At 58.5% G+C, this 137,400-nt stretch overlaps 6 protein-coding genes across 11 annotated transcripts; 1 reads left to right on the plus strand and 5 right to left on the minus strand.

The window, feature by feature from the left end:
* Positions 1-1,241: 1,241 nt before the first annotated feature.
* PSMA4 (proteasome 20S subunit alpha 4) lies at positions 1,242-9,504 on the minus strand. The gene is made up of 9 exons (XM_059677986.1): positions 9,371-9,504; positions 7,576-7,599; positions 7,304-7,346; positions 6,885-7,047; positions 5,384-5,461; positions 5,020-5,108; positions 4,168-4,298; positions 2,788-2,911; positions 1,242-1,594 (listed from the first exon to the last, which is right to left on the minus strand). The coding sequence occupies exons 2-9, from the start codon at positions 7,576-7,578 to the stop codon at positions 1,440-1,442; spliced, it is 786 nt and encodes a 261-aa protein (XP_059533969.1). The 5' UTR covers positions 7,579-7,599; positions 9,371-9,504; the 3' UTR covers positions 1,242-1,439.
* Positions 9,505-10,243: 739 nt separating this feature from the next.
* HYKK (hydroxylysine kinase) lies at positions 10,244-20,935 on the minus strand. The gene is made up of 5 exons (XM_059677982.1): positions 20,793-20,935; positions 16,626-16,990; positions 14,768-14,907; positions 12,718-12,901; positions 10,244-11,236 (listed from the first exon to the last, which is right to left on the minus strand). The coding sequence occupies exons 2-5, from the start codon at positions 16,969-16,971 to the stop codon at positions 10,776-10,778; spliced, it is 1,131 nt and encodes a 376-aa protein (XP_059533965.1). The 5' UTR covers positions 16,972-16,990; positions 20,793-20,935; the 3' UTR covers positions 10,244-10,775.
* A 1,620-nt stretch (positions 20,936-22,555) lies between these two features.
* On the minus strand, positions 22,556-59,244 carry IREB2 (iron responsive element binding protein 2). Of its 3 annotated transcripts, none has more exons than XR_009450299.1 (22): positions 59,089-59,244; positions 56,671-56,760; positions 46,325-46,490; positions 44,876-45,013; positions 43,960-44,184; positions 41,893-41,962; positions 41,355-41,538; positions 40,499-40,638; positions 37,935-38,106; positions 37,328-37,428; positions 36,288-36,404; positions 35,117-35,276; positions 34,323-34,458; positions 33,069-33,153; positions 32,602-32,758; positions 32,245-32,369; positions 29,344-29,448; positions 29,113-29,255; positions 27,859-28,006; positions 27,705-27,775; positions 25,865-26,050; positions 22,556-25,296 (listed from the first exon to the last, which is right to left on the minus strand). XR_009450299.1 is itself a non-coding variant. In XM_059677979.1 (22 exons), the coding sequence occupies exons 1-22, from the start codon at positions 59,105-59,107 to the stop codon at positions 25,186-25,188; spliced, it is 2,901 nt and encodes a 966-aa protein (XP_059533962.1). In that variant the 5' UTR covers positions 59,108-59,243; the 3' UTR covers positions 22,556-25,185. The 3 variants fall into 3 exon arrangements, 2 of the variants coding, with proteins under 2 accessions (XP_059533962.1, XP_059533963.1); XM_059677979.1 differs by having other exon boundaries at positions 27,653-27,775; positions 59,089-59,243; XM_059677980.1 differs by lacking the exon at positions 44,876-45,013 and having other exon boundaries at positions 27,653-27,775; positions 59,089-59,243.
* A 33,185-nt stretch (positions 59,245-92,429) lies between these two features.
* Positions 92,430-98,255, minus strand: CRABP1 (cellular retinoic acid binding protein 1). The gene is made up of 4 exons (XM_059678399.1): positions 98,124-98,255; positions 97,422-97,600; positions 94,272-94,385; positions 92,430-92,717 (listed from the first exon to the last, which is right to left on the minus strand). Exons 1-4 carry the CDS (start codon positions 98,191-98,193, stop codon positions 92,667-92,669), a joined length of 414 nt encoding a protein of 137 aa, XP_059534382.1. The 5' UTR covers positions 98,194-98,255; the 3' UTR covers positions 92,430-92,666.
* Positions 98,256-110,185: 11,930 nt separating this feature from the next.
* Positions 110,186-118,860, plus strand: SKIC8 (SKI8 subunit of superkiller complex). Of its 2 annotated transcripts, none has more exons than XM_059677984.1 (11): positions 110,186-110,202; positions 111,168-111,217; positions 112,046-112,073; positions 113,122-113,227; positions 113,516-113,688; positions 114,736-114,884; positions 115,097-115,190; positions 115,806-115,899; positions 116,832-116,924; positions 117,234-117,312; positions 118,658-118,860. In XM_059677984.1, the coding sequence occupies exons 2-11, from the start codon at positions 111,206-111,208 to the stop codon at positions 118,745-118,747; spliced, it is 918 nt and encodes a 305-aa protein (XP_059533967.1). In that variant the 5' UTR covers positions 110,186-110,202; positions 111,168-111,205; the 3' UTR covers positions 118,748-118,860. The 2 variants fall into 2 exon arrangements, with proteins under 2 accessions (XP_059533967.1, XP_059533968.1); XM_059677985.1 differs by lacking the exon at positions 110,186-110,202 and adding an exon at positions 110,493-110,590.
* An 820-nt stretch (positions 118,861-119,680) lies between these two features.
* Positions 119,681-127,801, minus strand: DNAJA4 (DnaJ heat shock protein family (Hsp40) member A4). Of its 3 annotated transcripts, XR_009450349.1 has the most exons (8): positions 127,441-127,801; positions 123,423-123,603; positions 122,841-122,945; positions 121,948-122,175; positions 121,583-121,813; positions 121,283-121,383; positions 119,834-121,194; positions 119,681-119,783 (listed from the first exon to the last, which is right to left on the minus strand). XR_009450349.1 is itself a non-coding variant. In XM_059678385.1 (7 exons), exons 1-7 carry the CDS (start codon positions 127,570-127,572, stop codon positions 120,979-120,981), a joined length of 1,194 nt encoding a protein of 397 aa, XP_059534368.1. In that variant the 5' UTR covers positions 127,573-127,801; the 3' UTR covers positions 119,681-120,978. The 3 variants fall into 3 exon arrangements, 2 of the variants coding, with proteins under 2 accessions (XP_059534368.1, XP_059534369.1); XM_059678385.1 differs by having other exon boundaries at positions 119,681-121,194; XM_059678386.1 differs by lacking the exon at positions 123,423-123,603 and having other exon boundaries at positions 119,681-121,194; positions 127,441-127,569.
* Positions 127,802-137,400: the final 9,599 nt, after the last annotated feature.

Genomic DNA, 137,400 nt, shown 5'->3' on the forward strand with positions numbered 1-137,400 from the left:
CCGCCCGCCCATCACCCGGAGAGGCCTGAAGGGATGCTGCTGCCTGGGCACCACCCCAGAGGCTGACAGCTGTTGGGGAGCACAGCCTGAGGGCAGAGGTAAAAGCTCTCGCCTGGACGTGTGGCTCCGTGGTTGAGTGTCGACCTATGAACCCGGAGGTCATGGTTCAATTCCTGGTCAGGGCACAGGCCCGGGTTGCGGGCTCGATCCCCAGTAGATGCTTCTACCTCCTTCTCCCTCTCCCTCTCTCCCAAAACATGTTTACAATAAGTAAAGCTCTCGAGGTGACCCCAACACGCAGCAAACCGCAACTCCAATGTCGGAGCCTGTGAGCACGACGGCGGCGGGGCTCCACGCCATGTCTACTCCTATCCGGTGGGTGGGGGACGGGACCCCAGAATCTGCAGGGCCAGCCAGTCCCCAGGGGGAGCTGGAGGTGGACCTGCCGTCCCAGCGGCAGCAACTCTGAGAACTCCGGGGCGGGGGGTGAGCTCGGCAGGCGGCTCCCTGTGGCGGGGCTGGTCCCCTTTCCTCTGCGGCCTCCACCCCCTGCACCTGCCGCCTGCCTGCGGGGGGCCTGTCCTGGCTGCGGGATCCTCACGCGCACACAGCCCTGGCCTGGCTCAGCCCGGGTTCACGCTCCAGCCCATCCCTGCAGACAGACAGGTCACCGGGCCAGCCTGAGGCTGTGCCCACCTGGAGTCGAGGGACAGGAAAGCAGGCTGCAGGAGCCGTAGCTAAGAGGAGGGGTAACCGCGGGAGCTGCGCTCTCTCTCTTTCTCTCTCTCGGGGGCGGAGGGGAGAGAATGAGGCCTGAAAGGGACACGGGGGGCTTGAAGCACTGGCTGTTGGTGCTGAGGGCGGGAGTGGGCACTGGGCTTTCGCCATCATCGGGCCTGTCGTGCTGTACGTGTGATCCGTGTGCACATGTATGTGTGTGTGTGTGTGTGTGCACAACGTCGAGTCCAGGAGGAAGAGCCATCAACGCCCAAGGCTGGCGACCCCCAGGAGTGTGATCTGACCCACTGGACGGCCCCTGACATTCCCGCCAGGGGCCTGGGCCAGGGCCCTACCGGACGGCAGGGGACGCGGCAGACACCTCCGGGGCACAGCCCGTCTCTCCCTCCTCATGAGGCTCATCCTGTCCGTTCCGACGCCGTGCGGGCCAGTGCACAGCGCATGAACGCACGGAGACCACAGACCTCCTCACCCTGTGCCCACAATCACTGCCTGACAGTGTGTCCTGCAGCATTTCCATTCTTTCCAAGTTTTATTCCCAAAAAAGGGGGAGGGAGGTTAAAAGGTCCATGAAGAGCGATTATCATTCGACTGGACGAGCTGCCGCGGGCCCATCGACGGCTCCCCCCTTCCCTCCGTCCGGGAGGCCAGCGCCTCCGACGGGAAGGGGGACGGGAAGGGGCCGCTCCTGCCGCCCCGTCTCACTTGTCCTTCTCCTTCTGCTCTTTCTCCTTCTTCTCGCGCTCCGCCCTGGCTTCCTCCTCCTCGTGCTTCTTGATCAGCTGCTCCACCTCCTTCTGCTTGAGGACCCTGATGACCGTCTTCCCGTTCTCCCGGGTCAGCGTGGCAATCTCCACTGCAGCAAACACAGCGTTACGGCCGCACGCGCGCGGCAGCCCAGCTGGGCGTCTCCGCCAGCTCCCTCCGCACAGCCTCTCGCCTTCGCCCACCACCTCCCAGGATTGACGCTGATACGACTCACGGGCACGTTCATGGGGACAAAACACCTCCCCCCTCAGCACTTTCATGATCACTTTTACGTAAATGCCTTCCTCCTACCCATTCCAACCTCCTGAGCTGCTGCGTTGTCACCCTGGACACAGGACAACCAGCCAGTTGCTGGCGCTAACCAGCCTCAGCTGGTGGCCGAGGGAACCCCGTTTCCTGCTGGGACCGCTGCAGGCTCAGCTGGAACCTTTGACCAGTAATTACCCTGATTTCTCACGGACTTTACAAAACAAAGGCAGGAAGCGCAGGTTCCCCGACTGTGGACAAAAAAGCAGACTGACATCTAAAAGGAGAAGAATTTCTGAGCCGGGAGGATGGAGTGGAAAGTGGGAATGGGCAGAAGCATGCATCCTCTGTGGGCAGGAGGGACGTTCTCCTAAACTAACTCATCTGCTGACTTACCATTTCTGAAAAACATTACTGTGAAATACTGCCTTATACAGCGACATAACAAGCTACATAAAGCATTTAAAATTGCAGACGGGGCCCTGACCGGTTTGGCTCAGCGCATAGAGCATCGGCCTGCAGACTGAAGGGTCCCAGGTTTGATTCCGGTCAAGGGCACCAAAAAAAAAATAAAAATAAAAAAAAAAAATAAAAAATGCAGGCAGGGACTTCTCATACGAGATCAGCAGACTCAGAACAGATACAACACACACGTTACGCCTCCGGTAAAGTCCACCACCCACACGTACATATAAACATGTGACTACACACATGCTCACAGGGACACACGAACACAGACACCACCGTCACGAAGTCGGTAAGACAATCACCGACGGGAAGCAGCACTGCTCAGATCCCAGCTCTGGCCATGAGGACAGCAGGCTCGAGTCCTCACGCCTGGCCGTCCTGTGGCTGGTGGCCCCACAGCGTATGGCCGCTGACTGGTCACGCCACTCCCCCTCCCGGGCCTCGCGGCTCCATTGAGGAAACGGGTGTGAGGCCACCTGACCCACAGGTCAGGCCCACAGGCGACAGGCCGAGCACAGCGGCCGCTCAATCCCTCCCTCGCGGAAGCACCTCAGGGGCCTGAGCTACCTTTCTCGGCTGAGAGCTTGCTGACGTCCATGGTCTTATTGAGGACTTTGACGGCCAACGCAAGCGCCGACTTCAGCGTCATCTCCCCTTCTTTGTAGTCTTGTTTCAGCATGGACACCGCTGCCTGGGAAACAGAGCATCGACAGAGAGGGTTCCCTTTAAGCTTTCGCATCTCTTAGGAATAGGACCTGGGCAGAATGACGACGCCTGAATTATGATTAGCATATAGCGAACAGGAACGATTCTGATGGCAGGGAGGGTAGCCACGGGGTGGGTAGGGGTGGGGGGCTGACGCTCTGTGAATGGAGTCTTTAACCTGGGGCCTCAGACCTGCAAGGTTCCATGACAAATTCAGGGAGGGGTCTGTGAACCAGGAGGTAAAAAAAGCTGCATCTTATTTTCACCACTTCTCATTGAAATTAGCATTTTGCCCTGGCTGGTGTGGCTCAGTGGACAGAGCATTGGCCTGCGGATTGAAGCGTCCCGGGTTCAATTCCGGTCCAGGGCACAGGCCCGGGTTGTGGGCTCCATCCTTAGCAGGGGGCGTGCTGGAGGCAGCTCATCCATGATTCTCTCTCATCATGGATGTTTCTCTCTCTCTCCCTCTCCCTTCCTCTCTGAAATGAATAAAAATTTATTTTTTAAAAGTTAGCATCTCCGCCGAAACTGGTTTGGCTCAGTGGATAGAGCGTCGGCCTGCGGACTGAGGGGGTCCCAGTTTCGATTCCGGCCAAGGGCATGTACCTGGGTTGCGGGCACATCCCCAGTGGGAGATGTGCAGGAGGCAGCTGATCGATGTTTCTCTCTCATCGATGTTTCTAACTCTCTATCCCTCTCCCTTCCTCTCTGTAAAAAATCAATAAAATATATTAAAAAAAAAAAAAAAGTTAGCATCTCCTTTCATTACACAAGCAGGCGATGGACCCAGTGGGACTGGCAGGGCCTGTGGCTTCACTGCCAACAGCAACCACAGGCGCCCGGGTGGCTGCAGCTCTGAACACACTGTTCACATTCACCACGATTTCAAACAACGGCCGCTCCCAGACCCCCGGCCGCCCCCAGACCCCCGGCCGCCCCCAGGCCCCCGGCCGCTCCCAGGCCCCCGGCCGCAGGACACTCACGGCCACTCCCAGGCCCCCGGCCGCTCCCAGACCCCGGCCGCAGGACACTCACGGCCACTCCCAGGCCCCCGGCCGCTCCCAGACCCCGGCCGCAGGACACTCACGGCCACTCCCAGGCCCCCGGCCGCAGGACACTCACGGCCACTCCCAGGCCCCCGGCCGCAGGACACTCACGGCCACTCCCAGGCCCCCGGCCGCAGGACACTCACGGCCGCTCCCAGGCCCCCGGCCGCCCCCAGGCCCGGCCGCAGGCACTCACGGCGCTGTTGTTGCCGATGCAGGTGGCCTTCCAGCCCCCGTAGTTCCCGCTCGGGTCGCTCTGGTAGAGCTGGAAGCCGTAGTGCTTGTCCCAGCCGATGTACAGCAGCGAGACCCCGAAGGGACGCTTTCCTGTCACACAGAAAACGCCGTCACGGATCGACAATCAGGCGCAGCGTCACCATGGTGACTGCGCTCCTGGCGGCAGCTGAGGCCCTGTCCTGTGGGGCTACGTGCTCATCGCTGCTTTGGGTGCCGGCCACCAGACCAGCTCCATCCAAACGCCCACTTCTGTTCCCAGGATTGGGACGCAGCCCGGAGACGGCCTAGACACAGGCTCCGTGCCGAATCCATTATTATGCAAAAAGCAATGTTTCCAGATCTGAAACCGTTATTTTGGTCTCTCCATGGCCTATTAATAAAACATGATCATCTACACCGTGGAAGCCAGTGATCTCATGAAGCAGAAAGCATGGAACGTATTTACTCGTTTCGTTTTCTTTTTTTTTTTTTTATAATATATATATATATATATATATATTTTTTTTTTATTGATTTTTTACAGAGAGGAAGGAAGAGAGATAGAGAGTTAGAAACATCGATGAGAGAGAAACATCGATCAGCTGCCTCCTGCACGTCCCCAACTGGGGATGTGCCTGCAACCAAGGTACATGCCCTTAGCCGGAATCGAACCTGGGACCCTCCAGTCCGCAGGCCGACGCTCCATCCACTGAGCCAGACCGGTTTCGGCAATTTACTCGTTTAGTTTTCAATGTCTTTCACCATCTCAAAGCTACCGTTCCCCAGAAACCGCCTTCCCTTTCTGGAATAAAACCTGCCCCAGACGTCCTACCTCCGAACTGCGTGTAGGCCTGTTTGATGTCGCACAGCGCCGTCACCAGCTGCTCACAGGGGATCGGCTCCTGGTACTGCAGTAAGTACCTGGGATGAGGAAAAGGCAGGTTACTTTTTCCCTAAACACATTACATTCTAAGCCAAGTGCCCTCTGAGAGGAAGTCTGTGCCACGGGGACAAGGCGACAGCCACTTGTCACGTGAGAGGGGAGGGGGCGGGGGGATGCCAACACCCCGACGTTCCCGCGTAAGTAACTTTGCGAGTTTGGATGTTTTTGAAATCACACGATCATTTTCAGTGAGTGGATCTGCAGTGACCCCGTCTCTGCGTTCACGATCGTGACCGTGCCCCTCAGGCCATACCTCTGCGCAATGAGCCTCAGCTCGTTCGTCAGCACGTTGGCGTCGGAGGTGATGCCCGCCACGCTGCACGCCATGTCCCTGGGGGAGAAGGAACACGCCGGTGTGTGAGTGGGCGACGTCCGAGAGCGTCCCTGACCACGCTTGCTTCCGGCCACAGAAGCTTCGGTCTGAACAGTTACCTTCGTAGGATAAACCCGATGTCAGGTGCCAGGAGACCCCGCCCCCTCCAGCTCTTTAACAGACGGACCTGTCACCCCCACACCGTGAACCGCGGCAGAGAATGAACGCCAGGAAGCAGCGGAAATCGAGACTCGGAAAAGGCTCTGCTCGACAGGAGGAGGCTCCCCTGCTCTCCACCGCCAAGGCCTGGTCGGGGGCAGGGAGGGCACCAGGGCTCGGCTCCAAGGGTGCACTTCCTGTCCTTGCCCGTTCCCTGAGGGCTGCCCGGCTCCCGGCAGCCCACACCCGCTGCCACTGCGCCTGTGCGAGCCTGCGAGCTTCCCAGGGGGACCACAGTGACTGCGGAGGGTGAGGCCTCCCTGGGCGAGTTATCACCAGGCCCAGTAACCGGCTCTCAGCCGGCCCGCCACTCGGGAAGTCTCTCCTGGGCAGGTCCAGCCCCGCCAGCCAGGCAGTCCTGCTCGAGCATCATCCGAAACTAACGGGCTCATCTGACCTGCTCCCAGACCGCCAGGAGGCGGGAGTCAGGATAACGGGATGACATTCCCGAGCAGCCGTCTGAACAACACTCTGCGGGCCTGCTAGTGTCCGACACTGGGCTAGTTTCATTCATTTTATTCCATTTCATTAAACTGCCACCACCACTAGGAGGCGCTGAGGCCCAGAGAAGTTAAACAACTGCTGCAAAGCCACACAGCTCGCATCAGCAGAGCATGGACTTAACCCAAATCTGTCACCACACGGTAATCTTATCAACACAAAGCACCGTTTCTCCACGAAGTGCTAGTCCCTGCACTGAGAAAGAATTACACAGCCTGGACCACATGGCCCAGGGGTTGAGCGTCAACCTAGGAACCAGGAGGACACGGTTCGATTCCCGGTCAGGGCACAGGCCCCAGTTTTGGGCTCCATCCCGTGTTGGGCCGTGCAGGAGGCAGCCGGTCCATGATTCTCTCTCATCGTGGATGTTTCTATCTCCCTCTCCCTTCCTCTCTGACATCCATAAAAATATATGTTACAAAAAAATTACACGTGGTCCTAAGCCTCGGAGAGGTTTCAAATGAAGTAAAACTCAAACATTTCCGCCAGTAAAAACGCCACAACCTGTTCGCTTCCGTTTTCCTGTCACTGGGAACGCCCGTCCCCAAGCGGTGAGGCCCTGCTATGCGGGCACGGGAGCCACGGGACGCCCCTCCCCGAGCGGTGAGGTCCTGGTCCTGCTACGTGGGCACAGGAGCTACAGGACGCGCTGCCCCCCCCTCCGCCCATGCCCCCCGGCACCCCCCCGCCCCCCCCCCCCCCCCCGCCCCGGCCCACGCACTCGTTGAGCCTGTAAATCTTCTCGGAGAAGAAGACTTCGTCCAGCAGCTTGTGGATGTTGCGCCGCTCGGCTGCCAGCAACACACCGTCGTTCGCCAAGATCCCCAGACAGGTGCCGGCGTGGCCGATCGCCTCCATGGCGTACTCCACCTGGTACAGGCGGCCTGCAGGACACGCGCGGTGAGACGCCGAGGCGCCAGCTCTGGTGCCCGCAGCACTGGCCCCAGAGAGTCCGCGGGACACGCAGCCACACACGCGTCCCGCCTCCACTCTCCCGTGGGCATGGAATCACCCTGGTGACCAGTGACTTCAGGCAGAGAATGAGCCACGACAAAAAAGTGTCTGGGCCCCCCGCCCGCCCCCTCCAAAAAGAGTCAAACACTGAGAACATGTGAGGCGATCAGACAAGACGACTTTTACCTTCTGGGGAGAAGATGGTGGTCCGGGAGTCGTATCTGCGAGACTGCAAAGGAAGCACACGGTGAGTCCGGCCTCGGGAGCAGCTGACAAGCCCGCAGGCCGCCTCCTCCACGTCCTGGCACACAGCCCGGTGTGTCCGTGTGTCCGTGTGTCCGCGGGAACCGGTGGGCGAGGCCCCTCCGCCTCCTTCCCCCCTCCCCCCCATCCACGCCTGAGCTGCTACCAGCAGGACGCCCTGTCAGGCGACAGCTTAGGGCAGGTGTACAACTTACCATGTTTCCTGAACTTCACGGCTCCTGCGAAGGGAAAACAGGATCCTTATTAAAATGAAATGAAACAATTTAAGAAGCATTCCCATTGACTTTAAAAAATGTTTTGTCGCTGTAGCCTGCTCAATGGATAGAGCGTCAGCCTGCGGACTGAAGGGTCCCGGGTTCGATTCCCCGTCAGGGCGCAGGCCCGGGTTGCGGGCTCGATCCCCAGTGGGGGGCATGCAGGAGGCAGCCGATCCACGATTCTCTCTCCTCATGGACGTTTCTCTCTCTCCCTCTCCCTTCCTGACATCAATAAAGAAACATATTTAAGACAAATGTTTTGTCCACTCCCCTCATTTGGTGCTTTTTTTAAAAAAATCACGGTCAAGTCCAATCTCTTTTATTTTGCTATTGATCCTCACCCGAGGATACTTTCCATTGATTTTTCTTTTCTTTTTTTAATGTTTAGAGAGAGTAGAAGCGACGGGGAGAGAGAGAAACAGCGATGTGAGAGAGACACATCGACGGGTTGCCTCCGGCAGGCGCCCTGACCAGGACCGGGGACCAAGCCCGCAGCCGAGGTCCATGCCCTTGACCCGAATCGAACCGGGGACCTGTAGCCCCGGGGCTGACACTCTGCCCACTGAGCCACACCGGCCAGGGCTCATCTGGCTGACTTCCCGGGGCAACGGCTGCCCAGTGGGGCAGGTGGTGCCGGGCGCTGGAGCCCCGGGAGGGGTCAGAGCGTCCCTGTCCCCAGGCGGGAGGTCGGGGGACACAGAGCAACATGGCGATGGAGGCACCAGGGTGGAGAGTGGGGAAGAGGGATGGAGGAAGCCAACAAAGTGCTTTTCTGAAAAAAAAGAAAGAAAACCAGCACAACACAGACAACGAGCCCACGGGAGTCCTGGCAGAGGCGGCGCGAACCCCCGGGTCTAAGAGGAAGAAGGGGTGTGTGCGTGGGGGTGGGGGGGTGGGTGGTCAGGCCCCGGCCGGTGTTGCTCAATGGTTGGCGCGCCGTCCCGCACACCGAGAGGCGGCGGGTGCCACCCCGGGTGCGGGCAGCGGCCGGCGGGAGCCATCGAGCCATCGGACCGACGCTTCTCTCTCGCGTCCACGCTTTTCTCTTTCCCTTTCTGTTTCCCTCTCTCCGCCCCGTCCTCTCTCCAAAAATCAGTTTAAAAAAGAAAAAAGAGGGTCAGGCTGGCGTCAGCCCGGTGACCATGATTCCTTCGGAGCACAAAGCGGATGAACAACGATTTAAAAAACAAAGTAAGCGTCTGAACTTTTCACCTGGCCCCGCGGTCGGGCGGGCGGCGGGCGGCGAGCTCGGCGTCACCGCTGACGGGCCCGGCCAGCGCCGCCCCGGGGCTCAGACCTCGGACCCCGACGCCCATCGCCCCAGGCGGGACGCGCGGCGTGGTCTCTGCAGGGCCCGCGCCCCGGGAGACGCGGGAACTTTCTCTCCCAAGAAACGGGGCTCCGCGGGGCGGCGGCCTCCGGGCCCGGCTGGCACGTTAGGGCGACCGCCCCCGCGGGCCCCGACGGACGGGGTCGCTTCCCCGTGCGGGGCTCTTCCCGGGACGGAAGCCACGCTCCCCGGGGCCGCCCACCTCGGCCTCAGCCCCGCGAGCCCGCTCCGCGCCGGGCCGACGGCGGCCGCCAGGGGCCAGCCCGTCGCCCAGGAGCGCCGCACAGTCATCGCGCGGCGGCTCCAGGCCGGACCTGCTCTGCCGCGGCGCCCACGACCCTCGCCCGCCCGCCCGCGGGGACGGCGGCCACGCTGCAGCGGTGCCGGGAGACGCGGACTCACCGGAGAGAAGGCACTGAGTTAAGGTCTCCACGGAGAGCTTCACCCGCAGGAGAAAACCACCGGCAGTGAGTGTCCGCCGCCAATATGGCCCCCGCGCGTGCGCAGAGCCGCCGGGGGCGGGACCGAGGACGCGGAAGTCCTTCAGGGGCGGGACCGAGGATGCGGAAGTCCTTCAGGGGCGGGGCGAGAACGCGGAAATCCTCCAGGGACGGGGCTAAGGGGATGGAAGTCCTCCAGGGGCGGGGCGAGAACGAGGAAGTCCTTCTGGGGCGGGGCGAGGATGCGGAAGTCCTCCAGGGGCGGGGCCGAGGAAACGAAAGTCCTTCTGGGGCGGGGCGAGGATGCGGAAGTCCTCCAGGGGCCGGGCGAGAACGCGGAAGTCCTTCGGGGACGGGGACAAGGAAAGAAAGACCCTCGGGGGCGGGGCCAACATCGCGGAAGTCCTCCAGCTCAGGGGCTGCCTGCTCCCTTGTGGGAGCAGGGAGATGGGGTGCGGCGGCCCGGTGGGGTCCTCAGCTGAGGAGGGGGCGACACAGGGTGGGGGAGCGCCCGAAAACCCCCGCGGAGGAGAACGTGGGGTCAACGGCTACTCCTGCTCTGCACCTTCTCGCTGTGCCCGCTTCCCCTTCAGCACTGCCGGCTCGGACAGCACCCGCGGGACCCCCAAACCTCGCTCCCTGCTTCTCCGCTTTGTGGGTCCCGACGGGCTGGACTCCCCGCGCCGACCATCGCACTCAGGCACCATTTCTGTACTGAAACTCCGCCTTTAAATGTGTTCCCCGTCCATGGCTCCTTTCTGGGTTTCATCCCTATGCGAACTATTTACTATTCCATGTTTTAAGGCTTGGGGGGTTTTGTTTTGTTTTTTGGGGGGGGGGTGGTTGAGGCTGGAAGGCTGACCAGGTCTGGAAGAGACGGTGAGAGACTATCTGATTCGAAATATCATTGTGTGTTTCATGGACAGGGCACGGGAGACCAACAGGAAAACATGACTGTTCATGTGTTTCTTAGTTTAAAATATCATCATGAGATTGAAGACCTCGGTGGCTTCACACGCACGGACCCGTTCCATCGATTCACTTTTTTTTTTTTTTTTAAATATATCTCATTGATTTCAGAGAGGAAGGGAGAGGGAGAGGGAGAGAAACATCCATGATGAGAGAGAATCATAGATCAGCTGCCTCCTGCACGCCCCCCCACTGGGAATCGAGCCCATAACCCAGGCATGTGCCCTTGACCGGAATCGAACCTGGGACCCTTCAGCCCCCAGGCCAATGCTCTATCCACTGACCCAAACCGGTTAGGGCTCCATGGACTCACTTTTAACTGCGCAGGAAAATCCCTCGTCGACTGCGACTGGGTCCCATTGGGTTAACCACCCAGGGTGGTGTGAACGTTTACGCACTCACACGGGGACCCCGGACCCGTAGGACCTGGCCGTGCCGAACCAGAGGTCTTCGACCGCTCTCCGGCCCATGGCAAACATCTGCTGCAGGTGCTTCCACCCCGTCTTCGCCGTGATCATGAGGTACTCGGCGTTCTCCGGGTGCAGCCGGCAGGAGTGCGCGGCCATGACCAGCGACTGGCAGAAACGCCCGCACACCAGCAGGAACAGGGCGCCCCGCTCCGCCGGCGTCAGCGGGATGACGCTCTCGAACCCCGCGAGGACGTGGCCGCCGACCCCCATCGGGTCCCGGCTCTCAATCATCATGTACATGATGGCGATCGCCACCTCAAACACGTAGTAGCCACAGCTCATGTCGTCAAAGTCCAAGATCCCGGACACGCGAAAGGCGGCATCCCCGGAGGCGGGCTCGCCGGACTCCACTAAAATGTTGTGGTCGTTGAGGTCGCCGTGATTGACACCTGCGAGGAGAGAAAAGCCAGCCATGCGACAGCCATCCTTCAGTACCCAGTTCATTCTCTTTCCATTTCTCCGTCTCAGGCACGGCCATTCCGGTCATTTGATGAGCAGTCAGAGATTTAAAAAAAAAAAAAAAAAAAAAAAGCCGCCGAAACCGGTTTTGCTCAGTGGATGGAGCGTCGGCTTGCGGACTCGGGGGTCCCGGATTCGATTCCGGTCAGGGGCGTGTGCCTGGGTTGCGGGCACATCCCCGGTGGGAGATGTGCGGGGGGCAGCTGATCGATGTTTCTCTTTCGTCGATGTTTCTGACTCTCTATCTCTCTCCCTTCCGCTCTGTAAAAAATCAATAAAATATTAAAAAAAAAAAAAAAGCCAAAACCGGTGTGGCTCAGTGGATAGAGCGTCGGCTTGTGGACTGAAGGGTCCCAGGTTCGATTCCGGTCAAGGGCATGTACCTGGGTTGCGGGCACATCCCCGGTGGGAGATGTGCAGGAGGCAGCTGATCGATGTTTCTAATTCTCTATCCCTCTCCCTTCCTCTCTGTAAAAAATCAATAAAATATATTAAAAAAAAACAAAAAAACGAAAAAAAAGCCAAACCCTGCCCTGGCTGGTATGCTCAGTGGTTAGAGTACCAGTCCCCATACCAAAGGGTCATGGGTTCGATTCCGTCAAGGGCACGTACCTGGGTTTCAGACTTGCTCCCCACCCCGTGGGGGCGAGTGCAGAAGGCAACCAGTTGGCGTGTGTCTCTCACATGCCTGTCTGTCTGCCTGTCCGTCTCTCTCTCCCCCTGCCTCCTTCCCTTCCACTCTCTCTGAAAAGCAATGGAAAAAATATCCTCAGGTGAGGGTTAAAAAATAATAAATAAGTAAGCCAAACCAAGCTCTATTTTTCTTAAAGCAAAATAACTTCCTCTGAAAAAGGACAAAAGCAGTTCATTTTGGTGGTGTTTTTGCTTCTCATCAATACAAAGCCAGCAGATGGAGAATGCAGCTGCTGCAAACACTTAATTTTCACAAACCGGAGGAGTAAAGGGAACCGGAGAATGGCTCCAGCAGAAATGTTTAAAATATACATGCCTTCAGATTAAAGCAGCAAAGGGTCCTAGGATGGGCCGGTTGTGTTCTTTATATTTACGCTCAGATTTCCAAAAAAATTTGTTCTGATGACAATTCGATAAAGCTACATTGTAACTCCACACTTTTCCTGATGATTTAAAATCTGACAATTTAAAATGTATTTTTATTGATTTCAGAGAGGAAGGGAGAGGGAGAGAGATATAGAACACCAATGATGAGAATCACGGATCGGCTGCCTCCTGCACGCCCCACACTGGGAATGGAGCCCACCACCCGGGCCTGTGCCCTGACCGGGAATCGAACCCTGACCTCCTGGTTCCTAGGTCGGCGCTCAACCACTGAGCCACGCCGGCCGGCCGGGCTGTAATTTTTGACAATTTAAATATCTAGACGAATACTCACACTCTCGGAAATGACTTAACTTGGGCGTGACTTCGTCCTTGAAGAGCCGGATGACCTCTTCCACAATCTCCCGGTTCCGATCCTGGCCCAAGGCGCTCAGGTATTTCTCCAGAAGAGGGACGTTTCTCAGGTTCCAGATGAAGTCCTCCCGGCGAAGACATCTTAACTTTGGGTGATGGAACTCCTAAACCGAAAGCAAGAAACGCTCAGACTCTTGGCGGCCAGAGCAACCACGACGGAGGGGTCTGTGATAGGAGGCCGCACCCGCCCGGGGCAGGCCTGGGGACAGGGCTGGCGTTCTCTCCTGGGCCCTGACTCGCCCAGGTACACACATCCACGAATGGTGACCCTTCGTGTGGCTCAGGCTCACAGTCCTCAGAGCAAGCACATTCCCGTCTCGCTTAATCCTAGGAGGATGAGGACAGGTGTGATTCCCTTTAAGAGTGTGCATCTGGCCCTGGCCGGTGTGGCTCAGTGGATAGAGCCTGTGGAATGAAGGGTCCCGGGTTCAATTCCAGACAAGGGCACAAGCCTGGGTTGTAAGGGCTCCATCCCCAGTGGGAGGCGTGCAGGAGGCAGCTGATCCATGATTCTCTCTCATCATGGATGTTTCTCTCTCTCTCCCCCCACCTCTCCCTTCCTCTCTGAAATCAATAAAAATATATTTTAAAAAAAAATAAAGTGTGCATCTGTCCCCTTGGGACACGCTCCTCTCGGACAGGGGACTCCTTCCCTTTCCCCCGGTGCCTGGCATGTAAGAGGCACTGGGTGGATACGCGTCGTACGTGATAGCGTTTCTATAGGACAGACATTCTTTTTTTTTAATATATTTTATTGATTTTTTTACAGAGAGAAAGGGAGAGGGATAGAGAGTTAGGAACATCGATGAGAGAGAAGCATCGATCAGCTGCCTCCTGCACACCCCCCACTGGGGATGTGCCCGCAACCCAGGTACATGCCCTTGACCGGAATTGAACCCGGGACCCTTCAGTCCGCAGGCCGACGCTCTATCCACTGAGCCAAACCAGGTAGGGCCAGGACAGACATTCTTAACGCAAGCCATTTCCATCCACTCGTCACACAGAGGTTGCTTCACACAGCGCTCGGCTGGTCACGCCTCCTCTGCATGGAAACTGCGGGTTTTTCTCTGCGGACGCAGGCCGTGCTCAGTGAGCAGCGTAAAGACCGTCGTGAATTTCTGACCACGCCCGGGATCTTGCGAGGAAACCAGGGAAGCACAGACGGGTGGGAAAGAAGCCTTCCAGTCATAAAGTCACACGTCCTGGGTCCCGCTGCCTTTGTAAGACTTCAGGGGGCACCACTCGTAAGGCAAGAGCCTGACCCGGGCTTATGTTAAAAATAATATAGCCCGGCCGGCGTGGCTCAGTGGTTGAGCGTTGACCGAGGAACCAGGAGGTCAGGGTTCGATCCCGGTCGGGGCACATGCCCGGATTTTGGGCTCGATCCCCAGTGGGGGGCGTTCAGGAGGCAGCCGATCCATGATTCTCTCTAATCGTTGATATATGTTCCTTCCTTCCTTCCTTCCTTCCTTCCTTCCTTCCTTCCTTCCTTCCTTCCTTCCCTCCTTCCCCCCTTCCCCCCCCTTCCCCCCCTTCCCTCCCCTTCCCTCCCTTCCCTCCCTTCCCTTCCTCCCTTCCTTCCTTCCTTCCTTCCCCTCCCTCCCTCCCTTTCTCTCTCTGTCTCTCTGTCTCTGTCTCTCTCTCTCCCCCTCTCCCTCTCCCTTCCTCTCTGAAACCAATAAAAATAGCCCTGGCCGGTTTAGCTCAGTGGATAGAGCGTCAGCCTGAGGACTGAAGGGTCCCAGGTTCGATTCCAGACAAGGGCATGTACCTTGGTTGCGGGCACATCCCTGGTGGGGAGATGTGCAGGAGGCAGCTGATCAATGTTTCTCTTTCATGGATGTTTCTAACTCTCTATCCCTCTCCCTTCTTCTCTGTAAAAAATCAATAAAATATAAATATTTTAAAATAATATAAAATCACACCCAAATAAAAAATGCTCACACGCGAAACTAAACTCCAAGTCTTACCTCCAGCGTCTTATCCAAGGTGGCGGCCAGCCTCCCGATCTCATACAGCAGCCGGGGGCCGACAGGCACCTCCGCGACGGGCCGCCCTGGGAGGTACGTCAGCAGCCTCACCAAGTGGCTCTTGGTTTGGGAACCGCTGTCTAGATGGACAGAAGCATACGTCCTGTCAAGTCGTCTCAGAAAAATCAGAGGCCATTCCGCCTTTGTGATTATTATTGCCAATAAGACAGAACTCACAGAACAAGAGACAGAAAAAAAGTGCTAACCTAAAACCATCAGCAGGGTTCTCTGAGGCAGGGCTGAGAGGACGAAGCAAGAAGGTAGAACAGCCCGGCCGGCGTGGCTCGGTGGTTGAGGTTGACGTGTAAACCAGGAGGTCAGGGTTCGATTCCCAGTCAGGGCACAGGCCCAGGTTGTGGGCTCGATCCCCAGTGGGGGGTGAGCAGGAGACAGCTGGTCCATGATTCTCTCTCATCATTAATGTTTCTATCTCTCTCCCTTCCTGTCTGAAATCAATGAAAAAAAAAAAAAAAGGAGAACAGATGAACCTCAGAACATGGGAATCAGCCATTTACATCCCAGCAAAAGGACAGCCCCAACTCTGCCAGTCCCCACCCCGCACACCCATGAGCTACTCTGGTAAATGAATGCCGGGAACACCTTCTCGTAGGGCTACAACCAAGGAAGGTGTGACATGAAGAAATGACTGTTCTGCCCTGACCGGTGTGGCTCAGGGGATAGAGCGTCGGCCTGCGGACTGAAGGGTCCCGGGTTCGATTCTGGTCAAGGGCATGTACCTGGGTTGAGGGCACATCCCCAGTGGGGGGTGTGCAGGAGGCAGCTGATCGATGTTTCTCTCTCATCGATGTTTCTAACTCTCTATCCCTCTCTCTTCCTCTCTGTAAAAACTCAATAACAATATATTTAAAAAAAGAAAAGATTGTTCCGGAATCACAGGTTCTGCTGGAGCCAATCGAGGAACAGGCTGCTAGCCACCCAGGACGAACACGAACCCTCAGGGGCCCTAAAGGCTCACGGATTCGAAGCAAAGCACGGCAAGACGGAACGGGAGCACAGTTAGGAGAGAAACAGGCAGCATTTCCAACCGAAAAAAATTCCTGGGGCCCGGCCGGCGTGGCTCCGTGGTTGAGCATCGACCTGTGAACTAGGAGGTCCCGGGTTCGATTCCCGGTCAAGGGCACATGCCCGGGTTGCAGGCTCCATCCCCAGTGAGGGGAGTGCAGGAGGCGGCCGATCCATGATTCTCAATATGGGTGTTTCTCTCTCTCTCTCCCTTCCTCTCTGAAATCAGTAAAAATATATTTAAAAATAAATTCCTGGGAACTGATTTCCAGCTGCCGCTTGCAGACCTCGATCAGGTGCCCCCGAAGCATGTTGGCATCGAGGGGGTGAAAGGCCCCGGTTCTCACAGACGAGGGCGTGTGGGACATGACAGTGCTGGGACCTGAAGTTCCTGATTCTGGTTCTGCCTTCTTTTCTGTGACACCACAGCACCCACATATACAGCTGGTCTGAAGAATGAAAGTATTTTTTTTTAAATATGTTTTTATTGACTTTCAGAGACAGAGGAAGGGAGAGGGAGAGAGAGAGGAACTTCAATGAGAGAGAATCCTGGATCGGCTGCCTCCTGCACGCCCCACACTGGGGATTGAGCCCGCAACCCGGGCCTGTGCCCTGACCGGGAATCGAACCCTGACCTCCTGGTTCCTAGGTCGACGTTCAACCACGGAGCCACGCCGGCCGGCTGGGCTGACGAGCCTGTTGTTATTTCTACTTGGAACCAAAACCCACTCCTGTACACGGAACCGCGGTGACCGGCCCGTCGGGGGCCTCTTACCCACGGACACGAGCGAGGTGACGCCGCCGTCTCGGGTGCGACACACAGAGGCCGTAGGGAACCCCGCCTCGTACAGGAACATGGCGACGTGACTCTGCACCTCGATCAGGTCGGGGCTCTTGCTGGACTCGGTGTTGCTGATTTTGAGGACGTACTCCGTCGGGCCACCCGCAGCGTCCCCGGGCCTTGAGACGCGCACGCGGAAGTTCTGGTCGTCGTAGCTCGGGAGTGGCTGGATCTCGGACACCTGGAACCCGAACTCGGACTCCACCACGGCACAGGCCTGCGCCTTGCTGAGCGCGGGTTTGGCCAGAGCCTGCGACTGCCGGTCATCTCCACTTGACATTATGTCGGGGGGACACAAGCTAGAGAAGGGAGTTAGAAATGTAACGGACATATTTACTTATTTATTTAAAACACGTATTTTTATTGATTTCAGAGAGGAAGGGAGAAGGAAAGAGAAACATCCATGATGAGAGAGAATCATGGATCGGCTGCCCCTGCACGCCCCACACTGGGGATCGAACCCACAACCCGGGCCTGTGCCCTTGACCGGGAATCAAGCATGACCTCCAGGTTCATAGGTCGACGCTCAACCACGGAGCCACGCCAGCCGGGCTGAACGTATTTATTAAAATGATTTTCCTTAAGACAGGCCGATGTTTCTCAGCACTGATTCTGTACTTCTGATGATCAGTTTTCACAAGTAAAGTTAAAAAATGAAACCAGTGAGGTAAAGAAGTAGATGTTTTGCAGGTGAATAAATATCCTTGTGCCATAAATTATTTTTTAAAATATATTTTTATTGATTCCAGAGAGGAAGGGAGAGGGAGAGAGAGAAACATCCACAATGAGAAGCATGGATCGGCTGCCTCCTGCACGCCCCACACTGGGGATGGAGCCCGCAACCCCGGGCCCGTGCCCCGACCGAGAATCGAACCCTGACCTCCTGGTTCCTAGGTCGATGCACAACCACCAGCCACACTGACCAGGCCCATAGATTATGTTAAACCCACTTCCCATACTGAAGGGATGTTTCCAGGGATAGAACGCGGACCAGGAAAGCACCCTGGCATCAGCTAGTCCAACTCCTCCCCTGACGCACCCCCATCAACTTCGCTTACAGGGAAACTTAGGTCCTGAGAGGTTATGGGCTTTGCCCGAAAGTACAGACCAACTTAGAGCAAGAACTCGGCTCCCGAGGTCCCTAATCCATGATGATGTCCTTTGGACTATGTTACCATTCATTTGAGTTAAAATATAATTTTAAGCCCGGCCGGCGTGGCTCAGTGGTTGAGCTTTGACCTATGAACCAGGTCGTCACAGTTCCATTCCCGGTCAGGGCACATGCCCGGGTTGCAGGCTTGATCCCCAGTGTGGGGCACGCGGGAGGCAGCCAATCCATCGATGCTTCTCTCATCGATGCTTCTATATATTTCTTTCTCCCACTTCCTTCCTCTCTGAAATCAATAAAAAAATATTATTAAAAAGAAAAGTATAACCTCACTGCCACTCCCCCCACAGCCACCTTCGCTGACCCTCCCATCCAAAGTGATTCCTCTGGCTCCAAACTGGCAAACCCCTGGGCCCTGGCCTGTCCCCACCGCCTGTTACAGCCATCGCATTCTTTTTGGTTTTTGAAATATATATCTTTATTTCAGAGAGGAAGGGAGAGGGATAGAGAGATAGAAACATCAATGATGAGAGAGAATCATGGATTGGCTGCCTCCTGCACGTCCCCCACTGGGGATCAAGCCCGCCACCCAGGCATGTGCCCTTGGCCAGAATCGAACCTGGGACCCTTCAGTCCGCAGGCCAACGCTCTATCCACTGAGCCACACCGGCCAGGGCAGCCGTCGCATTCCTGCCAACCACTCCTCATGTTGACTCTCTGACCAGGCCATCTGCTTTCAGGAGCAAATTAAGTGGATCGGATCTTGTGACAAAGCCCAAATGGGGTTTCAAAACCATTCTTGCGCCTGAAACCTCTGGGAACCAAATTTGGGCTTAAGACTGACATGGGATTTTAACATTATTCCTTCTGGGGGTTTATACACTGGTGTAAGCCAATCTTCAGGATGTGGTGTGTAACACCAAGTCCAGGGTTTTACTTTTAACTCTTTAACTAAAGAGGTAAAGCTTTAACTAAAGCTTAAAAGTTTTAAGGGACAAAAAATTCTTTTAGCCCTGACTGGTTTGGCTCAGTGGATAGAGCATTGGCCTGCGGACTCAGGGGTCCTGGGTTCGATGCCAATCAAGGGCATGGACCTCGGTTGCGGGCACATCCCTAGTGGGGGGTGTGCAGGAGGCAGCTGATCCATGTTTCTCTCTCATCGATGTTTCTAACTCTCTATTCCTCTCCCTTCCTCTCTGTAAAAAATCAATAAAATATTAAAAAAATAAAAAATAAATAAAAATAAAGAGAAACTTAAAAAAGAATTATTAGAGCATTCAAAATAAAGACAGACTAGTGTAATAAAAGTTGACACGCTGGTTAAGTGTATTTTATCACAATGGGAAAAAATGGCCCTGGCTGATTTGGCTCAGTGGATAGAGTGACGGCCTATGGACTGAAGGGTCCTGGGTTCGATTCTGGTCAAGGGCATACGCCTGAGTTGCGGGCTCGATCCCCAGTGGGGGGTGTGCAGGAGGCAGCCCATCCATGATCCTCTCTCATCACTGATGTTTCTCTCTCTCTTCCCCCGCCTCTCCCTTCCTCTCTGAAATCAATAAAAATAGATTTTAAAAAATGGAACAACAAAAAAAAAAGTTGTTACGCTGTGAGAAATAAAGCATAATTTAGTCCCTGCTTTGCTACCTCATCTCTTCGGGGAGTTGGACTCGATCACCCCTTGTAGCTCTACCATTCATTCTATGCTTCTAAAGTTCTTTCTTTTTTAACTTAAATTTGCATTTAAAAATATATATTTTATTGATTTTTCACAGAGGAAAGGAGAGGGATAGAGAGTTAGAAACATCAATCAGCTGCCTCCTGCACGCCCCCTATTGGGGATGTGCCTGCAACCAAGGTACATGCCCTTGACCGGAATCGAACCCGGGACCCTTCAGTCCGCAGGCCGAGGCTCTATCCACTGAGCGACACCGGCCAGGGCAAAGTTGCATTTTTTTTTTTCCTCTGTATAGAAGGACCCCAAACTATGGACCTAACCGCCCAGATCAAGCCAGTTCCGGAAAGTAAATAAATACAAAGACAGGCGTTTAACCAAACGTCTCCTGAGTGTGTGGAGGCGGTGAAGAAGGGACCCCGAATCCCACAGGCAGCTGGTCTGCGCCCCCCTCACCCCCCCACCCCCGCCAGCGGGGTCTTACCCAGCCCCCCGAGAAGGTGCCAGCGCCAGGCCTCCTGCCAGAACCTCACCACCTTTGCCCTGCAACCAGCGGGCGGCCCTTACACTCCACACTCTGCGCGGGGGACGCCGGACTCACCCTTCCCTCCCCTTCGCTCCCCACGCGTCACAAAGTCCAGGAAGCTCTACCCCGGCACCGGCCATTCCTCACAGGCTGCACCCCAGCACCTGGCCCGGGTGGAACCCGGGAAAGAAGGGGCTGCCTTCTCGCCAGGGGCGCCCCGAGCCCGGCCAGGCGGGGCTCAGGGGGTGAGCGTCGACCTAGGAACCAGGAGGTCAGGGTTCGATTCCCGCTCAGGGCACCTGCCCAGGGTTGCGGGCTCCATCCCCAGTGCGGTGCGTGCAGGAGGCGGCCGATCCATGATTCTCTCTCATCATGGATGTTTCTCTCTCTCTCCCCTTCTCTCTTCCCGTCTGAAATCCATAAAAATATATTTAAAAATATAAATCAATTTTTAAAAAACCCAGAGGCTCCCCGGCCTTTACCCCAAAGGGGGTCGGGGCACAGAAAGGCAGGGCAAGTCCAGTCTGGTTTTCCAGGACAGCGATGCACTCACTGCTGGGCGCTCCGAGGGGCTCCCGCTGGGCTGAGTGGGGTGTGTGTGTGGGGGGCGCAGCGGGCTGCAGGGGGCACCCGGGTCCAGCAGACCGCATCCCCGTGGGGTGTCCGCGCTCCAGCTCTGGGGTCAGGGAGGAGGGGGCAGCGCTCATGCACCGGCGGCCTCTGAGCCCGAGGCACCGACCGCCTCTCTGCGCTCGGGGCGGCCCCCCTACCCCGGCCGCTCCCCCGCCCGCTCACCGTGCACGACCCGCGGTCCGAGGCGGCGTCCGCTGCCCAGCAGCCCGGGGTGAGGGCGGACGGTCGCGCTGCGAGGTCTCGCGCGGTCAAGTCTCGCGCGGCGTGGCAGCGACTGACCTGCAGCACTCGGCCCGCCCCAGCTCCGAGCCCGCGACCCTTGACTTCTGATTGGTTCCTTGGGAGAATCCCGCCGCCAATCAGCGCGGGCGAAGGGAAGGCGAGGCCCCGCCCCGCGCTATCTAGAATATTCAGGATGAGATTAGGCTTCTGATTAGCTCTCTGCAATCTGACCCCGCCTCCTCTCGGTGCTCACGTCAGTCAAATTCTGGATGCCTCGCCGCGTAACGGGGCTCCTTGCTTCTGATTGGCTTGTCGGTATCCTGCCCCGCCCCCCGGCGAGCGGCTCTAAGCTGGCTGCTTCCGGCTATTGAGCCGCACTGCCTGGTGTGCAGTCCCGGTAGGAGGTTTCCAAGGGCCGTTTTTTCTAGGGATCGTCGGTGTCTGGGCGCGACTCGCACCCTTTCTCCTTCCTCCCCTTCCTGCGGGCAGCACGCACCCCGCAGGCCGCCTTCGGACCCACGTCCCCGGAGCTGCAGGTCCGATGGGAGGTCCCGGCGGTCGGGCTGGCTGCGTTCTGCACAGACCCAGCTCCCAGGATCGCGGGTGGAGCAATCCTGGTAGGTGTGCACACTCCGAGTGCCGATGGGGAGCTGCAGGGGCCAGACACACAGCACCCCGTTTCCTGCTCTCTTCCCAAGCCACTGACTTCAGTATAACGGATGGAAAGGAGGCGGATCAGTAGTTGGGTCAGAAGCTTTAGGATAGTCGGGTCCTCCCCCCCCCGCCCCCCCGGGAAGTGCGGAAACACGTGATTTTCAGGAGGCCTCGCGAATCGTTGGTAACCCTCGTTGTCCAGGGCAACCAGGCTCTGATGGACAGCTGGGTGCACTCCTGCAGCCCTCACAGGACTTCCGAGGGGGGATCTCACCACCCGCCCACGCAGGCAGCTGGGGCCTTGTTTTTTGTGAATGCACAGCCCCCACTTCATGTTTTTATTTATTTTTTTCCATCAGCGTGTGGCGCCCTCGGTTATCTGCAGCCCCGTGATTGCCTCGGATGTGTCCCAAACCTCTGCTGAGGGCTGGCCTTTCCGTTAGATTGGGGTCTTATCTCCAAGTAGCAGCTTCCTACAGCCCCAGTCTCGACACATCTCATCCCTTTAGGCTGTGAAACACCAGCTCTGATTCGGTTTTCTGTGGCCAGAATCTGACTCCTGTTGGCCCATTAGGGTACCTGCATACCGGTCCCTCAGGCAGCTCATGAATTCTTCCCCCTCACTATGTTCATTTTGTCCTATTCTTTAAAAAAAAAAAAAATGTATTTGATTGAATTTTTACAGAGAGGAAGGGAGAGGGATAGAGAGTTAGAAACATCCATCAGCTGCCACCTGCACGCCCCCCCACTGGGGATGTGCCCGCAACCAAGGTACATGCCCTTGACCGGAATCGAACCCGGGACCCTTCAGTCCACAGGCTGACGCTCTATCCACTGAGCCAAACTGGTCAGGGCCCTGTTCTTTTTTTAAGTATATTTTTATTGATTTCAAAGAGGAAGGGAGAGAGAAACATCAATGATGAGAATCATCGATCAGCTGCCTCCTGCATGCCCTACTGTTTGAAAATTCTAGATGCCACCCTATTTCTCTTTGTTAGGTGTTTTGTTTTCAATCACCACAAAATATTTTATTAGAAGAGTCAAACAGGTGATAATACAATTTTCTTTATTAAAAATAATTTACAGCATCAATAACATATACACAATTGTCATCAACTGAACTTTGCCTCCAATATATTTCTATACAATACTTAACATCATTGAACTTAAAACTGCTACACTGTGTTGTTGGCTTAAGTGATTGACAATCGGTAGTTGCTGAAGGAGATAAGGTGTTCATGGTCAGGTGCTGTGTGAACGGATGGGACATGGGCACTGTCACACTCCAGGAGAAGGCCCCCGAAGAAGCCCAAGTCCACCTCCTCCCCTCCCTCTTCATTCCCCCAGCACCCAGCACCTTAGTACCGTCTTCTCAGCCGCAGAGACATGCCAGTCGGCGCCTCTCTCCCCGCCCGCCTCCTCCCCGCGCGGGCGACGCACTCGGTGCCCGTGGAGGCAGTGGCCACGGCCCTGTCAGCCCCGAGCCGTGCTCTTCCCTTCAGAGCCACTGCAGTGTGACCATCAGTGAGACACTGAGCACCTGGCCAGAGGGTCCCGACACTGCTCTCAGGTGCCACCCGGACATCTGGAGACAAAACAAGAAATGCGACAGCCGCCGGCCTGGGAATCTTTGGCGTAACCATGGCAGCGCGGGGCTGGATGCCGTTCTCACCGATTCACTTCACAGGAGTCACACAACCCCAAGGCATGGAACAGGCAACGCTGTGCAGCGTCATGTGCTTAACTCTCCAACACGGACTTTCGTCTCTTATGTAACCACGTGTCCTCTCCACGGTATTTTTTAACACGTCACTGCCCAGACAGAGCTAACAAAGGAGGGCAGTCAAACAGAAACCAGCCGAGGCCGCGTTTCTGCAAACACAGTGTTTGGCTGGAGGCAGCTGTAAGGTACACACTGGAACATACAGCAGTTTCCTCCCCGGCCGATAACCATGCTCATCCAGCTTTTTGGTTCATTGTACACAGGCGGGACACCAAGAGGCCCTCGACTCTGTTCCTCAAATACGAGGTTTGCCTGTACGATTGCTCGGCGAGGCCGATGGGAGTTTCAGTGCTTTGTTCATGGCTTGCTTTATGGTCTGCATCTCCTGGGCCAGCTGTTTATGCCGACACCCAGCCCTCTGCCACGGGCGATACATTATAACACCCTTAAACCTGATACTGATGCCCGCCCCAGCCCAATCCGGAATGACCATTTCTTCAAATCCTATCGCAGGCATTTCAACATTCAACTGGGAATTTCTCCATCCCTAACTCATATCTTCATGTAAATTAGGAACACACATGCATGGACAAATGCACAGAATAAAATAATCAAGAACACCATTGGATCTGTAAGTACCACGTAACATTTTTAAATAAAGGGAATTGTCAAGCTCCAGCCCGGCTACCTGTCTGAGCACGTATCTGCAGGACGGTGGAGACGGCAGGACTGACTGTGTGCAAAGGCCTCAGTGGTCTTCACCCACTGGGTGAGCGCCAGCATTTGAGTCAGGAACCCTCTTCCTGTGCCGTGTGAACTGATGCTCAAGTGCAGCAACTGAACCGGGTCACACTCAAGACCTTCTGTGAGAAAATTTGCCACATAAGTTAATTTCTTGATTTAAAAAGGGGCGTAGGACTTTCTGAAATTCATTATCCAAACTTTTTCTTAAAAGCTGCCCCGCTTCTTGGAGACAGCACTCGAGGTGGGAGCAGGGAGCAGACGCGTCCGGAGAGAACTCGGTGTTCTAGCCTGAGGGTCAGCTTTGGTTACAACAAAAACAGTGACAGCACCCACAGATCATCCAAACCAAGTAAAACACGGATTCAAAATGACAGGACATCAACCAAAGTCATTAAGAAGCAGCCAACACTGACAGTGCCTCGGGCTGAGCACCCACATTCTGGTTGGCGGTCCCTAGCCATCAGGTGCCGGGGGGTGACAGCACCACGTCAGGTGAGCAAACCCCTCACCCCCCTCAGATGGGCCAGCCCCGTCCTCCCAGAGGCTCGGCCGCGAGTGCCTGACGTTAGGGCTGCACACGACCCCTCGTCGCTGGCAGATGGCGGGGCCACGCTCAGGGTGTCCCGTCCCGTCCAGCCTCGCGGGGGAGGGACGAGCAAAGCTGGACAGGGCCGTGTGGGCGGGTCCTCCCCTTGCAGGTGGCGCTGAGGCTGAGGGTACCTGGCTCATGTCTCCACTAAGCCAGCTGCTGCCCCCAGCACCGTCTGAGGAGGAACTCGTCCACCTGGAGTCCATCAGATCCCAACTCCCACGCGAGGGTCTCATCTGGCTTCTGACATGTCCCTCTCCTGCCCTCACACCAACAACAGCGCACGCAGTTCTCACGATGCCAACTGAACAGACCACTCAGGAAGCTCCGCACAGGGCCAGCTCCAGCACAAGCCGAGTCCCGCCTTTATTTACAATCGGTGGCGGGCCTCATACTCACCTCTCGTCCACCACACACTCCACGCTGACGAGCAATGTGAATAGCACCATTCGTGTAGGATTAAAATCGGGAAGAGTTCATTCTGCCGCTACGTGATTCGGAGCCGACCGCCCCCGCGGTGAGACAGGGAGGGCGGGTCTGCAGCGCCACGGCGGGTCCCGGTCCGGCACCAGGGGCGTGGCTCGCAGTGACCAGTCTGGAAAGGGGTCCGTGGGGAGTGGGTACTATGAGAATTTCCGTGCCACAAAGTTCAACAATCCTCCGTGTTTGTACAAGGTTATCTCCACGTCGTTTTCAAACGAAGCGATCACGCGGAACGCTTTCCCAGTGCTTGTCTGCAAACAACAGAAACATCGCGTGAGTGTCCCTGAGCGGCCACGACCGCTGTCCTAGGCAAGGACTGCTCCCCCACACGTCCGTCCCCCCCGGGCCTCGCAGCTGAGGAGACCTCGTCATCCCCGACTCTGAAGGGTCACATGATCTCACCTAGAGCGTGAACCCCGTCCCATGGATGCGGACTTGCTGCACCCGCTACTCACGTCCATTTACATCAAACACCATCGCCCAGAACACCTGTCCCCCTCCTTTTCCTGAAAGCCCGTGGCCCTAACCTGGCGTTCGGCTCTGCCTTCCTGGGGAGCGGCCCCTCGGCCGATGAACATGAGGTTGGGACGGAGCCGCGAGCAGGAGAGGCGGCCGCACGTGCGCACGCCCCTCCTCCAGGGCCGCGTGCCCTGCTGCCCGCCTCCCCTCGGAGATCTCACCCCTGCCAGGCCGCCCGGCCACCCACCGGCTCACGCTCCCATCCGACGACAGAGCAAGCCCCCGGGACGGCGGGGCCTCCCGCCAGCGTCTCCCCGCGCACACACACGGCGCAGGCCCTACGTCCGGGCTGAGGGGTACCTTCATGGTCAGCGTGACGCCGGGAGACAGCTCTTCCGGAAAGGCCAGGGAGAAGGTCTCCCGGCCGGTCAGGCCCAGGGTCTCGGCGTTCTCCCCGGGGAGGAACTGCAGGGGGGCGATGCCGATGCCGACCAGGTGGTCCTTGTGGATTTTCTCGTAACTTTCCGCCAGCACAGCCCGCACGCCCTGTAACACAGGCGCTCATTTCCTTCCCTCCCTCTGGAAGCCCCTTCACCGCACATCTTAAAGGAGAAACATCCCGCTTTTGGTCCACACTAAGGGCGAGGCATCCGAGCACCAGAGCCTTTCACAGGCGGGTCTGTGCCCCTGCCCCTCCCGGGCGCGGGCCTGCACACAGCACGGGCTGACGGGCGCGGGGGGGCCTGGGCCCAGGGGGCGTCTGTCTGGCTGTCCCTGGAGGCTCTCACAGGTGCGTGCACTCCCTCCGGAGATGCCACTGCGATCAGGGAACAGAGAAGGGAGCAGCTGAGTGAACTCTGTGCCATGCAGGGGAGGACACGGGAACAGCCGAGCAGACAACGCTGAGAGCAGTGATAAACCACGACGGGGGTACCAGGAAGGCCCGGTCCACCCACAGACAAGGCACGGGCACAGGCGGGGCTCGGGCCGAGGCCGGTGCTGTGCGAGTCGGAGCAGCAGGAAGCTGTGCGGCCAGTCCTGCTCCCGAAGAGGAGGGGTTCTCACTGGAGAAAACAGGCAGAGCAGCTCCAGACCCGGCTTCTCTACTTTTACAATCACTGCCCCTCAGGGGCCTTTTTACACACTCCCCCATCACACCTTCCTCACCGTCACCCCCAGGAGTTTACCACAGACACATGTGCATCTGTGTGCAGACCTGGGCCTGCACCGGTTTAACCCGAGAACGGTCTGCGCCCCCTGGAGGGCACCACGCAGTCCGTGGGTCTGAGATGAGGACCCGGCCTAGCGCAGGCGGGGGACCCCCTCTGGAGCAAGGGCGACGCTGAGCCGTGTCCCGAAGGGTCTCCCCCTGAAGACACTGAAGGGCTCAGAGACACATAGCTTCTGCCACCCCCATCGTCACCCGAGCAAGCCCCACGCTGCCGAGCCCAGCCCGGCCGTGCCGTCTGCGTGTCAGTGTCCAAGTGAACCGACAGGACCACCTGAGGCCCAGAACGTGAACCAAAGACTAAGGAAATTCCAGAAGAAAGGCAGGCTGCACCGGTCATTACGGCTCACAGCCCTGTAGAACCTCAGAAAGAGAAGCTGCTTGCGCCCACAGCCCCAGGCCGTCCATTCAGGGCGTCAGGACAGAAGACCGGAGCCTCGCGCACACGAGGGCGAGAGGGCGTGACCAGCCTCCCACCAACCTGCAGGGACCCGCTCGCGCCGGACGTCTGAGCTGGCGGGGGGCACGCGTCACGCGAGCCACGGGACCGTGCTCGCCCGCCGTCCGGCTGCTGCCCCCCGAGGAGCAGCGCAGGAGACGGAGCCCCGGGCACTGTCAGCGCCTCGTCAGGAAACAGAGTAAAACTGGGCCCACACACCGAGTGCTCACCTCCCGGGAGCCCGGCACATAGCGCCACCAGTGGGGACACATGGCTACCGGTTTCCTCAAGTAAGAAAAGGTGATGCAGGCTCAGACTCAGGGTATCAACGCAACTAGCTCCCAGAAGAGCACTTCAAAAACCCCACACATAAAGATCAGGACAAGCCAGAAAGTCCAAACAAGTAAGATAAACCTTGACAGGACGTTGCGGGTAAACAGTTAAACCTGAGGCTTAAGGGGTGAGATGTAAGACTCGGTACCAGCAGATACGGCCCCTTGGCCGCCCAGTCCCTGGAGCTCCCGGAGCCGTACTTCTTTCCCGCCAAGATGATCAGGGGGACGCCTTCCTTCTGGTACAGCTCTGCAGCCTCAAACACATCCAGCTGCGGAAGAAAATAAACAAAGACCCTTCACACGAGGCCCGACTCCGTCAGCACGGGTCTCAATGCTTCGCACACATCCTCACCGTCTGTCCCGACGGGAAATGAATGGTTTTGGGAGCCGGTTTTCCAATAAACTTATTCAAAAGCTTGATGTTTGCAAAAGTGCCTCTTGTCATCACAGCGTCGTTGCCTCTCCGGGCCCCGTAGGAGTTGAATTCTCGAGGGGTAAGGCTGCAAGAAAGCCACGCATCGGAAAACTTACTCGAACACTTTATTAGAGAAAATTTCCAGCATCTATGAAAGCAGGGAAAAGGGAACAGCGAAGGCCCACGGCACTCGGCGTATCTGAACTGTACACATTCCAGGTCCTTTCTCTAGGAGGTGTGGACCCTTAAAAAGATCAATAACAAAACAGAAAGAAAAAAGACAACAAAAGCAGCCACGATTCCTTACTATCGCGTAGCCAGTTAACACTCTGTGATCCCTGTCTCCAGGCCTTTCTGATGGTTTGTTCAAATCAGGGTCCACATGTGGCTCATAAATTCAACCCGTTCATCGCGCTCCCTTAACGTCTCTCTGTCCCCTTGAACTTCAGGGCAGGTTTTCTGCACCCAGGCTGTGCCGACCGCCTCTCTGTGCTGTCATCTCTCACGTCTCCGCCCCCGTATCCTCATACCCGACGTGGGGTTCCGTGGCGGGGTAAGACCTGTCTTGCCCCGGTTGGTGTGGCTCAGGTGGCGGGAGTGGTGCCCCACACGCGGAAAGGTGGCGGGTTCGATTCTCGGTCAGGGCACAGACCCAGGCTGCGGGTTCGAGCTCCGGCCGGGCGTATACGCGTGGCAACCAACCAGTGTTTCTCTCTCCCATCAACGTTTCTCCCTTCCTCTCTCTAGAATCAATGAAAAACTTACCCGTGAGTGAGGATTAAAAACACACCTGGCTTCTGATTTGATACAAGCCCAGCCCAGCCTCAGGAATGGGCACGCGCTCTACAGCCCACCAAGCACATGGACAGTCTGCGCTCCCACGCAGAAGCGTGGCCAGAGCCAACCACCAGCCTTTATGTGGGAGGGCAGACCAAGCTCCACCCACTGAGCCACACCGGCCAGGGCCACGCTGACCTTCCAACGAAGTAGCACGGGGGAAATCTCATTTCCGATCGGCTTCTCGTGTAGACCACAAGGGCTCTATTGAAATCAATCCCCACCTCCAAAGCTCTCAGCAAAGGCAGGTGCGAGAGGCCCCGTTACGGCGTGCCCACTGCCCCGCCCCGGGCGCCAGGCCGCGTGTGCTCCCTGCAGACCCGCCGAGGCAGGAGTGACCGCGGCGGCACCCACCCTCTGTTCGTCAGGTACTTGGCGGCGGCACTGCTGCGGGAGATGCTCCCCGCGGGGGAGATGTGGTCGGTGGTGACGGCGTCCCCCAGGTGCAGCAGGACGTGCGCGTTCTCGATGGGCTGCGGGGCGGCCGGCTCTTTGGTCTGAAGGTGAAGGAAGGGGAAGGCGTGAACTCCATGGGGCGTTCCTTCACAACCACCCCTCAGAGAGGAAAAATACAGCCGTGCTTACCAGCTTGTCGAAAAACGAGGGACACCTGATGTACGTGGACTTGGAGTCCCACGGAAACAAGACGGAATCTGGTGCGTCCAGGGAATTCCAGCGCTTGTCGCCCGTCTGTGGAAGGAGACGCGGAGTCAGGACGAGGCTTACGGAAATGGTCGCGGGGATAAAGCAGCGCTCAGGTTAGGATAATAAGAAAGGTCTTATCCATTCCAACCGACACAGCGCATTCTAAACCGTCACGGCGCCCTGGCCAGTGTGGCTCCCGAGTTTGATTCCAGTCAGGGCACAAGCCCAGGTTGCGGGCTCAATCCCCAGTGTGGGGTGTGTGCGAGGCAGCCGATCCATGATTCTCTCTCATCATGGATGTTTCTATCTCCCTCTCCCTTCCTCTCTGAAATCAATAAAAATATATTAAAAAATAAACAAACCATCATGGCATTCCTGGGAGGAATAATCTCAGCACGCCGAATTTTCAGGAACACCTCCAGAGTTAATTTTTATTATAAACTGAATATAAAAGGCTATAGAATCCGCCCTGACCAGCTGGCTCAGTTGGTTGGAGCGTCAGCCCGTGCACCAACAGGTTGTAGGTTCAATCCCCAGTCAAGGCACCTACCTAGGTTTCGGTCCCGTGCCCAGTTGGGGTGAGAAAGGGAGACAACTGATTGTGTGTGTCTCTCTCCCCCCCTAAAAATCAATGAACATATCCTCAGGTGATGATAAAAAGCCCACAAAAAACCAAAAACCTTAATGAATCCAGAGGAAGCTGGAGAATTTAGAAAGATTCGCACATGCTGCTGAAGAGTGCGTGTGCTGTGTATGCTATTTGTGTGTGTGTGTACCCGTGTCTGAGTGTGCTGTGTACATGTGCTGTGTGTATGTGTCTGTGCGGTGTGTTCTATATGTGTATGTGTGCTCTGTGTGTGTGCTGTTTGGGTGCTGTGTGTGTCTGAGTGTGCTGTGTGCTATATGTGTGTGTCTCTGTGTGCTGTGTGTGTGTCTGAGTGTGCTGTGTACATGTGCTGTGTGTCTGAGTGAGCTGTGTGCGTGTGTGTGTGTGCGCACGCGTGCTGTGTGTGTGTGTGTCTGAGTGAGCTGTGTGTTGTGTGTGTGCTCTGTGTGTGTGCATGCTGTTTGTGTGTGTGTGTCTGAGTGTGCTGTGTGCGTGCTGTGTGTGTCTGAGTGTGCTGTGTACATGTGCTTTGTGTGTTTGTCTGAGTGAGCTGTGTGTTGTGTGTGTGCTCTGTGTGTGTGTCTGAGTGTGCTGTGTGCTATATGTGTGTGTGTGTGTCTGAGTGTGCTGTGTACATGTGCTGTGTACATGTGCTGTGTGTGTGTGTCTGAGTGAGCTGTGTGCTGTGTGTGTGCTCTGTGTGTGTGTGTATGCTGTTTGTGTGTGTGTGTGTCTGAGTGTGCTGTGTGTGCTCTGTGTGTGTGCATGCTGTTTGTGTGTGTGTGTGTCTGAGTGTGCTGTGTGTGTGCATGCTGTTTGTGTGTGTGTGTGTGTCTGAGTGTGCTGTGTGTGTGCTCTGTGTGTGTGTGGGGGGTGTGTGTGTGTGCTGTGTGTGTGTCTGAGTGAGCTGTGTGTTGTGTGTGTGCTCTGTGTGTGTGTGTATGCTGTTTGTGTGTGTGTGTGTCTGAGTGAGCTGTGTGCTGTGTGTGTGTCTGAGTGAGCTGTGTGCTGTGTGTGTGTCTGAGTGTGCTGTGTGTGTGTCTGAGTGTGCTGTGTGTGTGCTGTGTGTGTGTGTCTGAGTGTGCTGTGTGCTGTGTGTGTGCTCTGTGTGTGTGTGTGGGAGGGGGGGTGCTGCTGCTCACCTTGAAGAACAGGACAGAAAAGCCTCTGCTTTGCGATCCGTCCCACCCCCACCCCGTGTTATCGTCCTCCCCAACCACATGCCCGTGTCCACTGCTCAGCACCGAGGGCCCTGCGTCGCCCGGGCTCGACCACGACCGTCCCTGCTCCAGCCTCAGCGCCCCCAGCACGGCTCAGACACACAGAGCCAGCCTTCTGATGACACGCCTCCCTTCACTCCACTCAGAGCAAAGACCACAGTCACAGCAGCTCCAACTAACTCCCCACAGGCCGGCTCCTGCCCTGGCTGCATCACTTCCTCCCGCCACCCGCCCGTCCTGCGGAGCCAGCAGGCCTCCTCGAGGTCCCCTCCTGAGGCCGGGAAAGCCTCGCTCTCAGCCCAGGTATGTGACTGACCTGTTCACCTCTTTAACCTTAGCTCAAGGCCGTGTTCCCCACCCTCCCACATAAAACTGCAGCTTACTCCCACATTTTGCACAACTGGTCCTCTTTGTCCTATATTTTGTATCTGTACTTTTCCATAGCATGCATCCCTTTTTAATATACTGTATAACTTACCTAATCATTCTGTGCACTACTCACTGTCTATTCTCCCCATGAGAATTCTGTTTTATTCACAGAGTAGGTGCTCAATAAACATTTACGTGAATAAATGCCTTTTCTGACTTGTATTTGTATGTTTTATGCTTGTATGTGCAAAAAAAAACCTCTGGAAAATGCTTAGGAATCTGATACCTCTAAGGAGAGTGAGTGGGAGATTTCACTGTTTGCACTCAATTCTTGCACCCTCCACGCTGGGGATCGAGCAACCCGGCATGTACCCTGACCAGGAACCACCCAGTGACCTCCTGGCTCCTGGGCCGACGCTCAACGGCTGAGCCCCGCCAGCCGCTACACTCCTGTGAGCAATAACACAAACTCCAGTCCTCCCAGCTGTTCTCCTAGATATCAGAGTCCAGACTTAAAGCGACCCTCATGCATTCACACTGCGCATGCAAAACAGCGTCACTTCAACGTCTCTCCCCTTCAGAGACCACGAGGGGTGCCGCCCACACGGCCCCGCGATGAGCCACTAGGAAGCCCGGAGCTCTGACCTCCATCTTCTCCGTCAGCGCCTTGAACACGGAGCACAGGACCCGCTCCTCCTCCACCTGCTGGACTTCCTCTCGGCTCGGCCAGATGTCCTGCAGGTAGACGTCCTTGCCCGCGGGGTCAGTGCCTGGTAAAAAATTAATACAAAATGTCACTCCCTCAAGACAGTTCCAAAGTCACACCAGAGAACCAAGTACATTATCAACAACCAGTGCTCCGGCTTAAGCCGCTGGAAGAACTGATGACTCGCACATTCTGTGCTCTTCCTTTAAATGCAGAAATTCACCACTATGCCTATGGGACAAGTCCCTGGAATAATCCACAGAACGAACGGTGTGAGCACATGTACACGGACGTACCGAGAGGCTCTGTCTGGAAGTCTATGTTCACGGTGCCGGCGATGGCGTACGCGACCACCAGGGGCGGAGAGGCAAGGTAAGTGGCACGGACACAGTCACAAAGACGGCCCTCAAAATTTTTGTTTCCAGATAAAACTCCACAGGTAACCAGGTCACCCTGAAACACACACACAGATCTAGTCAATTCAAGAGATGGTACAAATTTGGAGAATCATAAAGCAACCGCAAGTATGACATTTCTTAGGGCAAGATAACCAAAAAGCACATTTCCAATTATGAAGCACAAATAAGCTAAAAGAACTCCTTACATTTTAAAGAAATTATTTCGAGAATCAAAACACGATTCTAATTATTTGAAGACGGACGGTGTGAGGACTAGAGAAACAAGCACATCAGCGTACACTTTCTGTAACTGATGGCCAAGCCCAGGGAAGGGGCAGCGTGTGGCCGCCGAGCCGAGCCGTTACCTGTTTCACTGCATTCAGAACGGCTTCTGACAGGGGCCCTGTGTTCCCCACGCACGTCGAGCAGCCATAGCCGACGACTTCAAATCTGCGGCAGAAAAGCACCAGGTTGGCCAGAGCAGCACACGTGTGCGCGTGAGGAAGGGCGGGCAGCTTCCTCTCCTCGCTGGACCAGCTACCTGAGGAGGCGTGGAGCACAGAGCAGCCATGCCCGTCCATTCACCTCCCAGCCCTGGGCCCAGGCTGCCCTCAGGCTGGCTGCCCACCGCGCCCCCACGCACCCTCGGAGGAGGAGGGGCACACCCGGGGGAGAAGGAGGGGCGCGCCCGGAGGAGGGGCCGGGGCTGAGGCTGCCCAGGGGGATGTGATGAACTGCCCCTGACACTGCACAAGCAAGCCCTCAGACTCCTGCTGGGAACACAACGACTCAAAACCGTCCTGTGCTTCCTCCCTTCCAAAGGGTTTACGCTGTGAAGTGTCAGAGGGCCTGGCTGTCACCTGACGAAGGCCCAAGAGGCTCTGTGGCTGGGACCGACAGCAGTCAGCCCTCTCCCTCTCGACCAATTAAGCCCAGAAGAGTCCCTGACAAAGATATCCAGATGATATAACTAAGAGCTTATACATAAAATCCACAAAGTTATTTTCAGATGCTCCTCTAAATTAAAAAACAACCACCATCCCACAAAAACATAAAATTATCCGGCCTGCAAGGAATTGAGATTTATGTAAGATATGATTGAGCCCGGCCGGCGTGGCTCAGGGGTTGAGCGTCGACCCAGGAACCAGGGGGTCATGGTTCCATTCCCCGTCAGGGCACACACCTGGGTGTGGGCGTCATTCCCAATGGGGGGCGTGCAGGAGGCAGCCGATCAATAACCCCCCTCATCACTGATATTCCTTTCTATTCCTCTCCCTTCCTCTCTGAAATCAATAAAAATACTTTTAAAAAAAGCAGCTTACTCAGTTCATAGTGCAACCTGCAGAACTGCATTCCTTTCTGAGAACTGACCTCCGGGCGCGGAGAGCAGCACTGGCTGGCACCATCCCTGCCTGGCACTGTGACCCGGTCTGACCTGCTCGTCTTCCCGTCACATCTCCTCTCGCCAGCACCCTGCCCGACGCGGCTGCCCCCGTGCTGCTACAGTGAGGCCTCGGGCGGCGCGCGGCCAGGGGACTGCGGGGAGTAGGCCTTTCTCCTCTCCTCGCACAGGACAGGCCGACGCGGGGGAGGACGACGCGGGAGAGGACGCGGCTTACCCGAGCGCGCGCAGGTAGGGCAGCACGCCGCTGGAGCTGAGGTAGTGCGTGACCATCCCGCTGCCGGGCGCCAGGCTCGTCCGGATGTACGGCTGCACCCGCAGACCCGCCTCCACCGCCTTCTTCGCCAGGAGACCTGCCCGGGGACAAACCAGGTGACCATGGCGCTGGCTGCCGACACGGAAGTGGACAAGACAGGCCCATTCACCGGCGGGGTCTCCAGTGCATAGGTGGGTGAAGGTCCACATTCACACGTTTATTTTATCATTTTTTCCACTGATTTGGTTCCTTTGACACCAACGCTGCCGTCGGCACAGCACCTCTGCACTGAGTGAGGCACAGCCCGAGGGCACAGCCTCACACACGACAGACTGAGCTGCTTCAGTCGCCACCATCACAGTAAACTACGCCACGTAGTAACGTGGCAGGAGCTCCCACAGGAACCATGTGCCACGTACACACACTGATGGCGTGGCAGCCCGGCCAGGGTCGCCTCTCACTCGCTCAGTGGGCCCCGCACAGCCATGGCCACACCCACAGACACCAGACCTGCTATCACAGTCCTGGGTTAACAGAGGCAGATACGACCTAAACTAATACATATAGAAGTTATAAAAAAAATGTACCTCCTGCGTCATAAAGAACACTGATGACCTAAGTCAACCTTAGGCCCGTAAAGACCTACCTAAAACCTCACAGCGCCCTCACCGTCCGACCTGTTCGACACAACCCCTACCCCCAGAGGGACAGAGTGACTGAGGAAAAGACGGCGATGGCCTCGAACCGCCACCTACCGGCCGCGAGCATGACGGACGGGTTGCAGTTGTTGGTGCAGCTGGTGACGGCGGCGACGACCACGGCCCCGTGCGACAGGCGGTAGTCGCTTCCTTCGTAGTGAAGGGAGACGGTGTCGCTCTGCTTGTCGGCCGCAACCTGGAAGCCTCTGAATCCAACCTGGAGAGAGTCCCACACAAACGTGAACTGCATGCTCTGGACACGCAGAGAAAACATGGCCCTAGCCAGGGTGGCTCAGTGGATAGAGCATCGGCCGGTGGACAGAAGGGTCCCGGGTTCGATTCCCGATCCAGGGCACAGACCCAGGTTGTGGGCTTGATCCACAGTGAGGGGCATGCAGGAGGCAGCCGATCAATGATTGTCTCCCATCATTGACGTTTGTATCTCTCCTTCTACCTTCCTCTCTGACATCAATAAAAACAAAGAGAAAAAAACGAAAAAGAAAACACACGTGGCGGTTGAACACTTGACGTCAGACGCATGTGAGAGGTGCCGACGGCCGGGACGGGCAGCAGCCGTGACTCAGCTGGACCCTGCGTGTGCCGCCAGGAGGCGTCCACTGTCCAGTTCTCTCTGCTGCGAGCCCAGCCTCACCGGGGCCGGCTCACCCTCGGCTCTGGTTCTCAACCGTCCCTGCTCACAGCAGAGCTCGGGAGGCGGGACCAGCTTTTTGTTAAAATGGCCCCGAGGATTTGCTCCCAATGACTGTGCGCGTGCGTGTGCGTGCGCGCGTGCGTGTGCGTGCGTGTGCGTGCGTGTGCGCGCGTGCGTGTGTGTGTGCAGAATCTGCTAGAGCTGGCGACTGTTGGAGCAAGGCCCATGGGAATTCACGACAGTTTTACTCCTGTACAAGCCTGACATTTCCCACAAAAAAATCAACAAACGATAAAGATTTAAGTTTGGAAGGAAGCGAGGGACCAGCCTTCAGAACAGAGGACGGGAAGCCATGAGGCTCAGACAGGTGGCGTCTCCCTTGGTGTCTGGAAGTCACAGAGTCTAGAGATCGCACAGAAACGGCTGTGACCGTGGGAACACGCCAGTGCTCCGCACGTGAAAGAGGGTGTTGTGACCAGGAAACCAACATTTTAACTGAGAACTTCAGGACCCCCGTGTGGACGACCGCCCAAGACCCGCCCGCTCTCCCCTGCGCCCATACACGGCGAGGCCCACCTTCTCACTCAGGCAAGCACGGAAGTCACTCTTCATCTCCGTCACAGCAACTCTGTCCTGCGGCCTCTTGGGACCACTGACAGTTGCCACTATGGAGTTCAGGTTGATCCGGATCACCTGGGACAGGCGAGAAGGGAAGGGGGGAATTAGGGTTCATAGGGACGGATTCCAACTCAAGCACTACTTTCTGGGAAAGAATAAGTATATTTATGTTGTTGTTTTTTTAAAATATATTTTATTGATTTTTTTACAGAGAGGAAGGGAGAATAGAGAGTTAGAAATATTGATGAGAGAGAAACATCGATCAGCTGCCTCCTGCACACCTCCCAATGGGGATGTGCCCGCAACCAAGGTACATGCCCTTGACCGGAATCGAACCTGGGATCTTTCAGTCCGCAGGCCGATGCTCTACCCACGGAGCCACACCGGCCAGGGCATATTTATGTTTTTTTAACGCAACTTGTTAGCGTGGGGAAACACACCCACCAAAGATATTTAAAAACCCCATTTAACTTATGAAACATATGAACATTTGCTAAAAGACTAGCAGATGCGTATGCAAACTACCGCACCAACACCGTACACTCTCCATGAACTTTCATCCCCACGGTCCTCCCGCCCACTGGAACGCTGTCGCTACAGGCGCCTGGGCCAGCTGTGCGTTCCTGCCTCTGGGCTCGGACCCTCCCTGCCTGTGGGTGAGGGCAGGCGGCCAAGTGAACCTTCCTTCCTCCTCAGCCTCACTGCAGTAAACCTCTATGTAACTGTGAGTGAGGTCCGAGCAGGGTCACAGAGAACATCTGTCAATAACGATGATGATGACAACAGCGGTCAGCACTGAGCACTCACTAGGCATCTGAGACTGTCCTGACGAATGTGTATTCCTCTCTCAAGAACCCTGTGTGGTAGACACCACCTTCGCACTGAGAGATGAGGACACTGAGGCAGGAAGGCTACCTGGTTGTCCAGGAGCGCAGCTGGGACGGAAGCCCGGTGGCCAGGCTCCGCGCTGACCCGGCCCCAGGGGTGACCGCACGCACCTGGGAGTACTCCGGCGCCCCCGAATCGCTCTGGTCACTCCGGAACAACTTCACAGCTTTCAGGTAGGTCTCCATTGATTTGAGTTTGGCTTTGTCAAAACCTGAAAGATAAACAACAGAAATCCAGGGAGGAATTCTGAAACCCTCTGGGGTAAGTGTGTTGAATTCCAACAATGAGCAAGAAACAAATATTGCAAATTACTAAGCACTCAGAACCGAGGTCTTTGCAAATTAGCACTTGACAGCATTCAAGAGCCTTTCTGATCAGCTGTCAGCTCCACAGCAGCCCCTCTCAAGGTGATCGATCACAGCAGGACCAGGAGCGCTGAGCAGGGCGGGCACCTCACCGAGGGGACGGGGAACGGGGAACGGGGGTGGGGTGGGGTGGGGTGGGGGGTGGGGTGCCGACCTGTGGTCTGCTTCTTTCTTTAAGCTGCGTGTCGATGGGTCAGCGGAGACTAGGGTTTGAGGCCCAACACTACAGTCACCTGATGGTTTATGTGGAAGCCACTGTCCCAAAGTCACGTAACGCCATGAGCATTAAAAACACACCAGACACACACACGGGAAGGCGGCGTGTTTATCCGCAGGACCTCTGTCTTCTTACCTGTATGTTCTAAGTGTTTTAACGTCACATTGTCAACAGGGAAGAAGCTGAGGGTAGCACCATATTCTGGACACATGTTTGCTATTGTCGTCCGATCCACTACGGATAACTGTGAGACTCCGCTTCCAAAGAACTCGACGAACTTGCCGGCCACTCCTGCCTGCCGGAGGTGCTGCATGGAGGGACACACACGCAGTTAGCCACGAGACGGGCACGGACTCTCCGAGAACCCTGCCCTCCAATCGCCACCCGACGCCAGGGACAGGGAGCAGAGGACGTTGCTGTTCCCAGGACGCGCTCGCTGGGGTGCAGCAGGCACTTAGAGATGAACAGTCCGTCAGGAGAGAGAGGTCGGCGTCGCTGTCAGTCGGGGTGGGAAGGGGCGTGATGCTCATGGCTGGGACCCCCATGTTCCCGTTCTGAGACTGGGGCCAGCGTGGACTCCTGTGTGCGTGTCTTTTCCTTGCTGAGCAGGACATAAAATAACCGCGCTTCCAGCCATCGGGGGCATCTGGGACTTAGACTAAAACACTGATCGAACTGTGTACATGAACACAGTTATATACTCTTCAAATTCCACCCCCCGTCCAAACATTTACAGCGATATTCGTTACAGGCGAGTTCCATTTTGATAGGGTTTAGCAGGTGGCTTCACGCTTAGTTCCGTCTACCAGCCTTTCTTGGTTACTCCCAAGCAACCGAAACGGCTGCTCACCCTTCCTCACTGCACAAGGGGCTCAGCTGGTGCAGGGAGAGCCTGGGGACCAGAGCGAGACCACCTCCAACCGATGGAGACTGTGAGTCCCACCGGGCGGAGGGCTGGGGGTCAGTTCACAGATGTACAAACTCACGAGACCACCTCCGACCTATGGAGACTGTGAGTCCCACCGGGCAGAGGGCTGGGGGTCAGTTCACAGATGTACAAACTCGAGCCTAAGAGAAGACGTCTCCTTCGATTCATGGTTATTTTTTTGCAAATGAGGGGAAGACAGATGAAATACACCCAGCTGCTGCTTCCGCCAAAAGAATGAGGCACCACGCTGAGCGCTGAGCGCTGAAGAACACAGGACTAATCCTGCAAAGACCATGAACAGAACAGGACCTCCACCAAATGCCATCGTCCACAATAAACTTCTGTATCCGTGAGTCACAATGCCAAACCAGGCTCAGGACGCTATTAGGATGCAGCCAGAGGGTCCGAGAGGCCCGTTAATTTCAGGATGTCCGCAGGGAAGCATCGATTTCTACAGACACATAATGGGATGCTCCTGTTCCTCTAGGAATTGGCTGTAATTCTCAATTTAGCTTCTGGGTCTGTGGTCCACACACCAAATCAATCACTTCTGTAAGATGTCAAACGCTTTCCAAATTTGGGAAGATCAATACTGCATGCCGGGAGGGAGGCAGCACCGTCCCTCCCCCTGCGGAGTGTCCTGAAGGCCTTCCCCCCCTACAACCGACCGGCCGAAGTGCTGGGGCCTGGCCCACGGGGAGCACAGCGAGCCCCAGGTGCACGCGCCTTAATCACGTAAACGAGCCAGCAGATGATCACAACTGTCGGACGCAGTCGGAGCTTGTGCAGCAACAAAACCCAACCTGCTGCAGGGCTCTCCTCCGTCCTGTGGACTCAGTGTCAAAACAATACAACAAAACCCAGTCAGAGAGCACAGGACTCCGAGGGGGAGCGAGACAGCGGCTCACTGGAAATCCTAGAGCACTTGTACGGAACCCACGCGCAGTGCCGAGAAGCAACGCTAGAACGGCCCACAGAAAAGCCTGGCGCGCCCTGGCCGGTGTGGCTCAGTGGATAGAGCGTCAGCCTGTGGACTGAGGGGTCCTGGGTTCAATTCTGGTCAAGGGCACGTTCCCAGGTGGCGGGCTTGATCCCCGGTAGGAGGCGTGCAGGAGGCAGCCGACCCATGATTCTCTCTCCTCATGGATGTCTCTCTCTCTCCCTCTCTGACATCAATAGACACACATACAGAAAGAGAAAGGCTGCCGCCACCACAGCCCCAGGCGCTGTTTCTGAAAGGATCTCCTAGGCAGCGGTTCTCAACCTGTGGGTCACGACCCCTTTGGCGGTCGAACGACCCTTTCACAGGGGTCGCCTGAGACCATCCTGCAGATCAGATATTTCCATGACGATTCATCACAGGAGCAACATGACAGTGATGAAGTAGCCACGAAAATAACTTTACGGCTGGGTCCCAACAGGAGGAGCCGTATTAAAGGGCCGGAAGGCGAGAACCGCTGTGAGAGCAATGGTTCCTAAGGGGCAGGTGACTCAGTGACCAGACCTTCCCCAACACCACGGAGCCCCCAGCTGCTGCTGAGGCCGGAAGGCAGGGCAGGGAGGCCCCAGGACCCGTGCTGGGAGGGAGTGCGGGCCCACGTCCTGGTCAGCCGGCCTCACGGTGCCGCTCTCAGAGTGAAGGTGGGAAATGGCCCAGGGACAGCACCATCCTCCCCGCTCGTAAGGAGGACGAGTGGACAGGTCAGTGAGCAGCGACACGCACGCCTGGACGTCCGGGAGAAGGCGTTCCGCCAGCAGCACCTGCACGTACCTTTGTGATGCCAAGAACGACGTCTATGGACGTGACGAAAGGGTTGGAGGAGCCGGTCAGCTCACACCCCACCACCTCGGGCAACGTGAGGGACACGGGCAGCCCCAGCATCACGGCTTCGGTCTCGATGCCTCCGACCCCTGCAGCGAGACGCACGTCTGAGCACAGGACGCGGGGCACACGGGGCGTTTCCTGAGCTCCTCAGTTGCTTCCCTGGGACCACGTGGGTTCGGGACCCGCGTCCTCTCGCTCACATGCTGCAAACCCGGTTTTACCTTCATGCCAAGCTCAGTAAACACTGAGTCCCTGTTAGGCTACGTAGGGCGCTACGCTCAAGATATGACACCAACAGGACCCAGCCCAGGTCAGGCTCAAGCAGCTTGGCCTAACGGCACAGACAAAAAAAAAAAAAAAAAGGGAAGTCGGTGGTCATCCCAGGCTGAGAGAGGAAGTGCGCTCGGCCGGAGGGAGCAGCGCATGTGAAGCTCGGGGAGTACCGACCGTCTCTAAGGTGTGTGGGGGGGGGACGGCCGGTGCACCAGGCTGTGCAGGGCCTGGTGTAGCTGCAAAGGAGCCTGGGAGTACAAAGAGGCAGGGGAGCCACGGAAGCTCTTTACACAAGAGTGACCACATCGTCTTCACAGATGCGGTCGCGGCCACGCTGGCCACCCACTGGGCACGGTGCGAGTTTCCTAAATCCTCTCTGACCACACACTGACCCGCACGCCTCATCAAGCCTTCCTTTCCTGCCGCCAGGATAGAGAAACGGTCTCCAGGCCACAGCGACCTGCTGCTGGTGCCCTTTCATGCCCGACGTCCCCCGCCCAAGAGAACAGGATGCAGGCTGTGTACTCACCCCAGCCCAGGATCCCCAGGCCGTTCACCATGGTGATGTGGGAGTCCGTGCCCACCACGCTGTCGGGGAAGAGGAGGGCCTCCTCCTCGAAGACCACCCGGGACAAGTACTCCAGGCTCACTTGGTGGGCCATGCCCGTGCCGGGGGGGATCAGGGCCACGTTCCGGAACACTCTCGAACACCACTGGGTTGTGTGTAAAGAAACGCAGTGTTAGTGCATCGTACGAATGTGTGCTCGCCATCACGATACAAATACTGACACTAAAACATCTTACCAACGGCCCCAGGGCCCACGTCTACAGACTAAACGTAAACATACCCATTCGGCAGACGATAAAACACAACGAAGTCAAAGAAAAACATTCCAGAGCCCAGATACATGGTCGTTTCCCACTGTGTCCCCAGGACTCGGGTGGGAGAGGGAGCCCACCCAGCTCACTGCTAGAAGTTCAAAAACTATTGGTCTCAAGACATAAAATCCATTACCTGCCAATATTTCATAAATTGCAATTAGAAAAGTTGCCCCAAACATTTATACCTTGAAAAACTGAAGCCTCTCTCGATTTCTGCCAAATTCCACTTCTTGATTTTTTAACACTGTTTCAGGTCTGAAAGGAGGAAGAGCCGCATTAGAGCGTGTTATAGGACGAGCTGCCTTGTTTCCCGGTCTTCATTCTTAGACACACTTTCAACAGCATTCTGGGAACGGCCACGTCCTGACTCCTGACAGCCCGTCAGGTGCGGCCCCTGCATCACACCAGGAAGGACTACAGGACTCAGGGCTGTACCGGCACAGTAAGGCCACTTCCTGACTCCTGACCACCCGTCAGGTGCGGCCCCTGCATCACACCAGGAAGGACTGCGGGCTCAGGGCTGTACCGGCACAGTAAGGCCACTTCCTGACTCCTGACCGCCCGTCAGGTGCGGCCCCTGCATCACACCAGGAAGGACTGCGGGCTCAGGGCTGTACCGGCACAGTAAGGCCACGCCCCCGAGTCCCACACCGCACTTCATGGCATCGCTGTGAGACGCGGCTAAAGCCTATTAACAATCAGGGTAAGTTTTGCTGGATTCCTCATGACAAGAAAGGAGGAGCAGGCAGCTTACACACCGTTAGGGTGAGCATGCCACCACCAGCCTCGTGCCGGGGCGCTGTCACCGCGGAGCAGTGGCCGGCGGTCAGCACCATCTTCTACTTTACAAAGAGCTTTCGGCCCGAACAGTGCACTCCTCCCGTCCGAGCCGAGCGGAAGGGCTAGTTTGCCTGCAGGGGCTGGAGATTCGCTCAGGAATCATGTGACTCAGAGAGAAAACATTTCCCTCCGGGCAGAACAGAGCCCGCCCTCAGGGGCCTCACTGCATCTCATGATCTCATGACGTTTTAAAGACCATGACAGCCAGTCCTAGCTGCTCATTTCCCTGCCAGCCCAGCTGGTGATTAAGGTTTGATTGAACATCAATACAACGTAAATTACACACGCCCTCCAGGGTCCGGATAATTACAGCTGTTCAATCGGAAGGTTTTCAGTACAAAGGCCACGTGAATAATTCACTGCTGAGTGGTCTCGGGAGACTTCCAGGCCTGGGAGCACCTGTGGCCATCAGTGCCGTCCACCCTCTATCAGCCAGGCAGGCACTTCCGCTCCTGCCCTCAGCCCTCGCCGAGCCTGCAGTTAACACGTCACTGACACACCACGGCACACACAGTTATTACTTCTTACACAGCCCGGGACTGCATACAACCCATCTGACTACTTTATAATTCAGACTCAAAACTGAAGGGAAATGTTACACCACGCTGGATTTTTAGAAATAAAAATACAGCATCTTAGCACTTCACACTCTGCCAGTTATAGAAAGACAACCCAAAAACATCAGTGATGTTTGAATCAATAACTTCTCCTTTTCAAGAATGTGTGTGTGAGATGCTGACCAGTCAGCACACCGGGCAGCAGGAGCGAGGGCGAGGACGTAAGAGGCCGTAACTGAGGGGAAGGACCCACAGAGCATACCGAGCTCTCGGGAAGGAGGAACACGAGGTCCCTAGAACCTCCATGGACCCAATGCTGCCGGAATTAAAAGAAAACTTAATGTTAATCAACTACCTACTAGGAAACGGAACCGACCCCTATGAACAGGCGTCTTTTCCCTGCCATCATTCAGACCCTCACTTCTCTGGAACGGCTCAGTCAGGTTATAACACACATGACGACAACAGTATTACGGAGTAAGGAAAATAAAACTCTCCTAGTAGGGAAAAAAGCTAGAAATATAAATAGGGAATTCACAGAAGATGAGGGAATGATGAGCATGTGAATGGCACACATTCACTAGAATAAAGCTCCCCGTTTAAGACGCAGCACACTTCTCTGCCTGCACGAGTCAGGAAATTATAAACATATTTACAGGGAACCCTTAGGGTCGCTGCCTGAGGAAGAGAAGCAGACCTGACGGCTTTGCTCTGCTGGGACAGAGGGCGCACACGGCAGCATCTCCCGCACAGGCAGTGCGAGGCCGGGGAGCAGGTAGGGGTGGGGGGTGGGGGGGGAGGCTACACGGGTTCCCTGAGAAACAAGCGGCAGTGATCAGGAGGAAGACGCCGTACTCAGGCACTGGCTGCAGATGGAAAGGGCACAGCAGGGGGGTGTTCTCGATCTGCGTGGACGGCCTCCCGGCTCCACGGCCCAGGCCCGGCTCCCCCGGATCGCAGGGCCCCCGGCAGGCGGCTGGGCCTCGGCAGGGCAGCCTCCTGGGCGGCGCTTTGAGTGGCGAGAGCTTGGCGGCTTTCGGCAGGTCCCCGCCTCCAGGGTTGGGCGCGTTCTGTATCGCACTGTCATTCCAAACAAGGGAACAAAAGCCAGTTAGAAGTGACAGACACTTAGCTCTTCAAAACACACACCAGCAACGCCAATGTCAGGTCACAGAAGCACACAGGAGGGAACCGGGTAACCTCAACGTATGGAGGAAACGTAACCTAAGTGCCCGGTAAAGCCATGCTCACAGCTCCTGTCACAGGGGGCCACTGGGCAAGCACGGAGGTGCCGTCACCCCCGACGGAGCCGCTGCCGAGGACGCCCGAGAGTGTGAGAACCACGTCTTCTCTCGTCTGACTACGGTCAAGGGCCCTCTGAACATAACGTTTTCAGTGGAGGAAGCCAGAGCTTTAGGGAGTGAGCTCAGGGTTTCCAACCACCAGCTAATGAACGACATTCATGGCTCACGTCTCTCTATTCTCTCTGGAAGGAGTGGATATGAAGCCTGCAGTCGTAGCCAGAAAATCAGGCTCTAGGCTCCCTACATATTTCCACCAAAAGTGGCAGCAGAAACAAACAAACAGGATAATAATTCAGACCCAGCAAAAAAAAATCACAACTGAACTTGTCACCAGCTTCTCTACCTACGTGTCAGTCAACACTACATGTAGGACACCAGCGTGAATTCCCCCCTCTTCCCGCTACACCACACGCCAGCAGGTGGGGCGCCCGCCTGCAGCTGCCGTCACAGCCTCTGCATCACGGTACCATTTACTGAAGTCGATCTGTAGAGAGTGGTCGACCGTGAGGTCTGTCGGGCAGGCGGGGTGGACTTTCTTAGGGTCCCCTCCCAGCGTCTTCACCGCCTCCCGCATCGCAGCGAGGTCCACCATGGCCGGGATGCCCCTGGAAGCAGAAGGAGCACACGAGCTCTAACGGTTCCTTCACACAGGCGCCCGCTAAGGATGCACTCACTCATTTCTGTATTTAAGAAGTACCCCTGCCCTGGCCGCTTTGGCTCAGCGGATAGAGCGTTGGCCTGTGGACTGAGGGTGCCGGGTTTGATCCCGGTCAAGGGCATATGCCCAGGTTGCGGGCTTGATCCCCAGTGTGGGGCGTGCAAGAGGCAGCCAATCAATGATTCTCTCTCCTCACTGATGTTTCTCTCTCTCTCTCCCTTTCTCTTCCTCTACAAAATCAATAAAAAGTATTTTAAAAAGATAAAAAAATAATAAAAAAATAAGAAGTACCCCTTTTCCATCTGCATTCATGCTTGACAATGGACTTGTAACCCAAAGCTGGAAGCACCCTGGGTTAGTGAGAGTTCACACAGGATATTCTCTGAGACCTTCAGTGCTCAGGGGTGGATGTGCCGAAAGCAACACACGAGGTGAGCTTCAGACGGAAGAGATGTTAGGCAGCCCCCGCCTTCTCCCTGGCCCAGGCCCCCCCAGCCCAGTGCCCGCCTGCCGGTCCGCATTTACCCACGACAGACACAGGCACCGCCCGAGCCGCCCGGCAACAGCATCTACCAATGGCCTTCGGGGTGCGAGGCCCTACAGGACGGGTGCTGCTCTCGAGGACTTTGCAGGGAAGATAGAGCAGTGGCTGCCGTGACAGCAGCAACGACAGAGCCCCGAGCAGCGTGGGAGACCCGTCCCCGGGGGGCTGAGGGCGTGCTCTCCGCCTGCTAACTCCTGCGCCTCCACTGACACCATCGAAAGGGCACCTCTTCTAGCGACGGATCCCTGACACCAGGGCAGGCAGGCCGTTCAAGAGGACGTGGGACTCTAGTGTGATGGAGGCAGCGGGTCTACATGGCCTGGATCACATACGAAGGAAGCAGGAAGCAGGAAGCAGGGGCAGGCCTCGATTCTGCCTGGACAGTCGGAGACCACCCTGCAGTCACTACGATGGGCAAGGCCTGGAAGGACGGGAGGGGCCGGCCATCACGTGGGATGTGAAGTCTGAAAAGCCTGAGCTGGTGGAGACGACAAGTGCGCAGCTGAACAGAAGTAGTTTTGAAATAAATAACAGGAAACAAGCGCCTACTTTTTAAAGAGTTGCTTCAGTTTAGAAAGGGCAATTTTTTAAAAAATAACGCTCTGTCCACTGAGCCAAACCAGCTAGGGCTAGAAAGGACAATCTTTAAAGATTTACAAACTAATATTCAAAATTAAAGTCAGGGAGCTTCATAAAGGGAGGGCTGCGGCTCACGTGAAGTCCTGCAGGAGCACGCGGGCGGGGAAGAAGGGCACTTCAACATGGCTCTGCTTGGCCCTCCAGTCCAGGATGTTCAAGACGTCTTCCTTTCTCAGCAAAAAGCCATCACAGTTCCTCACCGCAGCTTCCAGCAGGACCCGTACGGAGTAAGGCAGGACATCTGATTCAGGAGAAAATATTAAGAAAAGTCATAACTAGGTATTATATTAGTAAAAGAGCTAATATGCTAATTAGACCAGATGGCAGAACGACCTTCCAGACGAAGCCGGGCTGTGAGGGCGGAGCCCCTTGCATGAGTTTCACGCACAGGGCCTCTAGTGTATTATAAGGATTTAAATAACAAACAGGTAAAGGTACAGATGCACTGCCAGCCAGTGCCCAGTGGCTGAGCACCGTCCCATGCTCCAGGAGGTCACAGTTCGATTCCCGGTCAGGGCACAGGCCTGGGTTGCAGGCTTGATCACCAGTAGGGGGCGCACAGAAGGCAGCCCGTTGATATTTCTCTCATTGATGTTTCCATCTTCCTCTCCCCTCCTCTTTCTAACATCAATAAAAACATATATATTTTTTAAAAAGACACAGATGCAATATCTTCTCAACTTAAAAATATTTTAGTTTAGTGAACACAGAACAAAGCGCCATCCGTGTGAGCACCAGGACGTCTATCAATCAGAGGCTCCCACGGGTCAGCCAGGCCCTGAAAAAGCAGACAAGACCTTCCCACAGGCAGGCTGACCGGGCACGTGAGCCCGAGGAGTGCGAGCGCACAGTCAGGGAAGACAGAAACACTGAGAACCACAGAAAATGGGAATTAAGCACAGTAACGACGACATTCCTTTATGACAAATACGGGTTCAAGTGCGTAGAAGTGTGTAATGGGTTTAAAAGGTTCCCATCAAAAATGGCTGAAGTTTAAAAGTGAATTGGGGTGCTTCGATGAGTAAATTCTCTTCATGAAAACCATCTTTCATTCTTGATGACGGGGGTTGGGCACCACAGAATCAGTCAGTACTCAACGTCTTCAGCCGTGTGAACTCTCACAGGGGAAAGGCTGACCCAGGGCGGGCTGGTGGGTAGATGTCACCACTCGATGGGCGACGCGCAGCTGTTTAAAGGCACGAGGCCTGTGCCCCATGAGGCCAGGACAAATGCTTCCCAGGAAAGCAGCGTGAACAACGCTCCCAGGAGAGTATGACACACAGCTACCTAGCAAGTACGTAATGTGAAATGTATTATTGTTTAACGTCCGAAAGAACAATGGGAGGACAGACGGAAAATCTTAGCATCTATTCCGCACTGTGTGGCCGTACCTCCCTAGCAGGACACGCACTCAGGACGATACGGGCATTGACACGGACACTGTAATTTTCAAACTGTCACGTATACAGGGTGGGGAAAAGTAGGTTTACAGTTGCGAGTAGGCAAAGGACAGCCTCTTCCTGTGACTCTGGACCAATCACTGTGCTGTTTCCATGTGGACGACGGCGGCCCCACCCGCACAACGAGGGGAAAGCAGGAGGTCCTGCTCCGGAGGCCTGGGCCCAAGGCTCCCCGTCAGGGCCGTCAGGGCACCGCCCGAGGGGCCACGTTAGAGAAACATAACAGCGACGTTTCGGTTGGAATCCTGGCTACAAACTTGGGATTCATTTACCTCTTTCTTAAAAGTGTGCTTCCGAGCTGCTCAGTGAAAACGCCTGAAACAAGGACGGTCCGCTCCTCGTAACCCCTAAGGGCCCAGCGGCTGGTTCTGCAGCCTCCCCTTTGGGGGCGCGGAGGAGAGGGCGCCCAGGATGAGCCCGGCCACCTCGTCAGAGAGCAAACAGGTCACGGAGGCGAATGGGGCACAGGGTCAGGGTGAGCATCGGGAGGAGTAATGCCCGTCACTCACTGAACCATGTCGCGTCCGTGACCGGCCCTGAGCTCAGAATGACCCAATGCCCTGCACCCACCACGGCGGCGGCTAGAGCAGCTCAGGACCCTGAAACTGACAAGGGGGAGTCGGTCCTTAATCCTGTCTTCCTGACTTCAGTCATGCAATAGTCATAGAAGAACCACAGCTACTAAATGCAGAGGAAAGGGTACAGTTAGAAACCTCACCAGGCACCGGACCAAGTCCTGGGCGGGACCCGATGGTCAGCGGGGCTGAATCAGCAGGTCATGTGGACGCCTCTGAACTCGGAAGGCGGGGCCAGGTGATGACTGACACCCACACCCACGTGGCGTCATGGCTAGGGGGACTCTGGGGACATCACCTGCCTGTGGACGGAGCAGGAAGCACAGCACCCACTGCAAAGCATTCGTGTAACAACAAGCAAACCTGAACGAACCACACACCAGCTCTAACGGCCCGTCCGCAGGAAACACGGGGACAGGGCGACAGTGAAGGGAACCCATGGAGCAGCAACCCCACAAACTCAGGGTGAGGAGCCGGTGCCCCCCACGGAGCAGCAACCCCACAAACCCAGGACGAGGAGCCGGTGCCCCCCACAGGTGGTAGGGGAAGGGGAGGAGGGACCGTGCCGACGTGAGCCTTGCAAGACCTAGCAGCCAAACGCTATGCGCTCATGTTTGGATACGTCAACACCCCCTGTAGAAATAGGAATATGGACTGGGTTTTATGCCATGGTAAGGAGTCATTTTTAATTTTACTAATACGGTCAAGGCACTAAGATTATGCGTGTTCTGAAGCCCTTTCAAACACCAGAAATGCAGTCTGGCCGGTGTGGCTCAGGGGCTGAGCGGCAACCTATGAGCCAGGAGGTCACGGGTTTGATTCCTGGTCAGAGCACGTGCCGGGGTTTCGGGTGCGATCCCCAGTAGGGGGCGTGCAGGAGGCAACCAACCCATGATTCTCTCTCGTCATGGGTGTCTCCCCCCCCCTTCCTCTCTGAAATCAATAAAAATGTTTTGAAAAATGTGTACTAAAGCATATTTACAGGTTTAAGAATGGAATATGTGGAACAAAAGATTGGCACAATGTTGGTAACTGACAAGCACATGGTGGGTTACTGTACTACTGTCTCCCCACTTTTATGCGTGGAAATTCTCACGCCCGTTACCCATGAGTGGAGCTGTGAGCGAAGAGAGTGCGGAGCCTCAGCGGAGCCCGCACCGCGGCCTGCGCTGCTGCTCACTGTGGGGGGGCCTTCCCCTTGGAGACGGGACCCCAGCACCCACGGAGGGAAGTGTCTACCTCCTCGCTCACCCAGCGCATTAAAGCCCCCACATCCTCTGACAAAGAGCAGGCGCCTAAATACTAGCTTCCACCCTGACCTCCATCCGAAACAGAACGAAGTCCCCAAACCAAGAGGAATTATATGAGTAAAATTTTTTTAAATAAATAGACCATTTGGAAAAAATAAGAAAAATACCACAGAAGCAAATACACAAGGTTAACTTTGTATCTGATTAATTATTCTGGAAACAACATTCAGGAATGTTTTTGTTAAGAATATCTTCATAAAAAGCATTTCATCAGATTTCTAAAAAAATATGGAACGTAAACACCAGCAATGATCTACTCCCTCCTGAAACCCACTGAAGTAATAGAAAAGGAATAAAAAGTTATAAACCCACAGGGACAGGGAGAAGCGAAACAAGCCTGCTGGGTGAGTGGCGGGGCTGACAGGACAGAAAGGCGATGGGAACCAAGCCGAGGCCAGGACGCGGAGAGACGGAGGGGTGCAGGCGGAGGGGGTGCAGACGGAGGGGCTGGAGATGGAGGGGCTGGAAATGGGGGAGCTGGGCGGGAAGGGGACAACCCCTCGAGTTCTAAGTGACAACAGGTCCAACCTAAAGTCCTAAAGTCGTGGCCAGGCCGACAACACGTCAGCCAGAGGCGCTACTGGAGGACCCGTCCTATAAGGCAGGTGACTGAGCCCCGGAGAGCGCGGAGCCCAGGGGAGCGCGGGGCCCAGGGGAGCGCGGGGCCCAGGGGAGCGCGGGGCCCAGAGCACGGAGCCCAGGGGAGCGCGGAGCCCAGGGGAGCGCGGAGCCCAGGGGAGCACGGAGCCCAGGACAACAGGCCCAGGGCCCAGGCCCGTCCAGATGGGGCGCCGCCAGGAGGGACACGCTGACGGACAGGTCACCTGACGACACCCGAGGGGTTCGTTCTTTCAGAGGTGAATTACTGATGAGGACACAGCAAACGAAGCAAATGAAAAAAGACAATTAATCCCAGGAAAAAACACAAAGCTGTATGAGAAACGAGGTGTAGCCACCTGCTCCATGGAGTAGCTGAGAACACTTACTCGTAACAGCCTAAGCACCGAGTCCTGGTTTAACCAAAATCACGGGAACTGTACCAGAAAGAGGTTCGCAGGGTCCAGGTGAGAGAGAAGAAAAACACCAAATTCCCACTTTCCACAGAAGAAAGTATTGTCAGAAACTGAAGACTCAAGACACATCCCTGGCTGGTGTTGCTCAGTGGATAGAGCGTCGGCCTGCGGACTGAAGGGTCCCGGGTTCGATTCTGGTCCAGGGCACTTGCCCGGGTTGTGGGCTCCATGCCCAGTGGGGGGCGTGTAGGAGGCAGCCGATCCACGATTCACTCTCATCATGGATGTTCCTCTCTCTCCCCGCCCCCTGAAATAAAATACACGCTAAGTTAAGAAGCAATCAGAGGAAAGGAGTCGCAGACGGGAACAGGGCCGTGTTTGACGCACTCACTCTAGTCATTCACGTATCCGTTCATAATTTCTCTGAAAGCTCTTAAGTGTCTAAGCAACCTTGTCACGAACCAAAACATTGCCCCGACAAATCGGAGCTATCGAAACTCAATGTAAACAAACGCGGTCGCTCCACACTCGCCGTGCAGAACACCGTGGCGAGTCAGTCGCCTTTTGAGAGTGAAGAAATCGACAGGCGTCGGAGATACTTCGCAGAATTTCAAATAAAGCTTTACAGATTACGTTTAACTGTAATTAGGCATTCTCACTTGTTAAGATATTTCAAAATAACACTCCAAAATGGCAAAAAGAAAGTTACCGGAAGAAGTACTGGGAATCTGAAAGTAACGGTGAAGAGTTTTATTTTGGCACCTTGAATACTGACCCCGACGTAGAAAGTGATAACGTGTGTAGTGATTCTACTAGTAGTGACGTAGTTCCAGAAAAGAATTAATGAATCTTGTTTATCCTTCATAATCTCACACGTTATGTATCACTGCTTTCCATGGAAATGAATTCCGACCAGGACGACACCCATGTCCAAATTTAATGCGACCGAAAAGGGTGAAGTTGAAAACGTTCCCTTTCCACAGAAAGGAAGCGCCTTAAGGCTCTCTCTGGCCCGTCCGCACCGCCGGCCCCACCAGCGCGCGACACGCCATCGTCGGACGGCTGCCCGGCGGCGAACAGTGGGAGCGTGGACAGCGTGGAGACAGAGAACATTCATGTTCCGGGAGGAACGGAGCGGGAGGGCCCAAAATCTCACCGCTCCTCCCAGCGCACAGCCCAAGGCTTAGGAGCTGTCTATTTCTGGAACCGCGTTCACAGGGGGCGGGGGTGGGGGTGGGGGGACGGCTGTCCTTGCACCGTCAGGAACCATTGACACGGAATGTCCCGCTGTAGCCGGTGATGGAACCGGCCTGCTACACGGGGCCCTGTCCTGTACTGCCCGCTCGTGCCCCATTGCCACCTGCTTCTTCCGCACAAGGACGCTGCCAGAGCCGCCCTGCATTTGCCGCCCATGGAGCACCCACCGATGCGACGGGCTGAATTCCACAGTGCTGGGGGGCCGGGCCCCAGCAGAAACTGACGGGATTAACACCCCCCCCCCCCGCCCCCGGAATCTCCAGGATCCCGAGTCCGGCAAGCCAAGCCTGTAACCACAGCTCAGACGGGCCCGTGGGGACAGGACACGCTGGGGGCTGAGGCTGGAGCAGTGACATTTGTGCTGTCACCTCTGAAATGAGCGGACGACAGGCTCGCGTTGGTCAAGTGCTGGGGGGCGGGGCGGGAGGCAGGCCCAGCGGCCCCAGGGGCGGACCTGGCTCATCAGGCCTGACGGCTGCTCCTGAGGCTGGGCAACACCCGCCGCTCAGGGCAGAGGCCACAGCGGCCGCCTGGTGACATTTAACGTGTAAAACCCAGGAATCCCTCCCGAGGACATTCTTCACCACTGACACCACCTGCTGGAACGAGCCTGCCAGTTCCCACAGGGCCGGCTCCCGCGTGCGCTGCCGTGTGCGCTGCCGTGTGCGCTCCCGCGTGCGCTCCCGTGTCCCCGTGGGCTCGGCCTGCGGCCCGGACAGCAGGTCTTCCGAGCAGAGGCTCACCCAGTCCTGTTCACGGGCCCCTCCACCTCCGAGGAGGCACGGAGTCCATGCCCCATAAACAGCAGCTGTCGCTGCCGGACCAACGGGGAACATGGCGCGGGGGGGACAGCACGTCTGGAAGTAGAAGACGGTCTAAGGCCAGCTCTTCACTGGAAGGTGTGCGACCGCAGGCCAATCACTCAGTTCCCAGACGCCATTCCTCATCGCCGTGAAGTGGAGACAGGCCGTCGTCCCTGCCCATCCCCCAGGAGGGAGTGGGACGGGCAGGTGATGCCCACGGGCTGTGAGATCCCTGTGGACGGAGGAACCACCCACGGCGACATCAGCACTAACAGGGGCCGGTCAGCAGACGTCAGGGCGGGCGCGCTCACTGAGGCCTCGGCCAGGGGCAGCAGCACCAGCGTAGCTCCAGGCAAACCTCAGAAGCGGCTCAAGGCCAGGGGCCCGGAGAAACGGTCCTGGGGGAGCCCTGGCAGGTGTGCTCAGTGGTTAGGCCTCGAGTCCAATTCCTGGTCAAGGTTCAATTCCTGGGTTGCAGGTTCGGTCCCCAGCCCAAGGCCTCTCACATCCATGTCTCTCTCTCTCCCCCTCCCTTCCACTATCTCTAAAGAACATAATCAATGGGAAAAAGATCCTGGGATGAGGAGTAACAAAACAAGACAAGACGCTGGGTGAGCGCATACCGCGTCTGAGTGCTCGTCTCCAGCCCGCTCCCGGCTGGACGGCACCGATTCGCAGTTAAGAACCAGCTTTGTTCATGGACTGCCAGAGAGAGAGAGAGTCTAAGGCAGAAGAGCACACGGATTCCTGCTTAAGATTACCCTGTCACTCACTGACAAACAGAAGAAACAAGAAAAACTCTATTACAGATGAAGGTGCAGACACTCTCCTCATTCACCTGGCAGCAGGCAGCGGCCTGTGCTCCCAGGGGCCGCCCCACTGCTCCATGGAACGTGGTCCCGTGTCCCCTCCTCCCTAGCCACGGCCCTGAAGCAAGACCAGCCCTTGGAGGCCAATGACCACCAGCCTGTGAGGAAAAACACTGCAGCACTGGGTCCCTCACTCAGGGACCTGCCGTCAGCACAGACCAGACCAGAGAAGGGTCAGAGCTAAGCCGGGGCTGAGCTGCCACAGGGCTGAGCTGCCGCAGGGGCTGAGCTGCCGCAGGGGCTGAGCTGCCGCAGGGGCTGAGCTGCCGTCAGGGGCTGAGCTGCCGCAGGGGCTGAGCTGCCGCAGGGGCTGAGCTGCCGCAGGGCCATGTGCAAAGCTCACAGGCAGAGGCTTGTCTGCAGGGGAGCAGAGGGAGCAGAGGAGCGGGAATCTGAAACCCGAGAGAAAAACAAGGAGCGTCCTGGCCCTCGGCCACCTTCTGAAGAGGCGGCCGCGTGTCGCTGGCCTGGGAGCTTTGTCCCACAGTGAGTCTTCCTTCCCCTGACGCAGTGGTGTCTGCTCTTTACCACCGAAGGCCTAACCCACAACAGACTGTCAGCAGACGCAGTTACCACCAACAGACCTTGGACACAAGGCAGACGGTTGGGAGGGGAATCGGGCGGGTAAAGGCCGTCCTTGCCAAGGGATGGGCTGTGTGAACAGCACCAGCAAACGGCTTCCCGGCCTCCCCGACTCACAGGCCTCTCCAGAGCCCACGGAGACGAGAGAAAACTCGGACCCGGACCCGTCCCAGCCACAGACGCCTGGCAAGCCCGGCCTAAGCAGGCGAACACGGTGGGTGGAAAAGTCCTCAGAGGTACTGTCTTCACTGGCTGGTGAGCCGGTCACCACATACACTGAGCGGCCGCAGTGGCTGTGGAGGGCGCTACCCAGAGTCAGGGGCTGTGGAGAAGCCTGGAGAGATCTTCGCGGGCTCAGGGACTAAGGGCCCGGCAGCGACAGGACGAGCAGAACAGGCTCTGGCTGAGAAGCGCGGGTTCCCACGAGGCTGGGCTTGCTGTCCTCCTGTCCTGGACGTCAGCAAACGCAACTTCTGCCTTGAGCGCTGAGCTAAGGGAGTTTTGTTCCTTATGTGCAGGAGTGAAGACTGGAACAGAGGGTGTGCAGTGAAAGCGCAGGAGGAAAAGCATTCGCTGAGGGTGGAGAGAACACCCCCCCTTCAACCCAACCATCTATGTAATAAGCATCAGAACTCAAATCACACCTGCACGGCAGCTTCACTTGTGAACAGGAAGAAGCTGGCACGACCTCCCCACTCAAGGGCCTGCGAACTGAGCCGCTGCGTTCCCACAGGCACCCCTCCCAGCAGCCCCGGCTCCCTGGCCCAGGGGACCCGACACCGGGGGACAGAAACGGCGTTTAGGGGATGGGAGAGGCTCACGATACGATGTGTTACGGAAAAAGGTTACAAACAGCATCTACTGCCTCTTTGTAAAAAGCAGCACATCTGCATCAAAACAAAACAGTCTCTGCCGTCTGTAATGGTCCCGTCTTTGTGTGATTCTCAACCCCCATCTAATTTCTTCTAAACCACAGAAACTCTCCCAAAAAATTAAAGATTTTCTTTCAGTTTGGGAACGCCAAGTCCTGCCTCTACTGCAGGACTAACCAGTCCTGTGGTTAAAAAAACCGGCAGAAAAGGAAATAAGAAAGGGTGAGCGAGACAACGGAAAGGAAGGGGGGCCGAGGTCAGGCCGGCTGAAGGCCTACTGCGCAGCTGCTCAGGGTTCCCGACCGCAGGCCAGCCTCCCGTGTCTCCCCGTGTTCCCACCATGCTGTGCAGTCTCACCCAGGCGCTGACGGTCCTGTGACCCGTTTCACATCAACTCAAGTCCCAGTTCCTTCGGAAAAGGCCAGGCTCTCTTACAGCGGAAAGAGAGAGTTCCAAACTCAAAGATCTCCTTCAGAGAATCACGCAGACTCTCCCAGGCTGCAGTCACTGCACGGGAATGCCAGGCAGCCAACGTCACTAAAGGGCAATCACGGCGCTGAGCTGTCTGCTGTTGAATGGCAACAGAATTCTAAGACAGGCTCTTCCAAGATACTCCAGAACACCTAAGTCTTCTCATAATGTACGCGATAACACTGCTAGTGGCAATCTACAACGTTCAAGTCCATCAATGTCTACAGATAAAGCTCTGGCCCGTGTGCTCAATGGTTAGAGCACTGAAGGGACACAGGTTGGATTCCTGGTCAAGGGCACATGCCTGGGCTGTGGGTTTGCTCCCCACCCCTGGTCGGGGCGCGTGCGGGAGGCGACTAACCACTGTGTCTCCTCTCTCACATCGATGCTTCTCTCTCTCTCCCTCTCTCTCTCTCTCTCTCTCTCCCTCTCTCTCACACACACACACACAAAAGCAATCTTCCTAATTAAGTAACGCAAGAAAAAAAAAAAAGACAAGGTAAAGAAAAGCTCTCTCCAAAACTGATGTCAATATATTTGACATTTATCTTTCCAAGGAGTTTTTACTTAAAAGTGTGACAACACCAATCCCTCCTCCAAACAGGTCTTCTCGTCATTGACCTGGTTGAGAAAGTCCCTCAACTGTCACGAAAGCCAAGACTTCCATCCAGTGCCCTGGGGCTCAGCCAAGTTCATGCTTCGGGAACCTCAGTGAAAGGCTGGACCGCGATCAAGTGCCTGCAAAGGTCTGGCAAAGTGTTGGTGCACAGGCCGGGCACACCACGGCCAGTCCCGGAGAAAAACTCAAACCCTTGAGCCCTGCTAACTCCTATTCAAAGGACAGGCGACAAACAATTATGGGCATTATTCACTTGAAAAATTAAAATATACAATAAATAGCTATAGGCCTACTGCACAGCTATATATCACCAGTCAGGTTTTTTTAAATTGTATTAGTAGTTTACACGGGTTAAAAAAAAAATAAATCATTGCTTAATTAACGTAGATTTTTAAATGAGAAGTTAAAGCAGGGGCTTACATCTTTCTCAAACAAAAGTGGTCCCAAAAGTTTTAAAAATGTTAGAGCTACGTGTAGTTGTACTTTTGACAACACGGTGGGCATAGATTTATTTTTTTCCCCCAGCTCAACTTGACAAACGCATTTTTATTAGAAACAAAAGCAGCCCAAGAAAACTGAAGCGACATTACCATACTTGGCGCCTCCAAGTTTAGTTACATTGAAGAACTTCTTGTGTGAGCTGTCATTTAACGTTTCAATAAGGTACTCAAAGGCGTATCCTGAAAAAAAAAAACAATAAAATATACGTTAATTAAACAGTTACAAAGGACCGTACTCAAAGGGAAAATACCTGGAAATCAACTTGATCCAACAGAACCTCCTGCAATGATAAGAATATTTACGCCCTGTGCAATGAGCCACATGTGGCTACTGACCTACTCGAAATGCGGCTACAGCCACTGATGAACTCACATTTTTTATTTTTAATTCATCTATACTAATAAAAGGGTAACATGCCAATTAGACTGGGAGACCTTCCCGATGTCCTTCCGGACAAAGCCATGGTGGCAGGGCGGAGGCAGAGGCACTTGGGGGCAATCAGGCCAGCTGGAGGGGGGCGACGGGGGGACAGTTGTGAGGGCGAGCAGGCAGGCAGGCAGGCGAGCGGTTAGGAGCTAGGGGTCCCAGATTGCCAGAGGGATCGGGCCTAAACCGGCAGTCAGACATCCCCCGAGGGGTCCCAGATTGGAGAGGGTGCAGGCCGGGCTGAGGGACCCCCCCCCCCGACGAATTTCGTGCACCGGGCCACTCATTTAAACATAAAAAGTCACATGCAGCTACCGTCCACTGCATTGCACAGTCCATCTCTCAACCCCGATTCTTATCAAGTAAAAACCAGTAACAGAATTAAGTGTTGAAATGTGGTAACAAAGAACCCAGAAAGAGACAATGAGAGTGACTTAAAGGATGGACGGCATGTTTGGGGAAGGCATATCCCAAATATTTCATAAACAGGCGGCAATTTGAGAACGCCCCAATTAGGGTACAGGGATTGACTTTCTTAAAAAATAAAAAAGCGCCCTAGCTGGTGTGGCTCAGTGGATAGAGCGTCGGCCTGCGGACTGAAAAGTCCCAGGTTCGATTCCGGTCAAGGGCATGGACCTGGGTTGCGGGCACATCCCCAGTTGGGAGTGTGCAGGAGGCAGCTGATCTCTCTCATCGATGTTTCTAACTCTCCCTCTCCCTTCCTCTCTGTAAGAAATCAATAAAATATATTTAAAAAAATAAAAAATAAATAAAATAAAATAAATAAGAAAGCATCAGAGGACAAGATGATAACAATGTGCCCTAGCTGGCTGGGCTCAGTGGACAGAGCAGTGGTTCTCAACCTTCCTAACGCCGCGGCCCTTTAATGCAGTACCTCATGCTGTAGTGACCCCCGACCATAACGTTATTTTTGTGGCTACTTCATCACTGTCATGTTGCTGCTGTTATGAATCGTCATGTAAATACCTGATATGCAGGATGCATTTTCATTGTGACAAATTGAACATAATTAAAGCATCGTGATGAGTCACAAAAACAAATGTCATTATAGATGTGTTTTCCAATGGTCTTAGGCCACCCCTGTGAAAGGGTCGTTCGACCCCCCACCCAACGGGTCGCGACCCACAGGTTGAGAACCGCTGGGATAGAGCATCAGCCTGCGGACTGAAGGGTCCCGGGTTCGATTCCCGGTCAAGGGCACATGCCCGGGTTGCGGGCTCCATCCCCAGCAGGGGGGCGTGCAGGAGGCAGCCGGTCCAGGATTCTCTCTCATCATGGATGTTTCTAACTCTCTCTCCTTCTCCCTTCCTCTCTGGCGTCAATGAAAATATATTTTAAAATAAAAGATGATGAGAATGCATTCGACAACATGGACAAAATCAAAACCCAACACGTAACGGGTAAGAGAGACCCCAACAGGCCTGGAGAGTCAAGGCAAAAGTGCAACAACTCCTTCGGGTGAACGGGCCGCTTCTCCCTAAAGGAGGACGCGTTCTTCCCGGTTTTGCACGAATGGAGACTGAACCGCGAAGGCTGGGGCCTCGGGGGTCCAGACGTCCCGGGAGGGGGGGTGTGGAGGCGGCGGGGGACGGCCTCGCGGGCAGGCACGATGCGCTCCCGGCGGTGGGTGCGCAGCCCCCGAGGCCTGGCCGGGCGCCCTCGGTCCGAGGAGGAGACCAGCCCGGGGGACCCGCCTGCAGCGCCGTCCGAGCCTCACGGACCCGACGGAGCGGGGACCGCGAGGTGCAGGCCCGGCGCCGCCGTGCGTGGCCCGCCCGGGGGCCTGGCCCACCGACGCCCGGCCTGGGCCGCCTCCCACTCCGCTTCGAGGGGCGAGGACGCGGGGAGGAGCCTGGAGACCCTGCCCCCGCCCTGCCCCGACCCTAACGGGACGAGGAGCCGGCGGGACCCCGGCGCGAGTGGGCCCGGGGCGGACCGGGCCCCGCAGGGAGGCCTCGGGGAGCGACCCGAGCCCGAGGCCCGCGCGCTGGCCGGGCGACTCCGGACGAAAAAACACACCGGGACCCGGCGGCGGACCCCAGGCGGCGGACGGCACTGACCTGCACTTGGGGCGTCCATCGCCGGAGACCATATTAGCCCGCGGGGACGGGCCACGGGGAAGGAAGGAGGGGACGCCGGGAGGGGAAGGGGAGAAGGCGGCCGAGCGGCCAGGAGGAAGGAAGGGCGCAGTCTCGCCCTAAACACCGCGAGAGCAGCAGCCCAGCCGGCCCGAGTCCGCGCTCGCGAGATTTGCTGCGCCGTTCTCGCGATATCTCCAGACGGAGGAAACAAAGGAAGAGGCGGGGCGGGGCTAGAGGGAGGCGTGTCCTCGCACGATCTCCAGCCGGGTGGGTAGGGAGCGGGCGTCGCCGGTTTGGCGGCCCGTTACTTAGTGCGGCCCCACGTGTCCCGCTAGGGCTGGGTGCTCCGCTGGGTGGGCGGGACGGAGCGGGGCGGAAGTCCGCATTCCCCTAGGGATGGGTAGCCCGGTTTCGCCTGTGTGGCGTGGCATCCACGTGCGCGCCCGGGACGCGGTGGCCGGCGCCGCCTGCTCTTTCCCTCCCGGCGGCGGGTCCCGGGGCTCCGGCTCCGTCCCTCCGCTGGCTCCCCGCACCCGCTGCCTTATCTCCCGCTGGCAGCTGCCCGTGCGGTGCTCGCCATGCTGCGGCCACCCTCCCCTCCGCGCACACGCCCGCCTCCCCTCACCCGCGCGTCCTTACTCTCGCTCTGTCCCCTCGTTTCTTTATTTTTTAAGTATTTTTATTGATTTCAGAGAGGAAGGGGGAAGGGAAGATATAGTGATTGAGCGTTGACCTATGAACCAGGAGGTCAGGGCAACTGCCCGGGTTGGAGGCTCGATCCCCAGTGTAGGGCATGCAGAAGGCAGGCGATGCATGATTCTCTCTCATGGATGTTTCTATCTCTCTCTCCCTTCTTATCTGAAGTCAATAAATATACATTTAAAAAATAATAAGCCCTAACTGGTGTGGCTCAGTGGATAGAGCGTTGGCCTGCGGACTGAGGGGTCCCAGGTTCAATTCCGGTCAAGGGCATGTACCTTGGTTGCGGGCTCGATCCCCAGTGGAGAGTGTGCAGGAGGCAGCTGATGGATGTTTCTCTCTCATCGATGTTTCTAACTCTCTATCCCTCACCCTTCTTCTCTGTAAAAAATCAATAAAATATATTTTTTTAAATAAAAAATAATAATAACAACCACGGCCATCCATAGGCAGCTCCCAGGTGGATGAGAAACCAATGAATGGGAAACCCGTTATGCACAGTTTGCAGAATCGTTCACCAGAGGGCGTTCAGCTATAACGGGATCCTGGGCCAGAACCCGCTTGTGTTTGCAGAACTTCTCCTCCTCCTCCTCACATGCCAAGTGCCCCAGGCACCTTGCACCCCCGGAACAGGCAGGTGGCCGTTCCCCTGATCCCTCTTTTATTTAAAATACATATTTTATTTTATTGTTTAAAGCAGCTCTCAACCTGTGGGTCTCGACCTCTTTGGGGGTCGAACGACCCTTTCACAGGGGTCGCCTAAGACCATTGGAAAACACATATATAATTACATATTGTTTTTGTGATTAATCACTATGCTTTCATTATATTCAATGTGTAACCATGAAAATACATCCTGCATATCAGATATTTACATGACGATTCATAACAGTAGCAAAATTACAGTGATGAAGTAGCAACAAAAATAATTTTATGGTTAGGGGGTCACCACAACATGAGGAACTGTATTAAAGGGCCTAAAGGGTGGCAGCATTAGGAAGGTTGAGAACCACTGGTTTAAAGTATTACAAAGAGTAGTACATATGTCTCCTTTTTTTTTCCCCATTAACCTTCCCCTGCCCCCCCCCCATATGCCCTCACCCCACTCCCAGTGTCTTGCGTCCATTGGTTATGCTTATATGCATGCACACAAGTCCTTCGGTTGATCTCTTGCCTCCCCCGCCCCAACCCTCCCCAGCCTTCCCACTGTAATTTGACAGTCTGTTCGGTGCTTCTCTGCCTCTGTATCTATCTTTTTGTTCATCAGGTTTCTATCGATTTCAGAGAGGAAGAGAGACAAACATCAAAGAGGAGAATCATGGATCAGCTGCCTCCTGGCACACCCCCTTACTGGGGATCCAGCCCACAACCCAGGCACCTGTGGCCCTGGCGCGGAATCGAACCCAGGACCCTTCCCTCCGCAGGCCGAGGCTCTATCCACTGGGCCACACCGGGTAGGGCCTGATTCCACGTTTTCAAGAAGGGCACCTCTAGGTCAAGTGCCTTTTTAATTCTTTTGCTTCCTGCTGATGACAACCTTCTGTAGCTGTTACTTGCAAGTTCGTGGGCTCCATAAAAGCGCGGTCGGGTGGTTGTAAAAAGCCCAACGCACTCCCTGGCTGCTCTGACACGCCCACTCAGCAGAGGAGCCGAAAATGTTTAAAATAAGTGGTTTTCCCCCCTCATGTGGGTGATGCAAAACATCAAAGAACTGGGCAAAATAAATGAACAGCCGCTGGCACCAGAATTGACTTGTTCATAACCCTTCTTGGTTTCCTATGTTGAGTCACTATTATGGACAATACAGACCTGAGAATTTGACACACACACACACACACACACCCAGGAAACAAATTCCAGCTGGGAAGGGCTGTCCCTCGGAGCCAGAGGAAGAGAAAGCCATTCTAGCTGCGAGATGTGGAAAAGCTTCACGGAGGGATGATAAAGAACAGTGCTGGGGTCCAACCCCAGCAGGTCCAGGGGTCCCCAAAGGTGTGGACAGAGTCGGCGAAGAAGGAATGACACGGAGACAGTGTTCAGTTGATCAGCAGCCTAGCCAGGATCTCTAGCCAGGATCTCCAGCCAAGTTCTGTTCTGGATCTCCAGAGAAGTTCTGGTTAGGATCTCCAGCCAGGTTCTGTAGCCAGGTTCTGTCTCTAGGTTCTTCAGCCAGGTTCTCTCACTAGGTTCTGTCTCTAGGTTCTGTGGCCAGTTTCTTTTGCCATGTTCTCTCCAGCGAAGTTCTTTTGTCTCTAGGTTCTGTGTCTAGGTTCTGTGTCCTGTTGTCTTGTTACATCTGTATTTATACCAGTTGATTCAATCCTATCAATCTCTATTCCAAAGGTTAGGGCGTTTCTTATCTCCATTCCAGGGAGTAAAGATTATGTAGCTTAAGCATGATGGTTCGTAGTTAAAGTGATTAACTACCCGCCTGGCACTTAGTTGAGGGGTTTTATTCCCTCCCTAACTTCAGGGGAAAGTCCCTACCTGGGGAAACAACCTTTCTCGGAGAGGTGACCTTGGTTAAAACACATAGCGCCAAGAAGGTGGGCAAACATATAGAGAACCGTATGCCATATACGCCAGGTCCCTTGAAACATATGCTGTGCAGATGTTTCTTCCCTGCAGCGGCTGTGTCAAGCAGCAAGGATGGACCGGCTCCCGGCAGAACAGGAAAATGAAACAACACAAAAAGCACCGGAACCCGGCCAGTGTGGCTCAGCCGGTGGAGCATCGTCCCAAGCACCTATAGGTCCCCAGTTCGATTCCGGGTCAGGGCACATGCCCCGGGGGTGCAGGCTCCATCCCCAGTAGGGGGGCATCCATGAGGCAGCCGGTCCATGATTCTTTTTTTTTTTTTTTAAATATATTTTATTGATTTTTTACAGAGAGGAAGGGAGAGAGATAGAGAGTTAGAAACATCGATGAGAGAGGAACATCGATCAGCCGCCTCCTGCACATCTCCTACTGGGGATGTGCCCGCAACCCAGGTACATGCCCTTGACCGGAATCGAACCTGGGACCTTTCAGTCCACAGGCCGACGCTCTATCCACTGAGCCAAACCGGTTTTGGCCGGTCCATGATTCTTGATCATCATTGATGTTTCTCTCTCTCTCCCTCTCTCAAATCAATAAAAAACATTTAAAAGAAAAAAAAAAAAAAGAACAATGGGTTCCTAACCAGGGCAGCACCCTTCCCTCGGGCTGGCCAAGGATTCTAATTGTCCTGGTCCTTGTCCTGGCTCGCCCTCTGTTCCCCAGCCTTCCCTCGGATGTGGGTGCGGCCCAGCCCCCCGCCCCCCGCCTCCCCAGTAAATCGCAGGTGGCTAGGCTAGGCCCAGGCCGAGTCCCTGGCTGAGGAAGACTGCTTGCTGGAGCGATGGTGAGCCAAGTCCCGGGAAAAGGAGAGCCCAGACGTCTCAAGGAGCCGCGGCAGGAGGTTTCCGTGCGATGACAGGGTTGGAGCTCCAACTCCCTTTACGCTAGATCCCGGCCCACGTGTCCACAAGGACCGGACACGCATTTGGGAAGCGCGCTGCTGTTATGTAAGAGGCCCCCACCGGAGGAAGCTGGGCGCGAAGAACCTCTCTGTATTGTTTTTGCAAGTTTCCGTGAGTCTATAATTATGTTAAAATAAAAGGTTTTTGAGCCGGGCCGGCGTGGCTCAGTGGTTGCGTTTCAACCTAGGAACCAGGAGGTCAGGGTTCGATTCCCGGTCAGGGCACAGGCCCGGGGTTGTGGGCTCGATCCCCAGTGGGGGGCGTGCAGGAGGCAGGCGATCCATGATTCTCTCTCATCATTGATGTTTCTCTCTCCCTCTCCTTCTCTGAAATATATATATATATAAAATATATATATATTTTAAAGGCTGGGCTTTTTTAAAAATATATTTCATTGATTTTTTACAGAGAGGAAGGGAGAGGGATAGAGAGTTAGAAACATCGATGAGAGAGAAACATCGATCAGCTGCCTCCTGCACGCCCCCCTTCGGGGATGTGCCCACAACCCAGGTACATGCCCTTGGCCAGAATCGAACCCGGGACCCTTCAGTCCGCAGGCCGATGCTCTATCCACTGAGCCACACCGGTTAGGGCTAAAAGAAATATATACATTTTTTTAAAAAAAAGGTTTTGGAGGAAAAAAGCACATTGCTGTTGAAAGGACTAGTGAGACGCTGTCTGAATTTCCCCCTCCCCTCTGCTAAGGTGTGTGGTCGGGGCAGCTGCAAGGCCAGACCTAGAGGTGTGAGCTAAACCAAAACCACACTGAGAGGCGGCTGGGGCCGCTGGGGCAGGAAGTGGGGGGAATCCAGGGGGCTGAGGCGGGATCAAGTCCACCTGGATCTGGGCATTGAGACCAGGTCTGGCTGGGGGAGGGGGGCAGAGAGGCCTGGCTGTCAGACAGGTCCGGGACTCAAGGGAAGATGTGAGCGATTCCCTCCCAGGTCCCGGTCGCTCTGAATTTCGCTCCCACAAGCTGCTGGGGTGGGATGGGGGGGTTGGCGCCCCCCACAAAGGGCCGGCGGGCGAGAGGTGAAGGGGACCCAGACAGGAAGAGCAATCACAGTGAATAAAGGGGAGACGCAAGCCCTCGCGGGCCTGGCTCAGTGGATAGAGCGTCGGCCAGTGGACTGACAGGTCCCGGGTTCGATTCCAGTCCAGGGCACGTGCAGAAGGCAACCGACGGATGTGTCTCTCCCACATCGACGTTTATCTCTCTGTCTCTCCCCCTCCTTTCTACTCTCTCTTAAAAACCAATGGGAAGACCTGGCCGGTGTGGCTCGGAGGATAGAGCGTCGGCCTGCGGACTGAAGGGTCCCGGGTTCGATTCTGGTCAAGGGCACATACCTTGGTTGCGGGCTCCTGCCCTGATCAGGGGCATGCGGGGGGGGTGGGGGTGGGGACTGATCAATCGATGTCTCTCTCTCACACATTGGTGTCTCTCTCTGTCTCTCCCTTCCACTCTCTCTAAAAATCAATGGAAAAAACATCCTTGCGTGAGGATCTAAAAAAAATTGATAAACTTTTTTCTTTTAAATAGATTTTTATTGATTGCAGAGGAAGGGAGAGGGAGAGAGATAGAAACATCATTGATAGCAGCACAATTCACCATAGCTAAGATCTGGAAACAGCCTAAGTGCCCATCAGTAGATGAATGGACTAGAAAACTGTGGTCCATCTACATGATGGAATACTACGCTGCTTTGAAAAAGAAGGAACTCTTTTTAAAAAAATATATTTTATTGATTTTTTACAGAGAGGAGGGGAGAGGAATAGAGAGTTAGAAACATCGATGAGAGAGAAACATCCATCAGCTGCCTCCTGCACACCCCCCTCTGGGGTTGTGCCCGCAACCCAGGTACATGCCCTTGACGGGAATCGAACCCGGGACCCTTCAGTCCGCAGGCCGACGCTCTATCCGCTGAGCCAAACCGGTTACGGCAAAGAAGGAACTCTTACCATTTGCAACGGCATGGATGGAACTGGAGAGCATTATGCTAAGTGAAATAAGCCAGTCAATGAAGGAAAAATACCACATGATCTCACTCACTCATGGATAATAAAGACCATTATAAACGTATGAACAAAAATAGATACAGAGGCAGAGCTGCCTCGAACAGACTGTCCAACTACAGCAGGAAGTCCGGGGAGGGTTGGGGGGCAGAAGGGGGGCGGGTAAGAGATCAACCGAAGGACTTGTATGCATGCAGATCAGCATAACCAATGGACACAAGACACTGGGGGGTAGGGGAGGCCGGGGGATTGTCAAGGCCGGGGGGAAAAAAGGAGGCATATGTAATACCCTTTGTAATACTTTAAGCAATAAAACAATTTAAAAAAAATAAAGTTAAAAAAAAAAAAAAGAAACATCAGTGATGAGAGAGAATCATGGATCGGCCGCCTCCTGCACGCCCCCTAGTGGGGATCAAGCCTGCGACCCAGGCGTGTGCCCTTGACCAGAATTCGAACCCAGGACTCTTCAGTCTGCAGGCCGACGCTCTAACCACTGAACCACACCAGCCAGGGCACCTTTTTTTTGTTTTGTTTTTTAAGTCCGTGTTATTGAGGGATAACTCCCTTTGACCCCAGAGCAGGTTCTGATTCGGATTCTCTCCTTTTCGCACTGAGGCTCCATCTCAATTCCTGGGCGTCGAGGATGGGAACAGTCCTGTCTGCGTGGTGTCTTACCTTACACTGATCACCCCCACTTCCTTGCCGAGCCCCCCCCCCACCCCCCCGCTCCCCGCAGTCATCACCTGGGTCCCTTCAAGATTTTTTATGTTTGTTTTTTTAAATATGTTTTTATTGATTTCAGAAACATCCACGATGAGAGAGAATCACAGATCGGCCGCCTCCTGCACGCCCCACACTGGGGATCCAGCCGCCAACCCGGGCCTGTGCCCTGACCGGGAATCGAACCGGGACCTCCTGGTTCCTAGGTGGACGCTCAGCCCCTGAGCCACACCGGCCCCGGGTCCTAGAGGTGGGATTCCAGGCGTCAAGCCCAGGCCCGCATGAGCCTTGCGTGCATCCTCCTGCCTGATGCTGTGAGGTGCCTCTGGTCTCCGCCCAGAGGGTGGGGACGCAGAGCACAGGACTGAGCCGGGTCTGGAGCCCACAGCCGTCCTCCTGGGCCTGCCTTCCTCAGACTTGCTGGGCGAGGTCTCAGACCTCCGGGACTCCCAGCCCTGCCCCTGCCCGCCAGCCGCTCTGGGACTCGGATAAACTCTCCCACCTCAGGACCCCTGTGCAAAGAGCCGGCGCTGGCTTCGTGGCCTGAGTCGGAGCCGGGGCAGGAAATAGCCCAGCGGGGTCTGGACCCCGGTCCTTCACTGCTCATCAGAGGCAGCGAGCTGCACGGGGAGGGCACCCCCTGGCCACGTGGCACTGGGAGCATCCAGCCAGGAGCCTGGGGAGGTGGTGGGGTGGGGGAGCAGGGGGAGGAGGAGGAGGACCAGGGGGAGGTGAGGGAGGAGAGAGAGGGTGGTGGGGAGGGAAAGGGCCCACATTGCAAGCTATTCCCCAGCACGTGCGAGGCGGCCAGGCCCTGCCGGGTAGGGGCGGGGGGAGGCTTGCCCCATCCCGTGTCCCGGGAACGCATAGCTGAGGCAGGTGGAAGTACTTATCCCTGTTGAGCGGGCGCCGGAACTCGCTCGGAGGCCCTGAAAGATGACGGCAATGAGAACCAGATTCCGCAGAGTGAGTGGCGGGAGACACTGGGAGGGGAGGGGGCGCGCCCACTAGGGCGGGAGAAGGAGGCAGCCAGTCCAGCATCTTGCTCAAGGTCACACAAGGTCACACACGCGTTAAGGCTCCGACATGGCCTGGCCGGCGTGGCTCAGGGGTTGAGCATTCACCTAGGAACCAGGAGGTCAGGGTTCGATCCCTGGTCAGGGCATATGCCCGGGTTGCGGGCTCCATCCCCAGCTGGGGACATGCAGGAGGCAGCCGATCCGTGATTCTCTCTCATCATGGATGTTTCTATCTCTCTCCCTTCCTCTCTGGAATCGATAAAAATATATATTTTTTAAAAAGGCTTTAACCTCATGACACCAGCAAGAATCCCTCCCTCCCCACCTCTCTGTCTTGATGCGTGAGCTTCTATCGGACAAGCCTCTCCATCCCTTTGGTGAGAGCTGCTGATTCATATTGAGTGAAGGTTTCTGTGTGACGGACTCTGGGCTATGTACCTTGTAGGTACTTTTTAAAAATATATATTTTTTAATTGATTTCAGAGGGGAAGGGAGAGTGGGAAAGAGAGAGAGAAACATCCATGATGAGAGAGCATCATGGATCGGCTGCCTCCTGCACGCCCTCCACTGGGGATCGAGCCCACAACCCGGGCCTGGGCCCCGACTGGGCATCGAACCCTGACCTCCTGGTTCAAGGTCGACGCTCAACCACGGAGCCACGCCGGCCAGGCTGCCACGGTGCGTTCTTAACGTCCTGAAAGCTGGGACTCAGGAGGGAGCAGGTGCAAGACTGGGACAGAGCAGGTGAGCACGGGGCCTCCCTCTGAGAGGCTGGGGAGCAGGAGGTGGTCCCAGCACAGATGGCTCCCCCAAAACATGCTGATCTCACCACCTGCTGTGACCTTGCTGAGCCGAGCCTGGCTCCTCCCCAGGTGGACAGAGACGCAGACCGTCTCGCCTGGGCCCTGCCCACCTGGACAAGCAGGGGGCGGGGGCGAGGTTGGGGGGGACTGGGAGGTGGGAGGGGGGGCACGGGGGAGGTCCCAGAGCTGCTGCTCCGGCCCCTGCTTCACACCTGCCCACAGGCACGGAGCCTTCTGGAAGGAGGGCGGGCGACCTCCGGGCTCAGCGTGATTCCTTTGCCAAGACACCTCCACGGGCATCCGGGGGCCGCTTCAGGCCACACGTACACGGCCCCCCCTCCCCTCCCCTCCCCGGCGGCTCCTTCTTCGCGGCCATGACTGTGATGACGGCTTGGTTTTAAGAGTGGCTGGTGTTTCTTTATTTTTTAAATATATTTTATTGATTTTTTACAGAGAGGAAGGGAGAGGGATAGAGAGTCAGAAACATCGATGGGAGAGAAACATCGATCAGCTGCCTCCTGCACGCCCCCTCCTGGGGATGTGCCCACAACCGAGGTACATGCCCTTGACCGGAATCGAACCCGGGACCTTTCAGTCCGCAGGCCGACGCTCTATCCACTGAGCCACACCGGCCAGGGCCGTCTCGTTGCCTTTAAATCTGCTTTATGCACCGTGTCCAGGTCGGCCGTGCCTGCAGGCTCCGCAAAGCCATTCCTCCTCCGGGTGACGTTTTCTGGGAAGAGCCTGGATTCCTCGCAAGGACCCGGGACAGCCCTCGTCGGCGTCGGGGAAACGGGAACCACGGGGCCCACATGCCAATGGGCATCTGTGTCTGTGTGTCCTGCAGACCCGCCCCCACTCAGACCGGGGCGGGGGCTCAGGTGCGTGTGAGCCAACCACCCCTGGGATCTTGCTGAACCGCAGTCTGTGACGAAGGGTCTTTGGCCTCGAAGATGCAATGTTCTCTCTCTTCCGGGCCCTCGTTTCCAAAGTTCCCCCAAACCCGGGAGAGACAGCTCCTCCTGCCTCTGGAGTGTCTCCCCAAGCCCGGCACGCTGTCAGTTCGCGGCTGTGTGACCTCGGGCACGTGGCTCAACCTCTCTGAGCCACAGTTGCCTCTACTGCCAGTGAAAAACACGGGTCCCCCAGACGGCGCGGCTCAGGGTGGCTGAGCATCGACCTATGAACCAGGAGGTCACACTTTCATTCCCAGTCAAGGGCACGTGCCTGGGTTGCAGGCTCCTCCTCGGCCCGGGCCCTGGTTGGGGCTGCTGCAGGAGGCAACCCATCGACGTGTTTTTCTCACATCGATGTTTCTCTCTGTCTCTCCCTCTCTCTAAAAAAATCAATGGAAAAATACCCTAAGGGGGAGGACTAACAAAATCCTATATAATAAAAGCCTAATATGCTAAGCATCCGGTCGACCGGTCGGCCGCTCAACCAATCAAAGCGTAATATGCTAATGATATGCAAAGTTCACTCAACCGCTCGCTATGACGTGCACTGACCCCCAGGGGGAAGATGCTCCCACTGGAAAGGTAGCTTGCTGCTGGTGTCCGGCCGATCGCAACTGAGGGAGACAGCCGGACGTGCCCTGGAGCCCTCCGGAGCGTGCACCGGTGGGGTCCCTTGGCCTGGCCTGCACCCTCTCGCAATCCGGGACCCCTCGGGGGATGTCGGAGAGCCGGTTTCGGCCCGATCCCCGCAGGCCCGGCCGAGGGACCCCCCTGGTGCACGGATTCGTGCACCGGGCCTCTGGTCAATAAATAAATAAATAATTTAGAAAATAAAATAAGAACCAGCCTGCTACACGCGCTGAAACAGTTCACCAACCCACCCCTCACGCCGTGGCAGGGCCAGGCCCAACGATGTCTCGGGTTCTGTGCGGCCCGCGGGCCGGAGGTTTCCCACCCCTGCCCTAGGGTCACCCTCCACTGTGCCCACCTCCATCCCAGAACCCTCCCGCCCTGCCCTTGCGAACGGTGCCGCGGGGGACCCCGTGTGTCTCCTCTTTCCTCATCTCAGCTCGGCTGCCTGGTGGGCCCAACATCCACGGAGCAGCCACGAAAGCTTCCAGAACCGGTAGGTGGTCCCCCACCCCCACCCCAGTGGGCTCGTAACCACAGTCCCGGATTCCAGAGGCTCATTATGCAAGGATCAGGCTGTGAGGCTCAGCCGGGCGCCGCCCTTCCCAGCTGTCAGCCAGCAGGCGGGCGTGGGGGGCGGCGGGCCGGCGGGGGGGGGGGGGGGGGGCCGGGAGGCAGGAGCCTGAACTGCTCTCTGCTGCTCTGGGGGAGGTAACTCAGCCCAGGAAGGCCTGTGGCAGCCCCTCCCATCCTCTCCTGGGGATGTGGGCCCGGCCCTCTGGGGGCACCTGCTCTGGGCCCCCCAGGCTTAGGGGTGGAGGCTGGGGGTGCGGGGGGGATTGGGCAGGAACGACCGAGGTGACAGCTTTGAGCTGGACATGGAGCTGGTCAGCTCTTACAAACCAGAGGCAGGGACGAGGGGGCGGAGGGGCGGTGGTCACGCTGCAAGAAATTAGCACATACGGATGCTGCCTGTGAGGAATGTGTAACCAGAGAGAGGCCGGGGAGACTCACCCTCCGTTCACGCTTTTGTTGTTGTTGTTGTTTTAAATATATAGTTTATTGATGTCAGAGAGGAAGGGAGCAGGAGAGAGAGAAACATCCATGATGGGAGAGAATCATGGATCGGCTGCCCCCCGCACACCCCCCTCCTGGGGATCGAGCCCGAAACCCGGGCACATGCCCTGACCGGGAATCGAACCGTGACTTCCTGGTTCATAGGTCCACGCTCAACCACTGAGCCACACCTGCCAGGCTCCGTTCATTTTTTATTTTTATTTTATTTTTTACTGATTTTTTACAGAGAGGAAGGGAGAGGGATAGAGAGTTAGAAACATCGATGAGAGAGAAACATCGACCAGCTGCCTCCTGCACACCCCACACTGGGGATGTGCCCGCAACCAAGGTACGTGCCCTTGACCGGAATCGAACCCGGAACCCTTCAATCTGCAGGCCGACGCTCTATCCACTGAGCTACACCAGGAAGGGTGAGGGTTAGCTATTTAAAACAGGATGGTGATCAGGGGAGGCCTCCCTGTTAAGATCCCAAGTGATCAAAGACCTGACAGAGGTGAGGAGCGGGCCATTGGGGATATCTGGGGAAGAGCTGTCTGGACACAGCAGGGACAACACGTGCAAAGGCCCTGGGGTGGCTGCGAGCTTGGTGTGAACAGCGTCCAGTGAGAGGACAGTGTGGCTGGAAGAGACCACTGGTCTCCATGGAAACCGGCTGCAGAGGGTGTCGAAAGCCGGTCCCCTTCCCGCCGTGTAATCAGAAACAGCTGGAGTGGCTGCGGCAGGAAGTACTCGCACCAGCTGCTGGCAGGAGGCCAGGGGTGCCCCGTGCACCCGGGGGCACGCTTGGCGGCGCCCACTGAGTGAGCCGAGGAACCCTTCCTCGCGCACGGACGGACAGACGGCGGGATTCTCAGGCTCCCGCCTCTGAGCTGAGGGCTTGGCAGGCCCCTTGGCTGCGGGTCAGGGTCCAGCACCGCTGGTCACCACCACTGCGGCCGTTCCCGCGGCCAGACGCTGGCCCGGAGCCGCGTCCCCCCGGGAAGGTGGCGGCTCAGCGTGCGGAGAACACACTGCATCTTCACGGGGCCCTGGTTCCCCCATCTCCGTCCGACCTTTCCTTCTGCCCCGGACCCGTCCCCCCAGCCACCCGTCAAAGGACCCCCCCTGCTACTTGGTGGAAGAAATGACACAGCAGTGCCCTGAGGACAAAAGAGTCCTTTGAGCTTTTGAGCCACAAATGCCAAGGCCCTGGAGGTAGGAATGGAACGGAGGCTGGGAGCCAGGCGTGAGAATGACGGGGTGCAAGGAGGGGGGTGTCTCTGCTCCCAAAGGAGGGCAGAGGGACACGAAGACGGGGGGCTGGGCCGGGCCAGCGTGGCTCAGGGACTGAGCGTCGACCTATGAGAGTTGACCTATGAGCCAGGAGGTCACGGTTCGATTCCTGGTCAGGGGCACATGCCCAGGTTGTGGGCGGCTCGATCCCCAGTGTGGGGCGTGCAGGAGGCAGCCGATCCGTGATTCTCTCTCATCATTGACTAGAGGCCTGGTGCACGAATCGTGCACGGGTGGGGTCCCTGGGGGTGGCCTGCGGGAATCGGGCCCCAGCTCGTGCCCCCACCTTGTAGCCCCGCCCGGCACCCCGCCGTGGCCTGGCACTGCCCCCACACCTGCTCCACCATCCTGCCGTGGTTCCGGCTCTCATCAGAGCCCATCGGGGCCCACAGTGCCTCATCGCCGACGCCCGCCATGGTCCGCGCCGCCCCCTGGCGGTCAGCACACGTCATAGCGAGCGGTCGAACTCCTGGTCCAACTCCCAGTCGAACAATTTGCATTGAGGCTTTTATTATATAGGATGTTTCTCTCTCTCTCTCTCTCTGCCTCTCCCTTCCTCTCTGAGATGAATACAAATTAAAAATAAAAAGGGTTCGTGCACGAAGATTCATTCCTGAAGATTCCACACCTGGGGTGAGGATAAGGGCACCCCCACAGCTGGGCGCTGGGTGCTGGGCTTCCCCCTCCCCGTCGGGGGCTTTCCGGGCCCTGGGGGTGGGGTGGGGGGGCAGTCTCTCCCAGTGGGAAGCTCCGTGCTGACGGGAGGCCCCTGATTGCCACACCCACTCGCCCAATCAGGCCTGGCCTTCCTCCCTCATCTGGAAAGAATGAAGGCAGCCGAGCGCGCGCCCTGGTCACTAATGCAAACCATTTGTGCAGTCGGAGGGACCGGATGTGACTCACGGGGACATTCCAGCTCCCCGTGAGAGAGAGAGAGAGAGAGAGAGAGAGAGAGAGAGAGGCCGGCGGGCGGCACCAGGAGGGTGGGCGGGCGCTTGCAGAGCAAGGGACATCTCAGGTCAGGCTGGATTCCACCTCCCATGGCCAGGCCGGGGGCCGGGTCCCAGGCAGTCTCGGTTCCCCGCACACGGGCTACGTGCACGTGAGGGAGGCCGTGGTTGCAGGAGTCCCAGCTGGACCGGTGGACGCCATCTCACTTTCTTTTTATTTATTTATTTTTTAATGTTTTTATTGATGTCAGAGAGGAAGGGAGAGAGATAGACAGAAACATCCATGATGAGAGAGAATCATGGATCGGCTGCCTCCTGCACGCCCCACACTGGGGATCGAGCCCGAAACCCGGGCCTGTGCCCTGACCAGGAATCGAACCCGTGACCTCCTGGTTCCTAGGTCGACATTCAACCACTGAGCCACGCCGGCCGGGCCACCATCTCACTTCTGACAGGGCCTGGCCCAAGATGCCATAACAGATTTGATGCAGCAAAGATATTGAAATAAAAACGTCAGGCCCGGCCGGCGTGGCTCAGGGGTTGAGCGTCGACCCATGAACCAGGAGGTCACGGTGCGATTCCTGAACAAGGGCACAGGCCCGGGTTGCAGGCTCCATCCCCAGTGCGGGGCGTGCAGGAGGCAGCCGGTCCATGATTCTCTCTCATCATGGATGTTTCTGTCTCTCCCTCTCCCTCTCCCTTTCTCTCAATAAAAATATATTTTAAAAGAGCAAAACTCCTCTCCAAGGCAGCCCTCCCACCAGCCCCACCGGTGCTATCAGACTGGGCCGAGGTCAGACAGTGAGCGAAACCCACACACCCGGCAGGTTTATGGATCCTTGGCCCCCTGCTCCCCGCCCCTCGGCTGCCTGGCTCCCCGGGAAGCCATGGGGGAGCGGCGAGGGCTCCTGCCCTGAGCTATCTCCCCGCAGGGAAATGTAAAAGCCTGCCCATAAATCAACCCTTTTACGACGCAGCCCGAACATGACATTTCATCGGCATCGAGCATGTGTTTCATTATCCCAGACGCTAGCGGGGGCTTAACGAGGAAATGCTGGAATGCTGCCCCGGTCGGTCGGCCGGCCCGGGGCGGGGGGAGGGGGGGGGCGGTTCGGACAGCCCCGGGGAGGGGTCCACCGACCGCACCCTCCGTCACGGGCCACACGGCCTGGGCGCCCATGGAACGGGTGCGTCCGAGGAGGGCAGAGGGTCTGGGGTGCCTCTGGTCGCTTCGATCTCTGCCGCTGGAGCGTCAAGTCCCGCAGACAAAGCTAATACATGCCCTGACCGGTGTGGCTCAATGGGTAGTGCGTCGGCCTGCGGACTGAAGGGTCCCGGGTTCGATTCCGGTCAAGGGCATGTACCTTGGTTGCGGGCACATCCCCAGTGGGGAGTGTGCAGGAGGCGGCTGATCGATGTTTCTCTCTCATCGATGTTTCTAACTCTCTATCCCTCTCCCTTCTTCTCTGTAAAATATCAATGAAAAATATATATATATATTTTAAAAAGCTGTCTCAAGGGACCCCTCGTGGGTGCTGAGCAAATTCTGTGCCGAAGAGGCAGAGATGGGTGGTGGTAGTTTTTTTGTTTTGGTTTTTTTTCTTGGTTTTGTTGTTGTTTTTCATATAGGTTTATTTTTATTTTATTGACTTTTATTTTATTTTTAAATATATTTGTATTGATTTCAGAGAGGAAGGGAGAGGGAGAGAGAGATAGAAACATCCATGATGAGAGAGAACCGTGGATCGGCTGCCTCCTGCACGTCCCTGACTGGGGATCGAGCCCGCAACCCGGGCCTGTGCCCTTGACCGAGAATCGAACCCGGGACCCTTCAGTCCGCAGGCTGATGCTCTATCCACTGAGCCAAACCAGCCAGGGCTATAGGTTTATTTTGTATTTTATTGATTTTTAAAGAGAGAGAGGAAGGGAGAGGGAGAGAGAGAGAAACATCGATGAGAGAGGAACATCATTGGTGGGCTGCCTCCTGCACACCCCCTACTGGGGACGGAGCCCAAAATCTGTGCATGTGCCCTGACCGGGAATCGAACCGTGACCTCCTGGTTCCTAGGTCGACGCTCAACCACCGAGCCACACGGGCCGGACAGTGACGGCTGTTCTTTAGGTCCAGGAGCCTTTTCCTCCCCTTCGTCCTTGTTCGTTCTCCCCCCTGTGTTCTTGGCTGCGCTCCAGAGAAACGCCTCTCAAATCTTCCTGTTCAGGGAGCCACCTGGGATCTTGTTAAAATGCGAGTCTGAGTCCACCGGCCGGGAGGGGGGCTTGGGCTCATGAGCGCGGGCGGGATGCTGACGCTGCCCGGGGAGAGCCCACACTTCGCGAGGCCGAACTCCAGCGCTGCACTCGCGGACACGGGAGCCACTGGCCGCACGCGGTGGTTTAAATTCATTAAAATGTGCCGGCCTGGCTGGCGCGGCTCAGTGGTTGAGCGTCGACCTAGGAACCAGGAGGTCACGGTTCGATTCCCGGTCAGGGCACAGGCCCGGGTGGTGGGCTCGATCCCCGTGTGGGGCGTGCAGGAGGCAGCCGATCCGTGATTCTCTCCCATCATGGATGTCTCTCTCTCTCTCACTCTTTCTCCCTTCCTCTCTGATATTAATAAAAACAAAAAATATTTTAGCCCTAGCCGGTTTGGCTCAGTGGATAGAGCGTCGGCCTGTGGACTGAAAGGTCCCGGGTTCGATTCCAGTCAAGGGCACAGGCCCGGGTTGTGAGCTCAATTCCCAGTGTGGGGCGTGTAGGAGGCAGCCGATCCGTGATTCTCTCTCATCATGGATCTCTCTCTCTCACTCTTTCTCCCTTCCTCTCTGACATCAATAAAAACAAACAATATTTTAAAAATAAAGGAATTGATTAAAATGAAATGACATCAAGAACTTAGTTCTTCAGTGGGCAAAGCCAGGGTTCAAGTGCTCACAGCCAGGGGCGACCAGGGGCCACCCGCCCAGATCGCATAGACAGAGAACATTTCCTGGTCACGGGGAGTTCCCCAGGGCAGAGCTGCTTTCTTCGGAGCTGAAGGTAACAGTGAAGCCCCCACTTTTCCCTGCACCCCTCCCCGCCGCAAGCGGCCAAGGGCAGACAGAAATCTCCCTGGGACCAAACGTGTAAGCACGAGGTATCGGTTCAGTCCAGAGGGAGGGTCTCAGGGTCACCCTGCACTTTTCCTCTCCACTGGAACCGAGAAGGGCTGTAAAGAAGATAAAAACGAATCGATGGGCGTGGAGGTAGTCAGGGAGGGCTGCCTGGAGGAAGTGGCATTCGCATTGAGTCCTTCGTGGTAGTGACAAGGCGGTGGCCCCTGAGGATTGAGGGATGGGCATTCCACCGTGGGTTCATCTTGGTCCGCAATGACCATGCCTGTCCTTTCCGGGAAGTTTCTGAGAAGAAGGGGAGATGTGAAACAACGATTCGGTGCAGGGGGTGGGGTACCATGTGGATCCCTCAGCCCCCTCCCCTCCCCTTCCTGTCTGAACTTGTTAGAGGTTCTGGAGGGTGCAGGCAGCTTTCTAGAGAACCCAAGGCCCTGTGTCTGCTTCTCCGAGCGTCTTCTTTCCATGAGGAGGTGGAGGGAAGAGAAATTGCCAGGGAGCTGAGTTGATGTGCACACATTTGGGGGCAATAAAGCAATGAGACCTGTGTGTGTGTGGAGGGGGGGTGGGGTGGCTCTCAGACGGATCCTGACAGGCAAGAGCTGCCATGATTCTCAGCACACACTCCCCCAGCAGGCGAGGGAGAGGAGGGGGACAGGGGGAGGGAGGGAAGGAGGGGGGAGGCATTCCCCAGGAATGCCTTTCATGTGGACCCAGAGCAATTCCATGACGGGGGCATTTTCCCAGAGCCCAGCTGGGGAACAATTCGTCCAACAGAGCATCTCCCTGGGAGGCATGAGCCCGGGGCCCAGGAAGGCCCTGCTTCTCTCCAAGTTCACGCCCCAGCGGGGCTGGAAGTGGCCGGAGAGGACTGGCCACCTTGCTGTCCGGTTGGGGATGATGGCCCCCAGCTAAGCCATGAGGGGCTGGCCTGGTCCTTCCTTCCTTCCTTCCTTCCTTCCTTCCTTCCTTCCTTCCTTCCTTCCTTCTTTCCTTCTTTTTTTTCATTGAATTCAGAGAGGAAAGGAGAGGGAGAGAGAGATGGAAACATCAATGATGAAAGGGCATCATTGATGGGCTGCCTCCTGCACACCCCACACTGGGGGTCGAGCCCGCAACCCGGGCGTGTGCCTTGACCGGGAATCGAACCGTGACCTCCTGGTTCCTAGGTCGATGCTTAACCACTGAGCCACGCTGGCCGGGCCTCAGCTGCCTCTTCATTGAGGTCACAGGGTAATTTTCAAGGAGCACGGGGGGCCCTGGATTTGTCCATCAGCTCATCCTTTTTAAAAATATTTACTTTATTATTATAATTTTTATTTTTTGTTCATCCTCAACTGAGGATATTGTTCCATTGATTCAGGGAGGGGGGCCATCGGAGAAAAACACCTGATGTGAGGGAGAGACATGGATTGATTGCCTCCCACATGACCCCCGACCTGGGCCCGGGATAGAGCTCAACCCAGATCCTTGGCCTGGGCTGGAATCGAACCCGGGACCCTTCAGCCACATGCAGACATTCAGCCGCGGAGCCAAATCAGCCAGGGGCCTGTGCTCCTATTGATGGAGCCCTGACTCCAGGGCGGGGCCAAGAGGTGCCTGGGGCGGGGCCAAGAGGAGCCAGGGCGTGGCCAAGAGGAGCCTGGGGTGGGGCCAGGAGGAGCCAGGGCGTGGCCAAGAGGATCCAGGGCGTGGCCAAGAGGTGCCCAAGGCGGGGCTAATAGGAGCGAGGGCGTGGCCAAAAGGAGCCAGGGAGGGGGCCAATAGTAACTGGGGCGTGGCTAAGGGGGGCCAGGGCGTGGCCAAGAGGATCCAGGGCGTGGCCAAGAGGAGCCTGGGGCGGGGCCAATAGTAGCCAGGGTCTGGACCTATAGTCCGGGGCGGGGCTAAAAGGGGCCCGGGGCGGGGCCAATATGATTCTGGGGCGGGGCCAAGTGGGGCCCGGGGCGGGGCTAAGAGGAACCAGGGGAGTGGCCAAGAGGGGCCTGGGGCGGGGCCTAGAGGGGCCCAGGACCCAGGTCCCTCCCTGCAAGCATCGTGTCCTGTTTCCCGGGGGTGAGGCGGGGGGTAAGCGCCCCGGTGAGGGCAGCACCCCTGCAGGGAGGCGGCGAGCCAGCGCCTGGCGGGCGAGCGGGCGGCTCCGGCTGCGAGGGCGGCCTCCCCCGCCGACCGCTCCGGGCCTCTAAGTGGTTGCAGATGTGCGGTGAGCCGCCCCGCAGGCCAGCTGCTGCCGCGGGGAGCGCCCCCGCCCCACTCGCTCGCCCCCCGCCGCCCTGATCAGGGGAGGGCCGTGCGCGGAGGCGGGAGCAGAGGGCACTTGCACCGGGAAAGCGCTGAGCTGTCTGGGGGGGCGGGAGGAGGGGGGGCTGTAATTACGGGCAGTTTGGGAGGAGATTTCGCTGGCATTCTTTCCCCCCAGGAGGATGTTTTGCAATGAAAAGATGGAACAGCTTGGCCCTCTCCGATGTGCCCAACAGGCATTGCCAGGCGGGCGTCTAGCTCCGAGGAGGCAAGACAGGCTCACGGGGCGACATTTAAAAGGACGAAGGAAGGGGCACCTCCTACAGACAGGTCTCCCTCCCCGTCCCCGACTCCTGGAGGCAAACACCGTGACTCTTTAAAAAAAAAAAAATATATATATATATATATATATATATATATATATATATATATATATATATATATATGTATTTGGCCCCGGCCGGTGTGGCTCAGTGGATAGAGCCGTCAGCCTGCAGACTGAAGGGTCCCAGGTTCGATTCTGGTCAAGGGCACAGGCCTGGGTTGTGGGCTCCATCCCCGTCGGAGGCGTGCAGGAGGCAGCCGATCCATGATTCTCTCGCATCGTTGCTGCTTCTCTCTCTCTCTCCCTCTCCTTTCCTCTCTAAAATCAATTTTAAAAAATGGTTTTAAAAATATGTAGTTTCTTGCCCTGACTGGTTTGGCTCAGTGGATGGAGTGTCGGCCTGCGGTCTGAAAAGTCCCAGGTTCGATTCTGGTCAAGGGCATGTACCTGGCACATCCCCAGTAGGAGATGTGCAGGAGGCAGCTGATTGATGTTTCTCTCTCATCGATGTTTCTAACTCTCTATCCCTCTCCCTTCCTCCCTGTAAAAAATTAATAAAATATATTTTTAAAAATATGTATTTTCTTGATTTCAGAGAGGAAGGGAGAGGGAAAGAGAGACAGAAACATCCATGACCGCCCGCCTCCTGCACACCCCACACTGGGGACGGAGCCTACACCCTGGGCATTGGTCCGGTGGGCTGTGTCCCCCACCGACCGGGAATCTAACTGCTGACCTCCTGCTTCATAGGTGGACACGCAACCACTGAACCACACGGGCCCGGCCCTCACAGGCTACTGTTTCCCCAGGTCCTGGGGCAGCTGGCTCGGGTGGGTTCAGCCCACGGCAGGTACCTGGCCGCCCTGGGGGACAGCCCCCTCTCCAGGGCCCGCAGCCAATGCACTGGCCTGTCACAGGAAGGGCAGACTCCATGGAGGGCAGATGAACTCCCTCACTTTCTGAATTAAATAATTGTGATTTATGTGCCTGGAAGCCTTTGCTGTGGCAGCCGATGAAATTATGCTTCGGGGACCGGGTGGTATTGGCTGCGTGTCTCAGAGGTAGCGTTAGAGGAAAAGAAGACAGTGCGGCCTGGCCAGCGTGGCTCAGTGGTTGAGTGTCGACCTATGAACCAGGAGGTCAGGGTTCGATTCCTCATCAGGACACATGCCCGGGTTGTGGGCTCGATCCCCAGTGTGGGGCGTGCAGGAGGCAGCCGATCCATCATCCTCTCTCATCGTGGATGTTTTTCTTTCTTTCTTTTTTATAGGTTTTTTTTAAATAAATATTTTTATGATTGAAACAAAGTTTCATGTATCAAGGTTTACCCACACTATAACTGACACACTCTGGTATTTTGCATTGTATTCAGTTTGTTTTTATTTTAAATATTTTTTTATTGATTTCAGAGAGGAAGGGAGAGGGTGAGGAGGGTGAGAGAGATAGAAACATCAATGATGAGAGAGTATCATTGATTGGCTGCCTCCTGCATGACCCCTAATAGGGATTGAGTCTGCAACCTGGGCATGTGCCCTTGACCGGAATCAAACCTGGGACCCTTCAGCCCCCAGGCTGACGCTCTATCCACTGAGCCAAACTGGCCAGGGCAAGGTTTTTTAAAAAAATATATATTTTATTGATTTTTTACAGAGAGGAGGGGAGAGGGAGAGAGAAACATCGATGAGAGAGAAACATCGATCAGCTGCCTCCTGCACACTCCCTACTGGGGATGTGCCCACAACCAAGGTACATGCCCTTGACCGGAATCGAACCTGGGACCCTTGAGTCCTCAGGCCGACGCTCTATCCACTGAGCCAAACCAGTTCCGGCTCATCATTGATGTTTCTATTTCTCTTTCCCTCTCCCAACAAAAAAAATTGCCCTAACTGGTTTGGCTCAGTGGATAGAGGGTCGGCCTGAGGACTCAAGGGTCCCGGGTTCGATTCCGGTCAAGGGCATGTACCTGGGTTGTGGGCACATCCCCAGTGGGGGGTGTGCAGGAGGCAGCTGATCGATGTTTCTCTCTCATCGATGTTTCTAACTCTCTATCCCTCTCCCTTCCTCTCTGTAAAAAAATCAATAAAATATATTTTAAAAAAATAAAAATAAATAAATCAGCAACCAGGCCCATGACCGACCGGGGCAGGAGTATCTGTGTTTCCGAGACGTCTTGGCACAGGGCTCCAGCCTGGCTCCTGATCTCAGCGCTCTCCTCTCTGGAGACCCCGTCCCCCTCGCTGTGGCCTCAGCCCCTCTCCGGCCTCCGATGGATGGCGGTGCGGACGGAGGAGCCCGAGGCTGTCACTCACCTCCGTGGCTCAGCTGCAGGTCACCCTTGCTGGGCGCCCCGCTGGGACTCCAGCCTGGAGGGTCACCTGCCTTGTGTCGGCTGCCCTCGGAGCAGCAGGCGGCGGCTCACCTGACCGGACTCCTCTCCGTGCCGGAGACAGCCCTTCTCCCGCTGGGCTTCTCATCAGCGAAGATCCCCTAGGGCAGCGCCGGGCTTGGAAACGCACAGGTGAAGGAGACACAGCCTTGTCCCCGGTCTCCATAGGACTTCTATTTTATTTTATTTATTTAATTTAATTTAATTAATTAATTTATTTATTTTATGTATTTTACTAGAAGCCCGTTGCACGAAGATTCGCACAATAGGCCGTCCTTCCCCTGGCTGCCGGCACCGGTTTTCCTCCGGCACCTGGGACCCAGGCCTTTGGTCTGGCTGCAGCGGAGAAGCCGAGCCTCTTCAGTCGTCAGTCTTCACTCCGCACCTGTGTATGCAAAGTAACTGCCATCTTTGTTGGGTTAATTTGCATAGTGCCTCTGATTGGCTGGTGGGCGTAACGTAGTGACACCAATTTGCATGTGTCTCTTTTATTAGTGTAGATTTTATTTTATTATTTTGTGTGTTTTTTTAAATATATATTTTTATTGATTTCAGAGAGGAAGGGAGAGGGAGAAAGAGATAGAAACATCCATGATGAGAGAGAATCATGGATTGGCTGCCTCCTGCATGACCCCTATTGGGGATCAAGCCCGTAACCCGGGCACGTGCCCTTGACCAGAATCGAGCCCAGGACCCTTCCATCTGCAGGCCAACACCCTATCCACGGAGCCAAACTAGCCAGGGCTATTTTACTTAATTAATTAATTAATTAAATTGATTTCAGAGAGGCAGGGAGAGGGAGAGAGAGAGAAACATCCATGAGGAGAGAGAATCATGGATCGGCCGCCTCCTGCAGGTCCCACACTGAGGGGGTGAGCCCGCAACCCGGGCCTGTGCCCTTGACCAGGAATCGAACCCTGACCTCCTGTTCGCCGCTCAACCACGGAGCCACGCCGGCTGGGCCTTGTGGGACGTTTTCCAGGGTGCCTCAGGGTTCCACAGGGAGTGGCCCAGGGAACCAGGCGGAAACAGCGTGACCTTTTGTGACTCAGCATGACCTTTTATGACTCAGCCTCTGAAGATTTCCAACACACTCTGAGGCCAAAGCAGACAAGTCACAGAATCCACCTCTTTTCATTTATTTTATTTCATTTTAGTGCGGAAGGGAAGGAGAGAGACAGCAAGAGAAACATCGATGTGAGGAGAGACACATTGACCGGTCGCCTCCTGCTCACACCCCAGACTGGGGCTGGGAATCGAGCCTGCAACCAAGGTACATGCCCTTGACCGGAGTCGAACCCAGGGCCCCATCAAACCAAGGGCTGAGGCTCTATCCACTGCGCCAAACCGGCCAGGGCAGAACCCACCCCTTGATGGGCGAAGAAGCAAAACAAAAAAAAAAGAAAAAGAAAAAGGAGCCATGCCTTAAGGCGACCACAGAAGGTTTTCTGGAAGGCGGAGGCACCCCTTGAGCTGAATTTGGAAGGCGGAGTAGACGTTTGCCACATGGACCAAGCCGGGAGGCCTCCCGGGCTGAGGGACCAGCATATGCAAAGGCCCTGGGGCACCAGCGGAGATTGCATCGCATGAAATAAATCCCATCAGATGTGCTAGGATCCCGCCCAAGACATCCTTCCTGCCAGCTCGCCTGGCAGCCACCCCCTGCTGGTCCAGGCCAGACTGCCAAGGCCCTGCTGTGCCCCGGAGCTGACCCAGCCCCTCCCCGGAGGGCTCCCCCTGATCAGGGCCCCAGTGGCCAGTCCGTATCCCAGCGGCCTGGCCCTACCTGGTCCCCGGGCTGCAGCGAGCTCACGGGAGATGCCACCGGGGGAGGGTTGCAGGGCGCTGAGCAATGGAGATGAGGCCCATGTTCTCAGCTCCAGCTCTTGCTGCAGAAACCCCCGGGGCCCGGCCAAAACTCTCTCGGTTTTGGTTTTTCAAAGAACTAACGGCTCTGTGTGTCCATTGGCTCCAACCGCAACAATTCTTTCCATAGTGGTTCGTTCCTTTGACTGTAGGGATAAAAGCTCAGATGAGGTCCAACCAATAATAAAAGGGAAATCAGTGGTTCTTGTAACGAGGCTGTTATAGGAGGGAATCCTGGGGTTTCACCAGGACCCGGATTCTCTCTCTTTCTCACCATTTCTCAGCTGTGCATTGTTCTGTGCTGGCTCCTTTTTCTTTGTAAAAAAAATTAAAAATATATATTTGTATTGATTTTATTATTTTTTAAATATATATTTTATTGATTTTTTAAAAATATATTTTATTGATTTTTTACAGAGAGGAAGGGAGAGGGATAGAGAGTTAGAAACATCGATGAGAGAGAAACATCGATCAGCTGCCTCCTGCACACTCCCCACTGGGGATGTGCCCGCAACCAAGGTACATGCCCTTGACTGGAATCGAGCCTGGGACCCTTCAGTCCACAGGCCGACGCTCTATCCACTGAGCCAAACCGGCCAGGGCTATTTGTATTGATTTTAGAGAAAAAGGGAGAGGGAGGGAGAGATAGCAACAGCAATGATGAGAAAGAATCATGGATCGGCTGCCTCCTGCATGCCCCACCTCACACCCCCACTGGGGACCGAGCCCACAACCCGGGCATGTGCCCTGACTGGGAATTGAATGAACTCTGACCTCCTGATTCATAGGTCGATGCTCAACCACTGAGCCATCCTTTTTAAAAACAATCATCTTTTTTGTTGTCGTTGTGAATCCTGACCTGAGGCTATTTTTGCGTTGATTTTTTAAAAAAATATATTTTTAGGTATTGATTTCAGAGAGGAAGGGAGAGGGAGAGATAGAAACATCCATGATGAGTGAGAATCACGGATCCGCTGCCTCCTGCACGTCCCACACGGGGGATCAAGCCTGCATCCTGGGCCTGTGCCCTTGACCGGAATCGAACCTGGGACCCTTCAGTCCGCAGGCTGACGCTCTATCCACTGAGCCAAACCAGCTCGGGCTGCGTTGATTTTTAGAGTGGAAGGGAGGGGGAGAGACAGACAGGTGGGAATCTTTGTTTGCCTCCTCACCTGGCCTGGGACAGGCTCCGTGAGGTGACTGTGGGGGGGCAGGGTGTCTGAGAGGCCCTCCCCGGCTGGGAGGCAGAGGGGCGCAGGTAGGATCTGCCCCGTGGATGGGAGGAGACAAGCTCAGAGGGAATGAGACTCTGCTGGCCTGATCCGAGCATCTGCCTCGCCTCGCCCAGCCTCTGCAGACTTTGCCCGCGGGAAGGGGCCTTGAATGGTGCACCCACAGGGCCACCAATCGCCCGGCGCCCCGGACGGACGGACGGACGGTCGGACGGAGAAGGTGCTGGGCTCCCGGGGGCCTCCCCGAGGAAGGATTGCCAAGCCTGGGCTCCTGGGCTCAGGGCTTCGTTCCTGATTAAAACCAGACGCAGGCGCCTGGAGCCCTCGGTGAAACTAGATACCTATCGACGCGGGCAAGGGAAATAGAGTGCGAGAGGGAGGCAGGCTGGCCGGCAGCCCGCGGGCCGGGCAGGGAGGCGAGCTCTCCGTCCCAAAGGCCCCCAGGAGCCCTCGCTGCGGGGAGCGATGACAGCCCCAGACCCAGGGGCCCCGAGGAACCACCCCCTTTCCCTTGGCTTTCTTCCCGTAGAAGACTTGCCTCTAATCCCATTACCAACTGTTATTAATTGGGGGGCGGGGTGATTTCGCCTCTCTGAGCCTCCGTTTTTGTTTCTTTTTTGTTTGTGTGTTTTTTAAATATACATTTTTACTGATTTCAGGGAGGAAGGGAGAGGGAGAGAGAGAAGCATCCGTGATGAGAGAGAATCACAGATCGGCTGCCCCCTGCACGCCCCACACTGGGGATGGAGCCCGCAACCCGGGCCTGTGCCCAGATGGGGAATCAAGCCCTGACCTCCTGGTTCCTAGGCCGAGGAAACTCAACCGCTGGGCCACACGGGCTGGGCTGAGCCTCAGTTTTGTCATCTGTACAATGGGGGTGAGACCAGCACCTGCTTGCTTGGCGTGTGGTCGGATTCCCAGGGGTGCGGTGTGAAAAGCGCTCCGTGCAGGGCCTGGAGCACAGTCAGCCCTCATTAACGGTCCCTCCCTCCCTCCTTTCCATGAAAAGCCATTTGATGCCATTAAACCACAAGCAGAACCCCCCATGGTCACGGCCAGGAAACTATGTCACGTCCTACAGCCGGGGGTGCGGTCCCAGCTCTGCCATTCGCACACCCACTCCAACGACTTCCCTCTCTGAGCCTCAGTGTCCTGTTTTTGTTTTTTTAAATATATTTTTTTTATTGATGTCGGAGAGGAAGGGAGAGGGAGAGAGGAACATCAATGATGAGAGAGAATCACGGAGCGGCCGCCTCCTGCACGCCCCACACTCGGGGTGGAGCCCACAACCTGGGCCTGTGCCCTGACCGGGAATCGAACCCTGACCTCCTGGTTCACAGGTCGATGAGCCACGCCGGCCGGACCTCAGTGTGCTGTTTGGACGACGGCGACACGGATGGTACCTGCCCCGCCTGTGCCCAGCCCCGGGGCACGTGAGAACTGCACGGAGCAGGCATCTTGGCGGTTAGGATTCTCGCTTCCTCCCGCTGCCTTCTTTCTCCTGTTTGATCGTCTTTTTCCGAAGTCATGAGTCAGACTCCCCGGGGTCACAGAGGGTGGGGGCGGGAAGAGACCCCTGGGACACTTGGCTCAGCTGTGCTCGTAGAAATCCCTCGGGGACACAGAAAGTGAGACTTCCAGGCTCCGGCCCAAACCCAGAGATGCAGAAGCTCTGACTTTTTTATTTTTTTATTTTATTACTAGGGGCCCGGTGCACGAAATTCGTGCACTGGGTGTGTGTGTGGGGGGGAGTGTCCCTCAGCCCAGCCTGCCCCCTCTCACATACTGGGAGCCCTCAGGCATTGACCCCCATCACCCTCCAATCGCAGGATTGGCCCCTTGCCCAGGCCTGACGCCTCTGGCCTAGGCGTCCGCCCGGGCAGCGGGGACCCACAGTTGCAGCGGCCCCGCGATCGTGGGCTTCGCTTTAGGCCTAGGCAAGGGACCCCTAGCTCCTGGGACTGCCAGCTTCGACCGTGCCCAGCTCCCATCGCTGGCTCCACCCCTACTTCCTGCTATCACTGGCCAGGGTGGCAAAGGCGCCTGATTCTCCGATCATGGCTGGGGGGCAGGGCAAAGGCAGCCCCAGGGCCGCCTTGGCCCTGCCCCCCAGCTCTTAGCTCCCCCCTGGGTTTCCGATCACTGTCAGTGGCAGGGGGCTTCTTCCTGCTTTCCCTTTCGCCTCCCTGCATTGTGCCTACATATGCAAATTAACCGCCATCTTGTTGGCAGTTAACTGCCAATCTTAGTTGGCAGTTAATTTGCATATAGCCCTGATTAGCCAATGAAAAGGGTAGCTCGTACGCCAATTACCATTTTTCTCTTTTATTAGTGTTGATTATTTTTTTTTATATTTTATTGATTTTTTACAGAGAGGAAGGGAGAGAGATAGAGAGTTAGAAACATCGATGAGAGAGAAACATCGATCAGCTGCCTCCTGCACATCTCCTACTGGGGATGTGCCTGCAACCCAGGTACATGCCCTTGACCGGAATCGAACCTGGAACCCTTCAGTCTGCAGGCCGACGCTCTATCCACTGAGCCAAACCAGTCTCGGCAACTCTGACTTTTTTAAATGAAATGATGTTTTAGCCCTGGCCGGTGTGGCTCAGTGGATAGAGCGTCGGCCCGCGGACTGACGGGTCCCGGGTTCAATTCCCAGTCAAGGGCACGGACCTCAGTTGCAGGGTCGATGATCCCTGGCCTCGGTGGGTTGGAGCCTGTGCGGGAGGCAACCCATCGATGGGTCTCTCTCACGTCGATCTTTCTCTCTCTGTGTCTCTCCCCCTCCCTTCCACTCTCCCTAAAAATCAATGGAAAAAATATCCTCGGTGAGGATCAACAACAGCAACCACAACAAATAGAAATTTTGTCTTAAATGACACAAGGAATAGGTGCTCATTCTAAAGAAATCCCAACGATGCAGAAATGAGGGCGGGCAACACCAGCCAACCCTCAGAGGTCAGAGGTCACTGCTGCAAACAGCTCGGTGCTCGATGGCTAGGGCAGCGGTTCTCAACCGTCCTAATGCCGCGGCCCTTTAATACGGCTCCTCATGCTGTGGGGACCCCCAACCATGACATTATTTTCGCTGCTGCTTCATCACTGTCATGTTGCTACTGTGATGAATCGTCATGTAAATACCTGATGTGCAGGATGGATTTTCATTGTTACAGATTGAACACCATGAAAGCATAGCGACTCATCACAAAATCAATATGTAATTATAGATGTGTTTTCCGATGGTCTGAGGCGACCCCTGTGAAAGGGTCGTTCGGCCCCCAAAGGGGTCGCGACCCCCAGGTTGAGAACCGCTGGGCTAGGGTTTTGTGTTTTTCCTGGGAAAACTTAACCGTATCGTTTTTCTTTTTCCCTATTTTTTTAAAATATATTTTTATTGATTTTAGAGAGGAAGGGAGAGGGATAGAGAGATAGAAATATCAATGAGAGAGAATCATGGATCGGCTGCCTCCTGCATGTCCCCTACTGGGGACCAAGCCCACAACCCGGGTATGTGCCCTTGGCCAGAATCGAACCCGGGACCCTTCAGTCCGCAGGCCAACGCTCTATCCACTGAGCCACACTGGCCAGGGCTCTTTTTCCCTATTAAACAAGATTGTCACTCATAAAAAAAAACAACAACAACATAGCTTGGACATCTTTCTTTTTAAAAAAAAATATTTTTATTGCTTTCAGAGAGGAAGGGAGAGGGAGAAAGAGAGAGAAACATCAATGATGAGAGAGAATCATTGATAGGCTGCCTCCTGCATGCCCCCGACTGGGGATCAAGCCCACATCCCAGGTACATGCCCTTGACCGGGAATCAAACCCGGGACCCTTCAGTCTGCAGGCTGATGCTCTATCCACTGAGCCACACTGTCCAGGGCAGCTAGGATATCTTTCCAGGTTAATTTACATGCATCTACCTCATTCTGTTTGGCAGCTGCAGAGAATGCCATGAATTGGCTGGTGGAGATCGACTTCACCGTTTCCCTGTTGGACGTTTTGGGTTCTCCCTGGTGACCCAGCCAACCCAGCTCTGCTCACATCTGGCGACCTCTGCCCCACACAGTTGGGCACTGAAGGTCCAGGGAGGGGACGCAGGCAGGCCAGGGCCCCAGAACCAGGTCGTGGCAGGGCCAGGGGCTTTCAGCTCTGGTCTCCTGGCAGCTCGTTGCATCAAACTCTACGACCACATTTATTTTTTTAAAAAAATATCTTTATTGATTTCAGAGAGGAAGGGTGAGGGAGAGAAAGAGAGATAGAAACATCAATGATGAGAGAGAATCATGGATACGGATGGACTGCCTCCTCCTGCACGCCCCCCATTGGGATCGACCCCGAAACCCCGGGCCTGTGCCCTTGACCAAGGGAATCGAACCCTGACCTCCTGGGTGGATGCTCAACCGCTGGGCCACACCGGCCGGGCTCTGTTCCATTCTTTGGGAGGAATGCATTCGGCATAATTCCTGGGCCAAGAGCCAGTTCTCACGAGGATTCTGCAAGCATGATGTGCGATATTCGCTGCAAGTGGGTAATTTGTCTTTCTGGGAAAGTTTCCTACAGGCGTGGAGACGTGTACTTAATAAGCAAAGAATAGATGACAGTCGCCGTTTTTATGATTCCATTTGTTTCCTCGAGGGAGGAAAGCTCATCAGTTATGGTGAGTGAGGGGGGGGGTTCGGGGTCCCTCGGGGGGGATTCGGTCAAGATCTCCCTGAATAGCCCGGCTCAGGGCGAGTGGGGTTTCGGGAATTCCAGCATAAGAAAGCGTTGGCTTCGGAAACAGCGTGCAGGGAAAACATATTGAGTCATAAACTCTCACAAGGAGCATAATGAAAAGTGAAAACTGTGAGAAACTTTGGGAAAAAATCCAATTCCCAGGAACACACCGAATCAAATGAGCCTTAGTGGTTTTTCCCCCTCTTCCCTGCTATCAGGAGTCAGTTCGGAGAAGGAGCGGTAGTAAGTTCTCTTTGACCACCTTTAACAACAACAACAACAAAAAAAGGTGATTCTCTCTCATCGGTGGTGTGTCTATCTCTCTCTCTTCCTCTCCCTTCCTCTCTCTGAAATAAAATTTTTAAAAAAATCTATAATAATAAAAGCGTAATATGCTAATTAGGCCAGACGTCCTTCCGGATGTCCTTCCAGATGACCTTCCGAAAGGAGCCGGGGCTTCGAGGAAATCCTGGGTCCCAGGTGCCAGAGGGAAGCCGGTGCCGGCAGCCGGGGGAAGGAAGGCCTACCCTTGCACGAATTTCATGTATCCGGCCTCTCGTTTTTTTGTTGTTTGTTTTTTATATATTTTATTGATTTTTTACAGAGAGGAAGGGAGAGGGATAGAGAGCCAGAAACATCGACGAGAGAGAAACACTGATCAGCTGCCTCCTGCACACCCCCCACTGGAGATGTGCCCGCAACCCAGGTACATGCCCTTGACCGGAATCGAACCCGGGACCTTTCAGTCCGCAGGCCGACGCTCTATCCACTGAGCCAAACTGGCTAGGGCTCGTTTTAAAATAAAACCAAACCCCGAGTGGGAAACTTGACGGGACAGACAACCAGTTTTCCCAACAAATATGCAATAAAAATTAAAACGCGTCCTGGCCGGTGTGGCTCAGTGGACAGAGCATCAGCCCTGGGGACCGAAGGGTCCCGGGTTCGATTCCGGCCAAGGGCACGGACCTCGGTGGCAGGCTCGACCCCCGGCCCTGGTCGGGGTGCGTGAGAGAGGCAGCCGATCGATGTCTCTCTCTCACATCCGTGTTTCTCTCTCTTCCTCCCTCCCTCCCCTTCCGCTCTCTCTGAAACAGGAAAACACAAAAAAATAAAATGAGGCAGAGGGGAACTTCTAGATCAGCGGGCTCTGTGCCGGGCCAGGACAGGTCACAGGACTCGGGCCCTGCCAATCACTGTGCCCTAACCCTGTGCCCTAACCCAGCTGTGATTGGACCCTGCTGTCCCCTCACCCCCCCAACTGCCTAACGAAAGCAGAATGGGCAGTCCGGCCCCTTGTCCGGGGGTCCCGATCGCTTCCCCGGCATTCCTCCCCATCACGGGAGATCAGCACATTCCTTAAAAAAAAAAAAAAAAAAGGCTTTGTTGTTCTTTTGAATTTTTTACGAGTTTATTGGAGCCAAACGGACGACATACAGCCGGGTGGGCAGCATCTCAAATGCTTTTAAGAAACCAGCTTCATGAAGAAGGTATAATTCAGGGGGCTCCTTGCCCCTCCCCACGTGGGAGTCTGTCCTTGTTCTGCGATAAATTTCCACCTTGGCCATCCAAAGCGAAATCAAATTAAAAAAAAAAAAAAATAGGTAAAATCCACACGGCACGCAATCCGCCCGTTTTAAACGCCCGGCTCTGCGGTTTCCTGTGTGTTTGTTTGCCCAGCTCCTCAGCCATCACCCCATCAATTGCGGAGGCTTTTCATCACCCCGAGAGGAACCCCCGTCACGGTCCCTCCGGTCCCCTGCTGCCCTCCCACCGCCTCCGGCCTCGGGCAGCCACCGCGGCGCTCTGTGCCTCTGGATCGGTTTGTTCAGGACGTTTCGTGTAAACGGACGCGGTCCATGTGGAGCTGGGGGGTGGGGAAGGTCCGGCCCTGGAAACCATTTGGTCTGGCCCTGCCAGGCGCGAGGGGTGAGTTGATTAAGTATTTGACCAAAGATAGCGGGCTAATTTTTTTTTAAATATACTTTTTATTGATTTTTTTTACAGAGAGGAAGGGAGAGGGATAGAGTCAGAAACATCGATGAGAGAGGAACATCGATCAGCTGCCTCCTGCACACCCCCCACCGGGGATGTGCCCGCCACCAAGGGACATGCCCTTGACCGGAATCGAACCCGGGACCCTTCAGTCGGCAGGTGGACGCGCTACCCATGGAGCCACACCGGTCAGGGCTCCCTACGTCATACGCCATCTGTGACGTGTGCACACGCACCTGTGTTAAGGCTGAAGACGACAGCAGCGATTCCCGGACTGGGTTCCCTGGGACACTCACGTGCCCTGAGAGGTGTAGCTTTTTGGAAAATGACGAAGAAACGGGATTCAAGGGAACCCCTGATGCTAGGGTCCCCTCACCCCCCGAGAGGCCTCCTTCCTCCAAGAAGCCATCTGGCAGCCCGGCCGGCGTGGCTCAGGGGTTGAGCGTTGACCTACGAACCAGGAGGTCAGGGTTTGATTCCCGGTCAGGGCACAGGTCCGGGTTGCGGGCTCCATCCCCAGTGTGGGGCCTCCAGGAGGCAGCCGGTCCGTGATTCTCTCTCATCACGGATGTTTCTCCCTCTCTCTCTCTTCCTCTCTGAAATCAATAAAAACATATTGATTAAAAGTAAAAGAAATCCAGATCATTATGTCGCATCTCCTATCTTTCAAAAATAAACGTTGGCAACTGCACGGTCCACGTGCATGTGGGGACCCGTTCTCTTCCTGGCTGTGTCCTCGGGGGTGACTCCTGTGGCCGGCACCTCCCCCCTCTCCCCTTCCCCCCACCCCGGCCCCCCTTCTACCCTACCCCCTTCCCTCCCCTGCCCCCCACCTCTCCTGCTTCTAGACTCCAGGTGGGCTTGGCCAGTGAGCACAACAGATAGAGACTGAAAGGTGGGAGGTCAGAGGTCAGGACCCTTAACACCCCAGTTCCAAGCAACATCAGAGACCCCCCTGCTGTCCCCCCTCCCCCCGCGCCTCCTCCCGCCAGCATACACGGGGGCGTGGGGGTCAGTGGCTGTTTCTCTCCGTGAGCGACCACAGTTCCTACTCGGTGGCCCTCTTTCAGGCTATAGCACCAGGCAGGGCCCTGGGCAGCCGGCTGAGGCTGAGCGCAAGACCCAGGCCAGCGGAGGGCTGGGGGCGGGCACAGTACAAGGAAGGCAGACACCTTGTCCGGCCAGCGAGGCTCAGTGGCTGAGCGTGGACCTAGGAACCAGGAGGTCAGGGTTCGATTCCCGGTCAGGGCACAGGCCCGGGTGGCGGGCTCCATCCCCAGTGTAGGGCGTGCAGGAGGCAGCCGATCCGTGATTCTCTCTCATCATGGATGTTTCTATCTCTCCCTCTCCCTTCCTCTCTGAAATCAATTTAAAAAAATGTTTTTTATCCTCACCCGAGGGTATTTCCCCATTGGTTTTTAGAGAGAGCGGAAGAGAGAGGGAAAGACAGAGAGAAACATCGATGTGAGAGAGACACATCGATGGGTTGCCTCCTGCACGCGCCCCCACCCAGGGCCAGGGAGGATCCTGCCACTGAGGTACGTGCCCTTAACGGGAATCAAACCCAGGACCCTTCAGTCCGCAGGCTGATGCTCTATCCACTCAGCCACACAGGCCAGCGCTGAAATCAATCCTGTATCATAAAAGGCTAATATGCAAATTGTTCGCTCCACCAGGAGTTTGACCAGCGCCGCCCCCATCTCACCCCTCCCACCCTGATCGGGCGGTTTGGCCGAACCCCACCCGTGCACGAATTCGTGCACCAGGCCTCTAGTAAAAATAGTTTTAAAAAATCAGGGGGAGACGCCCGGAGATGTGTGCAACCAGTTTAATGATGATGAAACCGTGCAGATGCCAAACTACGGAGCACCAGGGACAGGCCCGGCGGAGGCCTGGGGGGACCACTACAGCTCGGGCAGGGGGAGAGGGGGCCGCCTGACGCTGACACGGGGAGGGGACGGCAGCTCAGACCTATGACATTCCTCGGACGGGGGTGGGGGGAGGGGAGAGGGGACATGCATCGCGCTGTCCACGCAGGAGGCCGCCTTCACTCCCGAACGTAAATCCTCGTGCAGACCACGTCGTCGGCGCCGAAGGTCTGCGAAGGGAAGGGAACGGTTACCGCGGATCCCTGATAAGGCCGCTTACTGCCCCGTTAAAACCGCTGCGAAACAGACGTTCCATTTCCTGCGCCATGTGCTCTTGTTCAGCGCCAAGTCGGGGTTTTTTTTGTTGTTTTCTCTTTCGTTTTTTTCCTCCCTTAAGCCCTGTGTTGGCAGCGAGGCCGCCAGGGTAGAGGGTTATGTGACGGGCCGTTCTCCTTTGCGTCTGGAACCGGCACGTGCGCTGACACCAGCAATCCCGGCTCCCCGGATTCGGTTTTGCAATTAAATGGAAAGTGCCTGGCTGGTGTGGCTCAGGGGTTGAGCACCGACCTGGGAACCAGGAGGGTCACGGTTCGATTCTGCCAGGGGTTGCGGGCTCCATCCCCAGTGCGGGGCGTGCAGGAGGCAGCCGATCCGTGATTCTCTCTCATCACGGATGTTTCTCTCTCTCTCTCCCTTCCTCTCTGAAATCAATGTATATTTATTTACTATTATTATTTTTAAAATAACACTCTTATTTTTTGATAACCCTCACCGAGGATATTTTTCCACTGATTTTTAGAGAGAGTGGAAGGAAGGGGGAGAGACAGAGAGAAACATCGATGTGAGAGAGGCCCATCGATTGGTTGCCTCCCCCACACACCCCAGCTGGGGCCGGGGATCAAGCCTGCAACCGAGGTACATGCCCTTGATCAGAATTGAGCCCAGGACCCTTCAGTCCGAAGGCTGATCCTCTACCCACTGAGCCGAACCAGCTAGGGCCTCTCCTCTTTCTAAAAAATAAAATATTTTTATTGCCCGACCTGGTTTGGCTCAGTGGATAGAGCTTGCGGACTGAAGGGTCCCAGGTTCGATTCCCGGTCAGGGCACCTGCCCGGGTTGTGGGCTCCATCCCCAGTGCGGGGCGTGCAGGAGGCAGCCGATCCGTGATTCTCTCTCATCATGGATGTTTCTGTCTCTCTCCTTCCCTCTCCCTTCCTCTCTGGAATCAATAAAAATATGTTTTTAAAAAGCATTTTCATGGGAATAGTTTTAGGATAGAGCCCCCGCTCTCCAGTTCTGAGGCCCCCCCCACCCTCCACGCTGTGTCACCCCGAGACACTTCCCACATCAGCCCGATGTCCGGGCCCTCCGAGGCCACAGGGGTCTGTGAGTGCCGGTGGGCGTGAGGGATGGATGTGAAGTGTCTCTAAGCCCCCCCCCCCCCGCCGCCCGCCCAGCGCTGACCACATACATTTCGGAATTCTTTCCCAGGCAGGAAAGCGGGCAGCGAGAAGGGGAAACAGTGAAGGCTGGGCCCTCAGGGAGCCAGAGGCTCCAGAGCTGGGGGTGGGCAGCCTCTGAGAGTCAGCGCAGGGGTGGGGCGGGCCGGATGCTGACCGCAGCCACCTCCAGCCCCTGCTCGGCCCCACCGCACAGCGACGTCCCCTGGGCTGTCTGCCCGCGTGTTAACCCGGGGCAGACAGTGTCTCTGAGCCCCGAACGGTGAGGTGGACGGGCGCCCGGGGGGGGGCGGGCACCGTCCGGGGATCTGGGCCAGGACTCACCAGGATGAGCTCGTCGTTGGCCAGCTCTCGGGTCCAGTAGGTTTTGGGGCCGTCGCCCTCCAGGAGGGTCTGTGTGCAGTGGATCTTGTTCTCGTTCTCCCAGGTGGGCAAACTCTGGGGGCGGGAAAGGCAGGGGCGACACGCATCACATCCGACCGTGGCAGCCGGAGCCCGCACAACCACGAGGGGCCAGGCAGGGCCGGCCGAGCAGCCAAGCAACACGGGGTCCCTGTCAGCAGGGCTCCGGCCCCTCCGAGGCACCCGAGTCCACATAGGGGCGCTGGCTGCCGATGGATGGGGTGTCTATATACCTATTACACGCACACGCACACGCGCACACGCACACACGCACCGAGGCAGCAAAGCCTCCAGCAGGCTCGGCAGCTCCAGGGATAAAATTGAGAGCACGCCACCCTTCGTTCATGGACCCCCTTCCCGGCGATTTTGTTTTTGTTTTTTTAAATAGATTTTTATTGATGTCAGAGAGGAAGGGAGAAGAAAAGAGAGATAGAAACATCCATGATGAGAGAGAACCATTGATCGGCTGCCTCTTGCACACTCCCCACTGGGGACCGAGCCTGCAACCCGGGCATGTGCCCTTGACCGGAATCGAACCCGGGACCCTTCAGTTCACAGGCCGACGCTCTATCCACACCGGCCAGGGCCCGGCGATTCGGGTTTTAAAGGTGAGAACCTCCACACGTCCGAGCTGCAAAATTTTCCGACGGCTGAGACACCACGTTCGTGACCACATCCGCGGGCAGAGAAGGGGCTCTGCTCCCCGCACGGATTCAGGGAGAACCCCTCCGCTTCTGGGCGCCCTTGTCTGATAAAATGGGGTGTCTCTGGCTCTGAGGATAAAAACTTGGGGGTGCCCAGCCGGCATGAGCTGAGCATCGACCTGTGAACCAGGAGGTCAGGGTTCGATTCCAGGTCAGGGCACAGGCCCAGGTTTGCGGGCTCCATCCCCAGTGGGGGGCGTGCAGGAGGCAGCCGATCCATGATCCTCTCATCATGGATGTCTCTCTCTCTCTCTCTCCCTCTCCCTTCCTCTCTGACATCAGTAAAAATCTATTATAAAAACAAAACAAAACTCGGCCACTTTCCAGGTTACCTCCCTCCAGAAAAAAAAAGTAAAAACCGCCGAAGCCGGTTTGGCTCAGTGGATAGAGCGTCAGCCTGCGGACCGACTGAGAGGTCCCGGGTTCGATTCCGGTCAAGGGCATGTACCTGGGTTGCGGGCACATCCCCAGTGGGGGATGTGCAAGAGGCAGCTCATCGATGTTTCTCTCTCATCGATGTTTCTAACTCTCTCTATCTCTCTCCTTTCCTCTCTGTAAAAAATCAATAAAATATATTTTTTTAAAAAAAGTAAAAACCCAACAAAACAGCCCTCTAAGCAGCGGTTCTCAACCTGTGGGTCGCGACCCCTTTGGGGGGTCGAACGACCCTTTCACAGGGGTCGCCTAAGACCATCGGAAAACACATCTATAATTACAGATTGTCTTTGTGATTCATCACGATGCTTTCATGGTGTTCCATTTGTCACAATGAAATTGGGGGTCACCACAACTTGAGGAGCTGTATTAAAGGGTCGCGGCATTAGGAAGGTTGAGAACCACTGCTTTAAAGGGTCCTCCTGCTGCAGGAGGTGGAAAGCAAAAGAGGGGGACCCCCTGCCGTCTCCCCCTGCGTTTGCACAAAGCAGAGCTGTCCAGGGGGCTGGGGACCCAGGACACCCCGGCCTTTTTTTTAACTGACACACGGGCAGTAGGTCAGGCAGGACGGGGGACAAAGCCCCACCCTCCGGCTTAAATCGGAATGACCGTCTCAGGCGGTAGCCACTGTCCGGGTCCCCCCGGCGAGCCCTGCCTGCGGTTTGTCCAGGCGGAGTGGCGACAGCGGCTCCCACCCCCCACCCCCAAGCCTGGCCATCATTTCCAGGCCGTGCCAGCTCCAGGGGCCCAGCGCTGCCCTGGGGGTTGGTGAGCTCCGGGGGCCGCGTCTCCTCTGGGTGTCCCGGTCCCAAGCCCTGTGCCCAGCGATCCCGCCCCGCACGTCAGACTCAGGGAAGGAGAAAACAACGCCTTCTCTCTGGAATGTGACCAGCTTTTCTTTAAAAAAAAAAAAAAAAGAAAAGAAAAGACAAAAATACCAGGGCAGCCCTGACTGGCTTGGCTCAGTGGATAGAGCGTCGGCCTGCAGACCGAAGGGTCCCAGGTTCGATTCCGGTCAAGGGTACCTTTGAAATGTTATGTACTGGAAAGCCCACTTATGTTTCTAGAACAGGTTGGATTTTATGCAACCTTTTTTCCTTGAATTAACAGCAATAAAAAAATGGGGAAAAAAATACCAGGGGCGGGAAGGCATTTAAATGTCACTTTTAAAGGAAGTGGCCATCGGCCCTGGAAAGACTGGAGTGACCAAGCCTCCTGGTACTCCGGGGACCACCCCAATGCAAACCTGCCCACCTGCAACCGGAAGGGGCACCCCCTGGCTTACCCCCCTCCACACCCCCGCGTGCATCTGGGCCGATGGACAGAGATATGCTAAACTCTTGCCCTGGATGCTTGAAAAAGAGAGAGAGAGAGAGAGAGAGAGAGAGAGAGAGAGAGAGAGCGCCAGCCCTTCGTCCATCCCCAGCCAGAATCCCCTTTCGATTCCACCTTTCCTTTAAGAAACCGGAGAAGGTGTGCGGGAGAGGTGCGGGGGGCAGGGAAGGGCCCCCCAAGACTGCCCAAACTGGCCCCGAGCGTCTCCAGGGGCGCAGGGACGCGACCCCAGAGCTGCGAATCCACCTGCGACAGAAAACGTGGCGGCCCCGCCACCTCCTCCGGCTCCTGCGCCGCCACCCGCACCCGGGTCGCCCGCCCGCGCGCGCGCGCACCACGCGCTGCAGGAACCCCCGCGGGAACACGGCGCGCGCGCGGCTCTCCCCACCCGGGGAGGCGGCTTAAGGGGCCGGATTGGAGGCGAAGGGGCAGGGCTTTGGGGCTTTTCCCCTCCCCAAGCCGAGGACTCCCGGCTGCACCGAGGTCTGCAAATCGCCGGTGCACACGCCCGGCGGGGGTGCGCGCGCCACAGGCTGCAAAGCGGGGGTAGCGGGGGTGGCGGGGGGGGGGGGGCGCGCGCCGCCCGCCCTGAGCTCACCCTGCACTTGCGTCCGTCCACCGTCTCCTCCTCGAAGCCCTCCCCGACCTTGAAGTTGATCTCGGTGGTGCGCACGGTGGTGGACGTCTTGATGTAGAAGCGGTCCCCGTCCTGGCGGATCTCCACGTGCGGCTTGGACGCGGCGGCCACGGCCACCTTCCGCAGCATGGCGTTCACACCTGCGGGGCAGCGCGCGCGCCGCGGGCTGGGGGTTGCGGGGTGGCGGGGCCGGGGGCGCCGCCCACACCCTCCGCCTGCAGGTGGGCGCCTCCGCAGGGGGCCGCTCCGCATCCTGCAAACCCTCCCCCCGCCTCCCAGGCACCTCCCCGCTCCCCCCATCTCCATCTTCCAGCGGAGAAACTCAGCGAGCGAGCGAGTGAGTGGCTGTCCCCGGGAGACGCATCGAATTCGCGGCAGGGCCTGGGGCTCCAAAGCGAGACCCCACATTTCAGGCCCCTGACCCACCTCGGACCCCAGGAATCAGCTCTCCCCCGGGTGCGCCAGGCACAGGCGCGAAAGGTGGAGCCGTCGGGGAAGGCGCCCCGCAGACACCCAGCCTGGGCGCGGGCGCGGGCGCGGGCTCCACTCCCCGCGCCTCGGATCTCAGCTCCGCGACTCTCTCCTGCGGGGGGTGTCGGTCCCCAAAACGCAGCCTCTGCGAACGCGGGGCACCTCCCCGGGGGAGCAGGCGCGCCCGCTTACCCAGAGCCTTCAGGAGCTCGTCGAAGTTCTCGCTGCTTCGCATCTTCCAGGTGCCGGCGAAGTTGGGCATCTTGGCGGCGGCGGCGGCGGCGGCGGCGGCTGCGGGGCGGCGGGCGGACTCGGAGCTGCTCGGCGGAGACTGCGCTCTGCGCCCGGCGCGCGCCCCGAGTCTATGGAGAGCGCCCCCACCCCGCCCCCTGCGCCCCGCCCCCGGCCCCGCCCCTGGCCCGCGGCCCCTGTGAGCCTGGAGACCCCAGCCCTGCGCCCTCGCTGCGCCCCACCCCGGGCGTTGGGATCTCCAGGGTGCGAGCCTGGCACCAGCGCTCCGAGATGCACCTGGGAGAAGGGGCGCCCTGCCACCCGCTCCCCAGGCTCCGTTCTTGGGGGGTTGGATGGGACAGGACGGGGGCACGGAGGGATCATTGTGGAAGCTGGGTGGTGATCACGTGGGGGGGGCATTACACCATCCTCTCCACTTAAAAAAATATTTTTTTATTGCTCTGGCCGGTGTTGCTCAGTGGATAGAGCCTCCGCCTGGGGACTGAAGGGTCCCGGGTTCGATTCCGGTCAAGGGCAGGTGGCTGGGTTGCAGGCTCCCCGTCCTGGTCGGGGGTGCGGGGAAGGCAAGGGGGGGGGCAACCAATCCATGTGTCTCTCCCTCTCCCTTTTATTCTCTAAAAATCAATGGAAAAAATGTCCTCGGGTGAGGATTAAAAAATAATAGCAAAATATATGGGTTTTTAAAAAACTGATTTCAGAGAGGAAGGGAGAGGGAGAGAAACATCCATGATGAGAGAGAATCATGGACCGGCTGCCTCCTGCGCGCCCCGGACTGGGGATGGAGCCTGCAACCCAGCACGTGCCCCGACCCCGTGACCTCTTGGTTCAGAGGTCAAGGTTCACCCACTGAGCCAAGCATGTTGGGCCATGCTCGCCACTTCGGTGTGTTTGAGAACATCCATGATATAAAGGAGCGGGCCCGCCAGGGACTGGGAGCTATGGTGTCGGGGTTCTCACTCCGCATCCCCATCCTCCACGTGCGTGCGGGGACCACGGGGGGCCGAGCGGGGAAGCCTGACCCCGCCCCGTCAGCACCCTCCTGTGCGCAGCTGAGCCAACCCAGCGTCCCGCGAGATTGTGGGCCTTTACCCCGAGTTCGAACCCAGCATCCCGCGAGATTTGGGCCGCCACCCCGAGTTCGAACCCAGCGTCCCGCGAGATTGTGGGCCTTTACCCCGAGTTCGAACCCAGCATCCCGCGAGATTTGGGCCCCCACCCCGCGTTCGAACCCAGCATCCCGCGAGATTGTGGGCCTTTACCCCGAGTTTGAACCCAGCATCCCGCGAGATTTGGGCCGCCACCCCGCGTTCGAACCCAGCATCCCGCGAGATTGTGGGTCTTCATCCCGCGCTGGAACCCGGCATCGCGAGATGGTGGGTCCCCCGTGCTGAAACTCAGCATCCCGCGAGATTTGGGCCCCCACCCCCCCACCCCGCGTTGGAACCCAGCATCCCGCGAGATTGTGGGCCTGTACCCCATGTTCGAACCCAACATCCCGCGAGATTGTGGGCCTGTACCCCATGTTTGAACCCAACATCCCGCGAGATTGTGGGCCTGTACCCCATGTTCGAACCCAACATCCCGCGAGACTGTGGGCCTGTACCCCATGTTCGAACCCAACATCCCGCGAGATTGTGGGCCTGTACCCCATGTTCGAACCCAACATCCCGCGAGATTGTGGGCCTGTACCCCATGTTCGAACCCAGCATCCCGCGAGACTGTGGCCCGGGGGAAGGACAGTCTGTGGCGAGACGGAGCTGTGAGTTTGGGGGGCGCCTGGTGAGAAGGGGGGGCTTGGGCACAGGGCGCCCTGGTCCCGTTTGTGTTTGTGTCAAGTGGCGGTGGCTTCTGCGTTAGGCGGGGTGCGGGGGGGGGCAGAAGCAAGGGGGGGGGCCCTGGCCCCGCGTCCTAGGCCAGGGCGGCGCAGTGGGCAGTGGCCATGGGAAGCGGCCGGGTTAGAGGAGGGAGGAGGTTTCCCGGTGCCCTTCTGTGATCCGAGCCGGGCATCGCAGCAACCCGGGCGGGCTCTCTTCACATGGAGACCCCCATGCCCAGCCCTGGAGACGTGGGGCCGGGGGGCCAGGGGTCAGGGGTCAGGGGTGGGGCCCAGGAAGCTGTGTTTCCCAAGCTTTCGGGGGACCCCACGTTGGCCCTGCAAGCTTCCGGGACCTGCAGGGGGGCGGGGGGGGGGGCCTGGGAGCCAGAGGCCGGCTTAGTAGGCGGGGAGACAATGAAAGGGCTTGAGGCGGCCCTAGTCGGTGTGGCTCAGTGGATAGAGCCTCAGCCTGGGGACGGAAGGGTCCTGGGTTCGATTCCCAGTCAACGGCACATGCCCCGGGGTTGTGGGCTCGATCCCCAGTAGGGGGCGTGCAGGAGGCAGCCGACCAGTGATTCTCGTCATCATGGACGTTTCTCTCTCCCCTTCCCTTCTTCTCTCCAAAATTAAAAAAATATACCCTATATAATAAAAGCCAAATAGGCAAATTGACCGAACAGGGGAGCAACAGGTCACTATGATGCGCACTGACCACCAGGGGCCAGACGCTCAAGGCAGGAGCTGCCCCCAGTCTGCAGGCTCCAGGCCAGCCAAGGCGGGTGTCAGCGGGGGGGGCCCCCCCTATGGTCCCACCAGTCGCCCCATAGATCGGCCCTGATTGCCAGCCAGGCCTAAGGACCCTACCTGTGCATGAATTTCGTGCACTGGGCGTCTAGTGTGTGTGTGTGTATATATATATATATATATATATATATATATATATATATATATATGTATATATATATATGGCTAAGTGACCGACCAACCGTCCGTCCAACCATCCCACTGACCGGCCGGTACATCTGAGGGTCACTGGCAATTTAAAAATAAACCTTGGCTCGCGCATGCGCCATACACAGAAAGCTCTCGCAGGCGCCAATCACATTATAGAGAAAGGGCGAATAGCGAGGTTAAAATATTTCTTCTAATTAATTTCCTTTCAATGTGCACGCATCCATGCACCAGATCACTCGTCTATATCTATATGTATAAAAGCCTAAGGGACCAAGGGCCGCACTGACCACTAGGAAGCAGATGCTGAATGCAGGAGCTGCCCCCTGGTGGTCAGTGCGCTCCCACGGCCACCCTCCCGCGGCCCCTCCCCCCTGGCCAGCCAACCCGATTGGGACTGGGCGAGATGGCCCCCATTGGCCCCGATCGCCGACCAGGCCGAGGGACCCCACCTGTGCATGAATTCATGCACTGGGCCCCTAGTATAAAAAGAGAGGGCTTGAGGCCCGGACATCCTGTGAGGTTGAAGGGTGCCGGGTGCCCAGGTCCCTCTGGTGGCCGGAATGGAGGGCGAATTGAAGGACGTCGAAGTCGGATGCCTGGAGACCAAGGAAGTGTATGCTGCAAAGGCCCAGGCAGAAGATAAACAGGGCTGGCCCGGCCGGTGCGGCCTCAGTGGCTGAGCATCGACATGAACCAGGAGGTCACGGTTCGATTCCCAGTCAGGGCACATACCCGGGTTGTGGGCTGGATCCCCAGTGGGGGGCGTGCAGGAGGCAGCCGGTCCATGATTCTCTATCATCACTGATGTTTCTCTCTCTCCCTCTCCTTTCCTCTCTGAAATCAATTATATATATATATATATATATATATATATATATATATATATATACACACACACACACACACACACACACACACACACACATATATTTAAATATGTTTTATTGATTTTTTTACAGAGAGGAAGGGAGAGGGATAGAGAGTCAGAAACATCGATGAGAGAGAAACATCGATCAGCTGCGTCCTGCACACCCCCCACTGGGGATGTGCCCGCAACCAAGGTACATGCCCTTGACCGGAATCGAACCTGGGACCCTTCAGTCTGCAGGCCGACGCTCTATCCACTGAGCCACCCCGGTTCGGGTGATAAATATTGTTTAAAAAGTCTCCTGGCACATCAGATCCATGAGTGGATTCCCTGACTCGCACGGTGTTTCTGGAAGGATCGCTCTGGGCCAGGCTTGGGGGTCAGCGGTGAAGGGCCATGGCTGGGACCTGGCGGCCCGCCCCGGCGGCACCGAGGTCAAGTGTGGGGCGCTGTGTCAGTGCTATGAACGGGGACAGGGAGGGCACCTCACTTCTGGGGTGTCGGACCTTCCCGGAGAAGGTGACCCTGAGCTCACGCAGGGCTCTGCAGGTGGCTGGGCTCTCGACAGGCAGAGAAAGGGGCAAGGCCTCCTGGACAGGAGCCAGCAGAGCCCCTGGGACACCTCTCTGCAAAGGGCTCCCCCCAACCCCCCGGCATCAGGTGGTCCACCTTAGCATCAGGGGAGCCCAGAGCCCAGGCCAGCCTGCGGGGTGTGCAGCCAATTCCTGGTGCCCCTCCCCCCCCCCCGGGTGTGGATTTGAGACGGGGGAGCGGGGCCGGGGCCCTCTCTCCAAGGCCCCTTTGTTCTCCGCAGGCAGCTCCCGCCTTGGCGTCCCAGACCCCTTGTAGCCGCTCCTCCCGGGCCACCAACCTGCTTCCCGTTGTCCCCCATCCCATCGTCGGGACATTTCTGCTGAGGTTCGCTGCCTCCGCCTGGGGGCACGCCAGGGCCCCAGCCTCCCAGGGCCTCTGGCCTGGCCCCGTGCCCTCCGGCAGGCTGAATTCAGGCTGGAAGAATGGGGGTCAGAGTTCAGTCCCCAAAGCCCGGGGCGCTGAAGAGGGCCCAGGAGGGGGTCTCCCGGGCACAGTCATGGGGGCTGGGGCCGCTGCTCAGGGACTCTGGGAGTCAGCAGAGCAGGACAAAGAAGTGCCGGTTCCCGGGAAAGACTTGGGGGGGTGTACCTGCCCTGGGGGGGTGCTTCATGAGGTTAATGGAGTGGAAGGTGCAGTGGAAGGGGAGTCGGGGGGCCTGGGGGCAGGGAGCCCACCGGAGGAGAAATACATGTAGCCGACATGTACTGAGCTCTGACTACGCCAGGTCCGTCCATCCACCTGTCCGTCCATCCTTCCTTCCGTCCATCCTTCCATCCTTCCATCCATCCGTCCGTCTGTTCATCCTTTACCTCCCCCCTGGGACGATACTCATCACAGATAAGGGTACAGCTCGCTGGTTAAGACAGAGCTGGGGGTGCATGTCTGGCCCCAGATCTTTATTCTTTTAAAAAAAATACACATTTTTTTATTAATTTCAGAGAGGAAGGAAGAGGGAGAAAGAGATAGAAACCTCAATGATGAGAGAGAATCATGGATCGGTTGCCTTCTGCACGCCCCCTACTGGGGATCGCGCCCACAACCCGGGCCTGTGCCCTGACCGGGAATCGAACCCGGGACCCTTCAGTCCGCAGGCTGACGCTCTATCCACTGAGCCACACCGGCCGGGGCTGTCATTTACTTGTTACAAGTGTCCTGTGAAAGGGACCTGTTAGCTCAGAGAGGCTGAGACACTGGCCCAAGGCCACACAGCTAGGAGGTGGTGGAGCGGGTTCCTCCCGCGAGGCTGCCTGGCCGTGGCCATCCTCACTGAGGCCACCCCCGGTTTGCGTCTGCGCCCCCAGAGCTCAGCCCAGGCCCGGGCACCTCGCGGGCACTGCATGGAGGTTTCCGGCACGCACGCCTGCTCTTGAAAACGCCAGCCTGGGCTTTCATTAGTCTGATTTACACGCGCGCCGGGATCCAGGGGCGCAGGGCTGGGGGACGGCGGCCGTCATTCATCAGAGAACACGGCAGCCGCTCCGCTCCCTCTCAGTGCAGAAGGAGCCGCTGGATGGATGGCCGACAGCCCGGCCCGGGAAGGCCCGTCCTCTGCTCAGGGCGCAGAGCATGTGACCGGCCTCCTGCCGGCCCCACGTGGCCGGTCCACCTGCCGCCCGGAGGTGGCCGCAGGGGGGGCAGCTGCCTCTCATGGATCGATCGCCCGCTCAGGATGCCACCTGGCGCCTCTGAGAGTCCGTGAAGAGAGGAACCCCATCGGCGGTGCCTGATCAATCACCTCTCAGCCGCGGCCCCTTGCGTGGCGCGTGCGGCCGGCACAATGCCCGCCGGTCACGGCGCCGTCACCGCGGCCGATGAATGGCCTTTCGCACAAGAGCAGCCCCGGCGGGCGGGCTCCCTGCGGCCTCCCTAATCGAGGTTGACGGATGTGGGGCTTGGGGCCTCGCGGCCACAGGCAGACAGCTGCTCTGCCTCCCAGATGTCCAGGGGAGCCCCCTCCCCCATAGCGAGGCAGCTGGGTGAGCCCCAACCTGAGGGCCTGGAGGGTGAGGAGGGCTGGGGCGCGCGGCTTCCCCGCACCGAGCTCCCCTCTCCCCCTGGGCGGCGGGTGAGGAGGGTTTCTGGCCCTGGATGGCGGTTGCGTTAGCGCCGCGATAACATAACGTGAAAATCCATCATCTTCACCAGACGCGCTGCATTCCAGGGGCCTGGGCGCAGGAGGCGAGTATTAATTATCGCTTCTCTCCGCTCACTGGGGTGTTTGCAAATGTGATTCATGGGCAGGCTGTTACCTCAGCTGAGCGCTGGGGAGCGGGGAGCCCTCAGCCTGCCAGCCCCTCTCCCCACAGCCGGCTCCGGGCAGCTGGCCCCCTCGGGGCCCCCCTGAGCCGCCCACACCCGGTGCCCCTGCGGGACCAGGCGCCATCCTGGGGGCCCTGGGCCTGGTCACGGCCCCCTTCCCGTCCAAGGGCCCAGGGTGGGAATCAGAGTCCCCGTTTCACGGGGAACTTGGGCCACAGAGAGTTAAAGGGCCTCTTAGGAGGGACCCCAGGGGCAGAGAATCGCGGGGGCCAGGGGATGAACCCCGAGAAAGAAGGACTCCCCCCGGCCCTGACCTGGGGGGCCGTCAACGAGGACAGCAGTGGGGGCCAGCCCAGTGGTCATTACGGCCATCGGTCCCCAGCCCCGAGGGGGATGGGCTCACGGACTCATTAGCGGGGACACATCCATCCTCGCTCGGCCTGACACGTCCCCGGCCTGGACAGCTGACATGGATGGACGGCGTCCCGGGGGCATCGCCCGCGTGTGGGGCGGGGCAGGCTGGCAGGTGGCAGAGGGAGCGGCCTGCCTGGGAAGTGCCATCCTGGTCCCAGCCACGTCCGACCCACAGGATGCGCCCACCAGCCGGCGTGGCTCAGGTCGGGCATCGACCCAGGAACCAAGAGACCACCGATCCGGCTCCCGGTCAGGGCGCACGCCGGGTGTGGGCGCCATCCCCTGCGGGGGCGTGCCGATCGCTGATGTTTCTCTCTCTCTATCCCTCGCCCTTCCCCTTTCTCTAAAACCAATAGAAACAGAGAGAGAGAGGGACAGCGAGCAGGGGGCCGCTCCGTGAGTCAAGCAGACTCCCCGCCCGACCAACTCCCGCCTTCTCTGGGCCCCTCGCCCCTCCTGCCTGTTCGCTCTCGGGGGGCGGGGGAGCCCGGTGGATCTGGTTCTGCCCAGGTTCCCCCCAACACCCAGCCCAGGTCCTCCCGGGGCCCCATGTCCCCAGGCAGCCGGGCCTCGCGACAGCCCCCGGTCATTCATTCACTCACTCATCGCCTGCCCGGCCGAGACAAAGGGCCTCGCGTGTGCAGATGGGCCGCCCTCACTCCCGTTCCCCGGGGCCACCTGCTGACCGGGGTGGCCGGGCAGTGACGCGTGCAAACACTGGGACCCCGGGACAAAGCCGGCCTCGGGGAGGGGCGACGGGGAGGCCCGGCGGGCCCATCGCTCATGCCTGACAGGGGGACGTTATGGCTCTGAAACCCCGCTTGCCCGCACACCGAGCCCCGATTAATTGACAGGAGCTGCGGGGGCAGCCAGGACGGAGCAGGACCCGTCCCCCCAGCCCCAGAGGCCGGCAGAACGATCCCCCGCCCGGGCAGGGCTCCAGGCCCTTCTGGGCTGATTGAGACCGTGGGCCCCCCGCCCCGTGTGCGTGTGTGTGTACCCGTGTGCATGCGTGTGCACGCGCACGTGTGTGTGGAGGGAAGCTGGGTCCCAGGCACAGCTCCACGGGCTCCAGATCTCAGCAGGCTGGTGTGGAGCTGAGGCGGCACCCAGGTCCTGACCACCCTCACACCCTGTGTGGGGCCTGGGTGCAGCGGCCTCCCAGCCTCTGGAGCCATAAGCCCTTCTTACTGGACCAGCACAGGCCTGGCCCTCCCTGGGACCGGGACCTGGCGTCCTCCCTCAGCGAAGACCCAGGAGGCACGGCCCCACCGAAAGCAGATACAGCACCGGCCGGTGTTGCTCAGTGGATAGAGCATTGGCCTGCGGACTGGAGGGTCCCGGGTTCGATTCCCGGTCAGGGCACATGCCCGGGTTGTGGGCTCCATCCCCAGTGTGGGGCGTACAGGAGGCGGCCGACCCATGATTCTCTCTCATCACTGACGTTTCTATCTTCCCCTCCCTCTCCCTTCCCCTCTGAAATCAATAACAATATATTTTTTAAAAATCTTATACAAAAAAAGAGAAAGAAAGCAGATACAGAGCAAATGGGACATGGAGGGGGACAGCCAGCAGTCCTGACATCATGGGGGGCCACTCCCCCAAGTCCCAAGGAGCCGTACTAGAGCGGCGGGGGGCTGCGGACCGGAGTGGGTATCGGGGGGCCTCTGCTCACACCGGCTCTGCCCAGAGGACAGCCCTCTGGTGGCCTGTGGGATGGACTCTGCCGGGTGTGCACACCCATGCATCTGGGGTCAAGCGTGACACCCCCACTCTGTGTCACAGTCACCGGGGGTGTCTGCAGCTGGTGCGTACCCCTCATCATAGCACATTCTACGGTTGGTAAGCTGTACCACGTCAGTAACGTGAAATCGCCCACGGGCCCTGGCCGGGTGGCTCAGTGGATAGAGCGTCAGCCTGAAGACTGAAGGGTCCCGGGTTCGACTCCCGCTCAGGGCACAGGCCAGGGTTGCAGGCTCGATCCCCAGTAGGGGGCGTGCAGGAGGCAGTCGATTCATATTCTCTCTCATCATGGATTTTTCTGTCTCTCCCTCTCCCTTCTTCTCAGATAAAAATACATTTTTTAAAAAAAGGAAAGAAATGGCCCACGGGAGCCGTGCGAACACCATAGCCACCAGCCTGGGCTGTGAACCGGGTCAGCTCTTTCCCTGAAGAGCCTGTTGCTGAGCGTTTACGAGGCACGGCTCCTCCGCCCGCGGCTCCTGTGGGACCCCCAGTGGCCCCCTGCACCTTCCTCTCCCCCTCACCACGGCCTCTCCTGTCTCGTTCTCCGCAGCCTAGGCGCTGGCTCACAGCTTGCCCACCCGCCCACCCGATTCTGCCTCCGTCCAGGGCCCACAGCCTCCGCCTCCTCCTCCTGGCAGCCCACCTTGCTTCCGTGGCTCCCCTGCCTGACTTCGCTGCTTCCTAAGTCAGCAGGTAAGTGATGCCAGAGGGGCGGGGAGTCATGCACTGCTGGGCCTGATCCTGCTCCGCCCCCTTTCCCGATGCACACGGCCTGCTCCCTCCAGCCTCACCTTGGCTGCCCTGGGCTGTGACTCAGTCTACCAGTGTAGGGTAGCTCCTGCCCATTTTCTTGCTTTTCAAAAAATATCTTTTAATATTGATTTCAGAGAGGAAGGGAGAGGGAGAGAGAGACAGAAACATCAGTGATGAGAGAGAACCCTTGATCGGCTGCCTCCTGCACGCCCCACACCAGGAATCGAGCCCACAACCCGGGCGTGTGCCCTGAATGGGAATCCAACCCTGACCTCCTGGTTCCTAGGTTGACGCTCAACCCCTGAGCCACCCGGGCAGGTTGCTCCTAACCATTTTCTAGGGGTGAAGTTCTCCATTTTAGGGGTGTTTTGGTCTCCAGTTTCTGCAGGAGGAAACTGAGGCCCGGGAGGCCCTTGTTTGGGGGACCCACTGCCTGTGGGTCTGGGGTAGCTGCAGAGGGCAGGCAAGCAGGTGCCAGCCGCTCCATCCCCCTCAGCAAGTGCTGGGAAGTGGCCCACAGCAGGCAGGGACTGCCACCCAGTGGCCATCCGTGGTCAGGCCCCAGGCTGGTGGGATATTCTGCCTCCTGCACGCCCCACGTTGGGGATGGAGCCCACAACCCGGGCCTGTGCCCTGACGGGGGTGGAACCGCGACCTCCCCCCCCCTGACTCCGCTCCCTGCTGGCCGAGTGACCCTGCAGACGTCCCCGCCGCCCTGGGGGTCGGGTTCCCTCTCTGTGTGTAAAACGGGGTCCACCCTTCGCCCCGCCTCATCACAGTGTTCGGTGCCGCTGGGTTCGCCATGTGCGGCTCAGTCTGTACGGTCACCGATGTGGCTCCCAAATGTTTATAACCAAGACAACCTTAGGAGGTACTGGGTCTCCAAAGTGGCGCTGTGTACCCCAGCTGGTGAGCAAAACCATCCGCTGGGGTATGGGAAGAAAATATCAGACCCTCTGAGTATATATTCTTTAATCTCATCCTCTTAAAATCCTATTTCTGTATTTGCTTTATTATACCTTCAAACGTATTAGCAGAGTAGGACACACATGATTTATAAGTAACATACACATACAGGGGCACATGTTAAAAAAATTAACAATATGAATGTGTGGTCACTGCTTTTTGGGGGGGTCCTATAACATTTTTTCACATACTGGTATGTAGATGTGAAATAGGGTGTTTTGTGTGTTTTTTTAATTTAATTTTATTTTTATTATTATTATTTTTAAAAATATATTTTATTGATTTTTTACAGAGAGGAAGGGAGAGGGACAGAGAGTTAGAAACATCGATGAGAGAGAAACATCGATCAGCTGCCTCCTGCACATCTCCCACCGGGGATATGCCCGCAACCCAGGTACATGCCCTTGATCGGAATCGAACCTGGGACCTTTCAGTCCGCAGGCCGACGCTCTATCCATTGAGCCAAACCGGCTTCCGCTTGTGTGTTTTTTTTATTTTTATTTATTTATTTGTTTTTAATATATTTTATTGATTTTTTACAGAGAGGAAGGGAGAGAAATAGAGAGTCAGAAACATCGATGAGAGAGAAACATCGATCAGCTGCCTCCTGCACACCGCCTACTGGGGATATGCCCGCAACCCAGGTACATGCCCTTGACCGGAATCGAACCTGGGACCTTTCAGTCTGCAGGCCGACGCTCTATCCACTGAGCCAAACCGGCTTCGGCTTGTGTTTTTTTTTTATATACAAGATTACCTTAACTATGCATGCTACCCACTCTTACATCTATTTTTCTTAATCTAACATTTCTTTTTTGGGAGACGATTAAATTTTGGGCTGACAAAAATTTCACTTGATACTCAAAACAATGTGCTTCGTTTGGAAATTCAGAGAGGAAGGGAGAGGGAGAGAGAGAGAAACATCAGTGAGAAGAGAGAAGCACGGATGGGCTGCCCCCACACCACAGATGGAGCCCCAAACGCAGACATGTACCCTGACCTGGTTCATAGGTCGGGGCTCAACCGCTGAGCCACACCAGGTGGGCACGATTTGCAGCTTTTAAAACAAAGCTCTGCCCTGACCAGTGTGGCTCAGTGGGTAGAGCGCCGGCCTGCCGACTGAAGGGTCCCGGGTTCGATTCTGGTCAAGCGCATGTACCTGGGTTGCGGGCACATCCCCAGTGGGGGGCGTGCAGGAGGCAGCTGATCGATGTTTCTCATCTATGTTTCTCTCTATCCCTCTCCCTCTCCCTTTCTGTAAGAAAATCAATAAAACATATTAAAAATAAATATTTCACTGAAAAGTGTTGACGCAACAGAACTCGAGAAGCCACCAGTCGAACAGCAGAGCGGAAACGGAGAACTCGGGGCCCCACGCGCGCACCTGCAGCTGCAGGAACCCGAACCCGCGCGCCTCCGAGAGCCCATCACCGAGGCCCCGCCCCCTAGGGGTTTAGGGCGTGGCCTCCCAGACCCAGGGTTGGAAGGGGCGTGGCCTCCGCGCCTATCCCCGCCCACCCTCGCTGGGGGCGTGGCTTCGGCAGGGAGTGCGCGTGCGCGGTGGCCCTGGGCGAGACCCCGCCCCTTCTCGAGCTCCTAGGGTCGCGGTCGCGTGGCGCTGTCGTCAGAGGCGCGACGGGGCCGAGCCGGTGAGTCGGGCCCTTGGGCCGGTGCGGGTGGCCGTCGCCGGGGCCGCTGACGGTCCGGGCGGGAGGGCGGGGGAGCCAGGGCGGGCCCGAGGGCGCCTCCGTGACCCCGGTCGCCCTGCTGCCCGTCGGGGCGCGTCCTGGGCGGGCTCCGTGCAGCCCCGAGCTGGGGGCTGGCGTCCCCGACCCCGGAGACGGGAGGCCGGTCCCGACCGAGCTTCCCCGAGAAGCGCCGCCGCCTCCGTAGGCAGCGAGCCTCCCGCCCATCACCCGACGCACCTGGGTTTTGGGGTCCCGGCACCGGGTGGTCTTGGGGGTCAGTCCTGCCCGATCGCGCTGAGGGGCACGTGGGGTGTTTTGTTTTGTTTTTGGAAACGCAGAGGAGCGAGCAGTGAGTTCCGCGTGGGAAGTTGTGGGGGGATGGCGGGGGCTTGGGGGGCTTGGGGTCCTCTCGGCTCTGACGTGACTTGGTATCAGGGGAGGAGGGGAGAGTGAGGACGCCCACTGAGCGCGCGGAGCGAGCTAATCCAATTGTATAAACTTACAACTGGGCCCCTCAGCACATCCTAGAATGGTTACCTTTTTTTTTAAATTGTCTAGCAGCGGTTCTCAGCCTGTGGGTCGCGACCCCCGTCTCTCCCCCTCCCTTCCACGCTCCCTAAAAGCCAATGGAAAACTAGCCTCGGGTGAGGATTAAAACAATAAATAAATGAAAGGGCCCGTGGTTCTCCCTGTGAAGAGCGGCAGGTGGCGGAGACCGATCCCCCTGTGGTCAGCCTTGGAGAGAAGAAAACGGGCTGGGACAGGGCGTTAGTTGATCCCATGGGCTCCGAGGGCCGTGTGAGGGGAGCTCCTGGGATTGACCCAGGGCAAGTGTCCGGGCCACTCTGTGGTCAAGGGGAACCCCCCGGGGCCCCCGTCCTGATGACACCCCCTGACTGAGACCCCTGCTGGTACTGTTCCCACAGAGCTGCCTGGCCTGTAGCCCTTCGCCCCGGCCGAGGAGATGACCAACCAGGTAAGGCTGTGGAGGGAGGCGCAGCAGTGGGGCCCTCGCAGGTGTTGGGGTGGCCAGGCACCGGCTCCCGGCTCCCGCTCCCGCTCCCGCTCTGCTCCTGACCACGCAGGCTGCGTCCCCCGTGCACAGCGCCAGGAGGAGGAGCGTGCCCGCCACGTCTCCCCGTGCACAGGGGGCGAGGGGCTGAAAGACTCTGCACAAAGGCAGCAGAGAAACGAAGATCAGCAGAGAAGAGACCGTGTTTACCATAAGATCAGGGACAAGGCTAGCGGGTTCTGTGGGCTGTGCCCTCAGATGCAACTGCACAAATGAAGCTGCAGAGTGCACCCTGAGCTTCCCGGGAGCCGAGCAGGAAAAGCACGTTTATTAGTCTCAGGGGAATGGAGAAGCTACACTTCCTTCTCTTTTTTAAAAATATATTTTAGTGATTTGAGAGAGGAAGGGAGAGGGAGAGAGAAACATCCATGATGAGAGAGGATCATGGATCAGCTGCCTCCTGCACGCCCCACACTGGGGATGGAGCCCACAACCCGGGCCTGTGCCCCGACGGGGAATCGAACCCTGACCTCCTGGTTCATAGGTCGACCCTCAACCAGTGAGCCACGCCGGCCGGGCCAGTTTCTTTAGGAGCTAATTGTTCCTGACTACATATCTTGCACGAGCAGGAGTCAGGAGCGTGCAGGTCAGGGTGACAGGAAGTCGCTGCCACCGTGGTGACCGTATCTCCAGGGGCGTGGCAGTGAGGTGGGAGCCAGCAGGTGCTTCAGGGAGGGGATGCGACACGTCTGAACTCTGACCTTGGTTTAATGTGGCTCCTGTTCTTTTCAGTACAGCATCCTCTTCAAGCAAGAGCAAGGTGAGCCGCCTGCCTGGGAAAACGGGTCGTCTCTGGTTCCTGTAGGAATTGTTGTCATGCCGACCAGACATGCCATCCCCAGTTTACTCCCTGCAGGAAAGTCAGCAGAGGCGGCCAGACACAGACACCCTGAAAAGCAAACAACAGGAAGGCAGATAGCAGGCCGGAGGGCTTCCCCGCTGCCGGGGGGCCCCCAGGAGGGGGTGGCCCCTAGAGGCCACTGCACACAGGGCCTGAGGGGGACTCCCGTTAACAGAGGGGTTGGCTTTGAGCCCAGTTCTGTCCCTTAGCTTTGGAGTTCCAGGGAGCTACCAGTCTCTCTCTTTTTTAAAAAAATATTTTAAAAATTGATTGGAGAGAGGGAGAGAGTGAGAGGAGACAGAGAGAGGAAGGGAGGATGGAGAAGCCTCCACTGGCTGCCTCCTGCACGTCCCTACGCAGGACGGGTGCTCAGTCCAGGATCCATCCAGTGACCTGGGTCATGGGTTGATTCACACCCACTGAGCCCCCCGGCCGGCACTGCAGGCTCCTCTGGGCCTCTGACTCCTTGTCTGTAACGTGAGGTGCCGCTCACAGCGCCTGCTCCTTAGGGTTGTGGTGGCGACGAACGGAGGTGACACTTCCGGGGGGATTAATGCATCGCCGGCCCCTGACGCAGAGCACACGTGCGGCCCAGGCAGCTTGTGGGGCCGCATCGGGCACGCGCTCTGGGGCCTGCGCTGTTGGCAGTCACTGCCCGCCGGCTCCCAGAGGTGCCGGGAGGGAGCGCTCGCCCAGCTGAGGGCTCTCGGGCGGGGGGCCGTGGGGAGGCTCATCTCCATCGGGTGGTGGTAGCGCCTCCCCCTGGCCGGCCTGTGCTTGGGCGGGGCTTCCTGGGAGCCTCCAGTTCCCAGTCGTCATACGAGCTCCCTGGGAAAGCGCCTCGCAGAGCAGAGCAGACCCGGGTGGGGGCGGGAGCGCCCGCGGGAGGCGGACGGTGCTCGGCCCGTTCTGTGGGCGCCTTCAGCGTGGAGGCCGCCCAGGCCTTAACCGGCAGCTTCCGTTCCAGCCCACGATGACGCCATCTGGTCGGTGGCCTGGGGGACCAACAAGAAGGAGAACTCGGAGACGGTTGTCACGGGGTCCCTGGACGACCTGGTGAAGGTCTGGAAGTGGTGAGCGCCTCCCGGGGGCGGTTCAGGGGCGTCCCGGCCCCCAGGTCGCGGTCGGGAGCGTGCTCCCTGTTTTCTAGGAAAGCGTGGCGGGGGGGGGGGGGGGGGAGGTGGTCTCCCAGGGGCCCTGGTCTCCCCTTCCTCCCTGTACTCGGGTGAGGCCCAAGGTGACCCTTGGCTGCCTTTGGTGCCTGGGGCTCCTCACGCCCCGGAGGCTCCATCCGCAGACACTGGTCCCGCGTGGCCACGGCCCGAGGCCCTGAAGAAACCGATTCCCTGTCTCCCTTGCAGGCGTGACGAGAAGCTGGACCTGCAGTGGAGCCTGGAGGGGCACCAGCTGGGCGTGGTGTCCGTGGACATCAGCCACACGCTGCCCATCGCCGCCTCCAGCTCCCTGGACGCCCACATCCGGCTCTGGGACCTGGAGAACGGCAAGCAGGTCAAGTCCATCGACGCGGGACCGGGTGAGAGTCCACTGCGGGCAGACGCGGTTCTCGGCAGGTGGCCTGGACCCGGGGCACCCCGAGGCCGGGCTCCGGGTCTGCGGCTCCTGCGCTGGAGCTTGAGAGTCACGCCAGGCCCGGGGTGCAGCTGGGCCGAGAGACAGGCCAGGCCCGGGGTGCGGCTGGGCTGTGAGACAGGCCAGGCCCGGGGTGCGGCTGGGCTGTGAGACAGGCCAGGCCCGGGGTGCGGCTGGGCTGTGAGACAGGCCAGGGCCGGGGTGCAGCTGGGGCTGAGAGAGGCCAGGCCGGGGTGCGGCTGGAGGGGGAGCTCCCCGTAGGAGGGGGCGGGAGGGCCTCCCCTCCCCTCGGGCTGCACAGCGTTCCCAGCGGCTGCTCCTGGGCCTGTCGGGCAGGACTGAGGGCGCCCCGTACGTGGTGTGGGGTGTCGTGTAGCAGCGTCACCCCGTCCTGGTCCCTGTGAATCTGCCACATGGGGTTCCACGTACGAGTGTTCCTGGGACACCTCCCTCTGGTCGCCGTCGTGCTGAGGTGACAGGTCCCTCTGCGGCACCTCCGTGTGGACTTAGGTGCCCGGTGTGTGGCCAGGACAGCTCTGCGCGGTGCTGCCCTCGCCCAGTCCGCTCCCTCGGCCTCGGCCGCCACTGCTCTGCCCTGTCCTGTCGTGCTGCCTTTTGGGAAACTTCACGCCCGTGGAATCGCGTTCCCACACGTCCTCGCTCTTTCCTGCGTGACGGGCGAGGCGCCCGGGTGCCGAGTGACCCGTGGTTTGTCCCTTGTTGTCACTCGGCCTCCTCCCCGGGGAGGAGGGGCCACACCCGCCCATCGAGCCGCCGGGACGGGCGTCGGGCATTTCCCGGTTTCACGCTCGTTTGTTCGCGTGGAAGTCGCTTCTTGGGGCGCCTAGCGTTGGGGGGGGGGGGGGGCGCCTGGCGTTGGGCGGGGCGCCTGCTTTCCCTGGAGAAGCTGTGACTGGAGTGGCCGCGTTTCACACGGTGCAGCATCAGGCTCCCTCCCGCTCACCGTCCTTTCCCCCCTCCTCCTGGGCAGTGGACGCCTGGACGCTGGCCTTCTCTCCCGACTCCCAGTACCTGGCCACAGGCACGCACGTGGGGAAGGTGAACATCTTCGGGGTGGAGAGCGGGAAGAAGGAGTATTCCCTGGACACGCGCGGGAAGTTCATCCTCAGCATCGCCTACGTAAGGGGCCGCGCTCTCCTCCCTCCCACCTTGTGCCGGCTCCCGGCTCCCGGCTCCCGGCTCCCGGGTCCTGTCGGGCAGCTGCTGTCTCCCGGGGGGGCGGGGGATGACGGGGCGGAGGGGTGGCCGGCCAGCCCGCGGGACCTGTGGCCGCAGAGGCACCGTGCGTGCGGGCTGCCCGTGGTCTCACGCGTCCTCGTGTCTGTGCGCAGAGCCCCGACGGGAAGTACCTGGCCAGCGGAGCCATCGACGGCATCATCAACATCTTCGACATCGCGACCGGGAAGCTGCTGCACACGCTGGAAGGTACGGCCGCTCGGCTCCCGCAGGCGGCTCTGCGGCCACAGCGGGGGGCTGGTGCCCGCTGAGCGGGGCGGCCTTGGGCGTGCAGATCCCAGTCTGCGGGCGCCCTGTCCCTGGAGCCACCCGCGGCCTCGCTGGTTCTCGCGGCTGCACGGGTCTCGTTCCTGTCGTGTCCGCTCTACGCCCTTGAGTAGAGGGTTCTTAGTGATGAGAGAGCAGCTCCTGTTCGATGGTGGGCGCTGGGGGAGCCCTGGCCGGGGCTGGGCCTGGAGGGAGACGGCCGCTCTGCTCTGAGGAGCCCCGAGGAGGCTGCCCTCCCCCGCTCGCCCCAGGCGGAGGGTTTGGCGGGGACGGCTCGTGTTTGGTCAGAAGCGCCCCGTGTCCGTGTGGTCTCGCCCGTGCGGTTCTGAGCCTGTGCCGAGGTCACTGGTCGGGGGGGAGCTGAGGAGAAACCCTCGGGGGCGGGGCCTGGGGGACGGGACGTTTCCAGCCGCGGGAGGCAGGGCCGTCTGCCCCTCTGACGGGAGCCAGGGAGGGCGCTCGGCCTCGTCCAAGGGCACGGCCGGGCGGCCGCGGGGGGACGGACATGATCCCGGCTCACGCGGTCTGTGGTTCCAGGCCACGCCATGCCCATCCGCTCCCTGACCTTCTCCCCGGACTCCCAGCTCCTCGTCACGGCCTCGGACGATGGCTACATCAAGATCTACGATGTGTGAGTCACCGCTGAGCTGGGCTCTTGTTGCTGAAGACGCGTCGGGTCCCAGGGGGCGGGGAGTGTGAGGTGTCTGGAGGCTGTTCTCCTGCTGGAGGCGATTTCATTTCATGCTTTAAACCGTGACCGGCTGCAGCGATTAAACTTGCCTGTCTGAGGTCAGGTTAGAGATGGTCCCTCCAGCCCGGCCAGCGTGGCTCAGGGGTGAGCGTCGACCTAGGAACCAGGAGGTCAGGGTTTGATTCCCGGTCAGGGCCCACGCCCGGGATGTGGGCTCGATCCCCAGTGTGGGGCATGCAGGAGGCAGCCAATCCACGATTCTCTCTCATCATCGATGTTCCTCTCTCTCTCCCTCTCTCTTTCTCTCTGATATCAATAAAGATATATATGTAAATATATATTTATCTCTTTTAACATATAAGAATTGGCTGCCTCCTGCACGCCCCCCATTGGGGATGGAGCCTGCAACCTGGGCCTGTGCCCTTGACCGGAATCAAACCCGGGACCTTTCAGTCTACAGCCTGGCACTCTATCCACTGAGCCACACCAGCCAGGGCGATATATATATATTTTAAAAGTGTTCTCTCCAGGCCACGTGGGTGGTCAGGGCACCCGCAGGGAGGCACAGCCCGGGGGCCCCCACACCCCGTCCTCGGTCTCCGCCTCGGAGCAGCTGCCAAGCGTGGCTCCTCCTGAGGGAGTGTCTGTGCTCTGCCCGTCACGCCCTGTGCCCGCTCTGGGCGGCATCGGCAGGCTCTGGGGCGGGGCCGTGGGGCACTTGTTGCCGTGGGGGACGTGCCTCCCTGGGGCGTGTGATGGGCGCGTGCTGCCGTCATCGGGGAGCAGGGGGGCCCGGGGAAGCGGGCAGCTGGTCACATGCCTCCGGGACCTGTCCGAGCTGACGCCTCCGCGTCGGACCCGTCTCGTTTCAGACAACACGCCAACCTGGCGGGCACCCTGAGCGGCCACGCGTCCTGGGTGCTGAACGTGGCCTTCTGTCCGGACAACACGCACTTCGTCTCCAGGTACGTGAGTCGCCTGGCATGCGGGTGGCCTCTGCTCGCCGCGGCGTTGCCCCTTCAGGTGGTGAGGTTCGCCGCCCTCCGCGGGAGCAGGCGTGGGTTCTTCTGAATACGTGGCCCCAGCCCGTCGTTTCCTTGTGAATGTGGGGCTCTGCCGGCAGTTGGTGAAGGGCTGGGGGCTCCTGGCGAGAACCTTGCCGGGCGGGCCGGGCAGGTCAGGTCGGTGCCAGAGCCCGGGATCTTTAGTCAGATTCCTCCCGTCGGACCAGCCTGAACGTGTTTTCTGATACCAGCGCTCCCTCTTTTATAAAGTTCGTCGGACAAAAGCGTGAAAGTCTGGGACGTGGGAACGAGGACCTGTGTTCACACCTTCTTCGACCACCAGGATCAGGTACGGCGCCCGGAACGCGGCGATTCTCGGGTTCGCTGCGTCGTCTGCCCCGAGCTGACCCCTCCTGACCTTGCTGCTGCCGCTGGTCAGGACGGGGGCCGGCTCTGAGCTCGGACGCTGTCCAGCCCGTGTCCTGTGCGCAGGCTGAGCACGTGGAGGCCAGGAAACACGTGCTGGTCGCACCACCTTCAGCGCCTGGTGTCCACTGCTCACGCACAGCCCCGTGTCCTGTGGGAGCTCGCAAGGACGGGATCAGGTGCCGCTTTAACTTGAAGCCGGAGGTTCTTGCAGGGCCTGGCTCCTGTGACATGGATCCCTGCGTTTGGGTCTTTACGTCGGGAGAGCAGGCTCTGTGCTCACGGGGGACGCACCTTTGCCAGTAACTGAAACGGGGAAGGGGTTCCACACGGGAGCCCCGGGATCCAGCAGCCGTGCAGGTGTCGCTCGGGGGCCTGGGCCCAGCGTCTGCATTTCTAGCGGCCCCAGCGGCCGGTGCTGCTGGTCCAGCCGCTGCGAGGGCCGGGTGTTAGGAGCCGGTCGGCGTAAGCACAGCGCCGGCCGTGCCGTGGCTTCCGTGGCCCAGGTTGTGAGGATGATCCCCTCCCGCCTGGGAAGCCAGGAGAGTGGGTGGACTTGTGCTTTTTTGCCTTTCATTGTAACCCGGCCAGTAACGTGGAGGGGGTTTGACCTCGGCATCCCACTCCGTGTCAGTCCTGGCTGGGGTGGGGTCGGTGGGGTCGGTGTGGGGCATCCCGGGAGGTGGCGGGCGTGGAGGTGCATGTGGCCCAATCACACGAGTCGGGACCGGACGCCCAGCTCAGGGTTCTGGTGACAGGCTGACCTGATGAAACTGCCCGTGAGGGAGGCAGACTGTCCACTCAGCACGGAGCAGTGAGCTCGGTGGCCAGGATGCCAACCGTCCAGCTCCCAGGACAGGCGGGCGCCACGGGCTCTGAGAACAGAAGTACTGACGGGCAGGCACGGGGCCAGGTGGGGTGGGTACAGGGCCAGGTGGGGCGGGCACGGGGCGAGGTGGGGGGCGGGCACGGGTGTGTGAGCCGGTGCACGTCCCTGGGGGAGGGAGCTCGGGGGGAGGGGCCTTTCTCTGCTGGGCCTGGGTGCCCGCGTGCTGGGGGCCGTCTCCTGGCACGAGGCTGTCCTGGCCCTGGGTCGGAAAGGTGTGTGGACGTCGTTTTGCTTAGAAAGGTCATTTCCTCGTGGGGAGGCGAGGGGCGTGGTCACAAGAGGCCCCCTCCTGGGTTTCTCTAGCTTCGGTGCAAGGAGACGAGTGAGGACGTGTGTTCGGGAAGAACAGGGCACCAGGCCCTCTCTACTGTGTTTGCAGGTCTGGGGAGTGAAGTACAATGGGAACGGCTCCAAGATCGTGTCCGTAGGAGACGATCAGGAAGTTCACGTCTATGACTGCCCCATTTGACCGCCTTCCGCGAAGGACTGAACTTCACATTCCTGCCTTTTAGCTTAAAGGCACAGCCGCTGCGCTGGCAGCCCCACGCTGTGTAGATACGACATAAATATTTCCACGTTTTATTGGAGGTGCTGTTCGTGCCTTAACGTAAAGCGTTGTTCGGACCCACGCCCGCCTCTGGGACACGCTCCTTCTCCGGGGCCCGTAGTGGGCAGAGACGGGAGGTGGCAGCGTGTGCCTGAGGCGGGCCGGGATCCTCCCCCTGAGGCCCAGGTCGGGTCTGCAGGAGCTGGGGAGGGAGCGGATCCACCCAGGAGGAGCCCTGGAGGAAATGGGTGTCGGCTGGGGGGACGCCCTGCAGGCCTTCCCGTCAGGCAGCCTTCTGCTTGCTGTGAGGGCCCGGCCACTGCCTCACCCGCTAATGCTGGGCACCGCTGCCTCCATGTCCGGGCCCCGCCCGCCTCCCGGGCACCTGTCCCCGAGGCTGCGTGTCTGCAAGCGAACACAGGCAGGCGCAGCCGACACTGAGCTTGTCCTCTCATTGCTCGTAACCTGATGTCCGAGTCAGTCCTGTGCCCCAGCCCCTCCTGCTCCCCCTGTGGCCCCCCAGCCCTTCTCCCGCCCACTGGCCCTGTGACCCCACAGCCCCTCTCCCGCCCACTCGCCCTGTGGCCACGCAGGCCCCTCTCCCGCCCACTCGCCCTGTGGCCATGCAGGCCCCTCTCCTCGGCCGGAGGCTCCTCTGATATGTCCAGGGAGCTGCTCTGCGCCGAGGCTGGGACAGTGCTTGCCCGCTCCCGCCCTCCAGTGACCCCCCTTCCGGGGGCATTGCCCCCAGACAGAGGCGCCGTGAGTGGAACTTACTCCGTTGCACCCACCGGGGAGGCCGGCTGCACCGAACGCCGCTCCCGAGGCCCGGAAAGGAAAGCCACAGCCACGCGGCTCCCGCAGCCCAACTTTAATGGTGACGCGACAGGTACAGGTGGGACAGTCCCAGCAACACCCTCCAATCCCATCTCCACGACCGGGCGGAGCGGGCGCCATGCTGCCCGTCGCCGGCCACGCGCCTCCCGCGGCGATGCCCTCGGAGGTGACGCCGTGGCCCTCGGCGATGGGTGTCCCCTGGCTGGTGGGGAAGACCAGGTCCCACGTCCGTCCTGACAGTGACCACAGGGCTCAGGGGCCCTTCTGTGTCCACTGCCAGCAAACTGCTCCGCCTGCCGACCTCCCGGAGGGTCCTGGCCGGAGCCACGGTGCCCGTGACCAGGTGAGGGTGGGAGGCCCAGTGGCCTCTGCTGACGCAGCGGTTTAGAAGGTGGTATTTCTAGGGACTTCGGGGAGGGAGCGGGTCAGTACAGCTAAAGGCGAGGTGACCCTCAGTGTGAGCCTCGTCTACCTGCCAGGAATGAGTTAACGCCCGACAGCCCCCCCGCAGGCCGCCCCTCGCAGCGGCGCCCACAGGGCAGCGGTCAGTGTGGGCCCCAGACGTCAGCGAGCAGGAGCCCTCCATGGCTGCGCGGGGAGAGGCTGCGTCTGGGAGGATGAGGTGGGAACCCGGCCTCCCCGGACCCTGGGGCCATCCAGGGAGCGGCCGAGCCCTGGGCCAGCCCCCGTTCTCCCCCAGCCTCGGCCCGGGCCCGGGAGGTTTCACCTTCTGACAAGGAAGCACTTTGGTGGGAGAGCATTGCAAACGTCAACAGAAAATCGTCAAAACCACAAACAACAAGGAGCGAGGGCACGGCCAGCGCGGCACCCGGTCCCCCGCACACGGGTGTCCCCGCGCGGCTGGAGGCCCGGGCAGCTCCCCGGAGGGGACCGGATGCACACTCCGTCCGTGCCCTCGGGTGCGGAGCAGCGGGAGCCACGCCGGCCCGCAGCCCCGGCTGCCCACAGGTGTGCTTTTGTTCGCGAGGATCGGCCAGAACCTAGACTCACAGGGCCGTTCGCAGCCCGGAGAGCAGGGAGGGGGCGGAGGCCGGGCCGGGCCGAGTTACGGCAAAGCCACTGCGAGCAGACGCCGGCGTGGTCACCGGCACCCCCGGGGGCCCTGAACATGTGAACACAGATTCCATGTGCAGACTAGAGGAGGTTTACACGTAGAACATTTAAATATAAATTAAGCTATAACTTAGGTCACAACCAAAAGAAAACCCAAAAAGACACTCAGCCGTGGGGAATGCTGAACACGCACACAGGCCACCGCGGCTGCGGGAGCGAGGCCACTGCGTTCCCGGCCGCCGTCAGGCCGTCTGGCACTGCACCCCGCCCCGGGGCCCGTCCTCGTCCTCCTCGTAGGCCTCGCGGTGCTGGCGCCAGCTCTGGTCGCTGGGGCTGAACTCCTGCAGCTCCACCTGCTCCATGTCGTCCGTGACAGTCACCTTCTGCCGCGGGGGCAGCAGGGCCTCCAGCTGGGGCAGCTTGTCCAGGGGGAGCCAGAGCTTCTCGGGGAAGACGACCTGGACGGGAGGGAGACGGGGGTGTGGCTTCCTTCCGGCTCAGCCCCTGCCGTGTCCCAGAGAGCAGGGCGCCAGTCCGGGCACTTACCAGGAACTGGACCACCAGGCTGCCTCTCTCCAGGGGCGCCTTGTAGATGGGCATCCCCTCGTTGCGCACGCACTTCAGGTCCCCGTGTTTGATCACCTCACCTGCAGGAAAGGCGCGTCAGGACACGGGAGGCGGAGCTTTTACACGCATCAGTTTTCAAGTCCATGGTGACTCAACTTCGATGAATCGAGTCACTAACTCGTGTAGCACAAGCAGCCTTAAGGGCGAAAGCAGCCGCGCGGCCAGGGGTCTGGACCACGCCCGGGCCCACGGCGGCGGCGGGCGCGCTGGCGGCATTACCTGACTTGGACGTAATAACCAGGACGCGGCCGTCCAGGGTGGTTACCGTCTTCTTGAAGCCACAGAGGGCCTCGGAGAGCTGGACTTTCATTTTCAGGACCAGGTCGTGGCCTCGCCTCTGAAAGACACTATGATCCTTCTGATCAAGCACAATTATGACATCACCAGGCTCCAGCTCGGGCTCCTGATCGCCTTCTCCATGAAACAGAATCTTTTGCCCATCCTTCATGCCTAGGGAACAGCACCCTTGCTGGTTAGGCACTCTCCCCGAGCCGCGCCCGCTCAGCCCCTCGGGCAGCGCCCAGGAGAGCCGCCCGCCCAGGAGAGCCGGCCGCGGGACGGGGCGGGCGGGGCTGCGGCCTCACCTCTCTCCACGTGCACCTCGATGGTCTTCTTCTCCAGGACCACCTTGGCGCCGCCGCAGCCCTCGCAGCGGTCCTTGGGGCTGATGCGCTCGCCCTGGCCCTTGCACTCGATGCACATGGTCTGGATCTGCTGCACCATGCCCGGGCCGATCTGCTGGATGTGCACCTGCATCCCGCGGCCCTTGCACAGCGGGCACTTCTCCACGGAGCCCTTCTTCCCCCCGATCCCTGGGGACAGGACACAGCTGTGAGCGGCACTCCTCCCGGGGTCTGAGTTCTGACTGTTCACAAACGTGATGGGCCATGGGGGCGTGACGGGGGTCCCGGCCAAGCAGATGGCGGCCGGATGTTAACATCTGCGTCTCAGGCCGACGTCATCACTGACGCTCCATCGCCTGTGCTTCCTCCCACCCCACGGAGGACACGGCCCGTCCACGGGCGGCTGCCCAGCTCAGCCAGTGCGTGGGGGACGGTGTGGGTCTGACCGCTCTTGACAAACCAGATTTTTAAAAATTACGTTAACTGCATTTACATTCAAGTCGGGGGCCGGGAAACGATGGCCAGCCGCTGGTTTTGTAAATAAACTGCTGGAGCACACGCAGGTCCCTCGCTCAAGTCTGGTCTGAGGCTGTGTTTGCACTAAGAGCTGGAACAGTCAGGACGCGGCCCACATGGCCCTCAAGGCCGCAACCCTTTACTGTCTGACCCCTGCGTTGGGTGAACTGCCGTGATTTTTTGTGCAGACGAGACCCGTGTCCCTCGGGCCACCTGTCTACCACCTCTGCCTGGCCTCCCATCTGAGAAGATGGAATCGTCCTCCTCTGAACTATAACAGTCACCACTGCTTGCAGATCTAAGGGATCAGAATTAGAGAAGCATTCAAAAGCTTTTACCTTCACATTTCTCACAAATTACGTTTTTCTGGAGGGCCAGCTTCTTTGTGACTCCGTTATATAAATCTTCAAGAGTCACAGACAACTGGTGCACAACATTCTTGCCTGGCGCGGGGAGAGAAAGGACCACGGTCAGTCAGGCCGCAGGCACAGGTCCCGTGTGAGGTCCCACCCTGACGACAAGACACCGGGAGGCTGTCTCAGGCCCCCCCCTCCCCCTCCCCCTGCCCCTGGGGAGCAGCGGCTCTCACACCTGCCCGTCCCCTGGCTCTCTGCCCGGGAGACACAATACCCCCGCGGCCATGAGCTCATTAGTCATTTATGGGTGTCAGCAGAATTTCCAGCTGCGTTTCCAAAACAAATCTGAGGGCAGGTCCCTGCAGGACCTGAAGCGACCTGGCCCGGAAGGAGCCCTTTCCTCACTGACGGGCGCGCAGCCGTGCCCGGACCCGCGTGGAGACTCCCTGAGCCTGACGCCCTCCACCCCACCCTCCTGCCGCCTGTGGCCAAGCGGGAGCGCTTTCATCTGCTGACCCGTGTCTGCTCTGGCCTGTGCCAGCCCCTCAGGCCCAGGGCACGCACCTCTCCTCTCCCGGGCCATCCGCCCGCCCCCGCCGAAGAACATGTCGAAGATGTCCATGGGGGACGAGAAGTTGGGGCTGCCCAGGCCCCCCTCCTTGATGGCCTGCTCGCCGCCCTGGTCATAGATGTCCCTTTTCTTCGCATCGGAGAGCACTTCATAGGCCTGGGAGATGAGCTTGAACTTTAGAGAGAGAGAGAGCGATGGTTTGAGGGGGGTCATGAGCAAACCCACCCCAGGAAGGCAGCGTCCCCTGTGCTGCGTCCCCCCACACACCAGCTGGTCCGTCCGTCATCTGGAACCCGAGTTGTCCACTTGCTCCCCCGCCAGGTGGGACACGGGCCACTGCAGAGAATGAGGGGGAGCAGCGGGCAGGGAGTTCCTCCTCACGGGTGAACTGGGGCGCAGGGAGCCCGGGCAGGCCAGCCGCAGCGGGAGGAGGCCCCAGACTCCAGCAGGAAGCACTATGCCTGGCTCCCCAGCTGGGGACAGACTGACATCTACTCGCATGAAATCGGCCTCGGACACTGTGAGCGCCTCCCCCCTGCAGGCTGCAGACGCTGTGCGTAAACCTCGATCACAGGTATGGCACGGCCGAGCCTCCCTCCCTCCCTCCCATCTCACCCGTCAGCGCAGCCCCTCACCGCTGCTGCCCTCAGAGACGCACCCCAGGGCTCTCAGGCCCCTGCCCCACACGTCGCCTTCCCACCAGAAGTGCCTCGTTGGAACCCAAGTGTAAGGAAGGAACGAACCAGAAAACCCACGTGCAAGCACATCCTGCGAGACGGAAGACGGGAGACGAACCGAGGTCCTGGACTGGGGCTTGCACGGGGGTGGGGGTGGGGGGGCGAGGGGACTGGATCTGGAGTCTCACCAGCTTCCTGCCTGACCAGCTCGCCGTTCAGGGGGGATCAGTGGCCACAGGCCCGTCATGAAGTGACTGTGCTGCTGGTAGGGAAGGAGAACGGCGAGGGGACTGCAGCAGCTGGGGACAGTGTCTGCGATAAAACATCAGCGAGAACCAGGATGGTCCCTGATGACACCTGCGCTCGTCCTGGGAGAAGCATGGGAAGAGGCAGAGCGGGGCCTCTGTAGTCTCAACTTCTCTGCCCTATCATGCTTTCTTTTTAAAAAATATATTTTATTGATGTCAGAGAGGAAGGGAGAGGGAGAGGGAGATCCATGATGAGAGAGAATCATGGATCGGCTGCCTCCTGCACACCCCCAACTAGGGATGGAGCCCACAACCCAGGCCTGTGCCCTTGGCCAGAATCGAACCCGGGACCCTTCAGCCCGTAGGATGAGGCTCTATCCACTGAGCAACACCAGCCAGGGCACTCTTATGCTCTCTTATGATTTTTTTAAACTTCCATGAAAATCTATTCTTCAACGTGAAAGTTACAGTGAAATCGTCGCAAAGACCTAAGTCACCTCAAGAGCCAGTTGGGGTAACAGCCAAGGCTGCGCCCCATCATCCCGGGGGGCCGCGCTCCCTGACACGCCGCCGAGGCAGGGACTCCACACGGAGCGCCTGGCGACACACGCTGCCGGGTGCCTAGCAACACGGACAACAGGCCCAAACAGACCAGCACCCCCACGGCTCGCTCGCGGGACAGGCCTGCCTTCATCTATTTTTGAAGAGACATTAATAATACAGTGACGGGCTGAGCAGGAAGAAGATAAAAACGTTCCCCCGTGGCAGGCAGAGTGGACGAGACCTACGCACAGAGCAGAAAAGGTCTGCGCAGTGTGTCCGCACACAGTAGGACAACACACACACAAGGCATCTGCCGAACGGGTGAATGAGTGAGTGAGTGAGTGAATGAGTGAGTGAGTGAGTGAGTGAGTGAATGAGTGAGTGAATAAGTGAGTGAGTGAATGAGTGAGTGAGTGAGTGAATGAGTGAGTGAATAAGTGAGTGAGTGAATGAGTGAGTGAGTGAGTGAGTGAATGAGTGAATGAGTGAGTGAGTGAGTGAATGAGTGAGTGAATGAGTGAGTGCTCCTTAGGGACCTCACAGCAGAGTTTCCATCTTCCCTTTGGTTTCCAACCCGAATTCCCACGGCCACCCCGGCCCCTTCACGACAGTAATTTCCCTCGAAGCTGTGCCTCCCCCCACAGAACCCTCCACACCGTCCTCCCTTCTGCACCGACACCGCACCCCAGGCGCCAGGCCCACGTGGGGGGGGGGGCAGGGGGCACGCAGCCCCCACGGAACCCTAACTGAAGGAGGAGGACCGGGTCCGGGTTCAGACTCCGGGTCCGCGCCAGCCTCCCGGCGTGGGCACATCCCCACCAGAGCCTCAGGGGCGAGGCAGACGCGAGGCCACAACCCACCCCGGCTCGGGCGGTGTGACGGGGACACGTGCAAAAACGCAGTGCAGGTCACGTCTGCGTTAGAGCGGCTGTCCGCCCGGCCCGCATGGCTCCGTGGCTGAGCGGCGACCTACAAACCAGGAGTTCAGGGTTCGATCCCCAGGGTGGGGCACATGCCCGGGGTGCAGGCTCCATCCCCAGGGTCCATGATCCTCTCTCACCGTTGATGTTTCTCTCCCTCTCCCTCCCTCTCTGGAATCAATGAGAACATATTAAAAATAAGAAGCGGCTTTCCCACGCGCCGCCTCCTGAGACGTGAAATCGGACACCTGGACGCGCTCTGCTCCAAGGAGCTTGCTTCCCAGAAACGGGCGACTGTGAATGAATGGGACGGGGATCGGGACGGGGGGGGGCACCCCTAGAGCGGAGCCGGTCACCCTAAAAGCTACGGTAAGCCGCCTAAATATAGACGGGAGAGCCCGCCAGCCCCCTGCGAGCCGCCGTCCAGGAAAGCACCCAGCGTGTGACCGTCACCCAGGGCACCGGGGCTAAATATAAACCCGCCGTCACTCTTGCCGCCCTCCCGCCGGCCCGTCCACCCGCCGCCTCCAGCCGCAGGAGCCCAGGCAGACAGGTACCTGGGTCCCAGCATCCGCACCCCCCCAGCCCCCAACTGCTGGGGGGGGCGTCACCTGCGACTTCAACTGTGGTCCAGGCGCCCGGCCGGGTGGCTCAGTGGTTGGAGCACCTGCCTGTGACCCAGGAGGTCACGGGGGTCAGGGCACAGGCCCGGTTGCGGGCTCGATCCCCAGTGTGGGGCGTGCAGGAGGCAGCTGATCCATCATGGATGTTTCTCTCCCTTCGTCTGAAATCAACAAAAATATCTGCATTTTTTAAAGAAGTGGGCGACCGGGACGCGCACATTTTACAAGGAAGCGGGCAAGACGGGAAGGAGGGGGGGGGGGAGGCCCGCCGGGGACAGTGCCCGAGCCGCCGGTCACTCAGCTCTGCGGGCGGCGTGGGGGCTCCACGGGTGACAGCAGGCCTCGCGCGTGCGCAGGTGAGCACGGAACCGGGGCCTCCCCGTTTCCTGGCGTGGCTGGATCCGGCCCGAGAGGGGCGCCGCCACCCCAGGAGGGGTCCTCATCCTGGGCGCAGGCATCACCGGGGGCTCCGAGCCCAAAGGCGTTCCCGCCGTGGTCCCGCCGCAGGAGTCCCGCATCGAACTCCCCTGTCAGCCGCGTCCCAGTCCCCCGCGCCCCTCACGCCCCCTTCCGCTCCTCACCCCCCCCACGCTCCCTACGCCCCTCGCGTCCCCCACGTCCCCTCACGCCCTCCCACGCCCCCTCACGTCCCCTTACGCTCTTCACGCCCTCTTACGCCCCTCACGTCCCCGCGCCCCCTCACGCTCCCCCACCCCACGCTCCCCCACGCTTCCTCACGTCCCCTGACGCCCCCTGACGTCCCCATACGCTCCTCACGTCCCCCCTGCGCCCCCTCACGCTCTCCCACGCCCCCTCACGTCCCCTGACGCCCCCTCACGTCCCCTGACGCCCCCTTACGTCTCCATACGCTCCTCACGCCCAGGTCCCCTTTTGCTCTCCCACGCCCCCTCACGTTCCCTGACGCCCCCTCACGCTCCCCAGGCCCCTGTCGCCCACGGCCCGGCCGCTGCGCCCCGACGGCCCGCGCCCTCGCGCCCACCTTCTCGCCCTCGTTGGGGTTCTTGTCGGGGTGGTACTTGAGCGCCAGCTTCCGGTAGGCCTTCTTGATCTCCTCGGGCGTCGCGCTGGGCTTCACCCCCAGGATGTCGTAGTACTGCGTCTCCTTCACCATCTTGTCCCCGCGCCGCGGCGGGCGACGCCGCTCAGGAGCCGCTCCGCGCCCCGCCGCCCGCCCGCCCGGCCGGTCACCTCCCGCCGCGTCCGCGTCCCGTCAGGCTCGGGCGGCGCGTCACGGCCACGTCACGGCGCGGCCGCGTCACGTCACAATCCCGTCACGGCCGCGGCCCGGCCGGCTCGCCCTGGGGCGCCCGGCGGCGGCTTTTATGAGGCGCGGGCGGCAGTTTCCGCGGGGACGGTGACGCCACAGACGCCCGGAACTTTCTGGAAGCTGGGCGGCCGCTTCCCCGCACCCCCCGACCTCCCGCTGGGCCGCGGGCGGGCGGGCGGGTCGGCGGGGTCCGCGGAGCCGGGCGGGCGCGGGGCGTCTGTGCGGACACGGTCACGGGCGCCTCCGGTGCCGCCGCCTCGGAGCCCGAGAGGCTGTGGCCCTGCGATAGCAACCGGCGCCCCACGCCCAGTTCTGGGCGCCTCCAGGGGCGGGAGGGGGGCGGGGAGGGCGGACGGGTGTCTGTGGGGCGCAGCCTGGGGAGGGGCCCCTGGGACCCCAACACTCTGGGACCCCAACCTTCCGGGACCCCAGGCCCCTGAGACCGCAACCCACTGACACCCCAGGCCCCTGAGACCCCGACCCACTGACACCCCAGGCCCCTGAGACCCCAACCCACTGACACCCCAGGCCCCTGAGACCCCAACCCACTGACACCCCAGGCCCCTGAGACCCCGACCCAATGACACCCCAGACCCCTGAGACCCCAACCCACTGACACCCCAGGCCCCTGAGACCCCAACCCACTGACACCCCAGGCCCCTGAGACCCCAACCTTCCGGGACCCCAGGCCCCTGAGACCCCGACCCACTGACACCCCAGGCCCCTGAGACCCCAACCCACTGACACCCCAGGCCCCTGAGACCCCGACCCAATGACACCCCAGACCCCTGAGACCCCAACCCACTGACACCCCAGGCCCCTGAGACCCCAACCCACTGACACCCCAGGCCCCTGAGACCCCAACCTTCCGGGACCCCAGGCCCCTGAGACCCCGACCCACTGACACCCCAGGCCCCTGAGACCCCAACCCACTGACACCCCAGGCCCCTGAGACCCCAACCCACTGACACCCCAGGCCCCTGAGACCCCGACCCAATGACACCCCAGACCCCTGAGACCCCAACCCACTGACACCCCAGGCCCCTGAGACCCCAACCCACTGACACCCCAGGCCCCTGAGACCCCAACCTTCCGGGACCCCAGGCCCCTGAGACCCCGACCCACTGACACCCCAGGCCCCTGAGACCCCAACCCACTGACACCCCAGGCCCCTGAGACCCCGACCCAATGACACCCCAGACCCCTGAGACCCCAACCCACTGACACCCCAGGCCCCTGAGACCCCAACCCACTGACACCCCAGGCCCCTGAGACCCCAACCTTCCGGGACCCCAGGCCCCTGAGACCCCGACCCACTGACACCCCAGGCCCCTGAGACCCCAACCCACTGACACCCCAGGCCCCTGAGACCCCAACCCACTGACACCCCAGGCCCCTGAGACCCCGACCCAATGACACCCCAGACCCCTGAGACCCCAACCCACTGACACCCCAGGCCCCTGAGACCCCAACCCACTGACACCCCAGACCCCTGAGACCCCAACCCACTGACACCTCAGGCCCCTGAGACCCCAACCCACTGACACCCCAGGCCCCTAGACCCCAACCCACTGACACCTCAGGCCCCTGAGACCCCAACCCACTGACACCCCAGGCCCCTAGACCCCAACCCATTGACACCCCAGGCCCCTGAGACCCCAACCCACTGACACCCCAGGCCCCTGAGACCCTGACCTACTGACACCCCAGGCCCCTGAGACCCCAACCCACTGACACCCCAGGCCCCTGAGACCCTGACCTACTGACACCCCAGGCCCCTAGACCCCAACCCACTGACACCCCAGGCCCCTGAGACCCCAACCCACTGACACCCCAGGCCCCTGAGACCCCAACCCACTGACACCCCAGGCCCCTGAGACCCCAACCTACTGACACCCCAGGCCCCTGAAACCCCAACCCACTGACACCCCAGGCCCCTGAGACCCCGACCCACTGACACCCCAGGCCCCTAGGACCCTAACCCACTGATACCCCAGGCCCCTAGACCCCAACCCACTGACACCCCAGGCCCCTGAGACCCCAACCCACTGACACCCCAGGCCCCTAGGACTCCAACCCACTGACACCCCAGGCCCCTAGGACCCTAACCCACTGATACCCCAGGCCCCTAGGACCCTAACCCACTGATACCCCAGGCCCCTAGACCCCAACCCACTGACACCCCAGGTCCCTGAGATCCCAGCCCACTGACACCCCAGGCTGCTAGGACCCCAACCCATTGACACCCCAGACCCCTGAGACCCCAGACCCCTGAGACCCCAACCCACTGACACCCTAGGCTGCTAGGACCCCAACCCATTGACACCCCAGACCCCTGAGACCTCAGGCCCCTGAGACCCCCAACACACTGACACCCCAGGTCCCTGAGACCCCAACCCACTGACACCCTAGGCTGCTAGGACCCCAACCCATTGACACCCCAGACCCCTGAGACCCCAGGCCCCTGAGACCCCCAACACACTGACACTCCAGGTCCCTGAGACCCCAACCCACTGACACCCCAGGCCCCTGAGACCCCAACCCACTGACATCCCAGGCCCCTGAGACCCCAACCCACTGACACCCCAGGCCCCTGAGACCCCAACCCACTGACAGCCCTGGCCCCTGAGACCTTAAACCACTGACACAGTAGGCCCCTAGACCTGTGCCTACCTAGATCCCAACCCATGGGGACCCCAGTGTCCTGAGACCCCAACTCACCGGGACCCACACACACCAGGCCCCTGGGACTCTGGCCCACCAAGACCCCAACCCACCATGACCCAATCCCCTTAGAGCCAGTGGTTCTCAACCTTCCTAATGCCGTGACCCTTTAATACAGTTCCTCATGTGGTGATCCCCAATTTCATTGTTACAAACTGAACATAATTAAAGCATCGTGATTATTCACAAAAACAATATGTAATTATATGTTTTCCGATGGTTTTAGGCGACCCCAGTGAAAGGGTCGCGACCCACAGGTTGAGAACTGCTGCTTAGACCCTGGCCCCTGAGGGTGACCCGGGCCTGGAGCCCAGCCCCGCCCCGCCCTGCTGGTGCGAAGGGTTCGGGGTCCCCCCTCCAGGGGAGGCACTGCCGTCCTGGGGACACCTGGGGACAGGCTGGGCACCTGCTGCTCCGGGTGATGAAAGGGTGGGGCGTGTAGATTTCATGAGTTTGCTTTTCTGCGTGTTTCCGTTTGTGTTTGCAGGAACATACGTGCGTGTGGGTGCGTGTGTCAGCCTAATAATAAAAGGGTAACGTGCAAATTGACCGAACCCGGAACGTCCCCAGGCTGCCGTGCCCACGCAGTCGTGTCCCCAGCCGTCCCTCCCCGTCACAACCCCCCATCCCCTTCCCCGGGACCCCTCCCCAGAGTCCTCGCAGAGCGGGGCGCAGGTCCCACACGGGACAGAGGCGTGACCTGGCACCCCGTTAGCAGGTCCACGAGGCACTGGGAGGGCCACCCCAGAGGGAAGACAGGCCCCCAAGACACTGACCCCTCGCCAGGCCCCAGCCCCCCGAGGCCTCTGGGGCACGGAGGCCCTTAGAGGGGTCTCGGCTCCCCCTGGAGCAGAGGGCTCTCCTCTGTTTAGCTTAGATCACCAGACGGAACACCAGACGTCTTCCGCCTGGTCCCGGCAGACGACCTGCCCAACGCAGGAGCCTCACTGGGCATCGGGCAAGGGCCATGCCACCGCGGGCTGGGCACTTTCCACAGCACCTCCCCCCCCCCCAGCAGAGGGCACCGTCGCCCTCGTGTTTCCCGTGGGGAAACCGAGGCTCAGAGAGGCGCAGCAGCTTGCCCGAGGTCACGGGCGACGGAGGTGGGGATCATGCCGGAACCCTGACCCAGACCGAATGCCCCGGAGCCCAGTCTCTCCAGCCCACCCCACACCTGCCCTGCGCCAGGGCCAGGGAGCCGGGCCGCTGGGCGCGGAGCCAGGTCTGCGCACGGGAGCATCCAGTTCCCGCACCGTCTCGGTCCTTTGATTTGTTTATACGCGAGGAGGCAGGTTAGCCACGGTGGACGCTTTCTGTAGGGTTTCTGGAAAAATCCTGGATTCCACGCACCTTCCCAGTTTGGGGGACGAGGAAACTGACGTCCAGAAAGCCTCACGCAGCACCTTCGTCCGGGCAGGCTGAGGCCGGAACCCGGGCCTTCTGACTCCCGGCCAGCGCCCCCCACGTCTCATCGCCCCAGAACACGCAGCCCTGTCCCGTGCCCAGGAACACTCCACGTGAACTCACTGTGATACAGGGAACAGGCGGGAAGCACACGCACGTCGTAGGCGTACGACGGAGAACCCCACAGCGCACCCCTTCCTACCCCACCCCCACCCCCGTGCAGGGTCAGAGCATCGCCCGCCTCCAAAGCCACCCCCACCCACATGCGCCCCCAGGGGGGCCCCCTCTGGCTTCTAAAATGGTTCCTCGTGTCTCTCGGTGGACGTCGTATCCATCCAGTCGCCCAGGCGGTGTTCCTTGGCGTTGGGCCTCTTCTGTTACGCGCGTGGGGACGTTCAGGTCGCTGCTCTGACAGGTTCCTTCTCGCTGTGGGTTCGTGCCCGGCTGCGTGCCCGTATCGCCCGTCAGCGCCCAGCCGGCCATCGGGGGCCCTGGCGTGTCCTGCAGCGCGGACGTCCACACGGACGTTCACACGGACGCTGCCGCTGGGCGGACTCTCGGGTGAGGTTCTGGCTCGGGTGGGGCGACTGGCCCTCGCAGGAAGGGCAGTGGGCACGACCCTGCTGCCGCCCGCTGGCTGCCCGCTGGGAAGCGCTGCCCCGAGCCGTCCGGTCACTCCCTTTCCAGCCGAGCCACGGGCCTGGCGCTGGGCGGGCTGCCGGCGAGAGATAACCGGCTCTCTGGGCGCCCGCCTCCAGCCCCGGGTGGGGTGGGGTGGCTCCGAGGACACCGAGGCCCCACCCAGGGCCGGGCTGCGCTCTCCGGGGCCACTATCTCCCCGGGCCCAGCACGTGCCTGGTGCGGGCAGGGTGTCCCCCCAAAGGCATCTCACGCTGGATAATTGTAAAGGCCGTGTCTGCTGGACTACGTTCCATTTTCACGGTGTAATAGATCCGACTGCGAAAGGGTGTGTGTCTTTGGGGGGACACCCTGCGTGTGGGATCGAATCCGGCTTTCTGAGAGGCCCCTGAGGTGGGGCGGCCGGGAGTCCCCATGCCCCACCCCGTGCCCGCCCCGAGCCCCACCCCGTGCCCGCCCCGTGCCCGCCCCGAGCCCTACACTGTTCCCCACACCATGCCCGCCCCGAGCCCCACACCGTGCCCGCCCCGAGCCCCACACCGTGTCCGCCCCGAGCGCCACACCGTGCCCGCCCCGTGCCCCACACCATGCCCGCCCCGTGCCCCACCCCGTGCCCGCCCCGAGCCCTGGATCATTTCCTGCAGCTGCTGGAGCAATGACAAAATCTTAGTGGCTTAAGGCAACGTGTGTTTTTTCTCCGGTTCTGAGGCCAGAGCTGGAACCCGGGCCTCGCGGGGCTGGAATGACAGTGCTGTCGGGGCTGCAGCCTCTGGGCGGGAGGGGAGCCCCTTTCTTTCCTCCTCCGGCTTCTGGGAGCCGCCTGCCACCGTGGCTCCCGGCCTCGGCCTCGTCCGTCCTCCGTCGCCAAAGCCAGCAGCAGAGCATCTTCCTCCCTCCCTTCCCCCCCATCTCCCTCCCTCTCTCTGGCTTTGTGCCCATCGCCGCCTCTCCTGCAGGCATGCGGCCCTCCACGCCCTCCTATACGATCCCTGTGGGACGCTGGTCCCCTGGGTGGCCCGGGCCATCCTCACCCGGGAGCCCTCAGCCTGGCAGTGCCTCTGACAGGTGAGTTGGCAGTCGCCGGTCTGTGGTGGCCGGCGGCCGGACACGGCGTCCCCGGGGCCGTCATGCTGCCCACCACAGGCCCAGGGCCTTCGCGTCTCAAAGCTCCGAACTTGCCTTTCCTCCCGGCGGCCCTCCTCCCGCCCACCGTTCTCCCCTCCATCACTCGGCGTCCCCCGCTTCTCCCTCCCACACCCGGGTTTCTGAGCGCGTTGTCCCCCCAAACTCCCCGCAGACCCACGCCCTCCTTCATGGAACAGCCTCTGCCTCCAGGAAGCCGCTCGACCCCCGGGAGGGACCTGTCCGGAGGGACCCACACGAGGACGTGCTGGCAGGTGCCCGGCGGGGCCCGGAGCCCGTGCTCTGCCTCCTGTGTGTCCGCACCTGTCAGGTGAGTCACGGTGGTGTGGTGGTGGGGGGGGGGAGTGAGCGCCAGTGCCCCAGCTCGGAGCCTGCCCTGCGGGCGCAGGGACACCTGACGCGGGAGGGCCCTGTCCTGTCCCCGCCGTCAGCACGCGGCTCCCCCCGGCCGGGCTGGGACGTCCTCAGCAGTGACCCGGGTGCCGGTCCCCAGAGATGGGCGCGTGGCCACACGGGCCTGGACGCATCTGCCCGAGCGTGTGGTCAGACCTCGGACCCCGCGGGGAAGTCCTGGGGGGGAAAGAGAGAGGGAGAGAGAGAGAGAGAGAGAGAGAGAGAGGAGCTGTGTCGCTGACAGTGGCGGGAGGAGGCCTCAGAGGAGAGAAAGATGGGGGACGCAGGGCAGGGCTTGCTGGCGGAGTGAGCGGGGAAGCCGGGGTGAGGGAGGCCGTGTGGGTGCAAAGCCCTGAGGGAGGCGCTCACAGGCGCTGGCTCAGGAGGTCCGGTGCTCAGGGAGGGCCGGGCGGGGCTGACCCCACTGTCCCCACCTGCCAGGCCAGGCTCTTCCGTGGGGCCCCCTGTGCCTTTGGGGGGCACGGAGGGAGTCAAGGTCTGTCTGGTTCCGCCTCAGGGAGACCCCCGTAAAGAAGGGGCTCCTGCCCTGACTGGTGTGGCTCAGTGGATAGAGCGTCGGCCTGCAGACTGAAGGGTCCCGGGTTCAATTCCGGCCAAGGGCATGTACCCTGGTTGGGGGCACATCCCCTGTAGGGGGTGTTCAGGAGGCAGCTGATGGAGGTTTCTCTCTCATCGATGTTTCTAGCTCTCTATCCCTCTCCCTTCCTCTCTGTGAAAAATCAATAAAATACATTAAAATAAGCAGAAGGGGGCTCCTGGAGTCCCAGCAGCCAAGAGTGGCCTGTGGAGCGGCTCAAACTCCCGTTTGGTAAAAGGAAAATGTTTTCCGCCCGCGTGGCAGCGTGAGGGAACCCGCCAGCCCCTCCAGCTGTGACCGCGGCACTGGGCGTCCGCGGGTCCTTGAGGACAGGAGGGAGGCTCCGTCCCGGGCAGGGCGACCCCGCCACCCCATCCTCCGATGCACGCCCGCCCCCTCGCGGCGGGGCAGCCTGGGCCCCAGCTCAGCGCTCGCTGGGGACTCGGCACCTCCCAGCCCCGCGGACGACCGGGTCACACGATGAGGCACGTGGATGGGGACGCCTGGCACGGCTCTGGGCACAGGTGGCACCAGGGTCACGTCCCTCCTCGCCCGTTTCAAAGGCCAGGCTCCCAGCACCACGAGGCGGGGAGCAGCCCCCCACTCCTGAGCGTGAGCCTCTCTGGGCACCCGTCTCCTCCCAGCTGTGCCCTCGGGCGTGAGGAGCCGGGCCTGGGAGGGGGACGGCTCTGCTGGCACCGAGGGCCTGGCCTGGGCCTGGCTCCGCAGAGGTGCGCCCTGTTGTTAAGTAGGACACGGGGCTGAGCAGGCGGCTCGCCACCCCCGCGGTGCGATTCCCATGCGGAGCAGCGCCGGCCCGCTCCGGCCCCGACTCCTCGCCTGGGCCTCTCGCCAGGACGGAGGCCTGGGGTGGCTCAGCCATCCCCTGGGGAGGCACCCACACAGCCAGCCCAGGCAGCAGCAGAGGGGTCCCCAGGCTCAGACCAGACCCCTTGCCGGAGCTCCCCAATGTTGGGGGTCCCCAGCCGCAGCCCACCCCCCAGCTTCATGGGGACCTGCCCCCGTCCCAGTCCAGAGCCTCCTGGGGTCCCCGTAAGAAAAGGGTCAGACGGGCTCTTAGTGCGGGTGTCCACACTGCTGGGTGCTAACTCGCCGCACCCCGTGGGGTACAGGTTATCAGAGCTCCCTCTGCAGGTGAGAAAACGGAAGCACAGAGAGGTTAGTCATGTATCCAACGTCACACAGCCTGCGAGGGCCCAGGTCTCCCTAAACAGCCCCCAGTAAGCCCATGCCCTGAGGCAGCGGTTCTCAACCTTCCTGATGCCGCGGCCCTTTAATACGGCTCCTCACGCTGTGGGGACCCCCGACCATAACTCTTAGGTTTTACGCCGCCGCAAGGAAAAACCGTGAGTCCAAACAGAGACCAGATGAACCAGGCTTTATTGGGAGCACACGGGGGGTTCACCGGCTCAGAGAGGGGAGCGGGAGAAGCCGCGCCCAACCCGGGCAGGGCAAGGTTTTATACTTTTCTGAGGCAATTGTTGCTGGCCGAAACTGGCGGCAGCCGGGGCTTTCCAGGGTCAGGTGAAACCTGCGGTCTGTCCTGCGGTTTGGCCATTGTCCGGGAGCCGTTTGTCCGGCAGGGATTTTTCACCGGGGTGGGGTGGTTTCCAGACGTCAGTGTGGACAGGTCAGCTTCTCACCGGCCGAGAGAGGGAGGGGGTCCTTTCGCCCCCGGGGCAGGGTGCCAGCGAATACCAGACAATAACATTATTTTCGTGGCTACTGCATCGCTGTCATGTTGGTGCTGTGATGAATCATCACGTAAATATCTGATATGCAGGATGTATTTTCATTGAACATAATGAAAGCATAGCGATTAATCACAAAAACAATCTGTCATGATAGACGTGTTTTCCGATGGTCTTAGGCGACCCCCGTGAAAGGATCGTTCGACCCCCAAAGGAGTCGCGACCCCCAGGTTGAGAACCGCTGCCCTAAGGCTTTGTTGGGAGTGGGTCCCAGGGCACAGAAGCGAGGGGACAGGAGCCGAGGGGGAGGGAGGAGAGCAGATACAGGGGCGAGAGCGTCGCTGAGCTGCGCTCTTGCTGTTCACAGGGCTCTGCTGTGTCACTCGGGCCGGCCCTGCGGAGGGTGCAGGCGGGGTGGGAGCCAACCCAGCCTTCCCGTTCGGTGTGTCCCCAGGAGGGGCTGGTGCAGCCTGAGGACAGGGAGGGGCCGAGGGGTGAGCCTGTCCAGGTGTGACTGTCCCGTCCGCACCTCTCCCCTCCCCCCTCCGTTGTTGACCTTGGCCTTGGGCTGTCTGAGCTGTTTGTTGTCCTTTCTGCTAAGCTGGTTTCTGTTGGGGTGTCTCCCCTGGCAACCAAGACTCCCCGTTTCACAGAGGAGGAAACGCAGACTCGAGCAAGGGGGCGTGGCCTGGGTCCCCGTGCCCTCCGATCCACACAGGTCGCACGGCCCTCGGTGCCGACCCACGGGCAGGAGGAGGGTGCCTCCTGCAGAGGGCGCTGCCTCCTCCTCCGCTGCCTGAACCTCCTGCCCCAAAGGGCCTGGGCCTGGGGGCACGCCACGGGCTCCCAGCCCTGCCCCCCCCCCTTCTGCCCCCCCGCCTGCGGGAGAGCCATCCTGGTGGCCGAACCGCCGAGAACCTGCGTCCTGAGCGAGCAGCTCAGCTCTGATCCCAGACCCGGGCGCCACCCATCCAGTTCACAAAGGGCCCAAGAGGACAGGGGGGCAGCCCAGGCGCGCACACGGGGAGGCGGGTGGAAAAGACGGGGAAGGCAGGGTCC

The sequence above is a fragment of the Myotis daubentonii genome, chromosome 21, assembly GCF_963259705.1.
Source record: "Myotis daubentonii chromosome 21, mMyoDau2.1, whole genome shotgun sequence".
In the NCBI taxonomy this organism is placed as follows: domain Eukaryota; kingdom Metazoa; phylum Chordata; class Mammalia; order Chiroptera; family Vespertilionidae; genus Myotis; species Myotis daubentonii.

Excerpts from the sequence above, each read along its gene's own strand:
- CRABP1 (XM_059678399.1), bottom strand. The coding sequence starts at position 98,193 with ATGCCCAACTTCGCCGGCACCTGGAAGATGCGAAGCAGCGAGAACTTC. Across the intron at positions 97,601-98,123 it reads CGAGCTCCTGAAGGCTCTGG|GTGTGAACGCCATGCTGCGG; the intron begins GTAAGCGGGCGC and ends GCTGCCCCGCAG. Across the intron at positions 92,718-94,271 it reads CCAACGACGAGCTCATCCTG|ACCTTCGGCGCCGACGACGT; the intron begins GTGAGTCCTGGC and ends TTCCCTTCGCAG.
- SKIC8 (XM_059677984.1), top strand. Across the intron at positions 114,885-115,096 it reads TCATCCTCAGCATCGCCTAC|AGCCCCGACGGGAAGTACCT; the intron begins GTAAGGGGCCGC and ends GTCTGTGCGCAG. Across the intron at positions 116,925-117,233 it reads AACACGCACTTCGTCTCCAG|TTCGTCGGACAAAAGCGTGA; the intron begins GTACGTGAGTCG and ends TCTTTTATAAAG.
- IREB2 (XM_059677979.1), bottom strand. Across the intron at positions 45,014-46,324 it reads GTGCTCCTGCAGGACTTCAC|GGGCATCCCGGCCATGGTGG; the intron begins GTGAGCCGCAGC and ends TTCTGCTTCCAG. Across the intron at positions 35,277-36,287 it reads GTGCTTGCCTGAGTGAGAAG|GTTGGATTCAGAGGCTTCCA; the intron begins GTGGGCCTCGCC and ends GACTCTCTCCAG.
- DNAJA4 (XM_059678385.1), bottom strand. The coding sequence starts at position 127,572 with ATGGTGAAGGAGACGCAGTACTACGACATCCTGGGGGTGAAGCCCAGC. Across the intron at positions 122,176-122,840 it reads AATTTGTGAGAAATGTGAAG|GGATCGGGGGGAAGAAGGGC; the intron begins GTAAAAGCTTTT and ends TCCTGTCCCCAG. Across the intron at positions 121,814-121,947 it reads CGAGGTGCACGTGGAGAGAG|GCATGAAGGATGGGCAAAAG; the intron begins GTGAGGCCGCAG and ends GCTGTTCCCTAG.
- PSMA4 (XM_059677986.1), bottom strand. Across the intron at positions 2,912-4,167 it reads GCATCGGCAACAACAGCGCC|GCAGCGGTGTCCATGCTGAA; the intron begins GTGAGTGCCTGC and ends TCTGTTTCCCAG. Across the intron at positions 1,595-2,787 it reads CAAGCTCTCAGCCGAGAAAG|TGGAGATTGCCACGCTGACC; the intron begins GTAGCTCAGGCC and ends TGTTTGCTGCAG.
- HYKK (XM_059677982.1), bottom strand. The coding sequence starts at position 16,971 with ATGTCAAGTGGAGATGACCGGCAGTCGCAGGCTCTGGCCAAACCCGCG. Across the intron at positions 14,908-16,625 it reads CACCTCGCTCGTGTCCGTGG|ACAGCGGTTCCCAAACCAAG; the intron begins GTAAGAGGCCCC and ends CTGTCCATCTAG. Across the intron at positions 12,902-14,767 it reads CCTTGGATAAGACGCTGGAG|GAGTTCCATCACCCAAAGTT; the intron begins GTAAGACTTGGA and ends CTTTCGGTTTAG.